Source organism: Sus scrofa, chromosome 1 (assembly GCF_000003025.6).
Source record: "Sus scrofa isolate TJ Tabasco breed Duroc chromosome 1, Sscrofa11.1, whole genome shotgun sequence".
Lineage (NCBI taxonomy): Eukaryota > Metazoa > Chordata > Mammalia > Artiodactyla > Suidae > Sus > Sus scrofa.
This window is the reverse complement of record NC_010443.5, coordinates 231,172,583-231,316,761: the sequence shown is the minus strand read 5'-3', so window position 1 is coordinate 231,316,761 and position 144,179 is coordinate 231,172,583. Positions and strand designations below refer to the sequence as shown.

The window sequence follows — 144,179 nt, the reverse complement described above, 5'->3', positions numbered from 1 at the left end:
TCACAGACACCTCTTGGATCTGGCATTGCTGTGGCTATGGCATATGCCAGCAGCTGTAGCTCTGATTAGACCCCCCAGCCTGGGAACCTCCATATGCCACAGGTGTAGCCCTAAAAAGAACAAAAAGAAAACCAAAATATAGGTTTCAAAAGGTGAAAAATACAATTGCATAGCTTCTCTGCTGAAAGCCCCACCATCATCTCCTTGTTCAAGGTGGAACCGTCTTTCCTATCCCATAATACTAAGACCGAGCTCAGTAAGCACTAAAGAAAAATAAATAACATTTATATATGTAACCTTCCCACTCAAGTGCCCACCATATAATAGAAATAGATTTTGGATAAATATTCATTCCCTTCTTTTTCCTAGGAAACAGCCCTTGGTTTCTAATATTCCAGTTTATTTAGCCTCGCCTCTCCAGCAACCAACAAGAGTGATATGTAAGAATTAATTTCTAAAAACAGTAGCCAACTCCACTCCATTTTATTTTCATTTGTTCCCAATCCTTGACCCTGAGACTCCTTCCTCTCCCTTACTATGCTTCTTTTCCTTTCTCCTCTACTGCTTTCTTCACAGAACACTCTGCAATTGTGCAAACCAGGGATTACACACTCAAATGCTTTTGCAGTTCCAATATGCAATGTAAATATATCATATCACTGAGCATAAGACAACAGTAAGACATCAGCCCTATAGCCAACTGAAGCAGACCACAGCCTTGCATTCACACTCAATTATTTATTTATACCTTTTTTTTTTCCTAGAGCCACATCTGCAGTATACAGAAATTTCCAGGCTAGGGGTCAAATCAGAGCTGCAGCTGCTGGCCTACACTACAACCACAGCAATGCAGGATCCGAGCTGCATCTGAGACGTATGCCACATCTTATGGCAACGCCAGATCCTTAAACCACTGAGCTAGGCCAGGGATTGAACCCATATCCTCATGGATACTAGCCAGGTTTGTTACTGCAGAGCCATGATGAGAACTTCCACACTCAATTTTTTTAAAAAAGAAAGAAATGTTATTCTGAGTGAACTAGTGCGCCTCTGGATTAGAACCGGCTGGCCACGAGTTTGCAAAAAGTATTTTAAACGTTTAAACATAAAATCTGGGTTCCAATTCTGAGTCTAGACAAGTTGATTTCCAAGCTCTGTGATTTGTCCATCTGGTTCAGTAAATTATATGTGCCATGAACCCAACTCGATGTTCGTGTATTCCTTTATAAATGCTGTTCTTTCATTACTGCACTAATGGGTTTTGAACATTCAAAACAAATATAAGGGAACCAAACAGCACAGACACTAAAGCATCACTCATACTTCCCTTCAGGCCTGAAAGACTTTCAGCTGTGCCCAAGGTCATGCCCCATCCCAGGGATGGCCTGCATCCAGGACTAGGCACTTAGAGGAGAAGAAAGGACAGCACCCTCTCAGCAACTCCAGATGTCTCAACATTCCTACTCAGAGGGTGAGCTGAGGTCTTTGTGGTGACTGCACAACAGCCCACCTGTGCCTATGGTCCTCCTCAACCTCCTTCCTTCCCTTCCTCCTCTGAAGTCAGCCCTGAGTCACTCCCCAACACACTCCCTGTGTGTCCAACTTTACTTCCAAGTCTAGGTCCTGGAACCAGGTAGCATAAATAGAAGTCCTGGTATTTTCTCCTCCCACCTCAATGGGGTTACTCTCATCTGTTTGGGTGAACACTGATCAAAATCAGTGCCGCCCAACAGAATGTTCTGGAATGAGGAGAATGCCCAATATGGAAGCCTCTAGACTCACCTGGCTATTAAGCCCTTAAATGTGATCAGCACAATGGAGAAAGCAAGCTTCTTAAACCATTTAATTTTAATTATGTTAAATATAAGTAGCCATGCGTGACTAAGAAGCATCCGGTGCAGGTATAAGTTACTTGTGTCCCAGGTGGGCAGATGGAGAGGGTCCAGAGTTGTTATTACTCCTCTTTCCATTTTGAGAAACTAAGTGTGCTGACATAAATAAAATATAACACAAGGAGCCATTTAACTTAATTTAATCACCATAAGCTGTTTAAAAAAAAAAAAAATGCTGATGAAATATTCAGCAGCATTGCCAGACCTCATCTTTGAGCTGCAGACATCAACTGTCACAGTGAGTTAGCCAGGGCCAGGGCTCAAGGGGCAGAGGCCAGGCTGGGCCATCTGCTTCCGTTAGATCGGTTCAGTCCTGGTGTGAGTGAACAGGCCCCAATCAAATGGTCAATTTTCTTCCCGTGAACACCAAGCCTGCATTTAAGACTTCTGACCAAGCATCAGGGGCTCCCACCTTGGAAAAATGTGGCCGCTAACCCCAAATAAAGCTGCCGGGAGTTTGCTCATCAAGCAACCATGTGATATTCTGGTGAGCTTCTGGGAGCATGTTTGGAAGAAAGGGGAGACCCCACACACACACCCCTCTGGACTCCAAATCTAATTGCTGATGAGTGTGTCAATCTTAGGATGGGCCACCCCACAATGTGCCTCAGTGGCAGATACATTATTTTCAAGTTAGTTAAGAAATGGCCAAGGCAAGAGGGACATTCTGACCCTGCTTTCTGTCTCCCTGAGAGCAGGACATCAGTCTCTCCCATGAAAGGTACACTCCCTGCATCTGGAGGGAGAAGGACACCTTTATCACAAGACAGGGAAGTCCTCAGACCCAGAAGCCCAAATAAAAAAATCCTGTTTCTGCTTTCATTGATTACCTCAAGCCCAAACTGTTTAGATTCTTCACTACTTGAGCACCCCAAACCTAAGTTTCTTTGTCCTATCAATTTCTCACAAATTTATAGTTTCTTTGCCTAAAAAGTATAAAAGCTGTCTGCTTTGGCCACTTCTTAAGTTCCATTTCTAAAAGACTTCCATGCACTTAATTGAAATTTTTTTTTTCAGCAAGCAAGCAAGCATGGTATTTATTACATTGAAATTCCTTTTTCTGGGGAGTTCCCTCATGGCTCAGAGGAAACGAATCTGACTAGTATCCATGAGGACACAGGTTCAATCCCTGGCCTCACTCAGTGGGCTAAGGATCCAGCATTAACATGAGCTGTGGTGTAGGTCTAGGTCACTTACATGGTTCGGATCTGACATTACCGTGCCTGTGGTATAGGCCAGCGGCTACAGCTCTGATTTGACCCCTAGCCTGGGAACCCCATATGCCGGGGGTTTGGCCCTAAAAAGACAAAAAAAAAAAAGAAAGAAAGAAAGAAAGAAATTTCTCTTTCTGGAGTTCCCTTTGTGGCTCAGCTGGTTGAGAATCCAACTAGGATCCATAAGAATGTGGGTTCAATCCCTGGTCTCACTCAATGGGTTCAGGATCTGGCGTTGCTACAAGCTCTGGCATAGGTTGCAGGTACAACCCAAATCTGGCGTTGCTGTGGCTGTGGCATAGGCTGGCAGCTGTAGCTCCAATTCAACCCCTAGCCTGGAAACTTCCATATGCTGCAGCTGGGGCCGTAAAAAGAAAAAAAAAAATTTCCCCAATTTATCAGTTTTATTCTTAATCCAGCCACAAAAACTCAGGAGGGGTAGCGGGGAAACTCCCCACCCTCAAGGACTGTAAGGCAAGACATCCCTAAGTAAGGTGTTCCTGGAGAACACACTTCCGTCTCTGTGAGAGATGCTTCCTCAATACTCTCTCCACAGCCCCTCCCTCCTGTTTGAAATATTTCCCAGGCAGTGATCATCAGAAGCAAGTGGAAGAAACACTCAACCCTGGGAGACAGAGCCCTCTCTGTGCCCTGGGAGCCAGGGGAGGGGTCTGAGGTGTGAATGCATCATCTTCTCCTCTGGAGAAAGGTTAAAGTTTGGGCTTGCATCACAAGTGAAAATGAGGTTGGTGGCCTGGTTGTTGCCCCTTGTGGACATTTATCCACAGTGTAGAAGCCTTACCCAGCAGGCAGCCTCAACTCATCAAAGCAGGGAGACAAGAGAAAATGAGAGGTCAGGTACCCAGATGCGTTCAAAGCCGAACACTGACTCGATTTCTCTTCAAAGGGCAATAAAGCCATGCATGCCTGTGGAAGGGGGTCCCCTTTGGGGGAAAAAACCAACCTTTCCCCAGAAGGTCTTGCCTCTGATGCATCTGTGCCTCCCCACAGGTCAGCCCTTGGTTTGTGACATTCTCCCTTCCTTTGTCCCCTGGGCTAACTTTACCTTGCTAACCACAATTCCCTTCCTCTGAAGCTATCATCTAACTAACATTTCTCAGACACAGCTGTGAAAAGAGTGACACAGTCCCTGTCCTCATGGAGAAGGTAATCTGTCACAGGAGGTAGATGCTAAACCAAAAAGCACTGTGAAGGAGGAAACAGGATGCTAGGATGCATGGGAGGAGGGAACAGGGAAGACCTGAGTCCAGGGGTCCAAGGGAGCCCATTTAGGGAAGTGGGTTTTTTGTTATTTTTCTTTTTTTGTTTTTTGTTTGTTTTGCTTTTCTAGGGCTGCACCGGCAGTATATGGAGGTTCCCAGGCTAGGAATGGAATTGGAGCTGTAGCTGCAGGCCTATGTCACAGCCACAGCAACACAGGATCCGAGCCGTGTCTGCAACCCACACTACAGCTCACAGCAACACCAGATCCTTAACCCACTGAGGAGGGCCTGGTATCAAACCTGCATCCTCATGGATGCTAGTCAGATTAAGCACTGAGCCACGATGGGAATCCCAGGGAAGAGGTTTCTAATCCCTAAGGGAGGTTCAGTCTGCCTCAGTGTAGATGAGTATCCTGTGCTGACCTCCCTCATAACACTTACTGTTGAGTCTGATCTCCTGGGGCTACAGCTGTCTAGGCCTTTCTATGCTGGAACTGTCTCCACATACAGCTGGCACATGGCTGTCCCTAAACGTTCTGTTTCTCCTTCCTTCCAGAGCACATGTTAGGACTGGATTTTCCACTGTCCCTGAGGCATAGTCTTTTGACTTGCTTCAGCCAATAAAATATGAGCAGAAATGGCCTGGATAGCCTCCAGGCAGAAGCTTTAAAAGCTGTTGTGCAATTGACCATGGTCCCTATTGCCATCCAGAGACCCTGCAGAGGTCACGTGATGAGGTAAAGCCTCCCAGGGTCTGCAAGCCTAATGGTTCACAACCTCAGGCGCTTCTCCAGGTGAAATGTGACACCAATTCCCATACACAGAGAAAGGAGAGACCCAAGACAGAGGCCCCTGCAGACGGGCAGGTGGTAGTTTTCACAAGCATGGGAACTTACGAGGCTTATCTTGGGCAGCCGCTAGACAAGCAGATCTCCACATTCACCAGCCAGATTCTTACATATTAATAGGTCTTAAGGGGGTTCAGTCACATGTTCGGTCCTGCTGATCTCAGCACTTTACACCCTTAAGACTACGTTCTTGAAATGACTGCTAGCATGGCAACAGTAGATGAAATGTACATTCCAAGGAGAGAAGAGTCTCCCCGAGCCTGGGTCCTGCTGGAGGCTCAACCAGTGGCCACATCCCAACCATGACCTCCTCCAAAAAAGCCTCCTGCTGAATTTACATGCATGTGATATAGGAGCACAAAATAAATGTCAGGGTTGTGTGAAACCACTGAGAGTTAGAGGGATGTTTGTGAACACTCCATAACCTAGCCCAGTTGAGGAATACAATATTTTAGTCCCCACTGGACTTGTGAGCACCTTAAAAACAAGAGTGGCTTACAGATCTCTATCTCCAGTGCCCATCACACCATGCAGACTCAGGAACTGTTTATTAATGTTACATGTAGGTAGTTTGTTTTTAATAATCAACCTAATGGAAGTTCAATTTAGATGTTGTTTTTTAAAAAGATGATGAAATAATCAGAAAACTGATCATTTCAGGCAACCAAGATAGAAAATTATCATTGCGGAATCAATGGAGGCAACATCACTGGATGTGACATACATCATATAGCATGTGCCATGATCTACAATAACATTTATGTAAATAGCCCAGTTATTTGCTTAAAATGCTGACTGGCACTGAATACCAATAAGAGCCAAGTGAAAAAAAGTTTAATAACATCCAGAATCACATCCATTATCCTTGTAATTGCATCTCTATCGAACTGACACTAGGGGGAAATTAGCTTCATATTCACAAAGCAAGGAGAAAGGATCAGTAATTGGTGGGGGTGAGGGTGGGGAGGGAGGACCAATTCCCCAAGGGTTTTAAATTTGGAATCTACTCAATTACTTCCCCTTGAAAAACTACATCCATTTTTGGAAAGCAGTTTTCAAGTTCCTGAGTCATCCTAGTTATGATACTTTATCTGCAATTGCTTTTCTCATTGTATCTTTCATGCAATATATTTCCAATTTCCTGCCTAATTTCCTGTCTACACCCATGGGTACCCAGGGCTACGCATTTGGGGCTGGAGCATATGTAAAGTAGTGATGCGCTACTGTATTCCTCCAAAGAAGTAAAGGACAAATATTTGTTCCTCATTACACTTTGCTTTATCCATTAATTTGGAAATAGATCCTCTGCTGAGAGGATAAAGGCAGAGTTGGCCATAAATTTAGAAAAGTGTGTCCTTTTCTAGACTATCTGTATGGAAAGAAGTCATTAATGACTTCTTTAGTACTGTTTCAATTTGCATGTCATTGAGGAATATGAATCATCAAGCATTCTAATTAAAAGGTTATTATTCAAGCCAGTGTTCAAGGTAGGCTGACTGCTGTAACAAATAGAGCTAAACATGTGATGTTCACAACAGAGGATTACTTCATGCTCACTTAACAGTCCTGGAGGGTGTTCACGCATTGTCACAATGAAGTCAGCTCTCCTCTACGTGATCACTGCACTGCGCCTCCCAGCAACTCGCTGGCCTTTTTCCTGATGATCCACATTCGGGAGCAGCATGGCTGGGTGGGGGATTTTAAATGGGACAGGCCTGGAAGTAACACACAGCTTTTCCACTAATATTGTTGGACCACAGTCCAATGGTTGAATCTACAGCAAGAAAGTTTGTGTAGGAAAAAGAGACAACGGATTTAGGGAACATCTACCACAACTCAACTTCAGGTTGATGTGCAACCCCAGTGAGATTTGAGAAAGCAAATATGAATGAACTGGGCGTGGCTGTTCACTAAATTGGTATATTCTAGCCACAGCATCAGTGCCACAGGATGGCATCGTGTCCAACCAACTCTGCTCGTTGGCCACTTCCCCTCCCACAATACACCCCTAGGAGATGAGTAACTCCACACCATACACATGGACTGTTCAGCTGTCCTGACACCCTTTCAGGGAGACTCAAGAGGGCAAAAACATTTTTATAATAATACTAAAATGTTATTTGCCTTGTTCATGATGTTGACATTTACACTGGTGGTGCAAAATCAATGGGGGTAAAAAGAGCAGACTTTTCAGCATAAATCAAGGCTCATGCTCATGGTAAAAAAAAAGAGGGCGGTAAGGTGGGCGGAGCAGAGTAGGTTCACTTAAGAATCTTTGATGAGTGATGAAAATTTTTAATAAATCTGAACTCCAGAGTACACATCTTTTTAATATTCAATGTGACAAAATAGGAAGGATACAGGAGTACTTCTGTTGCTTGCCCAAGTAGGGTGGCTATCTCAAAGAAAAGCACGCGTGGAACTGTTTGAACTGCACTAGCCACTTTTTTCATGAAAAAATATTTTGTTAAATTTTTAAAAAATCAAGGGCCAATGATAAAAAAAAAAAAAAATAGGAGTTTCAGGAAGTTGCCACCATGGCTCAGTGGTAATGAACACCACTAGTATCCATGAGGACTTGAGTTTTATCCCTGGGCTAAACGATCCAGCGTTGCCATGAGCTGTGGTGAAGGTCACAGGCGCAATTCGGATCCCAAGTTGCTGTGACTGTGGTGTCGGCTGGTGGCTACAGCTCCAATTCAACCCCTAAACCTGGGAATTGGCATATGCTGCAGGTGTGGCCCTAAAAAGACAAAAAAAAAAATTTAATAATCAAAATTAGAATTTGCAGAATGTATATACACTACTATGAGTTTATTAAGCTTCCCAGTACTTAGACTTCTGATAAAATCAGTGATATGAATTAATGTGACTTTTTTTATTTATGGATGGGTCAATAGTCTAACAATTTTCAAGCTGTGATACAGCAGCCAAAAGTAATAGCCCTAATTACCTGAAAATGCCATTAAACTATTTCCCCCTTCTCCAACTACTTGTTTGAGGGATACTTTTCTTCATATATTTCAACAAAAACAACATATAGCAACAGATTGAATGAAGAAGCAGATATGAGAATCCAGCTGTTTTCTAGTAAGCCAGACATGAAAGAGATTTTAAAAATGTAAAATTATGCTACTCTTCTCTATTTTTACTTTAAAAAATACATATATACTCCATAAAGTAAATGTTATGTATATTAAAATATGAATAATATATTATTGCTTTTTCTTAACTTCTCAGTTTTAATTTCTAATGTAGATAATATCATAAAGAAAAGTTCTTTGGGGCCCTAATCCAACTTTATTATTTTGTTAATGAAGAAATCTTGCATAAATATGTTATTAATTCAGCAAATATTGACTACATACTATGTTTTAGAACCTGTGGGGATATAAACATGAATAAAATATTTTTTTTAGCTATTACGTGACTTGCCCAAGGTTGTGTGCCAATTTTTATAGACATATATGCAATCACATAGAGATTGTATAAATGTCTGGGACTTACCACCTCAGAAATAAGAAGGCTAGATAAAGTTAGAGAAGGAACATTTAACTTGAGTCTAAAAACCTGTTTTTAAGATTGGATTCAGGAGTTCCCTTCATGGCTCAGCGGTTAACAAACCCAACTAGGATCCATGACGATGTGGGTTCGATCCCTGGCCTCACTCGGTGGGTTTAGGATGCCGTGTTGCCATGAGCTGTGGTGTAGGTCACAGATGCGGCTTGGATCCTGCATTGCTGTGGCTGTGGTGAAGGCTGGCAGCTGTAGCTCCGTTTCGACCCCTAGCCTGAGAATTTCCATATGCCATAGGCGCAGCCCTAAAAAGCAAAAAAAAAAAAAAAAAAAAGTTGGATTCGGTTTTTGCATTTCAGAGCCTTAGTTTCTCCAGTCCATAAAATGGGGCTACAGAGTTGACATGAGAACACAATGTAGCATTTTTGAAACTCTAAAGTGAGGTATAGATGTAACAGAGCTAAGTTATTACTATCATTCTTTTTAAGAAATTCAGCAAGTTGATGTGATGGAGTAAGGGGAGCAGAAATATTACACTATTTGTTGTGTTACCATTATAAAATCCCAAAACTGTAAATTCTGAAACAAAGCTGTCTCTGAGGCTTTCAGACAGAGATTGTGGACCATTTATCTTAGTTCAAATCCTAACAGGACAAAGAGCAGATCAGAACACTTTTGTCCAAAACTGGTACTGAACCATGGACCAGCATGCCCAGTCAGCCTGGATTCTACCCATCTATATGGCCTACACAAAAATCCAAAGTGACTTCTGGACAATCCCATGATTTAGAAGCTTCCTATCATCCACTAAAAGAAGTAGTCTTCCAATTAGCCTGAAACGACCAGTTCTCCGGAACCCCAAAGTGGCTCACAATAATCATCAGTTTCAAAGGAATCACAAATCATCTGTTTAAAATTTGTCTTTACCATCTGAGAATCATCTCCATAAATTCATCAGCCCATGCTTTTTATCTAATTTGAAAAGTCAACAGTATTTAATATAGTCAGTTGGTGTGTATCAATGACCTCCTCAGTGTGTGGCACTTGCCTAGGCAATGGCAATGTAAGATGAACATGGTTCTTATGCTCTGAGGTCTGATAGTCTGGCAGGAAAAATAGGCCACAGAAGGAAATATTATAAAGTGTAACAATATATACTAAGATGGGCAAGTCTGATGTTCTAGAACATTTTAAAGGTATTCAATGGGTCTTGTAGAAAGATGAGGTAAGGAGAATTCCCATGGAGACTTCTGAAAGAAGACTGTGAGCCAAAAGCTAAAGGATGAGTGGGGATCAGCAAGATGCAGAGAAAAGGAACAGTTTTTTAGGCAGAAAGAACAGCTGTTAACATCCCTCTCTCATGCTATGATATAAAGAATCTATTCCCTTCAGAGCAAAAACCCAAGAGACCTTTTTCAGTCATTACTTCTCTTGGCCACTTGTGGGTAGTTGAAAAACCCCTCCTCCATGAAACCCTGGCTTCCCTCAGCTTCTGTGACATCACAACGCATTACTTGCCCTCTTATTACTCTGACGTTCAGTGCCTTTTGTAATTCACCGTCTCCTTCTCCACTACATCTTGTCTTCCTTCAAGGGTTGGTCCTATGCTCTTACTTTCTCCTGTGTTCTCTCACAAAATCACTGCATCAGAGCCCAAGGCTTCAATTATGAATTCTGCAAGCTGTCTTACAAGCGTCTGTCTCCTGTCTCGACCTCCCCTCTGAGCTCCAAAACACAGACACTTTCTGCCTTTTGACCTCATTTGAATGCTCCATGTGCACAGCTCAGAGGCTTCCCCAGACGCTGTCTGTCCACCAAACTTGTGAATCCCAATCTGGTCCATTTTCACAGCCTCAGCCTCGTCTAAAGGGATGGTCTCCCTTGCCATCCAGTGACCCAGTCCGACACCTGGAAATTTTCTCCGACAGGCCCTTCTTTCTCATGCCTCCTGTCTAATCCGCAATGAGGCCCATCAACTTTACCTCCAGAATTTCTCTCAAAACAACCCTCTAGTCTCCACATCCTCCACAGTCACCCTAAGCCAAACCAGGGCATCGGCTGCCTCCATTACTACAACAGCCCATCAAATGCATTACCCACATCCTGTTAGCTTCCTTCTCCCAATTCACTCTGCAGACAAAATTATCCTTTCCAGGTATTTTATACTGCTGCCCCCTCTTAGCATGTGTCGGTGACTCTCCATCACCTTTTTTTTTTTTATTATTTATTTTTTGACTTTTTAGGGCCACACCTACAGCATGTGGAAGTTCCCAGGCTAGGGGTTGAATCAGAGCTGTAGCTGCCAGCCTATGCCACAAGCCACAGCCACGACAGATCCAAGCCACTTCTGGAACCCACACCACAACTCACAGCAACACCAGCTCCTTAATGTGCTGATAAGTGAGGCCATGAATTGAACCCACATCTTCATGGATGCCAGTCACGTTTGTTATCGCTGAGCCATGAGGAGAACTCTAGCATCACCTTTAATACAAAGACAACAATTCCTTTATGCAACCTGCGAAGTTGAGCATGATCTGACCCAGTCCCATGTACCAGCCCGGCCCTCCGCCTTTTCCAGCCACACCGACTTCCTTTCAGTTTATCATCACTGCAGGGTTCCCTTGCTGAACAGGGCTCTGCAAATCTTATTCCTTGCTTCTTTAGGATATGTTGAGGATACCCTCCTTCCTCTTCTTCCCCTAGTTTGTATCTGTTCCTCCTCATCACTTTACCAGAGAAGACTTTCACCTGGAGGACACCGTATTTCTCTGTATCCCAATCATTATGCTACAATTTGACTATTTAATCATTATTTGAGTAATCACCATCTTCTCTCATATAGACCGTGACTCTTTCTGTTTTTATTCTCCTTAATATCTCCCAACACCTAACATGGGGCCAGGCTCAGTGAATATGTTTATTTGAAAAAGTTAATATAACATGTGCAAAGGCTCAGAGAAAATGAGGCATACTTGAGAGGCTGGAAATTAAGGCTGGAACCCCCAGAGGAGGGAGAGAACAGTGAAGGAAGGGGATGGAGAGAGTCAAGCTTAGAGAGACTGATGAAAGTCAGGGCAAAGAGCCACAATAAATAGAGAAATTGGAAGTTCCATCAGTAGTCTGGACAAGGGAGTGACACATTGGACAAATCTGTATCACATTGGCGTCCCAGCAAAGACCACATGGGAAAAGCAACCAACTCTACAGAGAGAGAAAGGGCTTCAGCTCCTCAGTCTTATTAGGGAGGGGCGGTGAGTGACGGACTAGGAAACAGGAATTAATATTAGCAACAAGAAGACTGGAAGAAGTTGGGTTGATCTGAAAAACAGAAAACGAGGATGACTCAAGACCATGACACCCCTTGTTTTCCAAATTATTCCATGAGAGTTCTTTCATGGCACAGCAGATTAAGGATCTGGCAATGTCACTGCAGCAGCGTGGGTTCAATCCCTGGCCCAGGAACTTCCATATGCCACAGACATGGCCTAAATAAATAAAGTTTCCACAATCACAGAGTTCCCCATATGGCTCAGTGGTAATGAACCTGACTAATCCATGAGGACACAGGTTCAATCCCTGGCCCCACTCAATGGGTTAAGCATTCTGAGTTTCTGTGGCTGTGGTGTAGGCCGGCAGCTACAGCTCTGATTGGAACCCTTGCTTGGGATCTTCTATATGCCGCAGGTGTGGCCCTTAAAAAAAAAGAAAGAAAGAAAGAAAGATTCCACAATCACCGACTAACTTCAGAATCCTGGATGTTGGGTTTTGTCTACTCTGGCCCCAGAGACTTGAATTTACTAAAAACAGCCAGGCCTTCTTGTATTTGCTCTCGACTCTATGAATCTTGGGAGATCATGCTCCCTGATACAGAACACAGAAGCAGGGTTCTGGCAGTTCTGCTAGCCCCCTACCACGTGCTAACATCATGCCATTCATTCGGATCATTGTGTTAGCTGTAGTTTTTTTAAAGTCCTTCTAATTTTTAAGTTGTCTATAGCATTCTTCAAATGTCTTACCTCATTCTAATAGTATTCTTGAGAGTTCACGCCATTACATTTACCCATTTCTTTTTTTTGCAAATAATCACCCCTGATTAAATTCCACCTTTTATCTGTTCACATGACTTTCTCACACCAGAGCTCATCTGAGCATATCCTTCCTTCAGTCTCAAACCACTGATTTAGCATCTGTTTTGTGCTGGACATTTTCTAGTCACTGCAGATAAAATGACAAATACCATGTGGTTCTCAACCTCAGTGAGTCATAGCCTAGTGAAAAGACAGAAATATAAAGAGGCACATTTGAATGTGGCTCAATAATTACACTAATGATATATAAACACATGTTTTAGAAGCCCCCAAGACACTCCTATGGTGGGGGGTTACTCTTTGTCTAAGAGGGGACTTTTTATCTGAATCTTAAAGGATGATTGAAATTTGACAGAGAACATGGGAAAGGCACAGAAGAGAACAGCATGTGTAAATTCATGAGATATTACAGAAATGTGACGTGATTAGATTTCGGGAAAATAACTTGAGAAGTTATATTGGTTTCCGTAGGCACCTCTTACTTTTCTTCCTCATCAGTACCATTTAGGATTCCACTATGTATTTCTTTTAGAATAATTCTCTGAACTATCTTCCCTTTTAGAGAAAAACTGCTAGAAACAACAGGATATAATGGATCCTATGCTTCTTTTACTATACCAATCTGTAGGCTTTTGCAGAAGTCTTTGAACTGAGCTAGTCTACATTGGTGCTGGGTCGAGACCATAAATTTGGCAACAGGTCTTTAACAAGACATCTCTTCATTTCTGCAAAAAGACTGCTCTTTCCTCACTAATTCCTAAAATCACTTCAGGAGAAACTACAGCAATGCACAAGAAGCAAATGTACTAATGTGAATCACACACCCCAGGTACCATATACACCATTAGAATAAAAGTGACTTTTGTTTTTCTCTACACCTTAATTGCAAGCAAAGTCCTCCATGTTTCTCCTTACTTTCTCCCCTCTCTAAAAGCAAATGGAAAACTATGTTTATCATTAACCTCTAATCTAAGAAGTAGCTATGACTTGCTGCCTTGAGCAGGAATCTGGGCCTTCTGACTCCAGCTAATTGGGTGCCTATGCTTTGTGCCTGGGCGGCCATGAACTTGCACAGTCCTCTATCTGCACATGCATCAGCATTTCCCTTTCCCACCCCCAAACCTGTTCTCCCTCCACACACTGGGTGAACTCTTAATCCTCCCACCTCTAAGAAATATATACTCGCCCACCTCCCCAGCATCAGAAACCAAGGATTTCTTCAAGAACACAGGGACAAAGTGCTCTTTAATGAAACCAACAGCTCATCAGCGATCGTCTCCAGGGAAACCCACAAATACGCATCTACCCCATCATCATTCTCATTAGCTATGATGGAAAAAAACAAGAACTAAGACAGAAGGGTCAACAGCACTCTGCTGCCTCCGGAAAAGACAGATTTTTTAAAAGCTTAATATGGTCCCCATTGACACTGTCATTCCCAGATTACGGCTGGCAGGACCAGGAGCACCACAGAACCGACAGGAAATCAGCAAGCCTGCTCCCGTCTGGCTCCCTGGGAATAGCATGCCTCCTGTCAGCATGCATCTCTGCCCACGGAGCTGAGAAGCCGGGTGGCCACATCTCACATACCGCCTGACAGCCCCCTCTCTAGAGACTCCGTATTATTACATCCTGCCCTTCTGCTGGTGTGGAATTAACTTGTTCTGACGGTGTGACAGTTCTGACGACTACACAGTTTGAGGCGAGGAGCTGGGTCATCCGCTGCTACATGCATGGGCTGTCACTAACTGTGCCACGAAAACCAGACAAAACCTTGTCAGGGGAGATCAACTCCTCTGGAGACAGAGGTAAGTGACTCAACTCGTGGCCCGCTTGTGAGAGGTTTGTTCGGTTCAAGGACAGTATCAGCTGACAAAAGGACCTGATGTTTCTGAAAAACACCATGGACGCCAGCAAGAGAAAAGAGGCAGAGAGAGAAAAGCACAGCAGGACAAATGGAGAGCACTGGAGGAGACAGGTTGGTAGGAGGTGGCTAAAGAAGACAGGGTCCTCACATCTGAAAATCAATGATAGAAACACGCAAATCACAGCTACTTCACAGCCAAAAAGCCTCCAGCAAGAAAGGAAGGCCATCGACCTTGGTTTTATTAAGTACGGTATCACCTGCAGGCTTGACGGTGGGTGAGGTATTAGAAGTGCTACGAAAACATAACACGTGACCCTAACTTTAGCAACCTTACAATTTAGCTGTTACGATAAGATATACTTTCATAAAAATATAGAATGTATCAAACAAAACCCTTTTTCACTAGGCCTATATGTTCAGTGGGAATTTAAAGACCTAGATCTGAGCCCCAGAGAAAGATGGACTGAAAACAGGGAGGCCCATGGAGTTCCTGCTGTGGGGCAGTGGGTTAAGAATCTGAGTGCAGTGACCTGAGCAGTGACTCGGGTCACTGCAGAGGTGTGGGTTCAATCCCCAGTCCAGAGCGGTGGGTTAAAGGATTTGGTACTGCCACAGCTACAGTATAGGTTGCATCTCACACCCTCCTTGGGTGCCAAGGGTCAGGATTCTAGCTATTTTTTCTTCTCTTTGGGGCTGTACCTGAGGCAGGGCCCTCGGCTTCCAGGCTAAGGATCAGCTTACTTGCTTCTCAGACCATCAAGGCAGTGTACTACTTAACTGACCCTCCCCTGCCTGGAAGTGCTCAGGGATTCAGGATAAGACCCACGGTTATCTTTCTATCTCCTCCAGCTCCTACCCAATCCAAACCTATGCAAGTTAAGTGATAGGAATAACCTGAGTAGCTGTCCCATGGCTGCCCAAACTAAAGAGGTGGGCTTTGGAGTTGTAACTATTGATGACCTGTGTGAACTTAGTCAATTGAATGTGAGTTTCCATTTCTCTTACTTGCAAGGATTAATGTAAAAAAAGAAAAGGAAAAATTACATGGGAAGTGCCTAGTGTGGTATCTGGTATTTGGTGGATACTTGATAAAAGCTGGTTAGTTTTAATCTTCTAATAATGACACTAAATACCTAATTAAGTGTAAATTTGTCTATATAGTCTCTAAGTCCTTAAGAAAGTCAAATTCTCATTATTCATGGATTCACCTACTCACTAAAATTTATCTGTAACTTCAAAATAAATATTCCTAGCACTTGTATAGCTATTCACAGATGTACACAGAGTGAGAAAAGTTTGAGTCACCCAATGTACAGTTTCCAGCTGAGGCTGAACAAGGCAAGGCTCTGGCTTCTTTCAGCTCTCATACTTAAAACAGGTATCCTTTTCACAGTTTACTTAGTGTCACATCTTTTGCATTTTTGTGGGGTTTGGTTATTTCCCTGTTGAAAACAGCCCCAGGCACAGTGCTGAAGTGCTTTCTAGTGGTCTGAGGGTGAGAAGGCTATGACACACCTTGCAGAGGAAGACAATTTTAGAAAAGCTTCATTTAAGCTTGAGTGATGGTGCCATCTGTCATGAGTTCAATGTTAATGAGTCAATGCTATGCATTAAATAAGACGTCTTTAAACAGAAACCTACATAACACAAATAAATTGAATGGCTGACAGAACTGCTGTGAACTGGGGCCTTGTAGGAACCTAACTCTCTGTTTCCTTTAGGAGCAGGGGTTCAGGATTTGCTAATTCAATGTTTGAAGTCACTTTATAGAACATAATTTCAAAGAACGATGAGCATTAATATATAATGGTTTCCTCACTTGATTTCCACACCCATCTTTGGAGGTAAGGAGGTAATGAGAAAGGCACTGAATGCATGAAGAAAAAGGCACAATCTTAATCTGAGTATTGAAAGGTCTTAGAATGCAATGTATCTTGGCAGAGAGGAGAGGTGGGTGAGCAGTGAGAATGGACAGGATCTGTTCATTGGAAAGTGAGGAGCTTCATTTGACTGGAGCACAAGGTGAGTACTGGGACATTTATACTTCCTGGGGGGTGGGGGGAACCCTCAGTCATATTCATAAGTAATTTTGGTTGGCTGGATAGATCATATGCATTCTTCTTTCCTGCAAAGCTCTTCCAATGAGCGTAAGCACTTGGATGGCACTTGTCCATAATTAGCAAGAGAGCAGGTGATCTGCTAAATCTGGGATGAATTTCCAAAACCAGAATTTAGTGATATATCAAAAAAACATGAGTTCTTTCTGGAGCACCCATTGTGGTTCAATGGGTTAAGAACCTGACTAGCATCCATGAGGATGTGGGTTCAATCCGTGGCCTTGCTCAGCAACTTAAGGATCCAGCGTTGCCGTGAATTGTAGTTAGGTCACAGACGTGGTTTGGATGCTACATTGCTATGGCTGTGGCATAGATCAGCAGATGCAGCTCTGATTCAACCCCTAGCCTGGGAACGTCCATATGCCATTGGTGTGGCCCTAAAAAGAAAAAAAAGTTTTTTCAGTTAGTCAACCTCTCAGCTACCTCAAGCAAGAAGAATGAGAATATTCCATGTGTGTCTCTCTAAACATCACCTCTCCTCTGCTGTCGTTTCCTTCCCTGATCACTCTCTCTTGGAGAGCACAGGGATTTAATGCTAAATAAAACTCTTCTTTCAAGAAAGTTTAGAATCATTGCTTAGTGACAGGAAAGAAGCTTGATAACCACTTGTTTCAGTTCCCTCTATTTCAAATGAGAACTCTGAGGCTCTAGAGTTTATGTGACAGACTAGGAACCATAACCTCTTTTGTCCAATTCCCAGTTAAGTGGACTTTCCATATCTATGCTTATCATAGGTGCAGATTTTCCAGGAGAACTTTGATTTTGAAGATGTTTGGTCCTTCACAGATATGCTCTAAGAGTATGGTCTGGGTCTCCGGGCCCTGGATTTTGGGTCAGATAGTAGGATCACTATAATTACTATACCGCACTTTCTCTAACTCAAAACTAAACTTTTAGTTCTCATCCTCCTGTGGCTCCTCATCCAAGCCTATGGCTTCTAGAGTCACGTCTGTATGGATGATCCCTAAATCAAGTAAGAAATCCATAGTATTTTAGAACAAGAAGAAGCCTGATGGGTCATTTAGTCATTTCCTTCATTTTACTTGTTAATAGTGAAACTCATTCTCCAAGAGGCTAAATCGTGACCAAAATCACACAATGAGCAAGAGGTAAAGTCAGAATATAACACATGCCTCCAGTAAACATTTTAAAAGTATACAAAAATTGGTTAACATACTCAATATTTCAACATCATGATGGGCTTACTACATATGGGAAGAACCTTAGGGAAGTATTACAAACATATGCACAACAGCGGTAATGATGAAGACGCCCAGATAAGAGGCTATAGAGCAACACTGACTGGACTGAATCAGCATGGAAAACAACTGCCCTGAAAACCAACCTACAAATAAACCACGAAAACATTTGCTGGGATTTCATAATTTACCTTGAACAAAACACAAATACCTGGTCTACATTTTATCAGCACTCAGAAGTCAATTATCACTTCACACCAGAAGTGACAGAGGTGACATTGTCAGGCTCTTAGCAATAAATGGACACAATAAACCTAAGCTCTTAGGTCACTCAGAGAGTCTTCTCAAGCTGCTAGAGGCTGAGATAACATGGGGAGAACAGTACTTCTAAACAATTAAGAAGGCAAACAATTTGTCCTCCGTGAATCTGTGCCATTAAAGGAAAGCATTGTTTAAAAGAAACACTGGGTTATAAATGAGAGGGTACAGGGCAATGGAAGAGCATGCAAACTTTCATCATTCTGCCCTACTTCCACAAAGAATGTGCTGAAAACTGGGCTTTTTATCTGCTTGTGCAAAATAGCTCAGTCACTGCAATAATCTCTTCCTTGGGCTCCATGACTCACAATTCTTGCCCTTCTAATCCATCCTACATTTTTTTGCCAGACATTTCTGCATGAAACATCATGTTACTCATTCCAGCCCCTGCTCAAAATCCTAAGTGACTCAGAGGAAAGCCCGAGTTAAGAAGTACCATCTGGGACAGGAGCCTATTCCTTCATTGATGGTCTGGGGAGGATGGCCCATGACCTGGGGACAAAAGAAGACAAAAATCGGCTTGGAAGATATTATTATCCTAGTGCAGCTAAACAGCCACCTGGGTCATACAGAGGTTGACCTTAGGCTCCAGTTTGCCTGATATATCCCAGTTTGTGTCTGTTATCATGGAGCTAATAGCATCACTTCCAGCTCTAAAGCCAGTTTTAGATATGTTTAGAAATGTCATGATAACTCCCACTGTGAGCATTACAGTGCCATATGCCCTCCGCTAACACAACTTTTTACCAAATGTTATCGACACCACAAGAAACCCATCAGTGGAGCTGATCACAGTCCTCTGGTCATCATATGCATGAGAGCCAGGAGACACTGCATCAGGATGGGCAGAATAATCAGCAGTGCTGATGCAAACTTGCCCCTACATCTTGAGGTTGCACCCCATCATTTCCCTCTGTGCCCTTGGCATCTTGTGGTTCTCCATCCAAGGAGAAGGATTTAGGCTTTACTAGACATTGCAGCACTTGTCTGCCTCTGGCCTGTGCAGCATCACTAGGTTACCAGCTAACTACCCAGAATTACACAAGCCCTCTGTGTTAGCCAGGGGAGACATGTAAGCTTTCTACCCACAGGGAAAGAAGGTAGTTATCAGGACACCCTAGTTAATAGGTATCTTTTAAATTGTATGTCAGAAGGACTAAACTTGCTGAATCCTAGAGTACTTAAACTCCAAATCCTGATGTTTAAATAAAGGACACAGAATATTGCCCCCTGTGTTCCTTTGGAAGTTCCTCTAACAACAACAAAATAATTTTAAGTGTTGTATTCTCTCTTTGGAAAATATTTTGGAAATAAATATTCATAAGCCTATCGTCATACAGCTGTTGACATCTTGTGTAATCCCATCTACTCCTGGTCAAGCATACAACACTGTCATAGTCTGTGTTATACCATACATATAATTTTGTATTATGCTTTGATCAAAACCTCTTTTCCAAGTTGCTACAGAGAATAAACCAATTGCAATTGGAGGAACTTCACAATATTTTCTTGAATTGATAGATTAGAATTTAATAATTTCCCTGATGTTAATATTTTACCAAACCCTGGGAATAGTAATTTTTAAAAATTAAAATAAATGCTTTTGGGAGTTCCCATCATGGCTCAGAGGAAACAAGTTTGGCTAGCATCAATGAGGACACAGGTTCAATCCCCCGCCTTGCTTAGTGGGTTAAGGATATGATCCGGCGTTGCCATGAGCTGTGGTGTAGGTTGCAGATGTGGCTAGGATCTGGCATTGCTGTGGCTGTGGAGCAGGCCAGGGGCTACAGCTCTGATTCAACCCCTAGCCTGAGAACCTCCATATGCCTCCAGTGTGGCCCTAAAAAGAAAAAAAAAAGAAAATGAAAAAAAAAAAAAAGCTTTTACTCAGTAAGATATTTTGGACTCTTCTTGAAGACCACATTTGAACTCTTAAAATATATTTAAGTAGCTCTGGTACCCTTTTCAGGTATTAGTCACAAACTTGAAAATGGGAAAGGCAAGAGAAAAAAAAAAAAACAGAAAAGGAAGCAGAGAAAAGGGGGACAAAGGGAAAGGGAAAAGACAGAGCACAGAGAGAAAGGGAGGGAAGGACTTATAATTACAAGGATAAATTGAGGGTCTTACTTCTGTTCTGACATTTGCTTCATGTAAATGATGAAAATACCATGCCAATTCATTTGAATACATGTCAAGTCTCTCCATGAATTATAATAAATGTCAGCATCATTCTAATATTTAAAAACAAAAGCTATCTATAATTCAGACATGACCCTTTCCCTATTGTCTACTCCATCATGTAAAATATCCATTGCTTGGCCTTTTAAGGCCCTTATAGACTCCAGCCCACACAGCCAAACCAATTTTTCTCCACACAAAAACCTCATCTCTAGTCAGAAAGCCTTCCCAGGAAACAAACACAGAGGTTGCAGTTTCCATCATGGAGCAGCAGCCTGTATCCAAATAAATCTCCAACAACTAAGTATGTTAAAAAAATCTCTTAACATAATTATGACAAATAGAAAATTATCTGAAACTGCAGCGTAACTGGAAGTTTACATGAACTGGAAGGTAATCAACCCTTGAAAGGGGGGAACTGGACTAGGAGGGGATCATCACTTTTACAGCTTAAGTGAACTCCCCTGCCCAAGGGATGCTGATAGTTAGAATTTAAGCATGACTACAGAGTTCAGGGCCTCCAGAGTAACTGGCATTAAGAAAGGAAACGCAGGAGGAGTTCCCGCTGTGGTGCAGCCGGTTAAGAACCCGGCTAGTATCTATGAGGATGCGGATTCCATCCCTGGCCTTGCTTAGTGGGTGAAGGATCCGGCATTGCTGTGAGCTGTGGTATAGATGCAGACATGGCTTGGATCCCACATTTCTGGGGCTGTGTACAGCTCCAGTTTGACCCCTAGCCTGGGAATTCTATATGCCACAGGAAGGGCCATAAAAAGAAAAAATAAATTTCTTTTCCTCTAGTGCATCAGTTTTAATAATATTAGTCCAGCCACAAGAACTCATAGAAAGGAAATGTCCCCTCCCCTAACAAGTGGAAGGGAAGACATCCCTAAATAAGGTGCCCTCCCCCCCCCCCACAGGGAGTTCATTTACCTACAAATGACAGTGCTCTGGGCACACAGGGAATGTGGTTTAGCATATCCCTTGGGCAGAGACCCCTGCTGACTGTTCTCTGGCAAGTGAGAAATTCTCTGATGGTGAGGCACTGACTCAGCCCTGGAGGCACACACCCTCCGGTGGATGAGAAAGGCAGGAGCATAAGCCATCACAATGCAAGGAAAACTGGGACCACAAGAAACATGTCCCATGAGAACTGAAGATAGAAAATCATTTCCAATTTAGGAGATCTGGAAGTTCCTACTGAAGAAGTTTGAATCCAATTAAGGTAATTAAAGAATACATAATAATATTTCCATTTGGTACTTAGTACATGTCAGGAATGGTGCTAAGTACCTAGATACAGCATGTCATCATTTGAACCCAATAAAAATCCCATGCGGTCTGTCCTGTTGTTTTCCCATTAATGATATGGGACAGACAGGACAGACCTCATAGGATGATGAACTTGGTCTTAAAGATCATGCAGCAAGGCCACATGGCTAGTAAGTGTCCAGCAGGTAGATGCAAACCCAAAGATGCCTAACTCCAGGAGGGAGAATGAGAAAAAGACTGAAGTATTTCACACAAGCAAGCCAGTCACAGAAGAGTACATGGAGAGAGTAGCGTATGATTATTAGAAAGATGAAGATGGAGGACCTCACAGACCAGGCTCAAATTTATGGACTTTTTCCTCTATGTCACAAGTACACTCTATCTGAAAGCTCTTCTCTGGTAAGTTTTGTAAGTCATAAGTCAAGGGATCATTATCTAAGAAATACTTAATAACTATAGATAGGAAACTTAAAATCATAGTCATTCTGTAGTGAGAAAGCTCACCGTCTTTTGCATCACATTATGACTTGTTGCATCTTTACAAAAAGGACCTCATGGGAGGCCTCTGCTCCCACAAATTTATTGTCAGTTGACCCATGTCACTGAATTCGTGGTCAGAAAAGTTAGTATTCACATCATTATATACTATGAAAATAGGTTTGGGTAAATGAGATTTCCAATTCACCATTTGGAAAGCAAGAAGCTCATCCATACTTCAGTGGAGTATTGTCACGCTAATTTTCTCACATTCTCAGCCCCCTGAATTCAACTTTAACTGACCTCCACCCCACTTCGAAGAGATGAGAAAGGGTGTGCAAAAAAAGCCTCCCCATTACTCTGGAGATAATGCCAGAAGAGTAGGACATGACCAGAGTTTTATTTTCCCCTTTGAAGGTTTACCATTGAGTTCAACTAGCAAAGAGACAAGTTACTTTCAAGTCAAATGAACAAGAAAATGCTAGTTCGTTGATCAAAACTATGGTAACAGTTGACTAACTGAAGCCCAATATGAGTCATCTGTACATCATATACAACGCTCAAGTTAAAGGGTGTGCCTCATTGCATGCTTTAGACTGATCGTACCCCCCTCTCTATTTAGCCATCCATTTGCAGAAATAATTATACTTATTTTGAATTCAAAGCTCTGGGTACTATTGTTGACTGAAGCCCTTGAAATGTGCACTGATTGCAGTGCCAATGTAATGTACATTAGCAGAGAGCTTCAAGTATTATACAATACCCTTGAATCAGAGAGTTACAAGAGGCTAATAATGAAGAGGAAGTAATGCTGAAAATACTAGCCTTTTATTCTGAATTCAAGAAATGCATTAGAAAATGTCGTAAGAATAGGTCCTAGAGAACATAAATGCAAAGTAGAAAAAAGGAAAGGGATGGGGGGGACTAGGGAAGAAGACATGGAGAGAAGGAGAGGGACAGCGCCTGTACCTTAAAAGGAGAAGCATAATTAAGAGAAAAGAGAGTGAGGAGACTCCAGGGCAGAAGTACCCTCCATTTAGATAGAGCAGCAACCTTTTCCACAAGAACCAACAGGCTCCTTCCTGAGGTCTCTAAAAAGCAGCAAAGTTGAGGGAGCATTTGTATGAAAATCTTAGGCATCATTTCCCTACTATGCTCTAAGAGCCATCCTTCTGCCACTAGGCCATTGTGGACTGTTGGAAATGAAACTATCTGAAGGAAATGAACTTATGGCTGAACATTTTTAAATAGAGCAGTGTGGAAAATAAGTAATGAAATCATTTACAAGGCACGTAAGTAAAACATGAGACAAGACATGGGGTAATATTAATCGACAAACTATGTCTTGTGACCTCAGTTAAATGCCAAAGATGAACTGCAGTTTAAGTGCTGGGCTTCCTATGGATTACATGGTCAACTTACAGGATATACCTATCAATATTTATCTTATTAGCAACTGAAACAATTTTTAAAATAATTATTTATGAATACAATATAAAATAACAGTAAACCTATCAGATAGGAACAGAAGTGAAATTTATTTATGAAAAATAACTATTTTGTCCTTTAAAAAAATTTTAGAAGATTGGCATTTATGTTTTCACAAGTCTTGTCAATGTCTGGCTTAATAGAAGACAGCTGGAATGTCATATGTGCTTCTGCATTCAATCTGTTGTGATATCCTATGTGTGTAGCCCTTTAAAAACTCCGCCATACACTCAGGACAGAGTGGGAGTACGAAAGTCAAATAGCATCTTCATACTGTTAGGAACCCTAAAAGACACTGAGAACCACCAAGTTTCAGGAAACACAGGTCCTAAGGGACAAAAGCAAAGACCACTCAAGAGGTATGTGGTCTTTCGAAGAGTTCTGGGAGAAAAATGTGCTCCCTTGAATCATAAAAGGAATGACATGCAACGCAGTATACATCAGCTTAGCACCATCCCGAGAACAAACGCAGTTGTGAATGGTATATGATGAGCCATTCCACGAGGAGATATACATACACACCCCATCTCCCATGATTTAGAGCTTCTGGACAAGATGTGAGTTAATAAAATCGATACTTACTGTAATTGATGTCAAGTGCATTTTGTAATTATGTTTTGTGGTCTGTGACTTTTATGAGCTTGCTCCATAAAACAATTAACATCTCCATAAAAATAATACTTTGACATTGTTTTTTCACTTAAAGCCTTCTGCTATATCCATGTCATCAAAAAAAGATACAATACCACTAAATGTTACGATTTTCACTATCTGAATAAGAACATGCTTTCTCCTTCCTCCCAACAATTCTAACATGCTTTTTTACTTATAAATTCTTTTTTTTTTTTTTTTTTTTTTTTTGTCTTTTTGCCATTGCTTGGGCCGCTCCCGCGGCATATGGAGGTTCCCAGGCTAGGGGTCGAATCGGAGCTGTAGCCGCCAACCTATGCCAGAGCCACAGCAACGTGGGATCCAAGCCGCATCTGCAACCTACACCACAGCTCACGGCAACGCCGGATCGTTAACCCACTGAGCAAGGTCAGGGACCGAACCCGCAACCTCATGGTTCCTAGTCAGACTCGTTAACCACTGCGCCACGATGGGAACTCCTAGATTCTTTTTTTATTTTTCCTTTTTACAGCCACACCTGCAGCATGTGGATGTTCCCAGGCTAGGGGTCAAACAAGAGCTGCAGCTACCAGCCTACACCATAGCCACAGCAATGCCAGATCTGAGCTGCATCTACGACCTAAGCCACAGCTTGCAACAATACCAGGTCCTTAACCACTGAGCAAGGCTAGGGATCAAACCTGCATCTTCACAGACACTATACTGGGTTCTTAACCCACTGAGCTATAATGGGAACTCTGTTTATAAATTCTTGATAGAAAAATTGCATATCAGTTAAGAGAATAACTTTGGAGTAAGGCCTGACTGCTTTAGAATCCCCACGGCCACTCAAGCTGATGGCCCACACACAAAAATCTGGTTTGGAGGGACAGGTGTTCTTGCTGGGGTTCCCCCAAGCCTTAGAACCTGAGCTAGAATGGTGGGGGAGGAAGGACATATACTTACTGAAGAAAATAGATTACATGACAACTTTTTTTTCCAAAAGCCTCACTACCCAATTCTGAAAACAATGTTCAGCTCTCCACCTTACAACAACATAAGAGATGCATTCATTCAACCAGGAAAACTGGGAAATGCAGTTAAAATAGAACATCTTCTGTCACTGGGCAGCTCTTACCACTGGGAAAAGAAATTGGTTTTGCCACTAGGTCTGGCCTGGAGAAAGAAAGGAAAGACTCCTAAACTTCCCCTCACTTACCGTTCTCTTCTCTTGTCAGAGGATCCTAAACATTTCAGTTCCGTAATTCCATGGCCAGGGCATTCATGGTACCTGTCTCACTTATATGCTCTGATCCTGACTGTTAGTTCTGCAGCTGGAAGTAGAATGAAGACTTAGAGAAGGTAGGAAAACCCACATACCAGACGAGTAAAGGGCACTGACAGGATGAAGCACCACGACGTCACATAATCCCTCCTGTATTTAGGTGGCAATTAGGGATGGTTTCCCAAATCTGGACTTGCTCCCTTTGCAGGGAGGCCAGCGTGCCTGATGCTTTCTGTCCAGATCTTCTGAGTCTTCTGGGAACTTTTCTCTCATTAATACACACACACGCACACACACACACACACACACACGTTTTCAGTGTATCTAAGAGGGACGTAATTATCTGACTAGACCTATCTCATTTGGGGACACTACCAGCCCTGTTTGAAGGCTCTGAACCTATTTCTAAGTCATTTTTGCCTTTCAGTAAACTTGTGTTCTTGGTTAAGAATCCAGATTTCACTCATCTAGCAAACACATATGGAGCCCCTACTATGCACAAGTCACATGCTAGTTATGGATCCTTCATTGGAGCCTGCAGTTAGCTACTGCCACACCTGCACAGCTGCCCTCTCTACCCTTCCAGGGTCAAAAGCAAGTGCTTAAATAAAAAGCATTGCTGACACTCTGTCCTGGATCCTGTTATATGATCGCTGTAAGTGCTACAGAGAAAGTCAAATTGAGCTGTTAAATCACATTTTTACATCCAGTCATTCATTTCCTAGAAACTTTCTCTCCCAAAGACACAACTGACCATCAGAAGAAATGAAAACACCATCTACACCGCCAAGTCAGTCAGTTTTCTTCCTTGAACTTCAGTGACTGGAGAGCCATTTGCATCAAGAATGAGCATTTCTTTCATTCTCCCATTAATCAGGAAAGAGCTGTTCCAAAGGCTTCTTAAACCTTGGCAGATTTCCCACATAGCAGCCGCAGGGATCTTTGTAAAGTGTAAATAAGATCACATCACTCATCTCTCTTTCTTAGAGGAAACCTGGATTCATTCTTACTTGGAATGATCAGGCCTTCACCCTCTCTAAAAGCACCTCTCTTGTTTGGTCTCTTTCACGCCTCTATCACATAATTTTCTACCACTGTGACTATCTGAAATTAATTTATATAAATCACTCCCCTTAGGATGGGCAAGCTCCTTGAGGCCAAAGAGCATGTCTGTCTGTCATTTCTTCAATACCTACCAGGATTGAAGCCACTTCTGCGACCTACACCAAAGCTCATGGCAACGCCAAATCCCTGACCCACTGAGTGAGGCCAGAGATCGAACCCGCATCCTCATGGATACTAGTGGGATACTAGTTTCTGCTGCGCCACAACAGAAACTCCAAGTATTTTTTTGCGAGCTACTTCCTTAAAAAACAGATGGTTAGGAGTTCCTGTTGTGGCTCAGTGGTTAACAAATCTGACTAGGAACCATGAGGTTGCAGGTTCGATCCCTGGCCTTGCTCAGTGGGTTAAGGATCCGGCGTTGCCATGAGCTGAGGTGTAGGTTGCAGACATGGCTCAGATCCCACATTGCTGTGGCTCTGGCGTAGGCTGGCAGCTACAGCTCCGATTCGACCCCTAGCCTGGGAACCTCCATATGCCATGGAAGCGGCCCAAGAAATGGCAAAAAAAAAAAAAGGCTAGCTCTCCTTTACAATTTTGGCCACACCTATGGCATGCAAAAGTTCCCATGCCAGGAAACAAACCCATGCCATCCCAGTGACAACACTTGAATCTTAACCTGCTGAGCCACCAGGAACTCCTCTTCTTCACATTTTATATATATACACACTTGAGGGAAAGAAACAACATCCTCCATTTCAGGGTTTCCTGTTCTTTCCATTGGCATGGCCCCAGCAACCGCTTTCTTGGTCACCCTCCTGCAACTGGCCATAACTATAATTATCCCTTTATATGATTTTAGAAACCAGTGAACTCACTCAACTCAAAGAGCTTTGTGAACCACCACGAAAGTGCAGCCAGTTTCAACCCAAGCTGCGGTTGCTGTAATTTATTTGGTTTACTGCGTGGGTTTCCTTTTCCTTTCGAGACACAAGATTCTCCATGTAAATACAAGCCAAGCAGACCCCTCCATTTTCCTATTCTCCAATAACCACAAAATATAGAACTGAACTTTTAGGTATTTTTTAATGTTATCAGATCTGACGTCTTTCCCAGTTCTTACCTGCTAGTCCAATGTGTAACCAGTAACTCAGAATTGTTTAAAACACGTTTTAAATCTACGGCTTCATTAAGGATTAACCTGTAACCATGGTTAATTACCTCTAAAGACAAAAGAACTTGGAGTTCCTGCTGTGGCACAACAGGATCGGCAGCATCTTGAGAGCACTGGGACACAGGTTCGATCCCCAGCCCAACACAGTGGGTTAAGGCTTTGGCATTGCCTCAGCTGCAGCTTAGATGAAAACTGTGGCTCAGATCTGATCCCTGGCCCGGGCATGCCATATGCTGTGAGGCAGGTGAAAAAGAAAAAAGAAAGAAAGAAATGAAGTCAAAAGAACTTATTTTCTGGAGAAAGAGCAAAGTTAAATTACCCAAGTAGGCTTCCCTTAAAGATGGAATCAAAACGATGACATTAAGAATGAACTAAAGTGAGCGGTTGTGGCAGCTGTCACTGGAATCCTGGAGTTGTCCCTCTAATGGTGGGGGCAGCTCAGCACCCTGTTCTTCCAGTCAAGAGTGACCGGCAGATGAGGACATGATGACTCACAGCACCAGCAAATGTACAAGCCCTTCAACTTGAGCTTGTCCACACCTCCTCTATAAACTGGTCTGCAATGTTTTTGGCCAGAGAGGAAAGCTCCACTGGGAATGAGGAGTAACTGCAAAAAGGCAGGATTTCTCGTGCCACTGCCCTAGACACAGCCAGACCTGGCAGGCTGCTCCATCGCGTGGAATTACAGAGGACTCACAGACTCTCAAGGACATGTTTGCTTTCGTCCCTTTCACTAAAAGTCACGATGAGGTCTCAATCCAGTGGATAAACACAAGTACAAACCCCGTTTGTCACTGGGGGTTGGGGGAGCATGAGGGTGAGATAAAAACCTCTGGAATCGGTCACTGAGAAGCAGAAAAAGAAAAGCAACTGCTGCAGAAACACATGGGCCAGTCCAGATCCATGTTTTCTTCTTCCTGCTACCCCAGGATGTTCAATTCATTACCACCACGAACTAAAGGGCAAGGCAAGCTGGCTGAAAACCCCAGGACATCTTGCGCTCTGGAGAAGGCACGGGCAGTGAGATTTCAGTTCCTTTTCAGGGGCATGGTTGGAATATTTCAGAGGGCTGCATTGCCATTGTTATTAAGAAGCTGTATATCATCAAAGAGACAGGTAAAGGCCGTATTTCCCTCAGGGTCTCACCCTCCTTTCTGTGTCATGCCTAAACAGGCTCCTTTATTCCCATCTTCTTCATTTCCTGATACCAAGGCCCCCAAAACATTCAGCTCCCAAGTTAATGCACATTTATAGCCAGAGAGCATCTTCCTTGCACTGAATTGGGAATGAGGAGCAGGGAGGGAGAATAGAGGCAATTTAAGTGGCTCTACTGTTGGGAGTGAGGGGAGTAATTCTTGCTTCCATCAGCAGCTTGCTGAGTCCCACCATCACTCCTCCCCCCTTTTATTTTATTTATCTCTTTACGGCCCATCTGATGATGCTATAACCATTTCCTGTTGTATCCTGGCTGAGGAAGCTTTCTCCAGGCCTAAGAGCAAATCAATAAAAGTAAGCCATAGCGATTCATAAAAATAAAATTGTCATCATTATTGTTCAATTATTGCTGTGTCTGTGGAAAGAATCTCAAGAACTGAAGGTTTCGTGGCTAATATTTATAATCTGCGTTGAATGGTGCTAATGAATGAGTGGGTGTGCAGCAGACTGAAATGCGATGGAATGTGATTTATACCAAGTCCAGGTCTGATTGCTAATGTTAAATCCATTAAAGTGTCTCTTAGATCTGCCTTAATGTACTCCCCTGCATATAACAGAGCTTAAACATACCCGTTTACTTAGCTTTTCATTATTGGTTGAATATTTGTCTTTATTACATTATCCCCCTGATAAATTTGACTTATGATAGTTTAAAAAACAGCACTTTGGGAAAGCTAGGCTTTTAAGAAGCTACAGAAGTAACCCCAGATTCCCCAGTCTTCCCACAGATAAAAGAGCCGAACATCCCCAAATAATTATTTTTAAAAGTTCAAACTCTTAAATTCGAGCATGTCCCAGATCACAAAATCCAGACACTCAGGGGAAGAAGAAATATTTCATCCTGGAAGGAAAATAACAAACAGAGGAATGAAAGCTATCTACCTAAGCTACCACCTCTGGAGTGTCTCTGGGGTGGAAAGCTCTTTGTATTTCTTTAAAACGCTTCTCCCTGAAGGAATCCATAAAGCACAAGCGTAAAAGGAACAACAAGTTGCAAAGACTTAGGCGTCATCATCAAGAGTCTCCTCTAAGGTCAACCATTTCTCGGGGATTCTGTAAAGGACAGCAAGGATGAAATACATCCGTTGCCTACATTCCCCTGCTTTCATCTACAAGCGTTTTCCATTCACAGCCAAGGCAGTCCCAGGTGGCAGATGCCAAGTCAATTTGGGGTGTATTTCTGATGCTTCTCCCCCTCTCTGTGGTTTTCTGGCTTTACTTCAAAGCTTGGCTTCCTGCTAAGTCTATGTTTGGTGATGTGTGTCCAGATGAGGACGAGGCACAAACTTCCTGTTTGTTTCTGACGCCGCTGCTGCTCCCTCCAGTTTCAAAGCTCCAATTTACCCTTTGCCAAAGACCCAACACAAAGATGGGAGACATGGCACAGAGGACAAACCCCGAGGCTCTGGGTAAGATGAGGCAAGGTAAGAAGATCGGGAAAATAAATAAACGCCACCTATAAAGCAGCCAAACATGAACTGTCAAATAAGAGGAAAATGATTCCCTAAATACCTCCATGGCTATTTAGTTCCTACCAAGGGTGTGGACAAGACACTCCAATTGACAAGAATTGAGTCTGCCCACACTGCCCAGCATGGGAAATGCAGAGAACAGGCCATGAAGCTCCTTCCCTCAGATAGTTTACAGTTCTGTTTTGCTTCGTTGAGGAAAATGAGCAGCATATTTACAAAGCTGGCATGGGTAAGAAACAGATAAGCAATACAAAATTTCAACCACTGTAATACTTGTGCAATGGCTGGGTTGCCACAGGCTGTCCTTCCAGGGGTTATTAGACAGCCAGGTGGACTCCAGACAGACTGTGAGAAAGGGGCTTTGTGAGAGAGGTTGCGAACAAGTTACAGCAGTAGAGAGATTTGTGTTTGGAAGCAGCAAAGCAAAATTTATATAGAATTAGACAGAAACACATTTTAAAACTGAAACACAGATGCATGTACCAATAGAAATTATCAAACTCCAAGTATTTATCACACATTTTCATTGAATCCATAACTTTAGGACAACCTGACCCTAAATACTGACCTATTTTGGACTTTTTTTTCTTTTTACGGCCTCAACTGCAACATACAGAAGTTCCCAGGCTAGGGGTTGAATCTGAGCTGCAGCTGCTTGCCTACACCACAGCCATGGCAACACCAGATCTGAGAGTCATCTATAACCTACACTGCAGTTTGTGACACCACCAAATCCTTGATCCACTGAAAGAGGACTAGGTTTGAACCTGCATCCTCACAGATACTCTTAACCTGCTGAGCCACAATGGGGAACTCCTGTTTTGGATTTATATAAATAAATCTAATCCTGGCTTGGATCTACAGTGGCTTCAGATTTCCTGATGAAATTTTTATACTACTTTCTCTAAGACAAATGCTAAAATTAAGCTTTATTAAACTGCAAGGGTAGAGTTTATATAGACATAGACATAAATTAAGGTCCCCAGATTCATTTGTTTAGCTTTGTTTCATGAGGTCCTAGATAAGAATGAAAAAAGATTAACTTAAGGCTTATAATATGTGTTGCCAAGGAGTTGCCACATTATCTGGCCAGTGAAACTCAAAAAAGAAACACTTTCTTTACCATAAAAATTAACTATAGAACGTCCTTCTTAGAATGATGTATAGCAAAAAGGATTGTCTTAAAAACCATGCATCAGAGTTCCTGTTGTGGCTCAGCGGAAACAAAGCCAACTGGTGTCCATGAGGACGTGGGTTAGATCCCTAGCCTCAATCAGTGGATTAAGGATCCTGTGTTGCTGTGGCTATGGTGTAGGCTGGCAGCTACAGCTCTGATTCGATCCTTAGCCCGGGAACTTACATATACTGCAGGTGTGGCCCTTTAAAAAAGAAAAAAAAAAAGTGCATTGTCAGGAGTTCCCTGGTAGCTCAGCATGTTATGAGGATTTGGCATTGGCCCTGCTGTGGTTCAGGTTGCTGGTGTGGTGTAGGTTCAGTCCAGGGCCCAGGAATTTCCTGTCACCGCAGGAAAGACCAAAGAAAAAAAAATTTGAATTTAAAATAATAAAAAATAAAAACCATCCATTGTCACTTGAAATAATGCTACCAACCCTCTTCCCATAGGAGATAAATGTGGAGGGTACCCCACCCAGTAACAGAAATGAATTTATTTTGATCCACTATCATTCATTCCATTTTTCTTGTGTCATAATTGTCTTGTGTCTTCTGTCTGATGTCACAGATGATTTGGAAGCTGATTGACTAGATTAATACCATGAATGTGCAAACAAATACAGGACAAAGCATACACAAAACAAGTACACATTTTGAATTAGAAATGCATACAGGCAGCAAAGAAAGCCAGTGAAAACGGTTTGGATTACAGTCAAAACTTTTACCAATGAACCAATTCCTGAGCCTGAAGGACTATTGGACATAATGACCCCAGTATTCCCTCCAGTCCCCAAGGTCCTGTGATTCTCTGCTTACTGGGACAAGAAAGGACAGGGATTCTTGGCAAGGTCAGGAGAACAGAGAGAATGGTAGATGGGGGCTAATATTCATTAAGCACCTACTATTTACCAGAGCAGATGGTCAGCACTTACACACCATAGCTAACTGCATCCTTCCAATATTACACTTAAGCCCATTTTACTGATGAGTAAAATAAGACTCAGAGAGGTTACTTAGCTACTGAGTGGCCAAGCAAGGAATTTAGCCTAGGTCAGTGTAACCAAGGTTGATACCCACAGTATTTATCAGTATGTCATGGATAATGGTGAATCGGAGTAGATGCAGCAACCAGTCAGAAGATATGCCACTTGTCAATAACCAGCACTGCATGTAAAAGAATCAGCACAGATTTAACTCCCCGCTCAGGTTCTCCCCTTTAAACACCAAAGACAAACTCAGATTCAGTTCTGAAACTCGTACTTTGTCTCTAAATGAGTATTCTTGCTGACTCATTCAGGGTTGTTGTTTTTTTATGCATATAATTTAAACACTTTAGGTAGATATCCATCAATCCACTTAAGTACATCTTAAGAGAAGGTGGTTTTCCCCCTAAAATATGAAAGCAAAAAAAAAAAAAAAAAAATCCCTATAACATTTTATCTGCACTGGAGTACACAGGATATGCTTAAGTTATCACAGGCAAATCGTCAAATCACCATTTTTTTCCAATGCTAAAACAAAGTTAATCTAAAAACATTAAAATAAATGACTTGTTTAAAAATGTAGGGTATATGCATTGTGCCTTCCAAAAATGAAATCTGCCTTTATCTTTAAATTAAAAGGTAGGAGTTCCCATCATGGCTCAGCAGAAATGAATCTGACTAGGAACCATGAGGTTGCAGGTTTGATCCCAGCCCTCACTCAGTGGATTAGGGATCTAGCATTGCCATGGGTAGTGGTCACAGACATGGCTCAGATCCCATGTAGCTGTGGCTGTGGTATAGGCCTGCAGCTATAGCTCCAATTGGACCCCTAGTCTGGGAACCTCCATGTGCCATGGGTGCGGCCCTAAAAAGACAAAAAATAAAATAAAACAAAATAAATAATTAATTAAAAGGTAATATAAAATCAAGACAAATCTATTAAGTTATTTTAAACTTATCTCAGTGGAACATGATCCAGAAAAAAATTATCACCCAAAAATAAATCAACATGGAAAGAATTTATAGAGACTGGCCTTTTCAGAGTCACCATTCACCTATATTGTCAAAGATATTAATAGATACATGATAGTGAGATAGAAAAGTACTTCATTTACCATGTGAAGACATCATTGCTATCATCAGACCTTTCCAAAACTTATGCAGTGACCTTGCATTCACTGTGTAACTCAAGTTAATCCTTGACATTTAAATGTATCACCTCAGAATAGATGTTAGCATGGAATAGAGCTGCGGAAAAATAAATAAGTAAAAGTTTTCTTTTCAGAAGATGCATGCCCTAGGACATAAATTCTTTATAGGGAAGAAATGAGAAACTGGCAGGGATAAAATCTTTTTCTTTTTAATTACAAAACAATTGCAATCACCCCTGTGTTCTCCAGCAAAATTTGACACAAAGATTCTTCTTAATCAAGAGTCCTGAACTTTCTAAGTAATCAACATCATTCTCCAAAGATAAATGGATTCTTGACTGAATGGGCCTTAAACAAATTCTCTACAGAAGTGCTAAATATTTCAGAAATATCTTCAAGGGGAATTCCAACAAATGTCCTTTCCTTCATGCCAGTGGGCTTGGTGACAAGAGCAGGGGACAGAGAGGAAGGCACAGGAATCTGAGTCCCCACAACAACTCAGCCATATGAGTTTGGTCAAGATACTTTTTCTCAGTTTTCATTGAAAATGGGAATATCACCCTCTCCTACCAGTAACTAGTGATCACAGTAATGACAGAAGGAACACATATGTGTGCCTGTCTGCAGGGCTGATGCTCAAAATACTAGGCATCTAGAGTGTCCTGGGAACTGAATATCAACACTGCTTATCCTCCATCCCATATAGAAATGACTCTGGAGTTCCCGTCATGGCTCAGTCATTTATGAAGCCAACTAGGAACCATGAGGTTGCGGGTTCGATCCCTGGCCTCACTACTGGGTTAAGGATCCGGCGTTGCCATGAGCTGTGGTGTAGGTCACAGACGTGGCTCAGATCTGGCATTGCTGTGGCTCTGGCATAGGCCGACAGCTATAGCTCCGATTAGACCCTAGCCTGGGAACCTCCATATGCCGTGGGTGAAGCCCTAGAAAAAGACAAAAAAAAAAAAAAAAAAGAAAGAAAGGACTCAAGAAAATTGACAAAAGAAACCTAAAACTCCCTCCCCCCAAAAAATCATTAATTTCCAAGTTAAAGAATTTAGGGCAAAATGGAGTTCCCATTGTGGCTCAGCAGAAATGAATCCGACTAGGAACCATGATGTTGAGGGTTGGATCCCAAGCCTTGCTCAGTGGGTTAAGGATCCGGCGTTGCCATGAGTAGTGGTGTAGGTCACAGACGCAGCTCAGATTCCAAGTTGCTGTGGCTGTGGGGTAGGCTGGCAGCTACAGCTCTGATTCAACCCCTAGCCTGGGAACTTCCATATGCCATGGGAGCAACCCTGAGAAAGGAAGGAAGAAAGGGAGGGAGGAAGAAAGGATTAATTTAGGGCAAAGCAAACATAAAGGTCAACCATGAAATGAACACCAAATCTGGAGGGATATTTCTCACAAGGACCCTAGCAAGGGGGACTTTGAAAGGAACCAAGCTGACCCTCTACACAGGAGATGCTTCATTTCTCAGTTATACAATGTCAGCCCCTACTCCGTGACCTTTGGGTTTTCTCCAAGTATTATTTGAGCCTCTGTAAGAAGAAGAAAAGAAACATTTATGTCTACTCTTCCCAGTATGTCCATCAGCCCCACAAAATGCCATCTCATATAATACTTCCCCCAATGTAAATGGATCATTATCCCCATTATCACAGTAAACAGAGATTCCAAGGGCATAATTCTTACAACCCAAGTCTGAAGCCTCAAAGGTTTATTTGATTTACCGCCATAGCCATGAGTTCAGATGACTAGAATGGCAAAAAATAACCTTAAATAATGATTGAGCAAAGACTTCTAGACCCTGCCACAGAAAGACGTCAGTGTCCCAGCCGACACAGATGTGGGGGGCATCCTGATGGTGACAGTACAATAAGCCATCAATGAAAGCTGGATGTGGACACAAGATATTTCTACTATAAAAACTCTCACTGACCCTAGAGAAATACTTTCAATACTTTTCAATTAAGAAATCGTCAGGTATTTTAATTCATTTAAAATTCATGTTGTAACTTGCACCATAAATAGTTCCTTCCCACAAGTTTGTGGAATGCTGATTGAGCATTGAGCATCATGAGAAATATCCTGAAATATAAAGGCAAGCAAAATGCGTCTCCACCCGGAAGGGCTGCATTGCTTTAAAAATTAGGTCTATCAGATATGTTCATCATTATATTTTCAGTTTGCATTTGGTCATAATTTGTCATTAAAATTTGGTTTTTGATTAGTCTTTAAAGAATGCAAAACCCAGTATCTTAAAAAGATGAAAAATGGTTACTTGCTGAAAACCTATTACATGCCTAGCTCTGGGCTAGGTCTTACGGAGCTTATGAACCACTAAACAAATGCAGAGTGTGAACCTCTCAGCATCTTCCCTTATAATCAGGTTGAGTCCACTACTCGGACAGCTGCTTTAGCAAGACTAAACTCCTTGGCACCAACACTTAAATCAGAATACCATCGGTGGTTATGGGTTTTTTTGGTTTTTGCTTTTTTAGAGCCTCATCCACAGCATGTGGAAGTTTCCAGGCTAGGAGATGAATCAGCTACAGCTGCCGGCCTTCCCGATAGCAATGTGAGATCCAAGCCATGTCTGCAATCTACACCACAACTCACGGCACATTGAGTGAGGCTAGGGATCGAACCCACATCCTCATGGATACTAGTCAGATTCCTTTCAGCTGCACCACAACAGGAAATCCAAGAATACAATGGGTGGTGATGTTTTGCCATCACAGCTAACCCTCTAACAAATAAGGCCATTCCCTCACTACAGTCAAAACCTCTCAGTATCCCACAGAGCTTCCTTCATCTCTCCCTCTATCCATGCCTAAGCCTCAGCATTCTCCTGACTACCCCATTATCTCCCACTTGACCCAACAACCCCTCCTTTTTTGAAGCCCATGGCATCTATCCATTCTACTACTCCTTCCCTTTTTACAATTTAGTTGCTTCCTGGCCACCCTTCCATGATATGCCCCAATTTGACATCTGGATCAGTCTGTCTGCATCCATCTCCTGTCATCATCGTGGTCAAATTCAACATCCAAGTACAAGATATTTGGACATTCTATAGTAAACACACCTTACCCTTGATCTTCCTGTCTTTTTTCTTCTTCTCTCTGTAATTCCTTCCTAGGAACTCATTCATTTCAATTATTACATCTAAAGATACCCAAACCTCTATCTTTACCCTCAAACAGTCCCCAGAACCCTAGACACACATTTCCACCCGACATGTGTGTGTTCAGATTAATTCATCATCTTTGCTCAAAAACTGCCCATCCCCCCAGTTCTTTCCCTTTTTCTATGTCTCTCATAGCCCCAGTATTCTCTCCTTCTCGGGGGTTCACATGACTGACTTCAATCGAACTCCTTGTGTCCTGTCACATCCAATATGTTTCCAAGTCCTATAAATTTCTCCCCAAGAAATGTCTGTCTTTACTTTCTTGCTACTGTCATTGATGTCTTAACTATACTGTGACAATACTGTGTCATCTTTGTGTTTGTCACAATAAGCAGAACACTGTGAAGGATTAACACCCATCTTTTAAACTCATTTCTACACTACACTTGCTCACTTACTGTCAGGAATAAACCCAAGTTTGGGGTCCTATGCTTAGAGTAAGTACTTTTAACTGTATGGGTTCAATATTAGATACAGCAGAACCTTGGAAGGATCCCACACAAGTGAAGGGTCTTGATGGTTAAGGCCCTTCCCTGTAACACACTTTATTTCTGAAATACAGATACACTTTCTGAGGCATATGTTTATTGTAACTTTAACCCTAAATTTTCTGTTAAATTGCTATATTGTGTAATCAGTAGAATTTTAGAATAAAACTTCTGTCTCTCAGTGGGTTTTCATAATAGACTTCTAAAGCTTTAAATGTATAACTTAAATCCATACAACTATCAAGTTAATCTTCCTAATTCATAGCTTTTAGCATAATACACTCCATTGAAAAATGTCCTCTGCCATCCCAATACCTATGGATCTGACTACAAATCTCACAATCTGGTCTCTAAAACCATTATTAAAAACCTGGGAGGGGAGTTTCCTGGTGGCCTAGAAGTTAAGGACCACTGTGGCTCAGGTTACTGCTGTGGCACGGGTTCAGTCCCTGGCTGGGGAACTTCCACATGCCAGAGGCACAGCCAAAACAAAAAAATGGAAGGATGGTAGCTTTGAGAAAGAAACTAATTTCTTTCCTTCCTTTCTCCCTCCACTGAATTATATCAGTGTTTACTGCTTTAGGAGAAATGTGGCAGATACAAAGCAGAAAGAGCCTACCAATATATTCCTGTCCCTCCCTTCCAAATGCTTGAGTTCACAGGCAAATAGGAAGGATTCAGGGTCTAGTCAGAATAATGACAAGAAATGGAATTTGCAGAGAAAATTCTTTCCCCAGCTTTGAGGGGAGTACAGGAGTAGGATTTGGCTCCTAGAAAGAAATATTCTGCTTCCTGTTTTCCAAAAGGAGCGCTCACCATTTCCGAAAAGTTGGCAAGTCCCAAGAGCAGGGAGGATGTGTACCCTACCTCTCAGAAGACTAGGGAAAGGGCAAAGACCCCCAATATCCTCATAGACTGAAACAGTATCAGCTTTGCTGAGACTCCCATGCTGCAGGGATGCCAGAAGTAGCACGTGAACAACAGGCTGTAAAGCAACCACCCATGTGGATGGCTGATGGAAGACCAAGATGGGCCCTGCAATGTCTTGACCACAACCAACCCCTGGTACTTGGCCATAATTCTGGGCAAAGGTGGGGGGAGTGGCTAGGAGGACACTTGGAATTGATAGAGACAAGCTTTTGGCCATGCCAGAATAGTAACAATTAAGGGAAACTTCAGAAAAATAAAGCAAAGTATGTTTCTTGCACACTTGAGTGTACACTGAGATTCCTATCAAGTCCTGAAACAGCCCTAAGGTTAAGTAGTCTAGCTACACTGAATTTAAGGCATTAATTCTAACAAAGTCATTTCCCAACTGGCCTCCCTAGGCCCTTCCATGCTCAGTCTACATAGGCACCCAGTTGGTTTCCTTTCAAAATATCTCCATCTGAAAATAGGATCTGAGTTAGCCTCTCTTTGGCAGTAATATGAGCACCAGAGCAGTTTAGCACCTTGCCAGGAGAGCTCTTTTCAAAATTCAGAGTTGTGTGGGTCTTTTTGCCCTAAACTACAACTCTGAAGACCAGGAAAGGCTGACCAGAAAATAATTGTGCTAAGAAAACAGCAGCCTATTCTACATCAGATTTGGGCGACAGATGTGCTTACTTTCACTGGATAACCACCAATAAATAATCCTTTTCATAATGCACAGAAACAATTACCTTATATAAATGTCACCCTCCTGGATCCGTGCAGGACAAAAGGGGAGATTCATTAATAAGTGAAAATTAGACACGGAGGAGAACCCAACAGAGAGATAAATGAGAGAGGAATGCCAGCCAATCTACTGTATATGAGTTACAAAGATGAATGGGCCCTTGGTTCTGAAAATAAGATTTCCCTGCTTAGTTTTTCTCCATTTTACAAAATGCACCAAAAGACATTGCTGTGTTCCTATGTCACTAGTGGAAGAAAGAAGAGCATCACAAAGTGATAATAATACAGCCAAAATTTGCTTTTATCTTAACACCTTTCATCTGAGGATCTTTCTGCCCATAAATGAAAATTGATTAAATCTCACAACATCCCTATTGAAGGTATCTTCAGCTGGGCCTGGATAGAAGCAGAGAAGTAGCATGGATCGCATCACCCAGGTTCAGGCCACAGGGCTCTTAACAGAGCCAGAAACTGGCCAAAGAGAATCACCTCCCATCATCCACCTCTAGTCACTGGGAAATAGCCTGGCTCCTGGCGATTGTTGGCCACTCAATTCCCATTTTTGGAGTTAACTATGTTTTCCATTTAATTATCTTCGGGACATCCGCCTTTGACAGCTGTTCTTCTGAGAACGTGACTAGAGAATTGTCAAAAGGCTTGCCTGTGGCCTCCAAGGAGTGTCACCTCTCGGGATCACTGCAGAGAGCCTGCAGGTAGCACATAGCATGTACAGTTCAGTAACTGGGGGGCTGCTGCCTAAGAACTTTCATGCTGACTAATTAATCTCTACTAATTAGCACTCAGATGTAACAAGTGTAGCATTTAAGGGCCATAACGAGGGAAATAAAATCTGCTCTTCAGAAATTTGCTCAAGAGTTTGATTGCCTTTTTTCAGATAAACAATGGCACCCATCCATCCTGGCACAAAAACTACAGTGAGGAATTTACCTCGGAGACCCCTACTAAGCATGGCCCCAAAGTCTCCCAAATAATAATACTATGTCTAAATCCTTTAAAACCTTAGCCAAGTCATAGACCCCCCTCAGTATATTAGAACTGGAAAGAACTTCAGAAATCATCTAACCCAACTTTTTCTTCCTGCAGATAAGGAAACTGAAGCTCAGAGAGGTAAAGTGACCTGACCAGGACCCTGCAACCGGTGGGACAAAGCTGAGACCAGAAAGTGGGTCACTGACCCTCATGTTTCACCACATCCCATTTCCTTACACAAGCAAGTCTGAACCCTGCCGGACACTGGACATCCCCAAGAACAGCCTTTGAAGAGTATCCCATCAGCAGACTCAGGGCCAGACACCAGGAAACCAGGATGAAATCTCTCTTGGGCACCTTCCCTCATCTCCCTTACCTTGAGCCACCAACTCTGCCTTCCTGTGCTTCCACCCTCACCATCAAGCTCTTACCCACCTGGTGTCTCATTCCTGTAGCATCCTGCCCCCAGATTGAAGGGTTATGTGATCCCCACAGTTACAAGACACACCCCGCCCAGGGGTAGGTGTGCTCTGCTATAGAACCTGAGTCCAGAGGTGTTTATCTGCCAAATGGACAAAGCTATGTTACACTCAGGTGCACATGCAGAGAAAGAAAGAGAAGAGAGGGGAGAGGAGAGGAGGTAGAGGAGCAAAGGGTCTACTTCCTCTGAATATCCCTACAACTCTTCTGGGGATGGAGGGCAGTGGGAGACATCTCTCTGCAGTTAACCTCAGGGCAAATGATGGCACCCATGGTCAGTCATCACCATTTAAGCCCGCCACTCCCTCTCCCTTTGCACCTTTGCCTGTGCCTCTGCACCCTCTTCTCTGCCCCAGATCTGAGTCTCTTCCATCACTTTATCTGAGCCAAATAATAAACTGAAGGTAGGAACTAGTCTGTGGGGTTTCTCTGAAAGGGAGAATGGCGGAGCCTTGCCCCACCCAGCATTTCAGAGCAAGGAAAGGGCTGGGGGACACATAGGGTTGGGACCCCTCACAGAGTCACTTCTGAGGGATGCTGTGATAACTGTCCAACAAGTAGCAAAATTCAACTCCTGGGCACGATGACTTCCCACCAGTATATTGTCCTTTGTATTTTGTTTATCTTTAGCCATTCCTTTCTGTGAGCAGAAGGTGTGAAGGCAAATAGTAAACTCTCCCATAGCTTTCCCCTCCTGTTCTCATGTCTCACAGCCAGCTCTGCAGAAGCCAGCCACAGCCCTGGAGACAATGGGATGCATTGACTGAAGCCCTGCAGGGGTCTGAAAGGAGTACCCAATTTAAACAACTTGTCATTTTTTTATGCCTCAGGCTCCATCTACAAAATACAGGGCTTAGATTGGATGTTTTCTTTCCACTCTTGAAATTATAGTCCTGGATTCCCCCCACCCCTGGCTAGTATTACTTGAGCACCTACTTATGCAGATCACTGTCCAAAGTACTGGAGATACAGTGGCCAATGAAGCTTCAGTCTCCACACTCAAGGGTCTCATATGAAGTCGCCACATCACTTGAAAAATACTATTACAGAGCCATATCCAAGTGCTGTGGGCAATGGCAGTGGGGTTGTAGGGAAGGGTTGGGGAGAGACCTCAGAAGCCTTCCCAGAAGAGGGGGCAATTGTACTTAGTCATGAAAGATGAGTTAGAGTTTCCAGGTGAACAAGGCCTGAGGGGGGCAAGCAACAGAGGACGGTCTAGACAAAAGAACCTTCATACACAGAGGCCAAGATGAGGGAATGTCACATAGCGTCACACAGCTAGAGGAGAGGAACAGCACAGTTAAGGGCTGAGGACAAGTTTCTACATCACGCTGAGGAATTTAGACTTTGTGATATGAGTTTACAAAATTGTTAATGTGTCAGCAACATCTCTGAAACTAAATCTGATTTTCCTTCACTGCCAAAGTGCTCCAGAGAGGTGTTAGGGAAACCCTCATAAAATCTTAACATCAGACCTTACAGCAAAATGATTTTTTCTTTCTTGTGGAAAACAGGATGCTAATAGACCTCACCTACTGTTTTTAAGCAAGTTGCAATAAGACCCCCAAGATCTTTCCCCAAAAGAAAAGCTGCCTATGGAAATAATGAAGGGGAACACATAATGATTGCAGACCTTCTGGTTAAAAATTTCTGTTCATCCAAAGACCATGCTTCTCTGCTTTCTGTTCCTATGAAGACTAAAATAAGCTGCCCAGAATCCTCAAAGTGGTGAGAGATAGGTTCAAGATTCCTGCCCTAGGTACCACCTGCCCCTTTTTAACAATCTTCCTAGAAAACCCACAAAGCTTGGCTGTGGCTTGAGGGCACTCCCTTCTTTGGTCTACCTTGCTGCTCTTTAAAGCATGCCAGCTTAGGGGTTCGCGACTGCTTGAACGCAAAGAAACTTCACCTTTGGCTGAGGACTGAAAGCTATGTGGCTACCCATAGAGTTGAAATAGAAATAAAAGGACAAGAGATTCCATGATTGGGTAAAATCTTATGATGATGTCCTGGAAACTATTGCCTTATTAGAGCAGAAAGATTTACACAAGAAGTAGCCCAGAGAGACAGCATCCCTGAAAACCAAAAATGCCTATCGTATTGTCTCAAAAACCTAAAATATAAAACACTAAAAAGTACACCCTTTAACCCTCATTCTGGTCCCAGTCACCACCGAGCAGTTTTTGTAGTGTCCCCTTCAAGACTCTCTGTCTATCCACAAGGCTTCTTCCCTCCCAGGCCAAGTAGATCTTAGACTGGCTTAATGAATTAAAAATTGTAGGTCTGGTGTTTCCATCATGGTTGTGTGGTAAGGAACCCGACTAGTATCCATGAGGACTAGGTTAGATCCCTGGCCTTGCTCAGTGGGTTAAGGATTTGGTGTTGCTGTGAACTGTGGAGTAGGTGGAAGACAGGGCTCGGATCTCCAGTTGCTGTGGCATAGGCCAGCAGCTAGAGTTCTGATTTGACCCCTAGCCTGGGGGCTGGCATATGCCTTGGGTACAGCCCTAAAAAGACCAAAAAAAAAAATTGTAGGTCTGGTTCCGGGGCAGGGGCCAACACATTTTTCTGAAAGGGCCCAAGAGTAAGTATTTTTTGCTTTATGAGTCATACACTCTGTCAGAACGATTGACTCTGCTTAGTCTTTACTGGGACACAGCTGTGGTTCCAGTAAAGCTTTATTTACAACAGGCCATGGCAGAGTCTGGCCCACAGGCTCTATGCAGCTTGCTCATCCCTGATCCAGACTATGAACCCTATAGGCACTTATATTTTATTTCAAGTAGTTGAGATGTTCTCGTGCTTGTAAAGAATCCAGTGTGAGCAGAGTTCAATTATCTGAAATAGTTACAGAACAACACAAGATGACAAGTCACAGGTTCAGCACTGGGGACAAGGATTTCAACACCCACTGAAGTGTAGACTCATTGAGTTGGGGCTGACAAAGGAGACTGATGTCAGTCCTTTGGGGGGCACAATTTTCTGTCCTCTTAATATAAGGCCCCTCGCAAATGGCTTGGAAAATGTTTGGGGCATCAAGCGGTTGGGGAAACCTGTGAAACAGGGCCTCAGCTATCAGCCACCACCCCATCCCCAGTCACGCCACCCACACCACCACCACCCCCCTAAGCAAATACATTGGAAAACAGAAGCATGCAGAAGCGTACTTGCAATGATTAATCTCTCTGTTTCACTTTGAAACCTAAAAGAGGGGGAAGAAAAGGAGGCATTTCTATTTCCCATTGAAAGTAATCACAGCTCTGTATCCCTTGGTGTTTACATAAAAAGAGCTGTTTATTTAGAATCCATGCTGATAAGAACGCCACACACTCACGACTTATTATATATTCCCTTTCCATTTTGTCTTTTTTTTTTTTTGGCGGGGGGGGAGAGAATTATGTATATTTTATGATAACCCAAAATGACTTATACATAAAAAATACAGACTTTAAAGATAAAAAGGATTAGTCGCAGGTAATGCATTTTCCATGAGTGGCTATAGGGCTCTCGGTTCCAAGAGGTACCGGCTGCATACAAATGAATTGATAAAAGTCTGACGCTGTGGATGGGTAGCAAGGCTCATGCTTTGCTGGAGATGATTCTTAAAGTTACAATAAATCAGACAGACAGTGTCGGCCTTTGAGGATAAACCTGTGATGGCTTGTTGTGCCTCTCTGAATCGCCTCAGAGGCCCGGGGACTAAAAAGTGCCTAGATGTCACATTAAATCTACCGGGAGGATGGAGCACTTCAAAGACGAACGCAATCAGATCTGATGGAAAATACATTTTCTGAAAGCTACTGACAAAAAAGTAATCTTTGATGTGGATGTTGAATAACAATTGATATTGTCTTGCCTGACATTTTTCATTATTGCCGTCTTATACAGCCTACTTCATGTATTAAAGCAATATTAACTGTTTGACAGGGACAAATCCTCCAACGATCACATAAGCAATTGTTTCTGAATTGTCCTAGCCCACAGCCTGTAAAACCTGTCCCAATAACCGCTTTTAAATACGACGGTAGTCTCTCTTTCCTGACTAGCTAGACAGTGTCTGAGCTCCAGCGGAGTTCAGTGGAGTCTGGGGAATATTAAAAATGGTTAGGTGGTTATGAGGTGTCATTTGATTATAAGGAAGAAGCAGGAGTGTTTTGTGAAGGTGAGTTTTAATGAGAGAGGTCCATAAAAGTTAGTCCTTATTACTCCCCATCTTCGGTACACATTTCTATCAAGTAGACATCCACACCTCTCAGACCTGATGCAGCTCTTGTTGTTCAAAGTGGGAAATAAAGGAACATAAAGGAGATCTTTGTTATTTATGCAATGAAATAAAGCCATCTCTGGCTGTGTAAGAACCTATAAAATACCAAGGAATTAAGTCCCTCAAAATGCTTCTGGAAAGAAATCCAAGCAGATCTGGAAGGCATTACATGTCACTTTCAAAACCCAGTGTACCTCCTAAGGTTCGATGTCTTAACCTTCAACTGTAAATACATGTGGTTTCATTGCAGGTGTTTGTAAAGCTTAACATCTCTAATTTTCTGATGACCTTGAGCTTCTTGAGACATGGGGGGGAAAGTTCGACACAAGAGCTAAGTTGTTGTTTGTTTTGTTTTTTTCATGAAATAGGGTTAATTGCACCCTAGAGTAAAAGACAGAAAACTAAAACCCCACAATTCAAAATCACAAAATCATGATGACCTGTGTTGGAGATGCTCAAAAGTTATCATTTGCAGCAAAGATACCTCCAGGATGTGATCTATATTCTTCACTTACATTATTATTATTTCCTCACCTTGCCTGGAGCTTCCAGCTTTCAGGTGCCTTGACAATAATATAGCTCACCTGCTTGTGTGTGATACAGAAGTCTTTCTCAAAGTCTACTTGTTCACTGGGATGGGATACAAGGGGCTCAGTCTCCTTTCCTGTATTTGAAGTAAGGGAGATGGGGGTAGAAAAAATGAAAAAAAAACACTTCCCAAAAGTGGAGAATTAGAAGATACAGCACTGCCAACTTGGGAATTGTTTGTAACCTTAGACAAGTCATTTACCCCTCTTTGCTCCCCATCAGGGTCAGCCAGCTTTTTTTTTAAAGGGCCAGATGCTAAATAGTTGAGACTTTGTGGGCCATACTGTTTCTGTTACAAATACTCAACTCTGCTGTTACAGCACAAAAGCAGCCAATGTCAATACATACGTGAGTGGCATGGCTCTGTCCGGATAAAACTTTAATTTATAAAACAGACTGGTGAGCCAGATTTGCCCTGCAGACCACAAGTGGCCAACCCCTGCTCTGGAACCCTTTTCTATAAAATTGGTACTAAGAGAAAATCAGAATTAACGCTCTTTACTGATGAACCGATTACAACTGGTTCATAAATGAGACTGTGTTCGGCCCCTGATAGGAAAACGCAGTAGGCAAAAGTCCACAACTTGATAATTATCTTCCAAGAGTCATCTGATGAATATATTCATCTTAATGAAATACATTCATCTTAATAAAATGAAAAGGCTGTATCACTGTTTATTAACCCATCTGGTTTATGACCATGCATTATAAGATTGAGCACAGCTGTCTTCTCTTGAAGTCCTTTACAAACCCAGGAAATATACTGTACAGTTTCTCAACTGGCAGCAACAAGTGGGAGGCTGAAATTATATCAAAATTGTTTAAGAAGGGCAGCTACCAGGTAGACACAGGAAGTTGCCCTCAGCAGGACTTTTCCGAATGCTTGAATAGCCTTTTCTAACAATACGAATGTAAGATAAGTAAGCATGCCTTCTTTATTAGGGTACAGCAAGAAGTAGAAGGCTAGTTCCTCCCACATAATGACATAAGGTCCCCATCAGTTGGGACCAGCCAAGGGTATGCTGCACTAACAAGCAACTGGAATTTCTCCAGGCCTTAAAAGGCAACAAAGAGGAGCTCCTGTCATGGCACAGTGGAAACGAAACTGACTAAGAACCATAAGGTTGTGGGTTGATTCCTGGCCTCACTCAGTGGGTTAAGGTTCCAGCGTTGCCATGAGCTGTGGTGTGGGTTGCAGACGTGGCTTGGATCTGGTGGTGTTGTGGCCCTGGCGTAGGCTGGCAACAATAGCCGGTCCGATTAGACCCCTACCCTGGGAACCTCCATGTGCCATGAGTACAGCCCTAAAAAGACAGAAAACAAGGGAAAAAAGGCAAGCAAGATTATTTTTGTTATGTACTGAATGTCTATCTTGGGTCAGGAACTTTGCTGGTTGGAAGCACTCAGGAGCCCAGTCGACAGAGATGCAAGCTGATTCAGGCTTCCACCATCAAGAAGGCAAAGGAAAAATAAATGTGCAGAACTTCACCTGGGCTCTTAAAAGCGGAACATGTTCAACTTCCACTCATATTTCATTGGCCAAAGCAAGTCACCAGGCCAAGCCTGACCTCAATTTGGTAAGGAAGTGAAATCCTTCACTGGTACACAACAATGGTGTCTACCATAGGGATTGTGGGGTTTTCTTAGGGGAAAGAATGAATGAAGGCCCTGACTTGTTTGCTTCAGACATGTAACTTTCCTGGAAATACTCTACTGACCTGGGAAGGCACGGGAGGCCTCAAAAAGAGGCTCATGTGGAGAAAGGAGCAAGGCAGATCAGGCTGAGGCCCCATGCCAAGGCCAAGAGGCTCATGGGAAAGTACTGGCTCTGACACGAGGCAGGGCTAGAAGTCCCTCTAAGATCAGCACAAGGGTGCATGTAGCCACCAAGCAAGCTACAACCTGTTGCCTGAACAGGAATCTGGACTGTGCCACTATCATGGAAAACAACTGTCCAGTGGGCCCAATTTTCAAGAGTGATGATCATAGAGGGGACAGAACATCACAGACAACGATCCTGGGTCTGCTGGCAGACCCATCAGATCCTCAACCCCAGTATCTCTCAATCTGGAATGTGAAAGCACCATCCATTCAACTGGCCTAAGTCAACTCCTTGCCCTTGGGAGCAGATGAGGCAGACCTCACAAATGAGCCTGGAGCAGAGAGCATGACCTCACTAGTCAGAGGTCTTACAGTTACTTGAGGGGGAGGGTCTATCCTTGTTTTGCCTCTGTTTGCTTGTCAGTGTCACAGTGTGAGCTGGCCTGAAGAAGCTCCTCCCTTCCATGGAATGTGCGCTATCAGGTTTTCACCCACCCCTAAGTGAGAACTTAATCAACTATGTCATGCAGCTGGCTGGGAGGAGAGATGAAGTTTGCCATTTAAGCACTAAACATATAGCATGTAGGCTTTGGGAAACAATAAGCAGAGACAGACCTCAAAAGTTTCCCAACAGGGCTAAGAGGCTTGATTCCAGATGTGGCTGGAGGGGTCCTTCTCTAGCCCCTGAAAGCCCCTCGTGCCCTCGTATTCCACCTGCCAGCCACCTGGGGTTTAACCCAGCTCACTTAGCAGATTCAAATCAAAAAGCAGTAAATACTCAGCACAAAGACAAGGGGCACGCTTCCAGCAATACTGCTTTGCTTACACTCTGACATCTCATCTGCCCACCCCGGGTATCACCAGGAGCCATGGGGCAGGGTGTGCTTCCCCCAGAGCAATGAGGGTTACAGTAAGAGCCACCAAGGTCTGAACACCACTCCTATCCTACAAGCTGTGTGGCTTTGGGGAAATCACTTAACCTTTCAGTGCATTGGTATTCACATCTGTAAAAAGGAGATCATAAGGGTACTCAGGACAGTATGTACACCTAGCAACTGCTATCACTTTAGCCATTGTTATCATGTGCATCTAAACACTTCTCCATATTGGCAATTCTCACACCATGCCCCTCTCTAGAGACAATGGGAATTACTCTACCCAGCAACAATTATATATGAATAAATTAGCATATTTCATCTCACATATTTATGAATTTAATTTAATGTCCACAAGGGCCTGGACATGTTTGTGCCCATATTATAGATGAGGAAACTGAGGCTCAAATTAAGAAAACTATCCAAACCCATGACTAGAAAGGACATTTCCAAGTGACCCTGAAGGTTCTGAGTCCTTTCACTAGAGTGTGCAAGTTCTCCCCTTTTCTCCAGAGCCAGACAGAACAAGATGGGGACAGAATGGACTTCACTAACTGATGGATTCTTCTACCAAAATAAAATGGAGGGGGTGGGGCGCCTGGGAAGAGGAAGGAAGACACCACAAAACAGTCTATGGGACAGCAGCGCCATCTCAAGCCCTGGGAAAGGTGCATGTCCTCTCTCCATTCCCCAAGAATCCGCAGCAGTATTGTGTCACAGCCAGGACAGGACAAACGGATCCCCTGTGAATATGTCTCAAGTTCCTCTCTGCTCTCTCCACACTCCAGCTGCCAGCTACGCATTCCCAGAGACCCTCCAAACAAACTTCTGCCCCTTCAGACCTTCCTCCCCTCTGGAGACTCACAGCCCATCCAGATTTCACGGATGTCCCTGAGTTTCAAAATAAAGCAACCCAACCAAGTAGAACCTTTGTGAAATGTCCCCAGGGACATGTGTGCTGCCAGGCTCAGTTGAGTTTCTAGCAGCCGGAGCCTGTAAGTCTCCATGTCTGGATTCTGGACCTAACTGTCATCAGCTCACTGAGGCAAGACCCACCCCTTCAAGCTTGAGGAGTCCCCTTGCTGTGCTCAGATGCCCTGTAAGAAAAAGAGGAGATGGTCACAACGGTTCCTCCAACTCTAGAAAGCAAGTTCCAAATCTACCCCCTTCCCTGACTAAATGTCCCAAACATACCTCTTGAAGTTGTGGAAAATTCCAAGTGGAACACAGAACTGTCACTATCAAAAAGTGCTTTTGCCCTCATTGTTTCCATTTCAGTTCAAGGGACCAAATTTGACAGAGAAAAATGACCAACCTTAATGGAGGAGAGAAATGGTTTGTCAGTAAATCTCAAATATCAAAATAACTACAACTGGGTAAATGTCACTGAGACAGGGAAAGATAGCAACCCAATGCCTCACTATCTATAACTTATATCTTATTCTCAAAGAACGATAAGCAGAAAACCAACAGAGACAGAGAGGAGATTTTGCACCAAACAGGAAGTGAGAAGATGTTCATGAAAATGCTTGAAAACTGCTAAGCAAAAGACCAATGATGACCTCGTGTGTGGTGATAATGGGAACAGCTGTAGTGCTGGCAATACGTGTCCTCAGGCTGTGATGATCATTTTTCCTAAGTTATGCAAGAGAGATGTTAACTGGAATATTCTGTCAGAAGGGGAAAGAGAAGAGAGAAGACTTCTGTGGGGCACCGGGTCCACGAGGCCCTGTGACAGAAGCTGACATGCTGTCCCTCAGGGGATCCGCACCCTCACTCTCCTATAGGGAGCACACCCTGTGATAGATTGAATGTTTCCAATACTACGATGGAATCCTAACCCCCAGGGTGATGGTATCCAGAGGGGAGGCCTTTGGGAGGTGGTAAGGTCGTGAGGGTAGAGCTCTCATGTATAGGATTAGCTCCCTTGTAAGGAACTCAACAGAGCTTCCTCGATTTTTCTGCCCTGGGAGGTTACAGAGACAAGGCATCAACTAGGACCCAGGAAGAAGGCTCTCACCAGACACTGAACCTGCTGCCCCTCTAGTCTTGGACTTCCAGCCTCCAGAACTGTGAGAAATCAATTTCATTAAGCTCCCTGGTCTCTGGTAGTAGCTCAGATGGATTAAGACGAGCTTTTGTTGTAGTAGCTCAAACGGATTAAGACGACCTCTATCCTTGGTTTTCAGACCTAGACGCTCAAGTCTGCAGAGTTCAAGAGGACTCTAAAGTCATTCAACCAGGCAGAGGAGAATTTGAAATTCAAGACTGCAATTCCAAATGAAAATCTACTGGAACTGGTCTTTAGCCATGATGTCATGAAGAAGAGGTACTGCAGCAGAACAAAGGGCTTACATGCAGCAAAACAATTAGAAAACAGTCCATGAGTACCACAGACCAATTGCTTTTGCCACCCAGTATCTATTCAGCACTCTTAGCTAAACAGAAGCTATGCCCAATGGGCATGTTCAGCACTGCCATTTTCATTTCCCAGGCTGGAGGCATAGAAAATGATGATCCCACCTGGCCATCAGCACCCTGACCTCCACTACCCACAGGGCCAGCTTCAAGAACAGCTGGATCCAGCCGTTCCAATGAAACAGGTCTGATCTCCATGGCGCTATCTTCTTATTCAAGCAACTGTCCACACATGGTAGCAAAGTTGACCCCCAAGAATACAGCTGTGTATAGGTTGCAGGCGTGGCTCGGATCCTGCACTGCTATGCCTACAGTGTAGGCTGGCAGCTGCAGCTTCGATTCGACCCCTAGCCTGGGAACTTCCATATTCCGCAAGTGTGACACTAAAAAGCAAAAAAATAAGTAAAATAAAATAAAATCCTAGCCCTGAGTGTGTTAAGAAACCACTATCTTGTCCAAAAGGTGTGGGTTCAATACTTGTCCTTTCTCAGTGTGTTAAGGATCTAGCATTGCTACAAGATGCAGCTCGGATCCTGTATTGCTGTGGCATAGGCCTGCAGCTGCAGCTCTGATTCAATCCCTAGCCCAAGAAGGGGTCACAGATGCTTCTATATGCCACACATGCAGCCATAAAAAGAGAAAAAAAAAATTTCCTAGGCCAATTCTGATTGGATCTGCCTTTCTCTTTAGAACCAATAAGGCTTCCAGACATCCTACAGAATGCCTTGTTAAAGATGAACTTCAGATAAACAATTTTTTTCAGTATGTTCCATGCAAAATTCTAGACCTACTAAAAAGTCATAATTATTTATCTGAAGTTCACATTTAATTGGGCATCCCATTTGGTTTTGGTTTGCTGTTGTTGCTTGGTTAATTCTGGCAACCCTAAGAGCCAGTCACTGTGGCCAAGTGGAGTGGAACAGTGGAAGACTGTGGCCAGAGCTGGGTTGCACAGCCATCCCACAGCATGTTAAGGGGAGTGCAGTCAACTGCATGGAAGCTACAGGAATGGAGATGGGAAGAAGAAAGACAGGTGCCCCTCTCCCAGGGAAGGTAGAAATGGCTGCTGGGCAGCCAAAAACCACAGATGAGCACTAGAATGGAAGTGGCTGCCTGTAAGCAGGAGGAACATATGTTTTCACTAGGGACGAGGGGCCTACAAGTCTGCTAAGTGGAGAGACAGGGAAAGCCTGCGCCTTCTCCTCCCCAACCCTCCAAGCCTGCGTTGTTACCCACACACATTTGCCAGATTGCTCTAAAAAAGCAACAGCTGTGGAAACTGACAGTTTACAGTTGTGATAAATCGCATTAGTCAAGTATTTCAATTAAAGCCGTATCTAACTAAAAAACAAGAAGTCATCTCTGAACAAATAAATTCGTACTTCAGTTTGGGGAACCTTCAAGTGGAAGATTTCAGCACTTACCTACTCTGCTATTGTTTTGCTTTCCTTGCAGGAGAGTGCCTTGCATAGGGGTGTGGCGACAGTTCAGGGTTTCAGCTGGAGAAGAGGCTGACACTCAAGACATAGGCAAAACAAAACCCAAAAAAACCTCAAAATCTGAAATTAGGCATTTATTCCATTCCTGTGGGGGATTTCTTAATGACTTAAATCCAAACTTGGTTTCAGATCTGCCTGTAATTTCCCTTATGTGTCAGGAGAGAGGCCATTCAAGAACCTTCCTGTGGGGTCCATCTGTCCAGCTCCATCCACGGGGTGGCCAGGCCCTACAGGACTGTGCTCTCTTTCCCAAGCCAATTCATCTACATCTGTAACATTCTTAAAGAAATCCACGGATGTGCTTTCTCCAACAGATTCTTTTTTTCTTAGGTTTACAAAGTCATTCGCCTGCACATAATGAATGGCCTGAAGACATCACTGAGCCTCTTTCTCTCCAGGGTCAGGGCCAGCACAGCCCCCAGACCGCGGGGGCCCAAGGCCCCACAAAGGGCTTTGGGCTTTCACACACACCCCTTCTCTACTCATCCCCTCCGCGCCCCCCCACCTACCCCCTGCAGTCCTACAGAAATCACATCACTTTCTCCAAACTCCCCACTTCAGCTTGATTTCCAGCAGATCCTCTATCCTTCCAGTTACTAATTCAGGACTAATTAGGTGATTGCTTTCATTTATGGCAGCAGTCAGAAGGAGGGGGGATGAAATGGCATTGCCCCTATTCTTGTTGGAAAAATAAATTACACCCATTGTCACTTGAGATCTTATTTTTCCCCCCAATCAAGCAAATTAGCAGCTTGGTTCATTTTCCCAGCATTCAGTCCTGAGCAGACGGCAGCGCCCTGGAATGTGGCTTAGAGCTGTGTGGTCAGTGCAATTGTTTGGGGCTGTTTGTGCCAACAATGAGAGGAGACGGCTGTCTCCCCCAAAGAGGAGCAGCACTTGTCTAGCTTAGGCCAAGGAGTTGCTGTGCGGGCTGCCAACCTGGCTTCTGAGGAAGATGTACACCGCCATCTAGTGGAGCTAGGGGCTCACTGCAATTCCCATTCTCACTTCCCAGTTTTTCCTCCCGGCTGGAAAGGACAAGCAATAAATGCTTCCTTTTGATTCCTAAAAATAGGGAGGTCTCTTTGTATCACCAGGAGAGAAACCTTTGCCTCAATGGCTCACAAGTGCAACCCCGTGCTTAAACAAAGTCTCTCTTATGGGTAGCTCTCTTTTGTCCCAATGTTCAGGTCCAAGACAGGATTGTCACCATCTGAGCAATGGGTACCTCTGAAGCTGGGGAGTTCTCCCCTGTCCTAAGCAGTGTGAGAGACCATCAGCACCTTCAGGCAACAGGCCTCTTCATCTCCACAGCTTCTCTGTCACCCTTCATCTCACCCACAGCAAACCTGATTCTAAAGTGCATGGGGTAGAGGCATTTGAAAACCAACTTGCTCAACCCAGGGGCATTGCCACTTTCCAGTGGGAGCCAGAAACATACTTGAATCCTAAGACTTTGTCCACTCTTGATACTGAGAAGGGTTCCTCCTCTCTATCCCCGGACAACACACAGTTTAGTGTCTTTCTCCTTTCCACTCATTATACCTGTATCTTCATACTTATCTCCCCTACTGTAACACAGGAACTATGATTTTCTTGGGTTTTGTGTACAAGGGGGAGATTTGGGGGGGAGAGTAAATAAATCCCGACAAGGAAAGGTCTGAAACAGTGGTTCTCAGCCAGGGGGCTATTTTTATGAAGGATAATGTGCAAAAAAGAATGTATCTCTATGCATGACTGGGTCACTTTGCTATACAACAAAAATTGACAGAACATTGTAAATCAACTATAATAAAAAATAAATTAAAATTTTTTTTAAATGTATACCAAGGAGACTTTTCAAAGGAGATATCTTTCTTGGCATGTCTTCGATTGGCACAACTTAGCGGCTGCTAAAAATCCTTCAATGCACGGGACAGCACCCCCCTAGCAAAGAATTACCCAAGCCAAACCGTCCACAGCCCAGAGACTGAGGTAAGCCTGGTTTAGGGGAACAAGGCTTGCCCTCCAGCAATCAGGTTCTAACCCCAATTGTCCTCACATGAGCCACACTGCAGAGATGGTGGATAATTCATCCTCCCCAAGGCAGTATTTACCACCGCTTTTCCTTTTTAGCCTTTTCCATTTTAAACATAATTTAGCTGTCTCTCTCTCTCTCTTTTTTTTTTTTCTTCCTCTGAGCTGCTGGGAAGAGAAAGAATTGGAAAGGGGGAGGGGAAGGCGAGAGAAAAGGAGGATTAGAGGCATGACCTGTTTCTCCTGGAGAAGCCAGGCACATTCCTCTGTCAGATGTGCTTTGTGACCGAGCAGGGTACAATTAAAAGCACAATAATTTGCTTGTTATTCAAGTCAGGCATTAGTCCGGGTAATGGCGTGCTTGGTGGAGAGATGGATTTCCTTGTTAGGAGCTAAGCACAGGATTAGCTGAATTCTCCATGGAGAAATCTTGATTTGTTCAAGGTCTTTCATGTTTTCTACAGAGAAGGGATTATGTCTTCTTAAAGAGGGGCCTTGCTTAAAAAGCTACAAAGTATAAGAAAAGGATTTAGGGCAGAGGGGCCTGTGGTTAAGTAGCTGAGGGGTACAGGGAATTTTAGAGTAAAGGATTATTTAAAGCCATAAAGTTCAAAAAATAATTGGTTTAGCACTACTGGGTCAGTGCCGGCAAGTACGCTGTAAAGGCAATTAAGCATGAGCTAATATTCATTTTACTTTGGCTAATTATTGCATGGATCCAGGAGAAAGGGGGTGGGGAAATATGCCCCATCTTTGGCAATCAGCGAGTACCTTGTTTTTGGAGTCTTTGCCTTATAGCCCTGATTAGTTGGAGATATAGAATACAGGCATCACAATGGCCTTATTAGTTAAAACACGGGAAAATTGTTCTCTCAAGGCAGAAGAATGCATACTCTGCTGTCCCAGTGACCAAGTGGAAGCCATTATTCGTTTTAACTGCATTGATATTATTAGCCAACTAGGACACGAAATAGTCAAATCCTGACTTCATCAGTGCGCCTGCTAAGCCTGAATCAGGGACTCTTAACCCAGGGCAACCCCCCCCCTCCAGAGACAGTTGACTGTGAGGAGACATTTCTGCTTGTCATAACTGGGGAGGTTATGCCATCTACTGGGTAGAGGCCACAGATACTATAGGCATATCCTACAATGCTAGGACAGCCCCCTAAACCAGCAAAGAATTATCAGACCCACAATGTCACCAGTGGTAAGGGTAAGAAATCCTGGTCTAGGCAGAGGCAGTTTTCTCTTCTTGAGTAGACAAAGGTCTCAGGTCCTCAACTACCTGAGAGACAATTCAACAACCAAAAAAACCAACAACCCAGTCAAAAAATGGGAAGAAGACCTAAAGAGACATTTCCCCAAAAATGCCATCCAGGTGGCCAGTAGGCACATGAAAAAGACTCCTGACATCACTAATTTTTAGAGAAATGCAAATCAAAACTACAATAAGGTACCACCTCACACAGGTCAGAATAGCAATCATTAATAAGTCTACAAATAACAAATGCTGGAGAGGGTGAGGAGAAATAGGAACCCTCCTACACTGTTGATGGGAATTTAAGTTGGTACAACCACTATGGAAAATAGTCTAAGGGTTCCTCAGAAAACTAGAAATAGAATTACCGTATGAGCCAGCAACCCCACTCCTAGGAGTATATCAGGACAAAACTATAATTCAAAAAGACATATGCACTCCTATGTTCATAGCAGCGCTATTTATAACAGCCAAGACATGGAAACAACCTAAATGTCCATCAACGTTTGGATTAAGAAGATGCAGTACATATATGCACTGGAATATTACTCAGCCATTAAAAAGAACAAAATAATGCCATTTGCAGCAATATGGATACAACTAGAGATTCTCATGTTAAATGAATTAAGTCAAAAGAGAAAGACAAATACTGTATGATATCACTTTCATGTGGAATCTAAAGTTTGGCACAAATGAACCTATCTACAAAACAGAAACAGACTCATAGACTTGTGGTTGCCAAGAGGGGGAGAAGGATGGGGGAGTGGGATAGATGGGGAGTTTGGGGTTAGTAGATGCAAACTATTACATGTAGAATGGGTAAACAATACAGCACATGGAACTATATCCAGTCTCCTGGGATAAACCATGATGTAAAAGAATATAAAAAAGAATGTGTGTATGTGTGTATGAGTGAATTACTTTGCTGTACAGCAGAAATTGGCACATTGTAAATCAACTCTATTTTAATAAAAAAAATTTTAAACATAATTCCAAGGCATCAGATGACTTGCTAACTTGCTGTCGTATTTCATGCTAACATGCTTTTCTTCCCCCTCTTCTACACTGGCCATTCATTCTCACAATTCAGGAATTCAACTGGTTCCAAGAAAAACCTTCCCTGGAAGAATGGTCCGCCAGGCCATCCAAGACTCGAATATGTGCCTGCCTCCTCCTTCCAGGGTTCACACCCAAGAGAGAAGAAGCAAGCTTCTCCGCAATCCCAACTCAAAGTTATTCCCTTTTCTGAGATGACTCATTCCCCACTGCATGAGGCATGTTCTGTGAAGTCATTTGTCCTGCAGCTTTTGAGGAGTTGAGAGCCCACAGCACCAAGATATCCATTTTCTCCCTGATGAATGATGACTCATCCTGAGAGAGGTTAACCTCAGGATGGGAGGGTCCCTGCAGCTGGCTCAAGCCAAAGGGCTGTCAATCTGGACTGCTCTAAGGCAGGGCCTTCAGCTCCCTGGGGGATGCTCAAGGATGCACATAACCTCCACTACCACCCTTCCACACACACTGGCCCAACTGTTGTGGCTGTCCCAGCATCCTTCCATGCTTACTATACCTTCTGTCTGGAAGGTCCTTTCTCCCCCATCTACAGGGGCTGCTCCCTCAAGTCTATCTAAACTTCCTTCTCAAAGGAGTGGCCTTCTTCTCCTTGCATGCTTTATTTTTCCCATAAACTTCATCATCTGGTAACATGCTAAAAATTCCAAAGCTTTAATTGTTGGGGCCTTCCCTCCCACCACTTCTCACTCCCAGATTTCCAAGGATCTTTGTATAGTTTTTTCTCAGGGACTTTTGTATAGTTTTTTTCTCAGATATCTATCTCTACAGACCAAGGAGAGTGCCTGGCTCCCAGCAGATACTCAAATATCCCTTGAAGAAATGAGTCAAGGAACCAAGCTACTTAGTTTCACAAGCTCTTTCATGGTAGGTCCCACAGCACCAGCACGGGTGCTTAGTTAGTTAATTGGAGACAACTGATCTGACATGGAGTCAGCTCTAAACTCTGAATGACAAAAATGCTGTCTCTGAGAGACATTTGTGTTGAGTTGGGTTGGGTTGGTTTTTAATTGTGGAGAAATGCACGTACAATTTTATCACTTTATCATTTATGAGTGGCGAGTTTAGAAGTGTTTAGTACATTCACGTTGTTGGGCAACTAACCACAAGGACTCTCTTCTTACAAAACTGGAACCCTGTGCTCCTTCAGCAACTCCCCACTCCCCCTCCACCCAGCCCTGGCAATCACTTTCTACTAGCTGTCTCTGTGAGTTTGACTATTCTAAGTACCTCACGTAAGTGGAATTTACAGCCTTTGTCTTTTGTGACTGGTTATTTAGCATCATGTCCTCAAGGTTCAACCATGTGGCAGCCTGTGTCAGAACTCCCTTTCTAAGGCTGAATAATATCCCACTGTGTGTACTTATCACATGTTACTTATCTAGTCATCTAGTCAATGGGCAGTTGTGTTGCTTCCACATTTTAGTTACTGTGAGCAGTGCTGCTATAAACATATGTACAAGTGTCTCTCAATATCTGCTTTCAATTATTTAGGGTACATACCCAGAAGTGGAGTTGGATCACATGGTAATTCTATTTAGTGTCCATACTCAGAAGTGGCATTGGATCACATGATAATTCTATCTTTAATTTTTTAAGGAATCACCATACTATTTTGCACAGTAGCAGACTACTTTACATTCCCACCAAGAGCACACAGGGTTCCAATTTCTCTACATTCTTATCAACACTTTTTTTTTTTTTTTCTTTCTTGGGCCACACTGGCAGCCTATGTAAGTTCCCAGGGTAGGAGCTGAATTGGAGCTGCAGCTGCTGGCCTATGCCACAACCACACAGGATCCAAGCTGCGTCTGCAAACTATACCAGGGCTCACGGCAACACTGGATCCCCAACCCCTGAGAAAGGCCAGGATCTGACCTGCATCCTCATGGATCCCAGTCGAGTTTGTTACTGCTGAGCCACAACAGGAACTCCAACACTTGTTATTTTTTGTGTTGATAATAGCCGCCCTGATGTATGCAAGTGCTGAGTTTCATTTCCCTCATAATCAGTGATACTGGGCATCTCTTCATGTGCTTATTGGCCATTTGCGTATCTTTGCAGAAATAACTAATGGAGTCCTTTGCCCATTTTTTTTTTTTTTTTTTTTTTTTTTTTTTTTTTTTTTTTGCTATTTCTTGGGCCGCTCCCACAGCATATGGAGGTTCCCAGGCTAGGGGTCGAATCAGAGCTCTAGCCACCAGCCTACGCCAGAGCCACAGCAACGCAGGATCCGAGCCGAGTCTGCAACCTACACCATAGCTCACAGCAACGCTGGATCGTTAACCCACTGAGCAAGGGCAAGGACCGAACCCGCAACCTCATGGTTCCTAGTCGGATTCGTTAACCACTGCGCCACGACGGGAACTCCCTTTGCCCATTTTTTAATCAGGTTTTTTTGTGGTTGAGTTTCAGGATTCTTTGTATATGATAGATATTAACCCCTTAGCAGATATATCATTTGCAAATTATTTTCTCCCATTCTGTGGATTGCCCTTTTCCTCTGTTGATAGTGTCTTTTGATGCACAAATTTAATTTTCATGAAGTCCAGTTTCTCTATTTTCCTTTAGTTTCCTGTGCCTTCAACATCATATCCAAGAGATCACTGCCAAATCTAATGCCATTAAACTTCAGGGCACTTGTGTTTTTTAAAAGGACATTTTAACAATAAGTTCCTCAGTTTGGGGTGTTCAGAGCCCTAAAACCTAATTCTAAGTGTTCCCAATTCAGAAAATACTTAAGTATCAGAGTGTTTAAACAACATTTCTGTTGGCGGAATTCCCATGGTGGCTCAATGGTAATGAACCCAACTAGTATCCATGAGGATGATGCAGGTTCGATCCCTGGCCTTTCTCAGCGGGTTAAGAATCCAGTGTTGCTGTGAGTTGTGGTGTAGGTCGCAGATGCGGCTCAGATCTGGCCTTGCTGTGGCGTAGGCTGGCAGCTGTAGCTCAGATTCATCCCCTAGCCCAGAAACTTCCATATGCCGTTGGTGCAGCCCTGAAAGGCAAAATAACAAACTTTGTGTTGGTGAGAGGGCCCAAGGAGCGTGTGAAAGCACAGAGGAAGTGACCTGGAGGACTTTCTCGAATGCTCTCTGCCACCTTTGTTTCCTCCTTCTTTCTTCACATACCCCCTCCCATTTTTCCTTCCTTCCTTTCAAATGCCATGTTCAGGGTAGGATATGGGGAGTAAATGCTTTCACCTCACTCCCTGTCCTAAGACTGACAAATGCCTCCAGCAGCAAGAAGCTGCATGATCCTTGGAGAAATGGTTTGCCTAATTTGGAGGGGGAAAAAAAATACAAGCCCTGTTGGGATTCAAGTTCAAATCTGTGTGACCACAAAACCCACCTTCATGGATTCACTGGCCTCTGGTGCTTTTTTAAGATATAGAAATGCTGGATGAGGGATGTTGTCTATGTTGTTAATTAGTAAAACATGATCCCCCTCTAAGTGTTCATGTCATTATTCACGAGATGAAAACGGACAAGCACAGCATGTTTCCAGTGTTAGCCTTGAATTTTTCAGTGCTATCTTACATGTATAAGACATAAAGGCAGTACAGTCATGTTGGAAATGAAAAAACCCCAAACCTGCCTGGTTCCCCCTCACCTTGACTTCTTAGCCTGTAAAGTGGTTCCCCAACACCCACCTTGGACCTTCCAGGGTCCAGCCCAGCACAGAGATAGATGACCATGGGCTCCCTTCCAGCTGAGGGAGTCTTCCCACGACTTAATTTGTTTTCCTAGGTTCCCTTTTCTTAAGAGTTTTTGAGAGTAGAGCTGATGGCAGATCTCCATTTCACCCTAGGGCTAGCATTCCAGGAGGTCACTGATGTTTCTTTTATGTACTGGTAAGAGTCTCAATGGCAGCATAATTTAAGAGGAAAGCAAGGTTCCCGGAAGTCAGGAACCCCAGCATTCTGCCCTGCAACATCCGAATGACCTTGAGCAATGTAAGCTCTCCACGCCTTTCATTTCTCATCTTCAAATGAGAGGACAAATTGGACTATATCACAGTTTCCTGAGATGCAGTGTGTACACCACTGCAGAAATTAAGCAGAACAAAGCTAATTACTTTTATATGATGTAAGTATCTACCAAACATGGAAATACTTAAGAGCTGCTCATCCCTATACTCTTTTAGCTATTACTGCTATGACAAGGATAAAGCAGGTGAAACCATGATGATACACCCCACACAAAAGCAAAACCCAATTCGAGTGCACCTGTGAAGGTTGTCAAACCTTCAGGAACTGTTCCTTCCACCCAAATTGAAATGGACAGCTACTGCGGATACTCCTGTACCAAACTGCCATGTGCTTTGCTGGAAAGAACTCAGCAGCTCATCAAAGCATCCCTTTGATGAAATGTCATTAAGGCTAAAAAAAATTAATGTGATAAGTTACTGACTGCAGTTTGGGAAATCCTACCCTTGTTGGTTACTTCCACTTCTAGCCATCTTTGACATGTGCCATGATTCTATGAAAGCCAGTGTGCTTTTGGGGGGCATTAGAGCTGCACCTGCAGCATATGGCACTTCCCAGACTAGGGGCTGAATTGGAGCTGCAGCTGCTGGTCTACACCACAGCTATATAAGGCAGGATCCAAGCCGAGTCTGCGACCTAAACCACAGGTCACGGCAATACTGGATCCTTAACCCACTGAGCAAGCCCAGAGATCATATCCACACCCTCATGGATACTAATCAGGTTTGTTACTGCTGAGCCACAAGAGGAACTCCCTCAGTTTTAACCTATAACCTGTGTTATATACATGCCTCATTAAGGACAAATTTCTATAGTTTCATACATCTGGAACAGGCTCCTTTTTTTTCTAAATGAATGGGCCTTTACTTCAAAGAACACAGACTTACATATATGGGTTTAAACACATAGATACACACAAGAGCATAATTACTTTCCGTCCCTCGATTCTCAGGTTAGGCCCTGAAGGTACTGTTTATAGCCTGGCACATGGCCTGCAAGGAAGATTTTCATTCATTGAGATCCTATGCACCAGTGGCTTCAATCATCTCATCTCTTTCTGTTAAATTTCTGCAAAGGCAAGAACTACTAGAGCAATGTAGAGGTTGGCAGGAAAGTTGAAAAGAGGCCTCACAAATGATGTAAGGCTTAGGATGACCCCGAAGACCACATGGAGTTTGGACAGTCGGCATGGAAGCTGAAGAAAATTCCAACTGGGCCAAGGAAGGAGTGAACACTACATAGGGGGGACAGGGAAGAGTCTGGAACCTAGGGTTTGGATCAGGAAGCAGAGCAAGAAGTTGCTTGCAGGGTGGCTTATAGAAATCTTGATGTCCAGCTAAAGCATTTAAGCTCTACTCCATGGCACTCATACTACAAAATGATTTATTTCAGTGTAAGGTAAAGTGTAAGCACTGCTTTAAGAACTTAATTGAACCAGAATGACCTGGGGACCAGGATATGAGCATATTATCATTATTATGGATACTATCCTACTGGGAGAAAAAAACAACAACCCAGTGAAAAATGGTCTATTAGTCAGCTTGCACTACCATAAGAGAATACCACAGACTGGATGTTTAGACATAAATTTACTTTCTCACAATTCCGAAGGCTACAAGTCTCACATCAAGGTGCCAGCAGAGTTGGCTTCTTCTGAGGTTTTTCTGGCTTGCAGATGGCCACCTTCTCGTGTCCTCACACGGCCTTTCCTCTGTGCACGTAGGGACAGCAAGAGAGGCCGCCGATGCCTCGTCATCTTCCTCTAAGGACACAAGTCCTATCTGATGAGGACTCCACCCTTAGACCTTATTTAACCTTAATTACCTCTTAAAAACTCTCTTTCCTAATACAGTCACATTGGACAGAAATTCTTTAATAACATATGAATGGGGTAGGGGGCTGGGAGTGCAGATACAATGCAGTCCAGAATAAAGGGGATGAGCTTGACCAAAGCAGTCACAATAGAAATGCAGGGAAAGGAACAGCACAGAGAGACTTTGCAAGGACAGATGGAAGGTATCTGTGAAGGGTCGAGAGGAATCAAAAAGACAACACTCACGTTACCAACCCAAGAACCTGAGGTGATGGAGATCCCTCCCAGAACAGAAGAGCCCCTTGTCAAGGCTTAATGTCCCCTCACCACTCTCTCCAGCAGGGGGCCTCATGCTTCGTCCAATGCAAGAGCAGCCTGTCTTTTATCACATGAGAATTGTTAGGACCAAGTATAAAGTGTTTTTAGGATCATCCAAGAGATTGTAACTAAGGAAAATGGCATGCTACTAAATGAAGAGGATTTAGACTTTAGGAAAAAAAAAAAAAAAAAGAAAATGTAATATTGAGCTCCATTAGGCAGAATATTCAGTTCCCCAAAGGAAGCAGGAACCGACACAGTCACTCAGCCACCCAAAGCCAGTTTCAAAATTGCACTGATGTGTTCAGCAAACCACTGTCAGAAGTCTTAAGCCTTCTCCTTTTTCATCTAACCACCAAGGTGTCTGAGATCCAATATCACTGGCCAGACCATCCTAACATCCCACTTGACTAGCAGCTGTGGTAGCTCTTTATCATTTTAATTAAAAGCCTGTTCAGTCAGGAGTTCCATTGTGGTGCAGTAGTTTAAGAATCTGTCAAATCTCAGATCACTGCTGAGGCACAGGTTCGATCCTGAGCCCAGTGTAGTGTGTTAAAATATCTGGCATAGCCACAGCCGCTGTATAGGTCACAGCTGCAGCTCAGATTCAATCCCCGACCTAGGAACTTCCATATGCTATGGATGAGTCCAATTAAAAAAAAAAAAAAAAAAAAAAAGGCAAAAATGCACCATGCCCAGCAGGTCCTACAGAGGGCAGCTTCATCACGGCGGGTTACCCACTATGACAGTGAAAGCACATCAAAGCCAGGGGAAACATAAAAACTGCGGAAAGGATTCAAGGTGATCTGGGCAAGCACACACAACTCTACTAAAACATGGGCAAAGGAAAAAGCCATGGATGCACACAAAGATTGAACTTGGCACGTTTGTTGCTATGCCATTTAATATGGATGTGTCACCTACACACACACTTGAAACCTACTTGGTTCCAAAGTAACAGGAACCTCAGTTCAGACTGAGCTCAGAACTCAGGGAGTCTGCTGGTTCACAAGTAGTTTGAGTTTTCACCATGGTTCTACCTGGGTTATGCTTCATTTTTGGCCCGTTCTCCAGCTCTGTCTTCCTCCATATGCAAACTTTGTTTAGCATCACTCCAACAGAATTAGAGTTCCTTGCTCAGTCCTAAACAGATCACTATGGCAATGGAATGGGCGTGGGGCCTCCTTACTTAGTTTACACCAAGCAGGGTTTATTTGGGGCAGGGAGGGAGAAGGAAAATCCCACCCTGCCCACATAGTTGATAGACAGTGGACGAGAGGAAAGTTCTCAATAGCCACGATAGCCAGGCAAAACTGAAGATAACCTAAATATCCCTAAGTTAGGAACTCAGTTTTACAAGATTATCTATCTTCATTCAGGAAAATGCCACACATCCGTTTAAAACACGTAACAATTAGTGTTCCCCGGTGGCCTAGCAGTTAAGGACCTGGCCTTGTCACTGCTGTGGCTCAACTTTGATCCCTGGCCTGGGAACTTCCACATGCTACAGGCGCAGCTGGGGGGAGAAAAGGTAGAAAAAAAATGTAACAGTACAAAAAAAAAATGTCCAAAACGTGCTTTATGTGGAAAGAATAGATTATAAAACTTTTGGAAAGATATACACCCATTCATTAATAGCCATTATCTCTACACAATGGCATTTTGTTTGGTTATTAAGATTTTCATGTTAAATTTTTGCATATGCATAATTCGTATTTTCCCAAAGTTTTCTAATAAAATATATTTCTTTGTTAAGAGAAAAATATCCATTCCATTACCTTCATGCTTTTTAAGGGTCTGCAGATTTCTCATCTCATTTGCTTTTCCCATTACCTTTCCAAAGCAGGCAGTCTAGTTTGATGAAAGAAATAGGTCCAACAAAATTAAGTGACATGGCCAAGTTCTCACAGTATGTCACTATAGGAGATGCTAAAATTAAGGAATCTCAGTTTCTACTGCAATTCTGCTCTTACTCTCCGTGTTCAGTGGGGCCTTTCCTCAAGCTGATAGGGAATATTCACAGCATTCAAACCCTTGCTCCAAACAACATCAGCACTGACAAAGGGACTTCTCCACTTGGCACCAAAAAAACTCAACATTTCCTTGAAATGCCAGTCCCTTTCTTTTCACCCCAAAGTAGGCTATTGGCCCCACCCCTGATGAACAGGATTATGAGCAACATACAGTGAGTGAGGTTCCCCCCATCAGTGGTCCACGGCTAACTGCTGGTGCCAGTGCTACTGGAACGAGAACCCTGACTCCATTTCTGTCGGTTAGTTTCTGTCGATTAGCAGTCTTACCACTGGGCCAACACTTGGAAGGGTGTTGCAGATCCACAGCCAACAGTAAGTCAATGAAAAATAGATGTGTATGTTTTCAAGAATCTTAAGCCCTGGGCTGACTGTTACAATAACACAACTAGCCTACCTTGACTAATGCACATGCTTCCTATAGGGTCAGATATACTGCTGGACATTATCTCACTTATTCTTCAAAACAACCTACTAAGATAGAATCTATGATGATTCCACTTCACTGAGAAAGAAGCAGAAAGGTCAAATCACTCATCCAAATTACACAGCAACTAAGTGATGAATGGGATTAGATTCCAAAACCCATATTCATAATCATCGCGTTGCTACGGTGGATGGGGTTGACAGGAAAATAAAGGAGCCAAATGTGAGCTCCCAATAATGAGCTGAGTCAAAAGGAGGAGAGAAGCAGTGAACAAGAGAGCCTTAAGGGCTAGAACTAAGAAAGGCAACTGTAGATTAGAAAAGAAGGCACCTTAGAAAAAGGCCTAAAGCATCAGCTCCCAGAACAACATTTGGCCATGAACTCTACCAGAATTGTTATGGGTTAAAAATCACAAATGTATAAATAAACTAGCAGTTAACTGAATGACATTTGTGTAAATGGAGCATATCACAATCAAGATAAGTAGAGGGAAGTTTTACTTATTTTAAATGCTAAGAACAACTGCCTGTTTTCCTAGCAGATGGGAGACTGAGACATTTTTCCTCACAAAATGCCTTCCTTCTAATGACTGTTCAGATGCCAGTCCTCACAGAAATCCAATGAAAATTTTAGGAGAGGAAGTTCTATTGACCATTCATTTGTTTAGAATATAATGAGACTTGGCATTCCATTGGACAGTAAATCAAACACAAAGCAGTTAACAGTGAACCCGAGTAATTATGACATGTCTTAAGATGCAAATATACAAACTACTACTTTTAAGAAACTTTGCAAGCTGTGGTTACAGACATCTCCAGAAGTTCATCAAGAGGAGATATCTAAATCCAAAATTGCAAGCAACAAACATGAAATACGATTCTTCAGTAAATTAAAATTCACATTTCTAACTATGTTGAAAAACACCTACTTATATAAATACACATTTATCATACTTTAAGGAAACCCAACTGGTAGACTATGAATGCACCATGTCTTAGTATTTCCAAAGTTTAATTCCACCTAAATACTGACAATAAAGATACCAATTTTAGTTTGACCCAACACTATGAATTTGCTTTAGAATTTAGGGAACTGTTTTAACTTCTTGTCACAGCTTCAGAATCCACCTGCCCTTCCCTCCTGCTTTTCATTCCTACTTTCAATTTCCATTCTTTTCTGCCCTGTAGTCTTCATGTTTTTTTAATTAGACTCAGAGCTAAATATCAGTGGAACGGTTGTACCTCCTCCCACTAGAAAAGAGGAGGTGCCATTTACATTTTTTATTGAGATCTCCCCATAAACTCATTAAAAAAAATCCAAGGGAGAAATAAAAACTGAAAGTAGGTTGTCACCAATGAGACCTTCTCCCAAGGTCATGTCCACGGAGCATAAGGGCTCTAAAATGATCCCAAATTTCATATTTCATATATTGTGAAAAAAGCAACTTAACTTATAAAGCAACCAAAAGCCCCCAAAAGGTAGGTTTTAGAGTGGGAGGAAATACAGTTGGAGGAGGTCCGGGAAAGATCCACTACCCATCGCCCTGCTGTTCCACCTCCCTCCACACGATTGCCACTCCAGTGTGACTTCTCAGGGATCCCAACGCACCACGCCAACACTTATTCTCACCCTTTGGTAGATACACTTCCCCCTGATTCTTTTTCCTACCAGATCCTGCACATCCTTCAGAGCCCATGCCACCTCCACCATGAAGCAGCCACAAAAGTTCAACCCACTGGGATCTTTCTTCTTCTCAATTTCTATTGGTTCAAACTTCTCTTATCCCACACTCAGGATGGAGCTGTTTCTGTCAACTTCCGCGTGCTTAATCTTGTTCCTCCTCCTAGAGTAGCCTTCTCACAGCCTCCTCTCATACATTATTTTTATTCCCTAGAGTATCTGGCATGATATTGATCACACAGCAGAGGCTCAGTTTAAATGTGTTTAGACCACTATGTAGAATAATAAAATACTGAAAATGGGATGGCAAAAAGCCAGAAACTTAAAGATTAAAACTCAGTTTCCTCAATAGAAGCAAAACATCAGTCTTAATTGTGGCAAACCCAACCCAAATGACCTAATTCATCCTTTAAAAATCCATAAATAATTAACTTGTAAATATCCTTGGCTCCTAGGAGGGAACAAAAAGTTACAAACTTGAGTTTTGACAATAGCCCACTAACACATTCTGTAGAACAAAGTGATCTGAAAAGGGCTGCTCAAAAATCACACTCAGACCAGATATCATTATGGTGAGACTGGTATGGAAGGAAGGGCTCCAGTGTTGTACTAATATTGATTTTCTGGAAAACTTGGTTCAGTTGTACCAGCTTTTGTCCATTAAGTAGCAACCACTGCTAAGCATGTCAGACAAAAATCCTGAGAACCTAACATTAATGTGCTTTCATGCAAAATTTTGAAATTCAAGTTAGTGATGTTATAGAAGAGAAATCATTGAAAACAAGCTGACTATCCAACAACAGGGGAAGAGATGAGTTAAATGCAGTGTATACTGCTGCTGCCTCCCTTCCTTCTTGCCTTGTGTGGCAGCCAGGCTACTGGGGCAGAATTTCCCCCACCCCTAATCCAAGCCAATACAAGTCATCTCATCCTCCTACCCTTTGCTACAATGATTTTATCAGTTGAGGGCAAAAACTCAGCTCATCAGTTTGTAGCACTCCCTGGCTACAATGACTGGTTTTGGTTTTTTTTAATTACTCAATGAATTTATTACATTTATATAGTTGTAACAATGACTGGTTTTGTTTAATCCAATCAAAGTGAAGACAGAGATTTTGTTTGACAATTTGGGGAGCATACATGTCTGGGAGGTCCAGTGCTATGGAATGAACTGCATCCCCCTACCCTCAAATTCAAATGTTTTAGTCCTAACTCCCAATATGGTCCTATTTGAAGATAGGACCTTCAGGAGGTAATGAGGCTTATATGAGGTCATGAGGGTGGGGAACTCATGATGGGATTAGTGCCTTATAAGACCAGGCACCAAGACTTACTTCCTTTTTTCTCCACCCACAGGCAGCAAGAAATGGCAATGTGAGGACAGAAGTCAGGCAGCAGTCTACACCCAAGGAGAGAGCCCTTACCTGATACTGGCCATGCTTGCACCTTGATATTGGACTTCTAATCTCTAAAACGGTAAGAAATAAATTCCTATTGTTATTTTGTTCTCACAGCCCAAGCTGACCAAGACATCTGGTATATAGGCCTAAAACAGGAGGAGCTCTTATATGCCCTGAAGAGGTTTCAGCCTGAGGATGGGAGCCCTCTGGAGAAGAGCAGATCTCTTGAGAGAAAGAAATGAGAATAATGCCCTAGTGACATCACTCCTAATCACACTTGAAATCTGGGCTTCTTTCAATCGCTCATAAAAGCCTGCTAACATGAACAAATTATAGAGCCACAGGGAAAAGTTTTCAAAGAGAATAGGGAAACATGAAAACACAGTGAATTTTGAAGGTAGGAGATTGGCAGTTTCTCTTTTGTTTCAATTAAGTTCACCTTCATTAAGTGCTTACAAATAGTCAGGTATGGGAGCTCCTATTGTGGCTCAGCAGTAAAAACCTGACTAGTATCCCTGAGGACTCGGCTTCAATCCATGGCCCCAGTCAGTGGGTTAAGGATCTGGCATTGCCATCAGCTGTGGTGTAGGTCACAGACATGATTTGAATCTGACATTGCTGTGGCTGTGGTGTAGGCCAGTAGCTGCAGCTCAGATTCCACCCCTAGCCTGGCAATCTCCATATGCCACAGGTGCAGCCCTGAAAAGACCAAAAAAAAAAAAGTCAGGTATGTGCATTACGTCCTTTAATCCCCATTTTACAAGATGGTAACTGTAAGTGTAATTCTAATATTTATTTCATTAATTAAAACTTGCACATTGGTAACTGAACTATTAAAAGATCATTTTATGTGCTCCTGGAAACCATTCTCCTATAGAATGCTAACAGTACAGAGGTTGGTCATACAAAAGAATCACTCTATGTAATGCATGAAGGGAAGATGAAAAATCTCTTAGCCAAACAAGTTCACAAAGGAAAGTCAGCTCCAGTTGACCCTCACATAAATATCATTTAATCCTGCCCTCTATTTTAATGATACCAATACAATTCATAGATAACAACAATACCAAGGACATGGTAAGGATTCAATAAATATTTGTTGACTTTTATCAACAACCATGTGGTTATCTCTTCTATAATATATTTCATTCCTTTAATGGTGTTTATTCAAATGCTTCTGTTCAGAAGGTTGTAGCTTGAACAAACTACTATAGAAATGCTAAGAATTACGTTCATCTGAATCCACATCAAACTGCCATCTCATGACTATTTCAAGTCCTTGATCTTTTAAAATGTTGTGATCAACAGCTTCCAAGTGCCACTCCACACCCACTCTCCACCCTGTGACCCGTATGATCTGTACTGACTACTCCCAGGCAGATCTGTCCAATGGCGAGGACAAACAGTATAGGAGATAATGAGGCTGAACGCATATCCCTCTAGCTTTGCCTCTGCAGGGCCACCACAGGCCAATTGCCTCATTAGCCTCTTTCACACAGCCTTCCCCATCTCCAGACTCCAAGTGTTTGTATTTCCACTAGGGTAGTAGTAACAGACCCCCACAAACCACCCACTGTTTGTATCCCCAATACACTGCACAACTGCCTGAGATACTACTCTACACGTAAATAACCCCCTTATCAAGTTCGCCCCAAATTATCCAAATTCAGGGATGACATTGAATTTTTCCGATTGATACATAGTGCCCAGTCAACTCAACTCTGTAATACTACTTGAAATTGCAAAGGCTATAGATGCTTTTGTAACAAAATAAGTCCTAAAAAATCTGCAGATGTGCAAAATGTGTCTCCTATGCTGACTTGGTGGCAGAGTATCAAATCTTTCAGTACTGACATCTAAAAATTTTTAGACTGATTTCCATAGAAACCAAAGGAGGTTAAAATTTTAATTCAATACCAAGTGTAAAGGCCTCCTTGACATATTTTTCCCCTCCACCACTCCCAAGATTCTAAGTCTCACCCTTGCCTCAAAGTGAAGATAGAGGAGGAGAACAGCTGTCATTTATACTCTACTTTGTAGGTCAAAGACTGAAAAGTCTGGAGAAAGCCACATTTTGGGAGCAGAAGGGAGATAAGAACTCAGGAGAAGGAAAAACCATAAAAAGGACCGAGCCCTGCAAAGTCTCCCCAAAACAGTGCAGCTCCATTTTGATTGGTTTCAAGAAACTGTGTAGCCCCTATATACAAAAATAAAGCAAGGCTTTCAAAAACCCTTGAGAAAAATAGCAGGAAATTATGTAAGAAAATCTCTCCATGCTTGGATGAAATTACAATAGAGGTTCTATAGTCATGGTTTACAAAGAGAGCCAAATAGTCAATTACACTCTGTCATTTGTACAAATACGTTAAACAGGTTAAAAAATCAGTAGTCATATGTCTGAATTTTATAATGATTTTCTACTTGGCAAAGATACTCCTCTGGTGAAAACCTAAATAACAAAGCTGTGGTTTAAAAATAAAGATTAGGAGTTCCCATTATGACTCAGTGGTAAACGAACCCATCTAGCTATCATGAGGACTCAAATTCAATCCCTGGCCTCGCTCAGTGCATTAAGGATCTGGCATTGCCGTGAGCTGTGGTTTATGTCGCAGATGCAGCTTGGATCTGGAGTGGCTATGGCTGTGGCGTAGGCCGGCTGCTACAGCTCCGATTAGACCCCTAGCCTGGGAACCTCCATATGCTGCGGGTGTGGCCCTAAAAAGACAAAAAAATAAAATAAAAAATAAAAATAAAGATTATACTTCAAAATTGTAAAATATAATAATGTGTAAATACTGTATGGAATAAGTTTAAACAGAAGGAAAAAAAAGAGGGGAGGAGACCTAGACCTGAGGTTGGAGAGCCCAGGACATGGGAAGGAGGTGTGTGCATAATATAACACCCACCACTGGCAGAAGGAGGCTCCAGGATACACACCCATCATCGACAGCCATGTAGCTTTCCCATCATTCAACTCCAAGGAGCACCATATATTGGGTTACTCAACAGAAAGGCCAGCTAAGCAGCAGTCCTGATCTTGCTCAGATCCCAAGTTCCCACATGGGACCTAGGAATGATTAGCTAGACTAGACATCACACCCTACTTTTTAATCTCAAGCTCCATCACCATGAACATAAACAGACTGAACCCTTGGAGGTTCTGTGTGTGCTACCTCAGCTTACTCCTACTCAAAAGGCTCTCAAGTTATTTCCACATGACTAATAAACAGGGAAAGGGGGCTACAGGAGGACTGGCTGGCAAGGTACCCTCAAAAGCAGTTATATGTACATTTATAATCTGAACTGCCTGCCACCATTAAAACCTTGATCTCTGGCTGCCTTAGGAAAAATTCCTAAGTTCTGGCAACACTGGGTGTGCATTACCAAAACCCACATTCCTGGGGAGAATAACAGCTGTGCCCTTAAACCAGGCCTTCTACCATCTGCCTTATTGACTTAGGCTTAAATCCTGGCTTCTGGAACCTTCTGAGCAGGCCAAGCCTGAAAACCCAGAGGAGTTCCTGACCTTTGCTTCTTCTCCAGAGAGAAACAAGACGCTGGCTACAGTTAATACAGCACCCTTTACGGCTCGCTCTAGTGAGGAGTGGAAATACTTGGACGCTTGGGACTAAGAGACCATCTCCTTGATCACAAGTAGCATCAGCTTTACCGTTGTTGAGCAAAGAGTAACTTGCCCAGATTACAAGAGCAATTTCTACAAAAAATTGTACTTTAACCTCCATGCTCTCTTTCTCCATCTGGAGAGTTTTAAGTTCACACAGAGCCACTGATGAAAATGTCTGAAAAGTGGCACACTGCTTTAGGTTTTACCCTGCACTGGGTCAGGCTGGGTCCCTGACTCCCCCACCCACACCTCCACATCCCACACCAATCCCATCCTGGACAGATGGTGAGAACATGTGCCCTCACGCACAGTTCTGCCCCTTTGCTTGCGGGGGAGGCTTGCCCTATGTTCACCCATCTTTGGAGGTGAAAGCATCATGTTCCACAAGGCAGCTAATGACAACAGAAGAGGGAAATACAAGAGCTTTTCATGAAATAAATGTGGAGCCACTCCTTTTTTATCTCAGTCCGTCGTGCCACCATGATGAACAGAAACAAGTGCAGCCCTGATCCTCAACTAACTTCTCAGTACAGCAGCCTGTGGAAGCAGAGAGGAAGTCTTCTGCCCTGAACAATGCCTTATGCACCTTATACCACTCCCATACCTTATGCACCTGAAACAGTTGGCATTTACTCCACCACATCAGACTGCTGCAGGCAGAGCTGCATCCCCTTTAGGGTCACTTCTGTAAAGTCTAAACCGAGCACACAATTTTCAGGATGGCTGCTGCTTCTAAGGTTTTAAGGATTAAAGGAAAGTGTTAACTCTGAAATCATAGGATTCCACAGCACTGAAATGGCATAGGATGAATCAGCAAGGAAAACCATATGTAGGACCTCACAATAAAACCTTTGTCACTCAGATGAACAATAAGGCACCATATGATCTGCGCAGAAGGGTCCTGGCAGATATTCTGGTTTAGTGGGGATGCAACAGGCAGGGACTCAAAATGACCTCATTGAATTAGGTCTTCATTAATATGATGAACAGTATTTTTTTTTTCTTTTTATGGCCCCATTTGCAGCACATGGAAGTTCCTAGGCTAGGGATCGAAGCATAGCTGCAGCTGTAGGCTACAGCAGAGCCATGGCCAACACCTGATCTGAGCTGCATCTGCAACCTATGCTTCAGTTTGTGGCAACGCTGGATCCTTAACCCACTGAGCAAGGCCAGGGATCGAACCCACATCGTCATGGAGAATCTATCAGGTTCTTAACCCACTGAGCCACAATGGGAGCTCTAAGAGGGTATTATGTTTTATTCAAAAGATTATAACTGAGTATTACTTCAACAACAAGCATCCATTTTTTTGTTTGTTTCTTCCCCTAGAATCTTTGTCCACATGAGGTCTGGCATTCATCATGGGATTGTTCAGACCTACCTACTATCTCCTATGAAAAGAAAAAAAAGAAAAAAAAGTGAAGTGTAGACTATAACAAATCAGAGAGCAATACATTAGACACCACTCTCAAAGAGTTGTTCCAAAAATAAATGAATTTATGGTCACAAGGTTTTTTTGAGCACCAAAGAAAAAAAGATGTGCCAATGATCTGGCCCTATTGTTAACTTCCTTGGCTTTCATTTGTGCTCATACCTACAATAACATAAGCAGCTAGGTACCCTGCTTCATGCATTCATTTACTTTCAATTTATATAGGAAAGTAAACACTGGCCCTCTCATTTTTTCCAAGTCTACGCTGAAATAGACAGGGCAAGAAAAAAACAAAACCTCTTTTCATCCTTGCTTAAATCTAAGTCTGTAACTCCTTGTAATTGCTTTTTTTTTTCAACAAGGATCTAAGGTACAGCATGTGTGACTATAGTTAACACTGTATTATATACTTGAAATTTTAAGTATTTTTACCACCAAAAAAAGGTAATTATATGAGGTGACAGATGTTAATTAACTCGATTGTGATAATCATTTTACAATGTATACATATATCCAGTTATCGTGTTCAAACCTCAAATATATATGCAACTTTTATTTGTCATTTTTATCTCAATCAAGCTAGAAGAAAAGGGAATGCTAATCTTCAAGTGGCAAGTTTGCTGTGTCCTTGAGGTACCATCAATTCCTGGTACCTCTCTCTCAAGGCCATTGCCTACTCCAAGAACTCTATGAAGTCCGGATCCAAGTTTTTAAATTACCTAGCCCTCTCAATTCCTTAAAGAGGGGAAAGGAAAAGTGAGGGAAGGTGTGAGACGGATGGTGGTAAAAAGTGTGCTAAAGCAGAAATACAAACCAATAAATGCAAGTAAGCTCAGCGTGGAGGCCGCCACGGAGTCTTAAACCAGGCCCTTGGTGTTTCGCCCCTGCAGAAGCACATATGGCCTTCCATTAGCCGGTCTCCAAGCAGTGGGCAATGTTATCACACCATATGTGATGATCACAACAACGGGGCTGATTTATGTTAGTGAGCAAGTGCAAGGTTTTTCTTTGTATTTCCTCTCCTTGTTATTTCAAGAGAAATCTAAGGGTAGATTTATTCTGCCATTACGGAGAGGCTTCCTAGAGTTTGTTTAAAGTTGGTAGTTTCCAGCCAGGGGAAGCAGATCTGCTTCCTACAAACAGAGAAAGCCAGGGGTTCCTTCTCTCCCTCCTTCCCTAAGATGAAAGCAGGGTTGCTCACCCTCACCCCCACTCATAATAGAATCAGAGACAAAGTGAAGGTGAAGAATATTGTAGACAATTATCATTAAGTTTGATGCTTAAATGTGGCCTCTCCTGTCTTGTTTTCCTACTTCTTTCCTCACCCCGAGGAGTAATTCTAACTTCACTCATCAGGGAAATTCCAACAATGTCAAATAACCAGGGGGAAATTTGGGAGACAACAGGCCAGCTCTGCTACCTTCACCTCCCTTGAAGAAAGTGTGTAATCAAAGTGAGTCAGAAGGAAGAGGAAAGCAGGGGTTCCAACACCCACAGAGAGAGAGAGGTTATTATTACCTGTGGGAAGTGCAAGCAAGATGTAAAGAGCTATCACCATATGCCCAGTAGCATTCAGTCACCTCTAGTTCTTTGAGCTGGAAAACCATTTATCTTGGGTGTCTCTAAGCCTCTGTCCCATAGCTCCCTAGCCAGCACCGTGGAGTTACGTTACAGTCCCAACAGCCTAAAACATCACCTGCCCTCACAGTGCATGTCTCCGAAATTCACTTTCATCAGATCACCTGCTTCCTCTAATCTACAGACACCCAATAGGTAGAATGCATTCCAATGCCTAAATTATCAACCCCGAGATGTGAGAGGCTGATAGCCACTCTAGGACTAGTTTCTACTTCTACTTCACCGTGAACTGTTGCTACTAAAAATGAGTTTCTTAGAAAGGAGAAGATGAGACAAAGTGGGGAGAATCTTAGGCAGGGTGGGGAAGAGACACACTTTCAGACTGAACTCTCAATTTGACCAGACTGTCTCTACCTTCTATGTATACCCCACTCACCTCTCTTTCCTAAAGGATTAGGCTAAGATGGAGCTCTGAGTTAGCAATAAAGTCGAGAGTAAGAACCCAGTGTTTGGAGGAACCTCTACTGTTAAGTTAGCAATTCTCTCTGCCTTACAATAAGAAAGTTCTCTTTCCCTCATCCACCCCTTTCAAACTGAAAAGGTGATTTAAAGAATCAGATCTTACCTCTGTTATGTAACAAGTATCCTGAAAAGCAAAGTAAGGTATTTGAAAACACATGTTAAAGAGGTTACAAGCACAGCCTTAGACAAGCCCACTGAAGTTCAGTCTAGAGTTCTGTCAGATACTACCTGTGTGATTTAGGGTAGTTATGACCCCTCTAGATTTCAGTTCTCTCATCTGTAAAATGAAGTTATTCATAACTACATCAGGAAGTGCTAAAAGGATTAGATCAATGTCTGCAGACACTTAGCACAGTGCATATGCAAGAAACACTTGCTGCAATGAACAGAAAGCACAGTGGAGACTCATTTAAGTCATTCGACAAGCATCTGTTAGGCACTTACTGTGTTTGACAGAACACCTTAAACTCAGCAGATAAAGCTGTGAAGAAAACAGATAAATAAGCCTATCTTTGTACAGTTTACATTCTAGTGGTCAAAGGTAGATAATCAACAAGTCAACAAATAAATTGCACAATTGCAATATGAACTATGAAACAAAGAATTATGGAATGGAGAATAACTTGGGGAGAGGAGCAACACTGTATAGGCATATTCATGAAATCCTCTCTGAAGAAGCGGTGTTGAATTGGAGAAGTGGATAGCAAAGCGTTAACCATGAGAAGATCTGGACAATGGGGGTTCTGGAAAGCCAAGTATAAAAACCCAAAGTCAGGTACACACTTTTAGTATTTGAAGAATAGGACAGCAGCCTGCATGGTGAAAGCATATTCAGCATTTGAGAGTATATGATGTGGGGTGGGAGAGAGCAAGACCAAGGACAGAGGCTAGCAGAGCTAGGGCTGTTTGACTTTTATTCCAATTATGATAGAAAGGCAGACATTAAAGTTTTCAGGAGTTCCCGTCATGGCACAGCAGAAACGAATCTGACTAGGAACCATGAGGTTGCGGGTTCGATCCCTGGCCTCGCTTAGTGGGTCAAGGATCCGGTGTTGCCCTGAGCTGTGGTGTAGGTTGAAGACACGGCTCAGACCCTGCATTGCTGTGGCTGTGGTGTAGGCCGGCAGCTGTAGCTCCGATTGGACCCCTAGCCTGGGAACCTCCACATGCCAAGGGTGTGGCTCTAAAAAGAAAAAAAAATTTTTTTCAGTAGTTTCTCAGTGAAGATGCCTGCTTGGTACATTGATTATGTGAAGAAACAAATGAGGCTGTTCCGGGTCCTGAATTAATTGTCTCATGCTAATACAGCATGCAAGATTGCCAAAGCAGTTACTTCTGTGGTTGGTGTTCAGAAGTGTTGAATCCAAGGAATGTGTTTCCTCAGAAGAAAAAAAAAAAAATCAGTACATGCTTTCAACTTCAGAGAAAAGAAAATTAAATCAAACCTGTCCATTCATTCATGGAATGATAGAAGACTATCAGGATTTAAGGGTGGGTAAGAGGGGGAATCTTGCTTTTGACCACTTCTCAATCAGAAAAGGTAAAAACTCTTACCTCTGTAAAAGACCATCATTCTCTTTGCACTAGAATTCGAACACCGCATTTACTAGGATTCAGGCCCTAACCTCCAGGAAGTAAAGTTTTATAAGGATTAATCTAAACCTCAATAACTCTGAAAAATGAAAAATCCTTGGGAATGGGATTGTGCCTTATTAGTATTATATCATTCCATGTCTCATCCAGAAAATAGAAACCACGGTAGGTATTTCAAACAGAGGGAGTTTAATACAGGCAACAAAAATCTGAGAAGAGCTGATACAGAGAAAAGAGAAGAGATGAACTTATTAACCAGAGGCCAACTGCAAGAAGCTGCTCCCATCCTAGGCCTGTAGGAACAAAAGGAAAGTGTTACTCAAAGTCCACAGTCTCTACAACACTTTCACAACATTCATTGCTGGTGTTGTTGGAAAAACAGTCATGGTTTCTTTGCACAAACTCTGAACCTAAAGTTAATTCACAGCAGTCACTGTTGCTACTGATGCCAGTGCCTATAGGTGCTTTGTTGCTGGAATATTAACTGCCTGGGCAGGATGCCTAGAGTCTAGACTTGTCTACCACCATTACTGCCTCTGTGTACTCTAGAAGCAGAGAAAATATTGTTTTCTTCCTTAGGCCTTCTAATCTGCCACCAGTGTCTCCAATCTGCAGAAGATACCTAGAAGCCACTTGGCAGGGGAATTTTAGAAATGTAGTTTACAGACTTCTAGTCCCACAGGGTACACAAGAGATCATGGAAAGAGTGGTAATGGAGCCAGAAGTCAAGAGACAAAGAAATAGCCCTCCTCAATTTTCACTGTTATAGGTCCGAGTTAACCAAGGTAAAGAGAGCATTTGAGAATTCCAGAGAATGGAGGAGGATACAATTGTGAGACAAACAACTGCAGTGCTTCTCCTTGGCATCCCATCTCCTTCATGCTGATTTTCTTTACCTATCCATCTATTCAAGCAACCAATCAAGACTCATCCACTCTCAAGGGTAAATGACTTATAATCGTTTCAAGAAGAGCCAGTACAATAGTCAGGAAAAACTTAGAACTATCAAGTCATTTCAGTAATCTGTAAGATGTTCTCTACACCAGAATGTAAAATTTCATCCTTCATTTCACACAATCTAAGGCTAGAGACTCAGTTCAAATAAATAAAATGTAGAAGATATAAGAGATAAGTACAAAGCAATAGTAACACAATGAAAACTGATCTAAAACAGTTTTTCAGAGTTTCTGTTGTGGCTCAGTGGTAACAAACCCACCTAATATCCAAGAGGATGTGGGTTCCATTCCTGGCCCCACTCAGCAGGTTAAGGATACAGTGTTGCTATGAGCTGCAAGGCAGGTCTCAGATGCAGCTTGGATCTGGTGTGCCTGTGGCTGTGGCGTAGGCTTGTAGCTGCAGCTCCAATTCAACCCCTAGCCTGGGACCTTCCAAATGCCATGGATGCAGCCCTAAAAAAATTAGTTTCTCAGCAATTTTGACATTATGGGCCAGGTAATTCTTTGTTGAGGGGATCTGTCCTTTATATTTTTGAACATTTAGCAGCATCCCTGACTGCCAGTATGCCAGACTTTTGACAAATAAGAATTTCTCCAAACAATGCCAAATGTTTTCAGGGAACAAGATCTAAAATATACAAACTTGGAGTTCCCGTCATGGCACAGCGGAAACGAATCCAACTAAGAACCGTGAGGCTGTGGGTTCGATCCCTGGCCTTGCTCAGTGGGTTGAGGATCCAGCGTTGCCGTGAGCTATGGTGTAGGTCGCAGACACAGCTCAGATCTGGCGTTGCTATGGCTGTGGTGTAGGCCGGCAGCTACAGCTCAGATTTGACCCCTAGCCTCCATGTGCCACAGGTATGGCCCTAAAAAAACAAAAATAAATAAATAAAATATAGAAACTTAAGTGGAGAATTAGAGTATATGTAGGCATTGTCTAAGGAGAGAGGAAGGGAGGGATTTCAGGCATGTAAATATCAAATGCAAAGGTCAGAAAACAGAACAGCAATGAGGCTGGAGCAAAGGATGTAAGGAAGGTAATGGGGGGATGAAACTGGGAGGCAGAACTTGTTTACTATGCCAGTCTGAGCTTTAATCTCTAGATTAATTGGGAGCCATTGAAGAGTTTGGAGCAGGGTGATCATTTATTCAGATTTGTATTTGGAAGCATCTCTTTGGTGGCTGTGTGGATAACAGAGAAGGATAGAGGAGATAAAGAGAAAGAAACTCAGTTATTTGGCATCATCCCGACCAGATAATACAGGTAGATATGAAGGCAAGGTGAGTGATACCTAGAAGGAATCAATACAATTTAGTGATTCAGTGAACACAGAAAGTAAGGAAAACAAGTCCAAGAACTGTAGGTTGAAGGCTTGCAACAACAGGAAAATGGAACAGGCTGAGAAATGGGTGCGTTTAGGTTGTGCTTTTTTTTTTTTTTTTTTTTTTTTTTAAGTCAACAGATCCTACTTTGGATAAGCAATGAGTTGTCTGTGGGACATCCAGATCAAGATATCTAGTGTGGAATTCTGTGTATATAAGCCCGTTGCTCAGCAAAGGGACCTAGATCTCTTTGATCTGTTTTGAGAGTCTTCAGACTAGTTAGCAATTGACACACTCATGAGTTGCATCATGGAGGGAGAGCAGACAGAATGAGAAAAGTTCTAAGGACAGATTTCAGGGGAATATTAACATTTGGAAAAGGGAAAAGACAAGGGGAAAAGATCTAATTGAGATTCTGACAATAAGAGGGGTAGAAGAAGAGCTGATAAGAGTAACATCCAAGGCAAATTTGTGAGGAAAGGGATGGCCAACGGTGCAGAGAAACCAAGAAATTGAAAGACTGAAAATTAGTCCCACTATTGGATATCTGATCCAGGAGCTCCTGGTAACCCTTGCAAAGAAAAAAAAAGTGACACCAACTTCTATACATACAGACAACTCTTTCAAAAAAGACAGCACTATTATTTCAATGACAAGATTGAGCATGTTTATAGACTAAGAGAATGGAACAGAGAAGGAATGATTAATACTGGTCAGATCTTGAGGAAAAGCATGGAAATGCAGGGTGAAATTCGTGGTAGGACCAATGTGAAAGGAGAGAAGGACATCTGACAGACAAGGATTTGAAATAAACATGTTCAAGTGACAGACATTGTTCAGACTTCTGAAAAAGAGAAGACAAGTCCACCTGCTAAAAATTAGATCAAATGAGGTCCTTTGAGAGGAAGAGCTAGACTGGGCATTCCAGGAGGGGATAAGCATTCTTAGGACTACCACAGAAAGTGGGATAAAAATCAGAAACACAAGAGAAGGCTAACCAGGAAGCTTTGACAACCCACCTGAGATCTGAACCCACTTGCTCTCAGAGGGGTCACTTTTGGAGGGAGGCGCAATTATTTTGGGCTGTACTCAACAGCGCAAATGAAGAGACCGAGTTTGGGTGGCCCCTGACTGCACTGTCCAAAAGAACATGATGCTACCTGACTTCTAGGTCAGGCTCTTAGACGCTGGCAGCTTCTACTTCTGGTCTGTGTCATACTGACTCTTGGAGCCCGGAGCAATCATGGAAGAAGTCCAACCACCCCGTTCCAGGGACCAGGAGGCGAAGCTGAGACCACAGAGAGAGAAAAGGGGGGCAGCTAAGCCTTGCATCCAGCTAGCACCTGTCATCATAAGACCAGGCATATAAGCAAAGCTGACCAGGACCTGCCAGACCAATAGAGCACTGAATGGCCCTGAATTCTGTCCATGCAACATGCTGAGTTCTGTCCGAAATTCTAGACCCACAGAACCATGATGGGAAGCGAAGGGAAGCTGTGGTCTCTGTGGAGGGGAAGGCTTCGGAAGTGGGGCTGTCCCCACTTTGGCATGGGCTGGGGTCTCACCCAAGGAGTGGGCTGGCAAGGCCAGGTGGTGATGAGATCCTGGTGGTATTATAAATGAGAAGGAGAGAAATTTCTGTAAAGACTGGGGAAATGGGGGGAGAGGGGGGAGGCTTACCAGGTTCAAATTATTGCTAATCATTCCTGGCTGTTCATACTCTTAAAAAAAGAAAGGACTCAAGGAGGAAAATTGTTCACCAGCAGTCACCTCAGCTGCCACTGTGATGCCTGGTGACACATAATTAGAAAACAAATGACAGATTAGTTTAATAATATTCATTAGCAACTAATGAAACTGACAGTGTTTCCTATTGAAAGCAGGTTGGACTGTTAGTCGATTTTAAGCAAATTCTGCTCCTTCCCTCCACCCTCCTTCCCCCATCTGCCTTTCAGCTGGAGGCTGGGGGGTGGGGGTGGCAAGGACAGCAAAGGGGTCCTAAAACAAGGCACAAAGGGTGAGATAGTTGAGCGAACAAAAAGAACCAGAGGAGACAAAATCAGAGTGGGAGGGAGGGGGTTCCAGGGTCCTGGGAGAGAAGAGAGATGAAGGGGGGGGTGGAGTGTAAACCCACCCACCACCCTCAGCTGTCTTACAGTTAACGCTGTCAAAAACAAAAGTTCCGTTTGCTTCAGGGAGGAAATGGTTAACAGAGGGATGGAGAGGGGAAATCACTGCTTGCTTTCAGGCATTGTTGTTTTCTTTTTCCTTAAAAAAAAAAAAAAATTTATCCTAAGTAAGAATTTTAACGATATGCAGAAATCATAGCTGTCTCGCTGAATCGCTGTAGGACTGACCCCCCTTGACAGTTCTTAAATTATTCAGCTATCAAGGGCCTGCTAAACATTAAATTAAGCATCCTCTCTCCCCTGTCCTAAACCATTAAGTTATGCAAATGCACAGATAATGGGGCATATGACAGCTGGAGGCATTAATCACGCAGCTCTGTCTCTGGGCTGTTGTTATGTAGAAACTGCATCTGCCAACAGACCGAACAGCCACAATTAGATCTCACTTAATGGAATGACGAGACACTACCTGGCCCTCCACGATCGCGTTAGGTTGTAGACCCGGGTGAATAAGGCACTTGGGAGATCAGCTGGCTCCTGTCCTCCTCCCTCTCCCCCCTCTCTTTTTAATACCTGCTCCTCCAATTGAAATGAAAAATTACCTGTAATTGCTATCATTTGCAAACAAAACCTGTCAGAAGACAAACCTGCTGTTTACAATGGATGTTTGTTGTTCCCCAGTAGGGCTCTTGGGGGAATTTCCCTGATGTTTGTTGTTGATTTTTGTTTTTGTTGTTGTTGCTTTAAGAGAACTTTCGGTCTTAGAGGGGAGGCTGAAGCCAGGGCTTGGTTGTGGGATGAAGCAGACTTCCCATCACAGCCTCCAAACTGCCACATGGGAGTTTACTGGAACACTCACCAGCCTACCTGTGCTCCCCTGTGGCTGCTCTGCACCTACCAGCACCTCATCAAGAAAGGTGGGCAGAGGCTATTCATGGGCTATCCGTCTCTCTCCATAGTTAGGAGTGAATTAAATAGGCTGGCAGACACCCCAGGAACTTTCACCATGCTTCCTCATGATTTAACACTCAGTTTACATAGTTTTGAAAATCCAAGCTGTTAAGCATTTATATGGGAGTTCCCATTGTGGCTCAGTGGAAATGAACCTGACTAGTACCCATGAGAACAAGGGTTCAATCCCTGGCCTCGCTAAGTAGATTAAGGATCCAGCATTGCTGTGAGATGTGGTGCAGGTCACAGATGCATCTTGGATCCCATGTAGCTGTGGCCACCAGCTGCAGTTCTTTTTCGACCCCTAGCCTATGAACTTCCATATGCCACAGTACAGCCCTAAAAAGAAAGGAGAGGAGTTCCTATCATGGCTCAGTGGTTAGCGAATCCGACTAGGAACCATGATGTTGTGGGTTTGATCCCTGGCCTTGCTCAGTGGGTTGAGGATCCGGCGTTGCTGTGAGTTGTGGTGTAGGTCGCAGACGCAGCTCGGATCCTGCATTGCTATGGCTCTGGCATAGGCCAGCAACAAAAGCTCCAATTAGACCCCTAGCCTGGGAACCTCCATATGCCGCAGGAGCGGCCCTAGAAAAAGGCAAAAAGACAAAAAAAAAAAAAAAAATAGAAAGAAAAGGGAAAAAAGCATTTATATGGTGGTCAACTGTTTTGTCTTTTGTGTCTTTCGTATCTTCTGGTTTAGTTTTTGTTGTTGTTTTGGTTTGGTTTTTTAGTTTTATTCTTAGAGTGTGAGGGTAACAGCAACGGCTTTGAGGGAATATATAAGATTTGCTAACAGTTGGCATCTATATAGAAGTTAAGTTGGCATAACTTTTTATACCAAAATGCTGATTTCCATCTGGTATCTCAAGAACCCTGTGGCTCTACAGGCCTGGCTAAGTATGAGGTCACTGTTGGGGGGAGACATTCACCAAACCCTCCCCTCCCCAGCATACCCCAGAGCTGCAGGAGAACCACTTAACACAAGAGCTCAGGATGTGAAACAATTTTTTTTAAGTTCTTCTGTTTAAAAAAAAAAAAAAAAAAAAGTTTGAGAAACCACTGTTCTAAGGTGAAGTCATGGAGACATTTAGACTTAGTCTAAATAGACATTCGATGTCCGGTCTGTTCTCCCTGTTCTGCTCAATACAGAATCACTAAACGGCAGTTTTTTTCTCCTTCCCTCAAAAGTTCTCCAACATTTGGAGGACGTCTACATATGTTTATGAGCAAGAAACTCAAAGTGGAAGGTAGGCGTGACACTTTGCCGAAACTGAAGCCAGCCTGCCCTCCCCTTCCACCTTCCCCATTAACTCCACTAAGCCCATTATAAGGCCCACGGCTCTGAGTTGGGTCAGCGCACCCGTGACCCCCGCATGCAGAGAGCACACATCTGTGTGGAGGGGGAGCAGACCAGCTGGGGGAATCCATAGTTACTATGGAGAGGAAAATGCCCAGGTCTCCTGGTAAGGTTCAGTAAAGTCACCTTGAGCACAGAAAGGAAAAGTTGTGTGCTTCCCAAGCCTTCCAAGCCTGCCTGTTCCACACTGTCTTTTCCTAAATCTTTCAGCCATTCTTCCTCCCAAGGCCTTCCCACCCCCCAGTGAACCCATCCACAAGGCTTCAGGTCCTTCTCCCTTCATCCAGAGCACTGGTCTCCTGAGCTCTGCTTCACCATTCCTGAATCCATCTTCCCGCCAACTCTTTAGTGCCTCAAACACCCATCCATGTGGCCTTTCCCCATTCAAAAGTCCTGTAGGCACCTGATCAATTCTTCACCATCAAGGTTTTGGTGTCATTACTGCCTCAGGTGCCTTTTCTGACCTTCCTCCCCCACTGCCCCAACCCATCCATGAGCATCAGGCACAGCCTCTTCCACATTCACATCCCCTCCTTACTTGCTTATAGATTTCACATTAGACATTTAGGTATTTGTGTAACTGTCTCCAAGAGCAAACTCAACAGCTAGTTGAGGGCTGGTTCCAGTTCTGCTCCTTCCTAACTCTGTTGCCTAAGCCAATGCTTCTCGAATAGTAAGGTGCCTCCAAACCATGAGCCATTGGGATTTTCCTTAAAAAGGAGATTGATTCAGCAGGTCTGGGGTGGGGACTGAGATGCTGCATTTCAGTTTCCTAGGGATGCCAATGCTGCCTGCCCATGAACCACGCTTCTAGTAGCCAGGCCTTAAGTGACCTTCAAACCCAGCCCCACAAAGGCATGTCTGTCTCTGGCTCCATCACATCATCAGTGCAAAGCACAGAACCTCCCATTTAGACATCAGAAATGGTGCCCAAGCAACTGGTCTTCCACTAAGTCCAAGGGGCCCACCCCGCTCCTTGTATGGAGGCTTCAGAACCACTCTGGCTCCTCTTCCTGTGATAAACACTGCATGACTCAGCCAAAAAGACAGAGACCCCATGGAAAATACTTTGTTTTCACCCTAGGGCAGAGGCAGGGATTTATCTTGAGAGCACTCTGTCATTTTTTTGTTGTTTTTTGTTTTGTTTTGCTTTTTAGGGCCACACCCAAGGCATATGGAAGTTCCCCAGCTAGGGTTGAATCTGAGCTACAGCTGCCAGCCTATGCCAGAGCCACAGCAACGGGAGAACTGAGCCTCATCTGCGACCCACACCACAGCTCACGGCAATGCCAGATCCTTAACCCACAGAGCAAGGCCAGGGATCAAACCTGCATCTTTATGGATACTGGTCGGGTTCGTTACCACTGAGCCACCACGGGAACTCCCACTCTGTCATTTTTTAACTTCAGTTGGTTTTTCAAATGTTGGAATCCTCTGGAAATGTGCTATGCATTGTAAAACAAGCAAGTATCATTCTTTTGTGATGATCTTTATTTCTCAGGACCCTAGTACCTCCTGTGCTGTTAACATGGCCTCTGAGGCCAAGAAAAGCTTTCCCTCTTCCTCCCAGTGCTTCAGTCTTCCAAGGAAAACTGTTTCACAAAGACCCACCCATGAAGCTTGGCTGAGAGGGGAACAAAGCTAGAAGATGATTTCACTAAGGCAGCTTTGAAATTTAACAATACTGAGCATTGCAGCAGAGAAGATGTTGGATTTTCTGGCAGTGAGAACTAGACCTAGACAAAAACACTGAAGGTTTTACTTCTTTCCTTAAATTAAGCTGCATAAATATCAGAGACTGTTTAGCCTGAAAAAAAAAAAAAAAAACAGAGAAACAGGGTAGGAAAGGCAAATACAGGCCTATCCACCCTCCACTCTGCATTTCTAGTTTTCAATTTTGCCCAAGAGCATCTTAAGAGTAACTGACAGGAACCCAATTCATACCAGCTTAAGCAGAAATGTAGAAAGATTTGACTGACTCATGTAATTGTCAAGTTCACAGAAAGATCTCACATCAGAACTAACTGGACCCAAGGTCTCTACAAAGTTCAGGTGTTAGAAGATCCATAACTTTCAAATGCTTCAGCACAGACATATGAAATCATGTCTATATAGGTTAAGCTTCAATTCTAGGGATGATCTGAAGCCCTAAAAGAAACATTATGCCCAAAAAAGGGAACCTACAAGAGACAACTACATGCACTTCCATTATCCAAATCTCTATTGAAACCGAGGCTTTGCTGATCAATAGTGAGAGATGAAGACAGTGGCTAATTAAGATGATGAATGTTGGGAAGGAGTTCTTCATGGTGAAGTTCAGGAGAGTCAAGATATATGGATTGGCAAATATTTGACAGGCTCCTCCCCCTTCCAAGAACAATGTTAGCATACCATTTCTGTCAAGACCTATGGCTTTGACCCCCTTTCAGTGCTTCAACTCTAACCAGTCACATGTCAAGCCCTTAGTTTGGAAGATTTCTGGTGTTTTGTGCTGATCTTAACAGAGAATAATCTTGCCTCTGGAACACCTTATCTCTGCCTCAAGCAAACCATCTGTGCAAAGACCTTGAATGTAGACACTCTGCAGACACAGGACAAACTCCCACCCAAGATGGGGTTTGGAGGTCAGGACTAAAAAAGGAGACTGGCCTGGGTTTTTATTGCAATTAGGGGATGCAGCTGGGAACAGAGTTTGTACACAGGAAGGGGGTCCTGTGATTTGAATTCTACCCACCATCAGCACACCAAAACAAGGAGCACCCAGGCTTTCTGACCCACTTACCCACATGTGGGGCAGAAGGGGAAGAGGAAGGAATGAAGCTTAAAAGTTGTCGGCAAACATCACAAAAGAAAGGCACCCTTTACTGCAAATATAAAAAAATAAGGATTTAATTCGTAATGCTAATAGAATAAATTGACCTGTGTGGCTCCTGCTGGCACGTCCACATACTTATTAGCTGTCTGCATATGTGGTAGCACTTGTGAGAGACCTGCTTTCTTATCGTCAGGAAGCAGGATTGGAGGGTTGTCATCCCCACCCACCTTCAGCATTTAGATGGTTAAAATTACCACTCAAAACCCACCTAAGGGTTTTACATGATTCAACTTTTTCAGGTAGCCTTACAAGAGCCCTGCTTTCCTTTATGTTACACCCATTCACAGGCAGATTCTCTGCAAAAGGTGAGAAAATTACATTAGCCCACAGCAACCCCCAGCCAAAGGATAGGCCTCTGTCCCTTGAACTCCAGATACAGTTTAGGTCACAGTATCTGAACTGGAACCAAACCTCTGAAGGACCAGGCCTGGTCCCCCTGCACTGGCCTGAGGATCAGGTTCTACCCAGCCTCTGAGCAAGAACAGCAAGGCACAAGTAATCAGTGTCCACCTCATACCCTTCCCCAGTCACAGAGAAGACTGGGTCCTCTCTGGCTACCACTTTTCTGTCCCCAACTGCAAATGCAAGGCAGTGTTCCAACAATAGAATATTACTCAGCCAGAAAATGGAATGAAGTACTGATACACACTTTTAACATGAATAAACAGTTCAAACAGTGAAAACTTGAGACAGCTGGCTAATCAAAAGATGCCAGGAATCAGAGACCACATATCATGTGATTCCATTGATATGGTATGTCCAGAATTAGCAAATCCAGATATAGGAAGTAGATCAGTGTTGCCTGGTGCAGGGGGAGGTGGAGGAAGAATGGGAATGTCTGCTAATGGGTACAATGTTTCTTTTTGGGGTGATGAGAATATTCTGGAACTAGACAGTGTGATGGTTGCACTTGTGAATATCCTTATATTAACTTTATGAATATCCTGAAACCACTGAGTTGTATACTTTTCTCTTTTTATATTTTTAGGGCCACGCCGTTGGCATATGGATGTGCCCAGGCTAGGGGTTGAATCGAAGCACTAACTGCCAGCCTATGCCACAGCCACACCAGCATAGGATCTGAGCCACATCTGTGACCTACACCACAGCTCACAGCAACACTGGATCCTTAACCCACTGAGTGAGGCCAGGGATCAAACCCAAATCCTCATGGATACTGGTTGGGTTAGTTACCACTGAGCCACAACTCTTGAATTATATAGAACTCTTGAATTATATAGAACTCTATAATTATTTAGAACTCATATGAATTTTATGGCATATGAATTGTATCTCACACACAAAAAAATTATATATATATGTATACATACATACATACGTATACATACATACGTATACATACGTATGCATGCATACATACGCATGTATACATACATATAACACACACACACACACACACACACACACATATATATTTAAACAGGCACCAAATGTGACCTTGTTCCAGGCAGAGAAGAGTTGGGGCTGCATGGTTTGGTTCCCCTCCCCCTCAGCCTCAAATGTGACTTTAATTATCCCCAGTGACAGTTTATCCATGTTCTTGCTTTTCCCTATGGCTTCCTTCCTTCAACCCACAATATCTCAAGCTGGTGGACTGCTGATCACCATCAAGTTTTGTTTAATCCATCCAGTGTTTCCAAAGTTAAGAACCTTCCCTCTGCCATACTTCCAAGGCTCACCATGCTAATGGTCATCATGGAGCACTAAGAAGGACACAGCACTTCCCACACTGGACTACCCAACCGTTTGGTTCCCCGCCGTCACTGCTGGGAGAAGTATCTTCTGGAGCTAATTCCAAGGAAAGTGGTTTGAAAAAACACTGTTCTCCAGAATGAACTGGCTTCTCTTTTCTCTGGATGCTGTGAGATATATAATAAATAGATTTCATTACAACTGACTTTTTCTTCTTCAATTTACTCCAGGGTTTGATTCCTGGTTTTTCCATTTGTTGGCTGTGTGACCTTCAGTCTCTGAAATTCAGCTTTCCATCCACCAAATGTGGCTAGAATCTACCTCCCAAGGTCGTTAGAAGAATTCACTATAACCTAAAATGCCCAGGGCAAAACTTGGTAAATAGAAGGTGCTTAATAAATGTGCATCCTCTACCAAATGTATGACACCCTTCTCAAAGAAGCAGGCATCTCTCTCTCCAGCCGCCACAATGCTGGCACATGCTATGTCCATGAGAGACTTTTAAATTTTTGCTAAATGCATGGATGAATGACTCATCAATGCCCTGCTAGACCCTCAACCCTGAGCCACACAAATCCAGGGTAGACAACCCATGACAACATGACCATCACAAATGGGAAGAGTTCTGGTACTCACAACGCGATCCCTAGTAGGAGAATTTTTACTGAATCCCCCCCTCCACACGCACACATATATGAAAAATAAACATTTAAAGAGCAAAGCAGGGAGATGTGAGTGTTCCAAATCTTTGCTTAAGGACACGGACAACATGTTGCTTTTCTAGTGTAAACAGATGGATGATCCCAACGCAGAAAGCATTAAAGAACAGAAAACAATCAGTACACACAGAAAGCCCAGCACTTGGACCCTGGAACCAGAGCACATGGATATGAATCAGAGTCAGTCAAGCATGACCTTGAGCAAGTACCTGACCTTCTCATGTCTCAGCAACCTGTTTTCAGCACCTACTCGTAGGGCTGCAGTGAGAATCGGAGTTCATAAATGAGACGTGCTCAGAGTAATGCCTAGATCAGAGCAAGCACTCAATAAATACTGGCTTCTGCTATATTCATAGTAATTGACACTTATTAACGCCTCATCACACTCCCTTTTCAGCCCTGTTTCAAAAGCCTTCTCTCCTCGAACTGTCCTCTCATCTCTCGGGTGAAAGGGGAGAAGAGACTCAGCAATACAGAAGGAGTTACTGAAGAAACGTTACTCATAGAGCGAGTGTGAAAATTTCTTTTATTGGTATTAAAAGGGAATTTTAAGGCTGTAATACCGGCTCTTTATTCCGCAAAGGGAAGTAGTTACTGTAATGATGTACTTTGAGCCACACGGCTAGTTAGCAACTTCCCTCTTCACTGGGGAACCATGAAATCTATTATGTTCCCTGAGGAGGGCAGTTTTCAACGAGAAATTGCTACATTTGTAAAGAACATATTGACCATGCTGAAAAGATTTTATCCACATCTACACAATGATGACAAAATTGGACATGACTAAAAGGTTTGGGCAGCCCAATTCTCAGGAATAAAACCTAGAAACAAATGTCATGATACCCATAAAAAATAACTTCAAGTGTCAGAGGACACCCATCTAAGCCTTTAATTCACATTCCAGGGGAGATGGCCTCACAAGTGTTTCAGATCAGTGGTTTATTATTATTATTATTATTATTATTATTATTATTATTTTAGCAGAACAGCCCTTTTCTCAAATTCTTACAAGGAACTCAAATATGTAAACTAAAAGATATATTGCTGAATCACTCTAGATTGAAAATCCTAAGACAGCAGTTCCACCCAACAGTGGCCCCTGGGCTCTTCGAAGAATATTCCAGGCATTCTGAGGTCATATGGGGTCTCAGGAGCCCCCCTTTTAAACACTGATATTAACTTGGAGAAGATCAGAAAAAAATGAAGGAGAGGGTTACTGTAAAAGAAAAGACTGAGCAACCATCCCCCAAAGACTAATCATTCTCTAAGGAGACTTTACATTATTGGATCCTATCAAGGTCTAAACCACATTACACTAAGCAGCATTAATTTTTTTCCTCCTAACTAGGGCTCGGAAATGTAAGACCAACTCTAGGTAAACTACATTTTCTCTCTACATTTCAGTTGTATTTTCAGTACCTTTGAAACCTGTGTGCTAAGAATTTTCTCATTCTAGATCAAGATTTCTCATTCTCAGCACTATCTGCATTTGGAGCTGGATAATTTGGAATAGAGGTAGGAGCCATCCTGTGCATTTTAAGATGTGTACCTAGATGCCAGTATAACCCCGTAGCTTTAACTTAAACTACCTCCTTACATCACTAAATATCCCTTGGGGAATAATACCCCACCCCCATACCTCTGAGAACTCTGGTCCAGACTCACCCCTTCCAGACCATTTCTCCTAGTGGCATGAGAAAGCTAAAATACATCTAACCAAGGGCCTCCATGGCTCAAAATCCTTCCATCTATTCATTCAGCCGCGTGATGTAGCACTTGAGAGCGCCACTGTGTGTAGTAACTGCCATTGCTCTACATGGCCTGCAGAGGGCATCCTTTGACTCCAGGCCCCTTCTATCTGGAGATCACCTCCCCAGGCACTTGACCAGCAACCCCCCAGCACCTGGTGGTCATGTAACACCTAAAGATTTGTCTTACTCTGGGCACTTGGTACTTGCTTTCCCCTCTATCTGAAATACCATTTCTCAATACATCCACCTCTTTAGGAAGTCTTTTTTTTTTTTTTTTTTTTTTTTTTTTCCTTAAATCAGTGGACAAATCTCCACCAATGTGAGGCGCTGGGGATAAAGTTAACAACCACCCACAATCCCTGCCCCACCAAGACTTCACCCCAAGACCAAATACTTCTCTGTCTCTATCTCAATTGAGGGCTGAGTCAATGGCCTCTCACTAGAGATTGAAAATTCTTGAGGAGTTTCTATATGTTCCGCACCCACTATAACTGTTAGAAGAATAGCTTCAGCAGGATAATATTTTCCCTCACGTAATCAAAATTTTGAGGGACACAATAGAGTTAAATGCCACTAGAGAGGATAAAAAAGCAGAGAAACAATCCACAAAGGAATATTCGCTAGGAAAAGACTCTCCAACGTCTTACAATACATTACAAGGACAGCAAAACAACAATAGATATGAAATTGGAGAAATGGGTAATCAACTAATTTCAGTTCTACTGATTTCAAGATTTCTGGAGAAAAAGAACCCTGGTGGAAGCAAATTTTGAGCCTTCTCTTCAAAAACTTTGTACCAGCCAAAAACTGTGTATTAGGCTAAAACTCCACTGGCTTCTCTGAAATTTGTGTCCAGACAAATTGCAAACATCATACCATCCAGTGGTCACTGTGAGTCTGCTTTTCACAGGCTGATTGATTTTTATAATGTTCCAGGCAATTTCAAGTTGTCAGTAAGAACTAATTCTGTCTCGTTATTGCCCTCACTCTTGGCAGCTCCGTGACCACTTATTGGTTTTTTGTCTTCCTGTTCATTTTCTCCTGCTAATTCTAAAGACTTTTTCCCCCTCTCCAGCCCCATTTGGAGGTCTGAAGATTAATCATAGAGAGTCTCCCACCCCACCCCACCCCACAACTTGCACAGCTATAGGTGAAATCATCAGCCCTTCTCTTGGACTCCCAAGTTGAACCCTGAAGCCCCATACCCAACAAAACCTCCTGCCAAACTGACTATGGCCTGCAATGCTGAATTAATCAATCTAGCAACTGTGTAGTTGAAGCCCTCTCTTGAGCTGATATTAAACCAACTTGTCAACCTGTAATCATGGACTGCCACACTCTCATCTCACACTGGAAAATGGAAACTGGCTCTGCCATGGCTCTCTGTGTATTACCATACTATCTGAAACAGAAATCACTTATGAACTCCTTTCCTCAGAATCCATAAGGTGGGTAAAGGTCTCAAAGTCATGGGATTTCAACAAGCTCATTTTGCCTTAGCCGACTTATTAAATATACTCCTAGTCCTATACAGACTCAGAATCACATTCTTGCCATTAAGCAGAAATAAGCAATTACTCCCCCTATAGCACACATACTTCTTAGGCAGTGGAAACTGGTTTAAGACCCATACTCAAACACTAAAAGTTTCCTTTGTGGCTCAGTGGTTAATGAACCCGACTAGGAACATGAGGATGCAGGTTTGATCCTTGGCCTCACTCAATGGGTTAAGGATCTGGCATTGCCGTGAGTTGTGGTGTAGTTCGCAGATGCGGCTCAGATCCCATGTTGCTGTGGCTTTGGCATAGGCTGGCAGCTATAGCTCCGATTTGACCCCTAGCCTGGGAACCTCCATATGCCACAGCTGCAGCCCTAAAAAAAAAAAAAAAATTACACACTATCTGCATAGCATGCCAAGTAGTACAAACAAAATGTTCTAGGCCTTTTCCCAAGTTGACAACTATGTTTTGAGAGGAAAGAATGACAAGTCCTCTGACAATATTATATACATATCTGACCCCATGTCAATACCGAGAAGCAAACCTTTTGCAAGTGGAAACAATAAGGTGAATATTTGTGCCCCTGAGGAACTCAAAATCAACTGAGGCCCTTAAAACAGACAGCACGATAAAAGCAGTATGGACTCTAGGGACACATAGAAAAGAAAGCCATGGATTCTCCCAGGGAGTAAGTATAGGGAGTATCCCACAGGGAAGATGAGACAAGAGCTCCTGCCTATACAGGGAGGGCCCTGGGAGTTAATCAAAGAGAAGAAATGGCTACGAAGAGGTAAGGCTGCACAACATCTTCTAGAATGGTCCAGACACTTTTGGAATTGCTAGGGACATCTGCGGGCCTCAGGAAGAGGCAGGGTAGATAAAGATGAGGCTGGAACAGACTAGGAAAGAGTCTTGAGGAGTTCCCATCATGGCTCAGCGTTAGCAAACCCAAACTAGTATCCATGAGGACACAGGTTCGATCCCTGGTCTCGCTCAGTGGGTTAAGGATCTGACACTGCCATGAGCTGTGGTGTAGGTCGCAGATGTGGCTTGGATCCCACATTGCTGTGGCTGTGGTGTTGGCCAGCAGCTGTAGCTCCAATTCAACCCCTAGCCTGGGAACTCCATATGCCTTGCTACGGTGTGGCCGTAAAAAGACCAAAAAAAAAAAAAAAAAAAAAAAGAAGAAGAAGAAAGAAACAAAGAAAAGAAAAAGGAGCCTTAGGTCTTGGTTATCCTGAAGACATCAAAAATTTAACAGAAGAATGGTGTATCTGAAACTGGCCAAGATGGCCTTAATTCCCCACAACCTGACTAAACTCTAGATAAGGATTCTCCCTGACTCTAGGCCCCTGACTTCTCTTTTCTTATAGTATTTTCCTCAGGAGACTTTTAACTGTAAATGCTCTCTGCTCCCTTTAAAATGTACATAAATTTTTTAAAGCCTCTTAATTTTTCAACCTGAGACTATCTTTCTCCAAGACCTGGGAAACTTCTCTCAAGATACAATCAAAGGGGACAGCATCCCCACCCCCTAGTTTCTCTGAAAGGGTAGGAGCATAACCTCAGTGGGCACCCTGCTCCACCCTACCTCCTGTCATCAAGATATGTGAAGATACTTTTCCTCTGGGTAAAACCAGTTAGCAAACATGGATGGCCTACAGCTTCCTCTCACCACAGCCCTTAAAAACTCTACCACCCTCTGCTTCAGCTGAGCCAAGCACAGAGTTATGGCCTCTCTCCCCTATTGCAATAGCCTTCAATAAAATCTTCCTTGCCCATCTAACTTTGCCCAGTATAATTTGTGCTGTGACAAAATACTCTCTTGGACTCCACAGCTACCTCCCCATTTCTGCTCCCTTTTACAGCAGAATTCTTTCCAGGACTTTTCTAGACTCACTCTCTCTCTCCCTGCTCCACTCTGACTTTTGCCCCCACCACACCAACAAAACTGCCCTGTCAACCCCACAAAAGACCTCCCCTTGCTAAATCCCAGGTCACTTTTCAATCCTCATCCTACTTGAGGCATCAGCAGCATTGGACCCAGCTGATCACTCCGTCCTCCTGGAAATTTCTTCAGCTTCCAGCATACCTAATTCTTCCTCTTATTTCTAGCTGCTCCTTCTCAGGCTCTTACTGACCCCCAATCAGCAAACTCTGGAGCATTCCAGGACTGGGACCTTATACCTCTCCTCTTCTCCACCTACCCACCATCCCTAGGCATTCTCCTGCATTTAGTAGGATGAATTTGCTGACTACCTCCAAGTGCATGCCTTCAGCCTGTACCTTGCCCATGAACTCCAGATGTGCATTACAATGGATTAGATTTACATGATTACTAAATATTTCCACTTAAAATGTCTAACAGTCAGCTTCTGCTCTGCCCACCTCAAACCTGCTCTGCCCTTAGTCTTCTCCATCCTAATAAAAGGCAACTCCATCCTTCTAGTTTTTTTAAAGCCTACAATCACACTTGATCCTACTTTTTCACGTAACTATATCCAGTTTATCATGATTCCCTGTCCCTACTTTCAAAATACATCTGGAATCCAGTCAATTCTGACTTCTCCCAACAACCACTCTGGTCTGAGCCATCATGTCTTGCCTGGATTATTTCAGTGACCTGCTACTGGGTTTCCTCTACTTCCTTTCCAGTACCTCTTTCCACAGCAAGCAGATCCTTTTACTATAAGATTAGTTACATCACTCCCTTGCTCAAAACTTCCTTGACATGTCCCACCTCTCTTGGCACAGCCACTTTCCTGCAGGGGTCCAGGAGGTGTCACATGACTGGTCTCCACTCCCAGCTGACCACGGCCCCCACTACTTCCTCTACTCCATCCACTCTCATTACTCCTTGCTCTGGCACAAACCTTCTCCCACCTCAAAACCTATACATGCCATTCTCAGGCCTCCACCTAAATGTCACATTCTCAGAAATGTCCTCCCTGAAACTTTATTCAGTTTCTGCTCCTTTCCCTCATCAATTTTTCTCCAAAGCTTTTATTCTCTTATACTTACTGTATGGAATTTCCTGGGCTAGGGGTCTAATCGGAGCTATGGCTACCTGCCTACACCACAGCCACACAGGATCCAAGCTGCGTCTGTGACCTACACCACAGCTCATGGCAATGCTGAATCATTAACCCACTGAGTGAGGCCAAGGATCAAACTTGCATCCTCATGGATGCTAGTCAGATTTGTCTCTACTGAGCCATGACAGGAACCTGCTTTGTATTTTTTTTTTCTACTACATAGCTCCCTTGACTTGTAAGTAAGCCCCATGAGGGGAGGACATGATTGTAATTCTAGCCACTAGAACAGTGTCAGCATCTAGCAGATGCTCAGCTATGAGTAAATGGAGGTAATTTTAAGATGCATCAAAGAAGGTGGGGAATAAAGGCTGCTGCAGAGGTCCAGACAAGTGAGAAAGAAGTCCCAAACAAAGGCAGGAACTCTGGAGATCAAGGAATCTCCTAGGGATGGATGGAGTAGAGCTGTAGACACAGAACCTGTTTCTGAGTGAGAGGGGGATAGGAGGGGTTCCCAAACTTAATTGGCCATGGAACCCTTCTGGGTGGAAGTGTCTTAGAGGCCTAGAAATTCCACAGAACCTAGTGTGGGAACCCTGGGATCAAAGGTACTCTAAAGTTGTTCTCCCAACACTAAATTTCAATGATCCTAGGTCAAAAATCATAGACAGCTCAGCACATTGAGGCCATGTGCTCTCTTAGTTACTTAACAGTCACAATCATGGAAACCCAACTGTGATGTGGGTCTCTATGGGTCTCTAATGTCAAAAAAAAAAAAAAAAAAAGAGGATTACAACTGTTGCATCAGTTAGAATTCCAGATGAACAGAGGCTGATGTCATAAAGACATCCTAACATCTCATGTAACAGGAAATCTGGGAGCAGACAATCCAGTTTTGGTGACCACCTGCCACTTGGCTCCTCTGATGCATTTTTTTTAATTTAAGGTTGAAAACTGACTGCTACTGCTCCAAATATTTTATGACCACAACAGTGTTCCACACTGGAAAGAAGGTGTAAGCATAAGGCTACCTCATTAGGTTCTGCCTTTTTTTTTTTTTTTTTTTTCAAATGGCCACATAACGAAGTCTCCAGGCCAGGAGTCTAATCAGAGCTGTAGCTGCCAGCCTACACCACAGCTCATGGCCAACGCCAGATCCTTAACCCACTGAGCAAGGCCAGGGATCTAACCTGCAACCTCATGGTTCCACTGCACCATGATGAGAACTCCTCCAGGCTCTGTCTTTAAATGGGTAATTGTTTTTAATTTTCCTTAGAAACACCAGATTCATAAGCCAGTGTCACACTGCCACTTAGAGTTGAAAAGGAGTCTGGCAAAGAGAATGGGTTTATTACAATTAATCTAGATCTCCATGCTTCATCCCTTAGGGTTAGAAGAAAGCCTCCACTCCCTAAGTTCAAGGGATCTCCACTCTACCTGAACAGTATGGGAAAGAGGTGGGGATGATGGCAAGTTGCATGGGTGATGAACAAGGGGCACAGTGGCCAGTGATTAACTCTGACGGTTTTAAGGCCACTATTAGCAGTTCCTAATAGTATGTGGGTTGCATATCACCCAAGAACCTTGACTAGCAGTGGCACCCTGAAATGCTGTGTTGGAAAGTATCTACAAATGAAGGGATCCCAGAAAAGAAGTGCTGTGCTTTATATCAATAGTTGAGACAAAAATAGCACAGAGAAGTAGCAATAGCAAGCAGCATGGTATCTGTATCATAGACCTTTTCTCGTAGCTGGATAGCCCCAGCCTGTGCTGGCAATTCCTACTCTCATTTCCCTAGAAGCTTAGTCCCAACCCCACTATGCCTGCTTCTGTTTTCTCCAAGTCTGACTGTCACCTGCTTGTACTGAGGAAGAAAGGATGAAACCCAGGAGAGGCATAAGCTGGCGGAATCACACATCCCTCCTGACACCTGATTGAAGCCCAAGTAAAATGAGTCTTACACTGTCCTCACAGGGTTCTAAATTTGATGGAACTCAACTATACACACGACCCAAGAATAAGAACTGGAGATAAATCAATTTGGAAACTTTGGATCTTAAAAATCATCTCAAACCTGAAATCACAACTATTTCTATACCATTTTTTAGTCTCTATTGACAAATCATTTTTCGAAAGCACCACTAGCAGTAAGTCTAGAGCATTCGTTTCCAAAATTGAACATTTTTATGCAAACTCTCCATCTTTCTTGGTTAGGTGAGTTCAAAAAAAATACTTCATTTATTAAAAGGGCTGCATTGCAAAGGCTTGTCCCCATGAGAACACAACTGACAGGAGTAGGGATTTGGGGCTGTTTCTTCAGTGGCCCCAGCAACTATACCAATTGTCTTTACATCAAAGCATTCAATACATATGTGCTGAATTAATGCCATCAGGTGTCTGCCCTTATGCTGTATAATACGAACTGCATGACTTTCCCGTGAGGAATAAGATATTGATAGAGGATCCTTCAAGATCAATGGCATGCCCTAGATGAGATATAGAGACGTGTAGAAAGCAAACTTGTAAGTCAAAGCTATATATTCAGTCTTAAGTGGAAACTCAAAAGACATGCACCAAGGTAGCCAGCTGTAGGTCCAAAGTTACAGCTCTCCTTAAAAGGAGCAGTATCAGGCTAGGAAATCACTTAACATTAATAATAATAGCAAACATTTATATAAGTGTCAGGTCCCATTTCAAGTACTTAATTTAGATTTCCTCACTTAATCTTCACAACAAGGCCCATAAAGCAGTTTTTTGTTTTTTTGTTTTTTTGTTTTTTTGTTTTTTTTGTCTTTTTAGGGCCAAACCTGCGGCATATGTAGGTTCCCAGGCTAGGGGTCTAATCGGTGCTGTTACTGACAGCCTACGCCACAGCAACTCGGGATCTGAGCTGCCATCTGTGACCTATACCACAGCTCACAGCAACGCCAGATCTGTAACCTACTGAGGGAGGCCAGGGATCAAACCCACAACCTCACAGTTTCTAGTCGGATTTGTTTCCTCTGCACCACGATGGGAACTTCAATAAAGCAGATTCTATTACCATCATGCCCCTTTAACAGATGAGCAAACTGAGGTACTAAATTCAGTCACTTGCTGAACATCATATACACAGCCTCAGAACCAGAATTTGAAACTGACAATCTGGCTAAAGTGCCCGTGCTTATAACATCTGTACTGGGTGGCCACCCTGGCCTCCCAGGACTTCCATGATTTCGGTTTTCTCGCTTTCTGTCGGTAGGGCAGGGAGGTGGTGGGGTGGAGAACAATGAGGAATGATGGATACATCAGTAGGCTACCTCAGCTACATGATTGTCTTTTGAAAAGAAATCTTACTTAGCTAGGCCAATTCATAGACACAATGGAGAATGATGGTTACCAAGGGCTGGAGGAGGACAGGCAGAGGCAGAACTATTATTTAAAGAAAACAGAGACTACTCTTCAACATAGTTTTGGAAGTCCTAGCCATGGCAATCAGAGAAGTAAAAGAAATAAAAGGAATCCAAATTGGAAAGGAAGAAGTAAAACTATCACTATTTGCAGATGACATGATACTATACCTAGAGAACCCTAAAGACTCTACCAGAAAATTGTTAGAGCTCATCCATGAATTTGACAAAGTCGCAGGATACAAAATTAATACACAGAAATCGACAGCATTTCTATACACTAACAATGAAAGATCAGAAAAAGAAATTAGAGAAGCAATCCCATTTACCATCTCATCCAAAAGAATAAAATACTAGGAGGAAACCTACCTAAAGAGACAAAAGACCTGTACTCTGAAAACTATAAGCCACTGATGAAAGAAATCAAAGATGACACAAATAGATGGAAAGATATACCATGCTCATGGATTGGAAGAGTTCATATTATCAAAATGACTATACTACCCAAGGCAATCTACAGATTCAATGCAATCCCTATCAAATTACCAAGGACATTTTTCACAGAACTTGAACAAAACGTTTTAAAAATTTGTTTGGAAGCACAAAAGATCCAGAATAGCCAAAGACATCCTGAAAAAGAAAAATGGAGCTGGAAGAATCAGGCTCCAGGACTTCAGACTATACTACAAAGCAACAATCACCAAACCATATGGTACTGGCACAAAGACAGAAATATAGATCAGTGGAACAGGAGAGAAAGCCCAGAACTAAACCCATGCACCTACAGCCAACTCATCTATGACAAAGGAGGCAAGACTATACAATGGAGAAAGGACAGCTTGGTCAATAAGTGGTGCTGGGAAAACTCGACAGCCGCATGGAAAAGAATGAAACTAGAACATTCCCTAACACCATACACAAAAATAAACTCAAAATGGATTAAAGACCTAGATATAAGACCAGACACTATCAAACTCTTAGAGGAAAGCACAGGCCAAACACTCTCTGACATAAACGACAGCAACATCTCCTCAGATCCACCTCTTAGAGTACTGACGATAAAAACAAACAAATGGGACCTAATCAAACCTAAAAGTTTCTGCACAGCAAAGGAAACCCTAAACAACACAAAAAGACAACCCACAGAATGGGAGAAAATCTTTGCAAGTGAATCCACTGACTAGGGATTCATCTCCAAAATTTATAAACACCTTCTGCAGTGCCATACCAAAAAAACAAACAACCCCAGCCAAAAATGGGCAGAAGATCTAAACAGACAATTCTCCAAAGAAGACATACCGATGGCCAAAAAACACATGAAAAGATGTTCAACATCACTCATGATTAGAGAAATGCAAATCAAAACCACGATGAGGTACCACCTTACCCCAGCCAGAATGGCCATCATCAAAAAGGCTACAAACAGTAAGTGCTACAGAGGGTGTGGAGAAAAAGGAACCCTAGTACACTGCTGGTGGGATTGTAAATTGGTGCAACCACAGTGGAAAGCAGTATGGAGATTCCTCAGAAAACTAAACATAGAACTACCATTTGATCCAGCATTCCCACTCCTGGGCATCTATCCAGAGAAAACCATGACTCAAAAAGACACATGTACTCCAATGTTCATTGAAGCACTCTTTGGCAATAGCCAAGACACGGAAACAACCTAAATGTCCATTGACAAGAGGGGTGGATCAAGAAGAAGTGGTACATATACACAATGGAATATTACTCAGCCATTAAAAGGAATGAAATAGCAGCATTTTCAGCAACATGGATGAACCTAGAAACTATCATGCTAAGTGAAGTCAGCCATACAATGAGACACCAACATCAAATGCTTCCACTGACATATGGAATCTGAAAAAAGGACAGACGGAACTTCTTTGCAGAACAGATGCTGATGCACAGACATTTAAAAACTTATGGTCTCTGGAGGAGACAGTTTGGGGGTGGGGGCATGTGCTTGGGTTGTGGGATGGAAATCCTGTGAAATTGGACTGTAATGATGTGATAAATTCATTTGAGTAATAAAAAAATAATTAAAAAATTAAAAAATAGAGTTCACATAATAAGGAAGTGAGAATTGCTAAAATAATAATATTGTAATAATGTTGTTATTTTTTAAAAAGTAACTTGTAAAATAAAAATAAAAGAGAACAGAGATAATTCCCCTTGTGGCTCAGATGTATCAAACCCAACTAGTATGTATGAGGATGCAGATTCAATCCCCAATCCCGTTCAGTGGGCTAAGGATCCAATGTTGATGTGAGCTGCAGTGTAGGTCGAAGACGTGGCTTGGATCCTGCATTGCTATGGCGTGGGACAGCAGCTACAGCTCTGATTCAACCCCTAGCCTGGGAACTTCCATATGCCACATATGTGGCCCTAAAAAAATTAATAATAATAATAAAGAGAAGAGAGTTGCATTTTGCACAAGGAAAAAGTCTGGAGATGTATTTAATGCTGAGTATATTTAACACTACTAAGCAATACACCTAAAAACGGTTAAGATGGAAATTTTTGTCATGTGTTTACCTAGGAAAGGAAGAAAGAATGGAGGAAAGGACTCTTACCTGGCAGCTCAAGTAAAACAGAGGTGCAGCAGCTAATTCAGTGGGAACAGGAGCCTAAGACCCTAGCTTCTTGGCTTCTTTCCCCAGACCCTCACACCAGAGCAGCCCCTCAGGGGGATCATCAAGCAAATCTTTAAAACCACTGTGTGGGACAACTCCTAAATTCTCTTTAAGACAATTTCCAAAGCCTCAGGTCAAATCTTACTCTCTACAGTGTCCATCTCAAAAACCCCCATGGGCCCTCAAATGCAGAATCAGTTCATGCTCACCACCAGTCCTCGAGATCATCCACAATGTGGACCCAGGTCAAGTGTCCACGCTTACAGAGCACCACTGTGTCCCCCACACTCAGAATTATTCATCACAACAGTCCCTTCAGCCTCTATGTATTGCCTGTTTCATCCTTGTTTGTGAAGCAAGAGCTGTGTGCTCAACCACTACTCCGCTAGAAGGCTCTTCTACTCCCACCTTACTTATGGGCGAGGTGCTGTGCCTGTTCCACTGTCACCCACACGAGGGGTCCAGTTCCCCCCACACTATCTGTTCTGGTGGCTTAACAAGTATCCTTGACTCTCAGATGGAACGGTTGATGGGGAGTAATTCCCAAGAGACCTGGGCAATACCTCATCCTGCTCTACCCCCACCATGGTTCTGAGTCCTAGGATCAGGGAAAGCAAACTGCTTCTAACACTCAGGGCCAGAGAACTCAAAAGAGAACAAAGTATGTGGGGGCGTTGGCACATATTTTTCAGTTTAAAAAAAAAATCCTAACTGAAAGATTGAACGATTATTATCTTTGACTGTAAAGCTCTCTTTGCATCTTCCTTGGGCCCTGTTTCCATCCCCTGTACATGCCAGCAGCACCTATGGTGCATTTTGACCCAATTTACATGGAGCTGACTGAAAGGCACAGAATAGGAAAACAAGGCATTTGAAAGGGAAATCCATGCTTCCTAGTTCACATCTGCACCACATCCTCTGCCCACCACAGGTAGGGACGTGGCTACTCAGAGTGTGGAACCCATTTCTCTTTGTTCAGGAACATAGCAGTTACACTCAGAGGGAGTCAGTAAGATAAAGGACACACACATGCTAGATTTTTCATTTGGCAAGCAGAATCAAAATCATCTGAACATATCCCTGTGGAAAAATCATCAATTTTTCATAGACTTGTTATAGGTTTCACAAAACATATTGCACATATTTTAAAAAGAAAATGGCTTTTTAATGATACTTAAAATATATGGCATGGCAAGAATTATTTAAAGTGTGTTGCCAAGGCCTGAAGTTTGGTACTGCCCGCTAAAATATAGATGATTTGGACAGGCTGTCCTCTTGGGATAAATACGAGACCCCAGCTCATCTTATTATAAAGGAAGTATGAAGGATCTTGGTATTCAGGCAGCTAAGTAATTGGCACAAATCCTCCCAAGGTACAACATCCCCTGAACCCACACCAGTTAGCAGCTGTCCACTGCCCTGTGTGCATTAACTAACAACTCTTAACCCAGAGGCCAGCAACACATTGTTCACGTGGGAAAAGTCTACATAGAGCAAAGCAAGAGGAAGCAGAGCTGCAAAGAGCAGAAGCCTACCACTACTCACCCAAAAAAAGTATTTCCTGAGCAGCCCATCAGGCCCAGGAAAGTGGGACATGTAACCCGCGTGGTGGACATGTGATCCACATGGTCTGGATTCTCAGTCCCTAATCCAAGCAGACAGGCTCCGTTTTTGCAAGCAAATGACTTGATCTTCCACACTGGTGGGTGTGCTTTCTGCAGGACACATCTCTATTTTAGGTGGAAGGCTAAGAACCTACCTGGCCCTGTATATGCCTGCATAGGTGCCTACAGTCCTGCAGGCATGAGGGAGCATGCATTTGTGTGACTAAACAAATCAATAAGTGAATGAATCAAAGATGATTTTTTATGTCTACTTAAAGCAGAGCCAATATATGAAGATCTACACTTACAAAAATGTCACTTGGCTTTCATTTTTTCATTGTCCAGCAAGTTACTGAAATACTACATTGTTTTATGTTTAGCATCTCCCTTCAAGGAGCTATGAAGACTTTACGTGTCACTGATGTCAGAATTCAGAGGCTAGTCAGACCATCAAGCAACAGACCTGAAACAGAGGCCACATCAAATGACTGACACCCAGTGTCAAAGCTTCAGGAGTTTACAAAATCTAAAGTCACTTCAGGCCCAAGTTGGCAGAGAAGGCCAGGAAAGGCTTTGGATTGCTACAGGGGCAGAAGTTGCATTTCAGGGAGATACAAAAATAAAAGCAGAGATTTAGAAGCAAAAGTAAGCCTTCTGTTTGATCAGAACCTGCCCTGATCAGAGTGCAGGTAACGAGGCTCTTTATAGGGCGGGAGTTCCTTATGAAGGGTAACAAGTTGCCTGGAGAAGTTGATTTGTTACATTAGGGGGTCATTTTAAGATCTTGAAGAGGAGTAACAGGGCGTTCCTTCTGTGTGGTGAGAACCTACCCCAGGATTCCTTTAAAAAGAGGATGTTCCCCTTGACATTGAGTTAGCGATTTCGTTTACACTCAGCTTTTCAATATCCCATCTCAGTAGTTCCCAACTTATGGACCACAGAGTTATGGCAGAGGTCCCTGAAGTCAGATATGCACTGCCTAGAAACATTTGCTCCTGGAATATTGCCACTGGTTTGTTCTAATGTATGTAGATAGCCCGTGAGACCTAAAATGCAAATTCACTCAAAAGCAACAGTAACCTGAGTTGCCCCAGGCACCAGCCTTCGGCTAAACGCGGAGTCACTTTAACAATACCCCAAATGTCACTGGCTCCAATCTCCCTGCTGTTCATGCAGGACTTCAGCCTCCAGTAAAATGCTTCTTAAGCATTTCTAGTTCCCAAGGATTTTGTGCCTGCACTTGTAAACAAGCGCGTCCTCTCCAACTGGCCACTGTGTGGCGCTGCGTCCGCATAGCTCCTGCCTTGGAGCACCGCCCCCAAGGCCTGGGACTCCAGCCAGGCCAAAACTGCAGCGTGGTTTATATGGAGTCAGAGGGAAATGCCTCATTTCTCTTTCCAGCTGCCATTCCCAAAGAAGTCATATTGGTGCCACACACAATATTTTACCAAGAATTTTTTTTTTTTAGAAAAACAGCTCTTCCCGTTTTTACCTACAGCCCTTAAGCTATAAATGAGAACTGTATGTGAATGTGTATCCAGTGGAGATTGGTCAGCAAGAAAAACACCAGGGACAGAGCCCACGCTGTGCTCACAATCATCCTTCCCATCTTCTGCTGTCAAAATGCAAATTCTGTTTGGCCCAGCAAATTAAACCTAAGTGTACAAGGAAGGGAAAAGCGTAGGAGGATTTATACTGCAGATTATTTGCAAGAGTGAAAAAGGAAGAACAAACATCTCCTAGTACAGAAAGAGTTCAATTTTGACACACTGACATGGTAACATATAGGCAGCTGTTAAAAACAATGACATGGGCTTATAGGTCCTACTGAAAATCTCCACAGCTATTGTTAAGAGAAACAAGCCCATCAGAAGACATGAGGGACAGTGTGATGGCATTTCAAAGATGCCAGGGAAGGGCAGGGGAGATGTGCCTATGGATATAATATTATCAGGAACAAAACCTATTGAAATATTAACAACTTTTCTTCCCCGTCCCCATTCCTGAAAGTAGTCCTTTCTTAGCACTCAGGTCCTTTAAGACAGTAGGAGAAAGATACAAGTGTTAAGAATCTTCTAATGGGAGTTCCTGTTGTGGCTGAGTGGGTTAAGAATCCGACATTGTGTTCATGAGGATGTGGGTTCAATACCTAGCCTCACTCGGTGGGTTAAGGATCGGATCTGGTGTGGCTGTGGCATAGGCCAGCAGCTACAGCCCCAATTCAGCCCCCAACCCGGGAAATTCCATATGCCACAGGTGCAGCCCTAAAAATAAAAGAGGAAAAAAAAATCTTCAAATGGCCAAATGTGTCTTCTTGAGATGAAAGAGGAAATCGTAAATGAAGAAAGGCAGGCAGCCAACTAGGAGAAGCAAGACAAGAACCCCGAGTTTTAGATGGACCTCCTGGAGCAATTCTTTAAGGTGTGGCTTATGGAGAGAAAACTGGGTGAAGCAGAGTCCAAGTGCATTTTGCTGTGTCACGTGTGCTGTGTGACCCCCTCCACAGAGTCTGCAAACACACCCACCTCAAAGATCTTTAACACCAATGAGGTTTGGGGTATTTGTTTCTTTTTAGCCATGCCTTTAGCTTATGGAAGTTCCCAGGCCAGGGATCAAACCTGTTCCACAGCAGTAACACTGCAGAATCCTTAACCAGCTGAGCCACTAGGGAACTTCAAGAACACCAAGAAGGTTTTGATACCAGATTTGGATTTCTTTCACCTGTTTCTGTGCTACCCCTGAGGTCAGAACAAAAAGCCTAGTTTAAGGTAGTGCGTGTATGGAAAACACAAGGACAGACACTCCAGAAATTATCTTGGCGGTAACCTCACCAAGTTAGATTAAGCAGTGGTAGGCTTTGTTACAGTCAAAGCATATCACACTTATAATTTTAATAAGTATATATATATTTTACTTTCACTCAAGACAAAGGTGAGGCGAGCAGGGTGAGTAGCATGCAAAATTTAAGGAGGCACCAACTCTCAGGGCTTTGCACATTCAGAGCCCACATATAAACACCCTGGGAGGCAGTGCCTCCTTAACTTGAGCACCTAACCATCCTGCTTCCCTCGTTCCATCCTGGCCCTCTTCTGACCCGCTTATCTTGTTAAGCATAGTTCTGAATCTCATTTAAATCCAAACTGGCATGCTGTCTGCCACACACCTATATACACCATTACAAAAGCACTTTCGTAAACACATTTCACCAGCTCTTCATAACAATCTCAGAGGAAAATGAGACTGGCGTTACAATTTCCATTCTGCAGATGGAGACCAGATAGAAACCTGTCCAAGGTCTCACTGCAGGGTGAGAGCAATCTCAACTCAGTTCAGCTGACTCCAATGATTACCATGCCCTAGTATTCCCACGACACCACCCACACACAAAGCAAAACAACCCCCAAAAAAGTAAGACCCATATCTATCAAGGAAAATGAATCTCTGAAGTGAACCTGGCCCAAATATCCCTATCTCCCAGCAAATAAGGCCCTGCATCTCCCCTGTGCTCCTTTGGAAACTGTGGGAGGCAGAGCCTTTAACCAAGATGGCCACCCCACAAGGAGCTCCTTCGAATTCTCTATTAGCAGCACACTTTCACAAGGGCTTGCTGGCTGGCACCAGGTGTGAGCCATAGGAACTCTATGGGAGTTTTCAAGGAAAGGTGTCTGCACAAGAGACATTAGCCTGAGAGAGTCTCTAAGCATTGGAGATCCCGGCTGGGATACATGCCGTTATTGGTGGTCAGCCTTCCGGCTTTTCCCCTTGACAAGAGGGGAAAGGAATAATCCAGCATCACTAGCCACTAGCCTGGAGCTCAGCCAGGTGGTCTGCGACCTCAACGTTTGCTTAGGGAGTTAATTCAGGCAGATCCTGAACAACCTTGTTCACACCAGCTGTGTTTTAGGGCACTGCAAGATTCCAATACTGCATTTAATTAAAATGAATATCCCTCCCCCTGCTCTCTTAGATTTGTTTTCTGGGGTTCTCACTGGTACTTTCTTTAAAAAAAAAAAAAAGAAGAAGAAGAAGAAGAAGAAAGTTTAAAAATACATCAGCAAACACACTCATTTGCCAATTGTGCTTTTTTTCTTCTTTCATGAAACCTAATCATACCTGGCAGAATTCATCCTGTTCTTGTTTACCTGTTCTAAGAATATGGATCCATTTCTCTCTAGCCTGGGTCTTTGGAACACTGTTTAGCCAAGCCTTTGCCTCCCTCTTCTGTTAAGAAGAGGAAAAACATACAGTCATCTCAAGTTCCATATTTAAAAAAAGCAGTAAAACTCTACCCTAGAATGTTTACACAAGCTGTGTAAAGTGGCTTTAAAGATGGTCTCGTATTACAGTATTTTCCACCTTGCATTCGAATTAATACTTCCCAGAAAAAGTAAACTTGAATAAGACCAAATCAAGATAAATTGCACACCCACCTGAGTAGCTGAACAAAATCAATGGAGTGATTCTTTAGTCATTGGACTAAAAAGATTCAGGATTGATTTTTCCCCCTTTTAATAAAATATGAAACTCCCTGGTAACCTGAAGTATTATTGGAGTCCTGTGTCTTGCAAGAATTTATGGGTCATGTATCTAAAAACTGTCTTTCAACAGCTACACAGATGGCTGAATTTGCATGATCTCGTCAAGCAAAGACTTTTTTAAAAAAATTAACCTCAGAAATGTGAAAAAAAATATATATATATGGCTCCTGTTAAGTACACGCATTTTCAGTTATAAAATTAAACATTCCTTTGCAAATGTAGCTATACCCTTAAATAATGATTACATCTTATAATACTCAGTGATGTGCAGGGAATAGAGTTTCTAAGGGGCCTTAATTCTGTCTTGAACATAGGGGAGATTCCTTTAAAGGAGTTTTCCTTTCTGAGGAAGACAACTATACACCAAGGACTACTGAAAAGCCCTGCTGGGCCTGACATTTATGACCCATTTCCACAGTGGGGTCTTCTGTGTTTGCACAGTGTTGCTCCTCTCAGTGAGAGTGACCATACCGATCACTGTACTAGGCTCTCAACCTGTCTCAACACACTGCCACCCAGACACGTGACCCTCATTTCTCAGCAGAGAACACAAAGCAAAAATAACTTACCTGAGGTGGTGAAATTTGGTAAGAGGCAGAGCTGGGCCGCAGGTCAAGACGGTGGAATCTCCAGGTCTGTGCTCTTGAAAGCAACCCCCTCCCCTCCCACTGTCTCTTTTAAAGCCTCGTCCCTCACCTCGTGGGGCAGCCACACCTGAGCACAGGCATTCCCTGGTGATAAGCATCACCTGGGAAGCTCATTCACTCTTACCTTCCCAAAGCCCCTCCTCTGGAGATTCTGGCTGAGTGCTTCCAAGCCAGGCCCTGAAACTGATTTTTTTTTTTTTTTGTCTTTTGTCTTTTTGTTGTTGTTGTTGTTGTTGTTGTTATTGTTGCTATTTCTTGGGCCGCTCCCGCGGCATATGGAGGTTCCCAGGCTAGGGGTCCAATCGGAGCTGTAGCCACCGGCCTACGCCAGAGCCACAGCAACGCGGGATCCGAGCCGCGTCTGCAACCGACACCGCAGCTCACGGCAACGCCGGATCGTTAACCCACTGAGCAAGGGCAGGGACCGAACCCGCAACCTCATGGTTCCTAGTCAGATTCGTTAACCACTGCGCCACGACGGGAACTCCTGAAACTGAATTTTTAACAAATGTTGCAAGTGATTCTTATCAGAGAACTACAGGAATGGTCTTAGACCGGAGGTCACCTGGGGCTTTCTGGCTTTGCGGATTACAATGTCTCTATCACAGCCACTCCACACAAAAGCACCCAGAGAGAATTTGTAAATGAATAAGGCTGGTGGTTGTCCGCTAATTTATTTATAAGAACAGGGAGCTGGCTATAGTTTGCTGACCCTGCTCTTAGACCTTCATCATACCATGAAAAAGAGGCAGTAATTCTTGGCTATTTGTCACCTCACTAAGGCTGTGCCTCAGTCAGACAACTGACCCAATGAAAATCTTCCCAACACCATGAAACATCACTTTTATCAAGGGATAAAGCCAAGGTTGTGTTTTCCCTCCTTCTTCAGATTGCAGCACTTGTCATGTCCAGTACAGGTTTATGCTTCTTTTGTCTGCATGACTCATCGAAGGGATGACATCAGTAAGTCTGACACAGGCAGATAAGCAAAGCTTTCATTTGAGCATCATGGCTCATGAAGGAGGCAGAATTCTAAGAAGGCCTCCAAGATGACCATCCCCTGCTGAACATATACCCTTCTCCAATGATCCAATCACACTAATTTAAGTTCTACTTGGCAGGGATTTTCATCAATGTAATTAAGGTCTCAAATCAGCTGACATTCAGATAGGATCATCACCCTAAACGTCCTGGTCAAACCAAGTGAGCCCTTTAAACTTGAGTCTGGAAGTCACAGAGACACCAAGTGTAAAGAGGACTCAACATGGAGGAAGCGTTTCCATTGCCAGCATTAGAGATGGCAGCGGCCATGTGGCAAGGAAAGCAGGTGACCTTTAGGACCTGAGAGCACCCCCCACCCCGCATGGCAGCCAGCAAGGAAAGGGGTCCTTAGCCCTACAATCATAAGGAAATGAGTTCTTCCAACAACTGCGAGCTTGGAAGCAGACATCAAGCCCAAGACTAGAACCAGCACTCTGGCCAAGGCCTTGACATCAGCCAGTAAGACCCCCAGCTGAGCAGGGAATTCATCCATGACATGCCTGGACTTCTGACCTATAGAAACAGAGCAAAAATAAAGTTATGTACAGCAAACTGTCCAGTTTGTATTAATTTGTTACATAGCAATAGAAATATATTACACAAAGGCAAAGGACATTGATGTTGGAATTACTGCTGGGGGATTTTTAAGTCCAGTAGCTTCTGAGTTTAAGTATAGAGGATGTCTCCCCTTAGATCCATATTCATTCGTTCTGAATTCTCACCTGACTTGGTCCAGTGAATACAGGCCCCCTTTCAGGAATGTGGTGATCAAGATAAACAAAACCAACATCCAGGCTTATTTCAACATGCCTGTCATATGTGGAGATCAGACCAGATACTGGGAGTGGATGGGTAATAGGGGGTTAAAAAAACAGAAAAGGAGTTCCCTTCATGTCTCAGCAGAAACGAACACTAGTATCCATGAGGATGTGGGTTCAATCTCTGGCCTCACGCAGTGGGTTAAGGATCCAGCACTGCCATGAGCTATGGTGTAAGTCACAGATGCAGCTCAGATCTGGTGTTGCCATGGCTGTGGTATAGGCCAGCAGCTGTAGCTCCGATTCGGCCCCCAGCCTGGGAACTTCCATATGTCGCAGGTTCGGCCCTAAAAAGACAAAGAAAGAAAGAAAGAAAGGAAGGAAGGAAGGAGGGAGGGAGGGAGGGAGGGAAGGAAGGAAGGAAGAAAGGAAGGAAGGAAAGCAAGCAAGCAAGCAAAAGAAAGTTTACATCTTAGATGAGGGACAGATGTTTGGAAAATTAACTGTCAGGCAGGTATTATAATTGAAGGGTAAGAAAACCATACGGGAGCTCAGAAAGCAAGAAAAGATGGAATTGACATGAGAGGCCACAGTCTAAGCCAGGGACTAGAAGCACATTATATTTTAAAGGAAGGGGATGAGATGATACGTGTAAGATATTACAGGGGATGGTAGAGGGTTTCCTTAATGCAGTGGACACTCCAGGGCCCCCCAGATCCTTCCTACTTCCTGGGAATTAGTAGTTCGAACCCCCTGATCTTTCATAGTACCTATTGTTATATTCTTTTTTTTTTTTTTTTTTGTCTTTTTGCCTTTTCTAGGGCCACTCCCATGGCATATGGAGGTTCCCAGGTTAGGGGTCGAATCAGAGCTGTAGCTGCCAGCCTACGCCAGAGCCACAGCAGCGTGGGATCCGAGCTGCGTCTGCGACCTACACCACAGCCCACGGTAATACCGGGTCCTTAACCCACTAAGCAAGGGCAGGGATCGAACCTGCAACCTCATGGTTCCTAGTCGGATTCGTTAACCGCTGCGCCACGACGGGAACTCCTATATTCTTTTTTAAAAATCCCTCATGAGGATGACTGATGCTCAGCTGAATCCAGGGGAGCATTTGATTTGCCTGCCATCCTCTGAGGATACCCTTGCTAAATGCATGAAAGTCACTCAACATCAAAGCTCATTCAGCCATGGATATGAGAGTTTCTTTCACCTGATAGAGCTTACCAGAACCAGTGTCCTCTTAAAATTTTCCCCAGTGCAAGCTACAGAGGTGGGGAGGGCTGTAAGGAGCATGGGTTAAGACAGTGGAATTTCTATTGGCACCAGCTCCAAGAAGTCTTTTAACAGAGATGTCTAATTGATCTTTATTGAGCAGAACCTTCCCTTCTGCTTACAAAAGAAATGATCACTCTTCCCTCTGGTTCTATCTGAAGAAGTTAATAGCCCAGTTTTCTCTCACAGCAGAGATACTTAATGACCAGGAGACGACCATAAATAGGGTTTATTATCCAAAATACAAGCCCCGTTCTAATAACCTTCACACCGATATCGCCTTGCTTGTATCTGGTGGTATTTGGAGGAGGTTTTCCCAGCTGACAAGCACATTGTTCTTTCCACTCAGGGTCTGCTGTCCAATTAGCAGATGCCTTCAGCAAAGTAATCTGTAGGCCTTTGCCAAAGACGCTCCAGGATTCCCTAATGTGTATCCACTTGATCCTCTCCTGCAATAGCTCCTAGATGAGGCCCAGGAGCTGAGCTATAATCATTTGCACACGTGAGGCAGGAATATTTTGCAGGTGTGAAGATGATCCCTGCAGCACATCCAGGATAAAGAGATACTTGGAGGATTTAGTACAAATAGAGCCATGACTGCCTGGGGGCTATGAAGAGACTGGAAAAAAAATAAGACTTGACAAGTTCCTTTAGTTCATTTATAAAGGGTTTTATTGATATTAGCATTACTTTGGGGAATAACATTCAAACACAACAAGCAGGTATTAATATTTCCATTGTGTAGTTAGGAAATTTGGTATTAAATGCTCCTACTACTATGCTACTTGAGGAACAGATTTAGCAGTAAACTAGAAGCTGAGACTTGGTGCTACAGTAAACTATCATTCTTTGAGAATGTGTTCAAGAGTTATGGATTTTCTGGTTCTTTTTTTTCTCTTTCCTCCTCCTGGCTGCTGGCTTCGCCCACCTGTCACCAGCCCCTCCTTCCCTCCCACCCCTCCAGGTCGCCCCCTTGGCCAGGTATGCTCCATGACTATGACTTCTAAACCAAATTTTGGAACCCATTGTATGAAAAGCACAAGTGTTCTTAGGTGGACTAGAAGACAGAATTTTTGAAACCATGATTGTCCAGAAAAACCTGAGATAAGTGGTCATTCTTACAGTGTAGCTCTAACACATCCCCATACGGCTGGCAAAGGTCAGTGTGGAAGAGAAGCAGCTACCATCTATTGACACAGTTAATAGGAATTTAATGAAAGCAGGTATAAGACCTGGGCCTGAGGTCTTCCCTGGAATGCAACAGGGGAGAAGGAAGACTTTATATTTAAGATGCCAGGTTTGCTCCCCTCCCCTGCATTTTACTGAGATATAGTCATCATATAATATCACATTAGTTTGGGGGGTACAGCATAATAATTTGATATGTGTATATATTGCCAAACAATTACCACAAAAAGTTGAGTTCACATTTATCATCTCACATGCTTATACTGAGAACTATTAAGATCTATTCTCTAAGCAGCTTTCAAATTAAAAACAGTATTGTCGGAGTTCCTGCCCTGGTACAGCGGAAATGAATCCAATTTGGAACCATGAGTTTTTGGGTTTGATCCCTGATCTTGCTCAGTGGGTTAAGGATCTGGCATTGCCATGAGCTGTGGTGTAGGTCTCAGACACGGGTCAGATCCTGCGTTGCTATGGCTGTGGCGTAGGCCCGCAGGTGTAGCTCTGATTGGACCACTAGCCTGGGAACCTGCATATGCCACGGGTGCAGCCCTAAAAAGCAAAGATAATAATAGCAATAATAACAGTATTGTTAGCTATAGCCATCATGCTCTATATCACATTCCCAGGACTTCATCATCTTATAACAGCAAGTTTGGGCTTTTGACCAACTTCACCCATTCTTCCCCACCCCACCTCTGGCAACCTCTAGTCTAGTCTCTGTTTCTATGGACTCAGTTTTCTTTAATTCTACAAATACAGGGGATCATACAGTATTTGTCTTTCTCTAACTAATTTCACTTAGTGGGATGGCCTCAAGGTCCATCCTGGCTTTCTTTGCACTTGGTACCATAGTTAAACATTCGGGACTAGGTTGATGTTGTTACCAGGTCCTTATCATGTGTTTGGGGCTGAGGTGTAGCTCCCCAAAATTCATAGGATGAAACCCTAACCCCAGCATCTCAGAATGGGACTGTGTTGGGAGATAGAGCCTTTAAAGAGGCCATTAGGGTGAGTCCCAATCCAATCTGACTGGTGTCCTTGTGAGAAATGGAGATAAGCACACCAGAGAGACAGCAGACATGCCCACAAAGGAGATGTAGGGAGAAAGCAGCCATCTGTAAGCCAAGGGGAGGGGTCTGGAAGGGAGTCTTCCCATCCAGGCCTCAGAGGATACCAACTCTGCTGTCACCTTGATTGCACACTTCCAGTATCCAGAACTGTGAGACAATAAATTGCTGTTGTGTAAGTCAACCAGACTAGTATTTTGTTATAGCAGCCCTCACAAACTAATACAGACACCAAAAAATGAATACGGAAGGAGGCCTGGAACACCTACCACTTAGAGTTTCCTACCTACCAACTAACTCGATCCTCACCATGGTCCTATGAAGTGGGCACTATTATTCTTATCCCCATTTTACAGAAAAGAAAACTGGGGACAGGAGTTCCCACTGGGGCACAGAAGGTTATGGACCCGGCATTATCACTGCGACCCACTCAGGTTGCTGCTGGGGTATGGATTTGATCCCTGGCCCAGGAACTTACACATGCCTCAGGCATGGCCAGAAAAAAAAAAAGAAGAAGATGATGAAAACCGACACACAGAGAGTTTTAGTGAATTGCCTAAGGCCATTTCTGGCATGTAGAAAAGCTGGAATTTGAACCCAGTCACGAGGCTGAGAGTTTTGTCTCAATTTTCTGCCAATATCCCCTAATTGATCATCCACAAAACTGGTCTAGGAGGCAGTGTGGAAGGCAAATCTAAGGATACTGTGCCCCATTCTTAGGAGGCAAGGACTTACAATTTGGGAAGCTTTGGGAGTTCCCGTTGTGGCACAGCAGAAACAAACCAGACTAGTATCGGTGAGGATGCAGTTTCAATCCCTGGTCTTGTTCAGCAGGTCAGGGATCCAGCGTTGCTGTGAGCTCTGGTGTAGGTTGCAGATACGGCTGGGATCCCCTGTTGCTGTGGCATAGGCCAGCAAATGCAGCTCCATTTTCACCCCTAGCCTAGGAACTTCCATATGCCACAAGTGCAGCCCTAAAAAGCAAAAAACAAACAAACAAACAAAAAAACAATTTGGGAAGGTTTGGAGAGACAAGGAAAGCTAGTTCATCTTGGAGGCCCCTGGGCCTCTGGAACAAAAGCCTGGATGCACAAAGGCTTTTCCATGATGGCTGTTGCCCTGATCCACAGCTCTGCAGAGACATAGCCCTGCCATCAGGAAGCCTTGGGTTTCCCCAGGGCCCTTGGCCTGTGGGTATTTGATGGACTGCAGGCTGCTGGAGCATATTGGAGAGAGAGTCAGAAATGGTTCGCTCCCTCTCCATCAGTCATTTCTCCAGAATAAGCAGGGAAAACATATCTGAGTCAAGGAGGTTCACCTTCATCCTCTAGACCAGGGTTTCTCAGCTCCAGCTCTCGTGACATTTTGAGCTAGGTAATTCTTTGTTGTGTAGGGCTGTGACATGCACTGTAGGATATTTTAGCAGCATCCTTGTCCTCTACCCATTAGATACCAGTAGCACTCAGCCACTTGTGATGACCAAAAATGTCCCCAGACATTGCCACATATCCCCTAGGGGACAAAATCACCCTCATTGAGAAGTACTTCTCTATCCTCTAAGAGAAACAGAAAAATATACTTCCTCAAAACATCTATTTCCATCTGTCATAAAGCTGTCATAATAATATATGTAAACATTCCATGTCTATGGTATTGTATAGTGCACAACCTGCCCAACTGCCTGTGGTCATTCTTCTTTTCCATCCCTCTCCTCAAGCTTCACAGGAAAATGAGGTTTATCTGCCCCCCACATTATCATTCTACCTCCCATATTTCTGAGATACTATAAGGAACCCAAGGGCTTCCTGACCTAATCTTGAAGTTGGGTTTGGGATTGACCTTTCTCCACCCTGAGGTGAGGATTAAGAAAATAAAACCGGTGCTGATCTCTCTGATTTTCTAGTTCAGCTGTAACTGTGACAAGCATGAGATGCTAATAACATTTTTTTCTCCTTCATTGCTGAAGCAATAGATGAAACAGTTTCATTGCTGTGCTCCCCTATCCTTAAAGCAGGCAGTATTAATTAGGAAATAAAGCATTGACAGGGTGTGCATTAATGGGCTATTAGTGCCTGCCATGGGTGCCCGGCAGGGTCTGAAGCCAAAGGCCAAGTGATTTCCACTGCCAGTAGGCACACTAATAGCCAATTAAAGTCCATCCTGAATCGGCTCCTTCCTCTCAGTCAGGAGTTTTTTTAATTTAAAAAGTAGTCAAGTTTCCAGGTACACATCAATTTGTTTTAATGCACATTCCCCTCTCTCTTCTTGCAGAAAGAGGTGAGTTCACCCACAGAAGATAAGGGGGAGAAATCAAAGAAAGGACTGGGGCGACAAGGACTGACATACCGGCCCGCAAAGCTGTCCCTTGGACCCTCTTGGTGGAGGCAAGATGCCCCTTGTATAAGGTTTTTTAACCGCACCTGCTTCTTTCCTGTGTGTTTAAGATGCAGAAGGCAAGGAGACTGACATTTTTGCAGGAGCTTTTGTTTTAAAACACATTCAGTCCTATTGAAACCTTGTCTTCTAGTAATGCCTGCCTCCTAATAAAAATGAGAGCTAAGGTAACATACATTGGGTTCTTACCACGTGCCTCTACATGTGTCTATATCTCATTGAATTGAAAACCCCCCAAACAGCCCCCAATACAGGGACTCTGAGAATCCCCATCCTGCTGATGGTCAAACAGGCACAGAGAGGTTCAGTAATCTACCTAAGATCACACAGAGGGTGGGAGAACCAATTTTTAAACCCAGACCATCTGCCTACACTTCCAGATGCCAAGAACCAGACTCGGCCAATAGGGCTCTTCTACTTGCCTTGAACTGGTGGTGAAACTATGGGTATTGATTGGTCAAATCCTGTCTTCACTAACCAAGGTAGTTTTAAGACTTTTCAGGTCCTCTGAGTGGCACATAGCATAAACACTAAGTTGTTTTCCCAGTTATTTTCCAGGAATTTGGAATCAGCTGAGTCTCGATAAGCCAAGTCATGTAAGACAGATAGGACCACCAATACTGCAACTGGGCAAGTGCATTTTGACCCTCTGCCATCAGAGGGCAGAAAACTCCACCCTCCAAACACACAGAGACCTGTAGTCTAGTAATGCCTGCACAGACCGTCCCACTTCTTCATTCTTTACCCCTTGGTGCCCAGAGCCTCTTGCCTTCTGGGAGGCAGATTTGAGACTTATTCTCTCATCTCCTCCTCACTTGGCTGCCTTACGAATCAACCTTCTCTTTGCCACAAACTTCAGCATCTTGGTGTTTTGTCTTGCTGCACCTCTGGCAAAATGAACCCGGTTCTGTAACAGTGGTACAGGCCCCTTGTCTGTGAGGAAGGGAGGTTAAAGCAGTCACATTGCAGATGTTTTCTCCTCCCCAGGGTAGACACCCTGCTCTGCCAGGAAGGGAGAACCTTGCTAATCCAAGTGTGGCCCACCATCCAGCAGCGTCACCATTCCCTGGGAGCTTGTAAATCCAGAATCCAGGCTCCACCCCAGAACTACTGAATAAAAGCCTGCAATTAGTAGTTCCTGTTGTGGCTCAGCAGGTTAAGAACATGACATAGTGTCCAGGAGGATGCTGGTGTGATCCCTGGCCTTGCTCAGTGGGTTAAATCCAGCGATGCCATGAGCTGTGGTATAGGTTGCAGACATGGCTCGGATCCTGCATTGCTGTGGCATGGTGTAAACTGGCGGCTGCAGCCCCGATTCAGCCCCTAGCCCAGGAATTTCCCTATGCTGCTGGTGCAGCTGAAAAAATATTAAAAAAAAAAAAAGAACCCACATTTAACAAGATCCACAGGAGAGGCATACCCACATTCAAGTTTGAGGGGTACCAAGCTGGAGTCCAAGTAGTTCATTCCTAGGGCCATCTTCTTCTCTGCAACTAATTAAAAAGAAGCAAAGATTGATCCCCACCTACTCTACCTCTGTCACTTGAATACCTATCACATGAGCTCATTTCATCTTCTGCAGATCCTGCCAATGAGACCGAGGGTCAGAGGAGTCAAGCACCGAAGTTTCCATAAAAGAACACAGCCAAAGCTCTCAGGAGCCCAGAGCCCCAAAGAGGAAGGCCCCTCAGCACAGCGTCCCTCCACAGCTTCCCAGACCATGAGTCAGGAGAGCGGCCAGGGTCCCCAAACAGAGTTCGCATCATTCCAAAGATGTCCATAGCAGACCACAAGGCAAATGTGAGGGGTAGGTTCAAATCATGGGATCTCTGAATTTTGAGATTTAAAGGAAAAAATGCTGTTTTTCTGGGCTGGTTAAAACAGTTCTACCAAGGAGTAAAGAGAGGGCATCTCCAGGCCCCTTCTGGACATAGAATTTAATGCCTATTTATTGAGGATCTCTCCGTGCATTTGCTCAGTCCTACATCAAGATGGAGTTGTTCTCTGGGTCCTAAAACTTGGGTTCTAAAAAGGTCACAGAAATGGGTGAGGTATAAAAAAAATGCCAGAACAATGCAATAGCCTTAATCAGACTGTCTTTGCTTTTCTTTGCTTATAAGTCACTGGCTTTAAATTTAATATAGTGTCATGTCTTTATTTTTCTTGAAGTATTTTTTTTAAAAAAAAGAAAAAAAGATCACATAAAGATTTTCTTCCATGGTAAGACTTTTATATTGTATTTTTCTTAAAATGGAGTATGGTACATTTACCCTCCATCAGATGATTGCTTATAACTCACCTTGCTTTATTAAGAACACCGCTAGAGGCTTCTACGCCCCTAGTAATAAAAATGTATTTTCAGGCCCATTCAAACCAATGAAAATCCAAGTTCTCAGAGCACAAGATAATGAAAATTCTCTAGATCGGTGTCTTTTACTACTTTTAATCTGTTAACAGACCCTAAGTGTCTCAGATGAAAGGTACTCTAGTGTGAATTGCCATCGTTAACAGACTTTCCATACAGGTAACTCCTGATTATTCCAATTTCTCACAAATTTGGACACTTTTACTGCCTCTCTAGCATTTCTGGGGGGGTGTGAAAGAAAAAAGAGGTTGGTACAATTTATTTCTCAAAATATACACAGGAATATGTTGCACATACACACAAGGAAACCTTGTAAATAATGTATGAGGAGCAATGTAATTTTGATAACGGAACTACTCATTTTAGAAAGACAACACTTGTCACAAAATATCCCCTCACCAAAACTGATTGGGAATTTTTAGAGACTACCAAACCAGAGATGGAGATTTATAGCAACTTAAGATGTTTGAAAAATGAAGGTTTTTTGTGACTTCCTTGAGGAAGACGGCAACAATTATCCAAAATTGCAAAACTGGCTCCAGATTGGCTCCTTGTACCTTTTTCTCTTGGCAATATGACTTTAAAGTTTCTTCCAACAAGAGGTAGTCGGTTTCCCCATCCTTGAACCTGGGTTCACATTGTGAGTTGCCATGGCCAATAGAACATAGAAGAAACGAGGTTGTGCAGGTTTAGAGCTAGGTCCCAAGATGCCTGCAGCTTCTATTCCCCTGTTGGAGCCCTGCCACCACCACGAGTACAAGCCCCAGTGACCGGCTGGGACTTAAGAAATATCAGTCAGTCCCCCAGCCTAGCTGACAACCAGCCCGCAGCTGACACCACAGGTATAGGAGCAATTTCAGTCGCAATAAGCTGGAATGTGAGGAAGAATTATGAGCATAAGCATATGCTGTATTAAACCACTCTGCAAACATGACATTATTTTTCAAAAGTACTTTTGCTATTTTGAATCCCTGAGTGGATATATTGAAAATAGCCCTCCAATTATTGTTGGAGAGCAAAGGATAAAAACTGAAGTTGAGAGTAAAATATATTAGTATATCCAAATTCACGTTTTGATAAATTAGTAGACAATCATCTGAAGAAAAACAGACATAACTGGGGGAAAAAAAAAAAAGTCCAAAGAGCAAGAAGTGTGAAGAAACATGTCTGTTTCACCAAGTAGTACAACAATGGAAATTATATGTTGGGTTCTTTGTCTAATGTTGATCACAAAGGCACTATTTGATTTGTATAGACTTGGAGGATAAACAAGGCATTAAGCTTATGTGTTGGTTTGAAAACTGGCCACTATACACAGAGGGCAAGGAGAGACCCAAGAGAGACAGACCACTCCAGTGGACAAGTTTTCTCCTCCTTCTTGCCACCATGAGGCATATGGAGTTCCTGGGATTTTTTTTTTTTTTTTTGAGTGATCTACACAGCCAGATAACTAACCTACTGTGCTAGACATCAAACCTGGACTGGGATCATAACCTCGTCCCAGGGCTCCAGAGATACCCCCAATCCTGTTGTGCTGCAGGGGAACTCCAGTAGGTGGCAGTTTTAACAAGCAAGGGAACCTACTTACAAGGTTTATCTTGGTTGGTGAAAAAACAATAGATCTGGGCACCCACCTGCCAGAACCTCAAGCTCATACGGAGATTTTAACAGGGTTCAGTCTCGTGTACTGTCCAGATGCCCTTAATGACACATTACTCTCTCAAGGCTGCATCCTTGAAAATGGTACCCACCGTGGGAGTAGTGGGCAGAAGTACATTCCAGGGACAAGGGAGGGGTCGAGGAGCCTCCGATTGCCCAGGTCCAGCTCTTGGGTCACCTGGAGATCATGTCCCCTCAATGACCTCCTCCAACATTGCAACAAGGATGGAAGCCAGGAAAGATAGACTAGGGCAGAAACCACTCAGTTTGTTATAATGAATGCCAGGGCAACTCAAGCAAATCGACTGAGAAGCCTACATAGGGCTTGGAAGTAGGAAGCATTTGGGGACTACCCTGAGGCTGATAATGACCTTTCTCCCCAAAGGGACAAAGACAGCAGAAAGCTGAGTGGGATCAAGGCAGAGAACAAAGATAGGCAAGCCTGGCTATGTAGTAACATGTGGATCCAAGAATGTGTCTCAGAATGGCTGGGGCTCAGCAGACCAGCTACTTCCTCATTCTCCTGGACCCCCATGGGTATACTTAACTCAGGGCAGGCTCATTCACACTGCTGAGTCACTTCCACCTGTTCATGGAGTTGACAGTTACTTGCTCAGAGTGAACCAACGTCCCTGGACCTAAAATCTACTGCAAGAGGGGGATGGTGGCAAGCAAGTTGCCAACAACGACCAGATGAGAAGGAGGAAGAAAGGCTCAGTAAACCACCTGGGTAGATCAATGGGGTGGGGTTATGTTCTGAAGAGCTAAAGAGGGCAGACGTAAAAAAGCAAAAGGGAGGCACGAGCATGCAGTCAAGCCCCACTGAATGGATGTTCCATCTATGCGTTTTATACAAATTCCATTAAATTTGTTCGGAATGAAAAAAGGGAGAACAAAATTATCATGTAAATCATGTCAGGGATTTGATGCACCTTCTCATTCACAGCTCACAGACCAGGGTCAGAGGGAAATAGGAGCGGTGAATCTGGCAGCTCTTAGGAAATCGAGGGCCTCAGAGGCCTCTCAAAGTCAAAGTATCTCACCTTTTGCACTTTTCAAGCAACGTTTTTCCTAAGTGCGAGTCACCCCTGTCATCAAGTTCTCCAAGAAACACAACTCTCCACATGCTAGAGGAAAAATGGGCTACTTTGGCTTTTTGAGACCCAATGTGCAGGTCTCCAAAATGGTACATGTCTAGGGGATCGTTCAAGAAAATTAACCACCATTAGTGGGTTTTTTGTTTGTTTGTTTGTTTCGGTTTCTTGTCTTCACATAGCATATGACCCAGATGTGCTGAGAAGTAAGAAAAGGATGGCAATTGAATCTAGGGCCGCTGGTTCAAGGAGTCAAGGGGCAACCTTCACAGCCTACGCGGGAAAGTAGAGAAAAGGAACATCCAGCTGAAGACAGGAGCCACCCTGTCTGGGCTCACGATGCCAACATCTCTTCCCACATTTTCAGATTCTCCTCCACTGCGGGCCCCTCCCAGTCAGAGTTCAAGAGCCATAAGGCTCTCTCCCGGAAATGCCCTGCTCCATCCCCCTCTCATGTCCTTCCACCCACCCCTCTCTTCTATCCCTTGGCCATCGGATTTGTTGGCTTGCCTCATTGTTCTCCTCCCATCCACACTTCTGCCCACTGAGATCTGGTCTCTGCCTCTCCACCACCACTCTCAGCAAAGTGATCTCCTTAAAGCCCCTGATAATTACTTTGCTGACAAGTCCAAGGAACGACTTCTCGATCCTTATGTCTTTGACCACCAAGCCAAGTTATGTCTTCAAACAATATCTGTTTTGAAGATCTCTTTCCTTGGCTTCTGCTCCACCCAACCCTCCTAATAGTTTTCTCTCTCTGGCCGTGCCCTCTCAGTCTCTTTCTGAGCTGATCTTTCTTCAGGTATTTCTCAGGATTCTGTATAAGGCTCTATGCTCATTATCCTCTATGCCATCTCTCTGGAGGATCTTACCCTTTCCCTTTGTTTTGATTACCAGTTAAATCTTTCCAAGACCACTCTCTGCAGCTTTCAGTCTGTATACATCTTCCTATTAAACATCTCCATTTAAGTGTCTCATAAGGCACCTCAAATTCGACATGTCCACATTACTCAATATTCACTCAGAAAAACAGTTTGATATGGCAAATTTCATATGGTGATGGGAAAGCTAAAAAGCCAAATGGGATGGTGAGACAGCCCAGAGAGTCACCACAGAGGAAGCCATGGCCGCCCCACTGCTGGGCTGGGGATGGTGGGTGAAAGAAGGAAGTGGTGTTGCTGCAGTCGCTAGGCAGGAGCTGGAAACACAGCGGGAGTGGCTGCCTCATGGGGCAGGGACTCACAAAGCAAAGCAGGCCATCAGCCCTGCTGCAGGGGCCTGAGGAGAGAGTGGAAGAGGAGGGAGAAATACATCAGCTTCTCCCTGCCTCCTGTCCTCTAACCTCCAGCCAATGCTTCCCACTGCTTGTGATTTCACAGAGACAGTCCTGAGTGGTGGCTTGAAGCAAGATCTTAATTCCCCACTCAGGAATGGAACCTGGACAGCCTGGGTGAAAACAAGCAACCCTAGCTGCTAGACCACTTGGGGCTAGAGGCTAAAACAGAGTTGCCCTGAATCTTGCCCAGGTTGAAAGTAAGACTGTTTCAACAACGTAAAAACTAAAAAGAGGCACAAAGTTTATTATTATAAGCACAGCACATGTGGGAAAGCACACAATGAAGCAGTTTAGAAGTAAAACAGCACACTCAGGAGCGTAGACAAACTTGCTAGCATGAAGCATGCCAAAGGGGTGAATTAAATCACATATGGGGCAATTCTTCTGGATCTTTGTTTACCTCTGGCCAACTATCTTGCTTTATTTCTCACAGCAGATTGAACCTAGGGCCCTCCCCAATATGTGTGCATCTTTTAGGCAAGATGGATTCCAGCACAAGGGCTTATTGCAAGATAAACACCAGAGGAGTTCCTCTCATGGCTCAGCGGAAACAAATCCAACTAGGGACCATGAGGTTGTGAGTTCAGTCCCTGACCTCGCTCAGTGGGTTAAGGATCTGGCGTTGCCGTGAGCTGCGGTGTAGGTTGCAGATGTGGCTCGGATCTGGCGGTGCTGTGGCTCTGGCATAGGCCAGCAGCTGTAGCTCAGATTAGACCCCTAGCATGGCAACCTCCATATGCTGCGGGTGCAGCCCTAAAAAGACAAAAAGACCAAGAAAAAGGTAGACACGACACAGGGGGAGGCACCCCCTCCCTTTCTGACCCTGAGGAGTCTTTCTCTGCATGTGTGGTCAAGGTCTTCCTGACCCCAAAGATGGGAAATACATGACATCTTGCTCTTTTGTGCACACAGGGCTTAGCCCCTCTCTGCTCCTGTCATTACCATTGTTGAAAAGTGTTCACAGGAGACAAAGTCCAATTATTTACCTGCTCTGGTTATTGTTTCTATCTCAGAGTATAAACAGGAGGCTGGTTATAAATCCCTAGCCTGGAACCCACCTATCTCCTGCCTCCAGAAGTATAAACAAGAGGCTAATTGTAAAGCTCTAGCGTGAAGCCCATCTCCTACCTCAGTTGACACCACCTGGAAAAGAGTTGGCGAGGAAATCTGGGAGATGGGGTTTGCAGGGTCAGTCCTCTGACACCAAGGAGAGCACTCGAGAGGGAGGGAGTAGGTCTGAGGCAAATGGGCAATGGCAGTGCAATTCCCACTTCTCCCCACCTCTCCTGTCCCACTGAGGGGAACCATCCTCTACTCAAAAGTCACCTCTCACATCTAACCATCCATCCTCTATGTAGCCCATCTATCCCTCTCTCCTCACAGCCACCACCATCTTTCATTATCATTACTCAAAAGGTACCACTCTCCTTTCTCCAGCCCCACACTCCCTCTTCTAATCCATCTACTACACTCCAGCCAGAAACAACCCAAATGTCCATCAACAGATGATTGGATTCGGAAGATGTGGTATATATACACAATGGAATACTACTCAGCCATAAAAAAGGATGACATAATGCCATTTGCAGCAACATGGATGGAACTAGAGAATCTCATCCTGAGTGAAATGAGCCAGAAAGACAAAGACAAATACCATATGATATCACTTATAACTGGAATCTAATATCCAGCACAAATGAACATCTCCTCAGAAAAGAAAATCATGGACTTGGAGGAGAGACTTGTGGTTGCCTGATGGGAGGGGGAGGGAGTGGGAGGGATCGGGAACTTGGGCTTATCAGACACAACCTAGAATAGATTTACAAGGAGATCCTGCTGAATAGCATTGAGAACTATGTCTAGATACTCATGTTGCAACAGAAGAAAGGGTGGGGGAAAAACTGTAATTGTAATGTATACATGTAAGGATAACCTGACCCCCTTGCTGTACAGTGGGAAAATTAAAAAAAAAAAAAAAAGAATGGGGTCTCCATTTCCCCCAGTCCCATGGAGCTCTTGCGCACAAGCCCCACTGGCCTTCAATGCCAGATGCTCGGGGGCTCTTTCTCCCTGTGCCAGATCCACACAAGTGAGAGTTTGATGTGGGGCTCAGAACTCTCACTTCTGTAGGTGAGTCTCTGAGAACCAGTTAGTTTCCAGTCTGTGGAGTTGCTGCTTCAAGTCCTACAATGGCTGGCCCGTTGTGCTTAGGATCCAGTCCTGTTTCCATGGCAGGACTTTGTTGCCTCTGCAGGCTTCCCTCCCCTGACTGACTCCCCTATCCTCCAAGCTCCCACATCCTGAACCTCAAGCCACTGGATTTCCTGGGGCAGCTCTCAAGTCCAGGCCTTCACATGTGCTATTTTCTTTCTTCACAAAACACTCCTCTATCCTTCGCTTCTTCTGACTTAACCCCTCTCATGCTGGCCTAGATGGCAGGTCTTCTAGAAAGAGTTCCCTGATCCTCCTCATGTGTGTTCCCCTGCACCCAACACTTTCCCCAGTGGTAGTACTATCAGATCTAACAAATGAGTCATGTAATTTCAACTGGGCATCATGTATTTTATCTGGCAACCCTGACAAGCACATGTCCCAGAGTTTCTACATTTTAATTTCTGCATGTTCACATTTTAATTTCTCTACTAGGCTCAAAATTGCTTGAGAATAATGATCTTGCCAATATGATTCCCCATTTTGCTAAATAAATAAGTAAACTTGGATGAATGGATGTGTGACTATGGATGGGAGTTTTTGCTTGAAATCACATAGGACTGGAATTCAGCCCTAAACAGGAGGGATGCTTAAGAAACTATAAGGAGGTAATGACAATAATGACTTACCCAAGTGGAGGCTCCAAGGTTAGATCTGGGCCAGTTTTTCAGGGTATAAGAGAGGAACCTGGACAAGGAAACTAGAGACAAATGGGCAATGGCGAGAGGGTGTAACTGGAAATGATTATTTAATGCTTTCAGTCTGCACAGACCTAACAGACTAACTTCAGCTGATTTGGGGATTGCTCTGATTCAGTTCTGAGTCCTTTGCATAGCAGTAAAGTTTGTGCTCCTCCTGCTGAGGTTAAAATGGAAAAGGCCAGAAGGGCAATACCAGGAATAACCTTATTATTTTTACCTTGGGATAGTTTTCTAATAGATTAAATCTAGCTATTTTCAGACCCAGTACCCAAAGACCAGTATGTAAAATATGAAAGCAGGAAAGATGAAAGAAAGGCAAATTAATAGACAGGATTAAGACGGCGGAATAGAAGGACTGGAGCTCAACTTCTCTCCTAAAAACAACAAAATTCACAACTAAAGACTGAGCACACTTCACCAAAATGGACCGGAAACCTTAAAAAAGATACCCTACTCCAGAAGAAAAAGAGGAGGCCACATCAGAGGTAGGAGGGGTGATTTTGCGATATAAACAACCCCATACCTCTGGGGTGTGAAGCTCCACAGACTGGAAACTAACTGGTTCTCAGAGACTCACCTACAGAAGTGAGAGTTCTGAGCCCCACATCAAACTCTCACTTGTGTGGATCTGGCACAGGGAGAAAGAGCCCCCGAGCATCTGGCATTGAAGGCCAGTGGGGCTTGTGCGCAAGAGCTCCATGGGACTGGGGGAAATGGAGACCCCATTCTTTTTTTTTTTTTTTAATTTTCCCACTGTACAGCAAGGGGGTCAGGTTATCCTTACATGTATACATTACAATTACAGTTTTTCCCCCACCCTTTCTTCTGTTGCAACATGAGTATCTAGACATAGTTCTCAATGCTATTCAGCAGGATCTCCTTGTAAATCTATTCTAGGTTGTGTCTGATAAGCCCAAGTTCCCGATCCCTCCCACTCCCTCCCCCTCCCATCAGGCAACCACAAGTCTCTCCTCCAAGTCCATGATTTTCTTTTCTGAGGAGATGTTCATTTGTGCTGGATATTAGATTCCAGTTATAAGTGATATCATATGGTATTTGTCTTTGTCTTTCTGGCTCATTTCACTCAGGATGAGATTCTCTAGTTCCATCCATGTTGCTGCAAATGGCATTTTGTCATCCTTTTTTATGGCTGAGTAGTATTCCATTGTGTATATATACCACCTCTTCCGAATCCAATCATCTGTTGATGGACATTTGGGTTGTTTCCATGTCCTGGCTATTGTGAATAGTGCTGCAATGAACATGCGGGTGCACGTGTCTCTTTTAAGTAGAGTTTTGTCCGGAGAGATGCCCAAGACTGGTATAGCGGGGTCATATATGGAAGTTCTATGTATAGATTTCTAAGGTATCTCCAAACTGTTCTCCATAGTGGCTGTACCAGTTTACATTCCCACCAATAGTGCAGGAGGGTTCCCTTTTCTCCACACCCCCTCCAGCACTTGTTATTTGTGGATTTATTAATGATGGCCATTCTGACTGGTGTGAGGTGGTATCTCATGGTCGTTTTGATTTGCATTTCTCTTATAATCAGCGATGTTGAGCATTTTTTCATGTGTTTGTTGGCCATCTGTATATCTTCTTTGGAGAAATGTCTCTTCAGGTCTTTTGCCCATTTTTCCATTGATTGATTGGTTTTTTTGCTGTTGAGTTGTATAAGTTGCTTGTATATTCTAGAGATTAAGCCCTTGTCAGTTGCATCATTTGAAACTATTTTCTCCCATTCTGTAAGTTGTCTTTTTGTTTTCTTTTGGGTTTCCTTTGCTGTGCAAAAGATTTTCAGTTTGATGAGGTCCCATGGGTTTATTTTTGCTCTTATTTCTATTGCTTTGGGAGACTGACCTGAGAAACTATTCATGATGTTGATGTCAGAGAGTGTTTTGCCTCTGTTTTCTTCTAGGAGTTTGATGGTGTCCTGTTGTATATTTAAGTCTTTCGGCCATTTGGAGTTTATTTTTGTGCATGGTGTGAGGGTGTGTTCTAGTTTCATTGCTTTGCATGCTGCTGTCCAGGTTTCCCAGCAATGCTTGCTAAATAGACTTTCTTTTTCCCATTTGATGTTCTTGCCTCCCTTGTCAAAGATTACTTGACCATAAGTGTCAGGGTTTATTTCCGGATTCTCTCTTCTGTTCCATTGGTCTGTCTGTCTGTTTTGGTACCAATACCACACTGTTTTGATGACTGTGGCTTTGTAGTATTTCTTGAAGTCTGGGAGAGTTATGCCTCCTGCTTGGTTTTTGTTTCTCAGGATTGCTTTGGCGATTCTGGGTGTTTTGTTGTTCCATATAAATTTTTGGATTGTTTGTTCTAGTTCTGTGAAAAATGTCATGGGTAATTTGATAGGGATTGCATTGAATCTGTAGATTGCTTTGGGTAGTATGGCCATTTTCACAATATTGATTTTCCCAATCCAGGAACATGGAATATCTTTCCATTTCTTTACATCTACTTTGATTTCTTTGATTAAAGTTTTATAGTTCTCAGCATATAGGTCCTTTACCTCCTTGGTCAGGTGTATTCCCAGGTATTTGATTTTTGGGGGTGCAATTTTAAAAGGTATCGTATTTTTGTATTCCTTTTCTAATGTTTCATTGCTGGTATACAGAAATGCAACTGACTTCTGAATGTTAATCTTATATCCTGCCACTTTGCTGAATTTATTAATCAGTTCAAGGAGTTTTGGGGTTGAGTCCTTAGGGTTTTCTATGTATAGTATCATGTCATCTGCATACAGTGACAGTTTGATCTCTTCTCTTCCTATATGGATGCCTTTTATTTCTTTTGTTTGTCTAATTGCTGTGGCTAGGACTTCCAAAACTATGTTGAAGAGCAGTGGTGAGAGTGGGCATCCCTGTCTTGTTCCAGATTTGAGTGAGAAGGCTTTCAGTTTTTCCCCATTGAGGATTATATTTGCTGTGGGTTTATCATAAATGGCTTTGATGATATTCAGGAATGTTCCCTTTATACCCACTTTGGCGAGGGTCTTGATCGTGAATGGATGTTGGCCTTTGTCAAATGCTTTTTCTGCGTCTATTGAGATGATCATATGACTTTTGACTTTTTTTTTGTTAATGTGGTGTATGATGCTGATTGGTTTGCGTATGTTGAACCATCCTTGTGAACCTGGGATGAACCCAACCTGGTCATGGTGTATAATTTTTTTGGTATGTTGTTGGATTCGGTTGGCTAAGATTTTGTTGAGAATTTTTGCATCTATATTCATCAATGATATTGGGCGATAGTTTTCTTTTTTGGTGGTATCTCTGTCTGGTTTTGGAATGAGGGTGATGGTGGCATCATAGAATGTCTTTGGGAGTATTCCTTCTTCTTCAGCCTTTTGAAAGAGTTTAAGGAGGATGGGCACCAATTCCTCTTTATATGTTTGATAGAATTCACCTGTGAAGCCATCTGGTCCTGGACTTTTATTTGTAGGGAGTGATTTTATGACCTCTTCAATTTCATTTCTAGTGATGGGTCTGTTCAGTTGGTCTGTTTCTACTTAATTCAGTTTTGGCAGGCTGTAAGATTCTAGAAAATTGTCCATTTCTTCCAGATTGTCAAACTTGTTGCCGTATAGTTGTTCATAGTATTCTCTTATGGTTTTTTGTATTTTGCTGTATCTGTTGTGATTTCTCCTTTTTCATTTATAATTTTGGTTATTTGGGTTCTTTCTCTCCTCTTTTTAGTGAGTCTGGCCAGGGGGTTGTCAATTTTGTTCACCTTTTCAAAGAACCAGCTCTTAGTTTTATTAATTGTCTCTATTGTTTTTTGAGTCTCTATTTTATTGATTTCTTCTTTGATCTTTATAATTTCCTTCCTTCTGCTGACTTTAGGACTTTTTTGTTCTTCTTTTTCTAATTCATTTAGGTAGAGGGTTAAGTTGTCAATTTGGGATCTTTCTTCTTTTTTGAGAAAGGCCTGGATTGCTATAAATTTCCCTCTGAGCACTGCTTTCGCAGCATCCCATAGATTTTGAGAGGTTGTGTCTTCATCATCATTTGTTTCAAGGTAGTTTTTAATTTCCTTTTTGATTTCCTCATTGACCCATTGGTTTTTTAGTAGCATGTTGTTTAGTCTCCATGGAGTAGGTTTTTTCTCTTTGCCTTTCCCATGGTTGATTTCTAATTTCATGGCATTGTGGTCAGAGAAGATACTTGAGATAATTTCTATGCTCCTAAATTTATTGAGATTCGCTTTGTGTCCCAATATGTGGTCGATTCTTGAGAATGTTCCATGAGCATTTGAGAAGAATGTGTATTCTGCTTTTTTTGGATGTAGTGTCCTGAAGATATCAATTAAGTCTAAATTTTCTATTGTTTCCTTTAGGATCTCTGTTGCTTTATTGGTTTTCTGTCTAGAGGATCTGTCCATTGATGTGAGGGGGGTATTTATGTCTCCTACTATGATTGTATTCTCATCCATATCTCCCTTTATGTCTGTTAATATTTGTTGTATGTATCTGGGTGCTCCTATATTTGGGGCATATATGTTGATGATAGTAACATCCTCTCCTTGGATGGATCCCTTAATCATTAAATAGTGTCCTTCTTTGTCTTTCTTTATGTCTTTTGTTTTAAAGTCTATTTTGTCTGATATGAGTGTTGCGACTCCTGCTTTTCTGTCATGTCTATTGGCGTGAAATATTTTTCCCCACCCTTTCACTTTCAATCTATATGTATCTTTTGTCCTAAGGTGAGTTTCTTGTAGGCAGCATATTGAAGGTTTTTGCCTTTTTATCCACTCAGCCACTCTGTGTCTTTTGATTGGGGCATTCAGTCCATTGACATTTAAGGTGATAATTGATAGATGATTATTTATTGCCATTTGATCCTCGTGTTCCAGTTGATTCTATGGTTCTCCATTCTTCCTTTCTTTTTTTTTTTTTTTTTTTTTTTTTGGTCGGATGGTCTCCTGTTATTATCTGCTTGAGTATATTTTTTTTTTCATTTTTTGCAAATGCAGTATTTGGTTTTGGCTTGTGGTTGCCCTGTTTTTTAAGTATGCTAACCCCTTCCCATAATTGTGTGTTTTAGCCTGATGGTCCTGTAAGTTCAAATACTTCATTACTATATTAAAATTAAGAAGAGAAACATACAAACAAACAAAAAGGGTTATTTACTTCCTAACATCCCTTGACCACATTTTATGGTTTTGATGACTCTTTTTTATTTTTTTCTTTTTAATTTTATTTTGTTTGAAGCATGTTCATGATTAAATCTGTATGCTGGCTTATTTGAGTGACTGCTCTCTGATTGCGGTTTCCTCAGTCCTAGTTCTTCCTCTTCTTCTTTTTTTTTTCTTTTCTTTTTTCTTCCCTTTCCTTCCTTTTTTTTTTTTTTTTTTTTGGTTTAGAGAAGCCCTTTCAATATTTCCTTTAACCTGGGTTTTGTGTTGCTGTATTCTTTAAGTTTTTGTTTGTTGGGAAAAATTTTTATTTCCCCTTCTATTTTAAATGATATTCTTGCTGGATAGAGTATTCTAGGTTGAATATTTTTTCCTTTGAGCACTTTAAATATCTCTTGCCATTCCCTCCTGGCCTGTAGTGTTTCTGTAGAGAAATCAGCTGATATTCTTATGGGGGTTCCCTTGTAAGTAACATTCTGTTTTTCTCTTGCTGCCTTTAGGATCCTCTCTTTATCACTAACTTTTGCCATTTTTATTATGATGTGTCTTGGTGTGGGTCTGTTTGGGTTCAGTTTGTTTGGGGCCCTCTGTGCTTCTTGTATCTTGAATCCAGTATCCTTAAGATTTGGGAAGTTTCCATCGATAATTTCTTCAAATATATTTTCCATTCCCTTATCTTTTTCTACTCCTTCTGGAATTCCTATTATGCGTAGATTGGCCTGCTTTATATTATCCCATAGGTCTCATATTGCTTTCCAGTTTTTTGATTTGGTTTTCTGTCTGTTGACCGGATTGAGTGATTTCCATTATTCTATCTTCCATATCACTGATTCGTTCTTCTGCATTATTCATTCTGGTTTTTACTGCCCCTAGTTCAGTTTGCATCTCTGCAAATGAATGTTCTAGTTTTTCTTGGCTCCTCCTTATATTTTCTAGTTCCTTTCTGAGGGTATCTGCATTACTGTTCATATCTTCTCTTAATTCCTTCAGTATTTTCACTATTTCTCTTTTGAACTCCAGGTCTCTCTGACTGCAGAGATCTGTTTCATTGTTGACTGTTTTAGGTGAGTTCTCCTGTTGGTTTGACTGGAGGTGGTTTCTCAGCTTCTTCATCTTGCTTGTTGTTTTCTTTCTCCTGAGGGAGTTGTACTCTCCGTTATCAGGCAGTGTTTGCCTTGTCACTGCCGTGGAATATTTCCTGAGGGCTGGCATTGTTGGTCAATCTTTTTTGAGGCAGTGTGGCTTTTCTGGAGTGTTGATGGGGCTAACAGTGTTTCTTTGAAGCAAAGGAGGACTTCTTGAGGGCAGACAGGACTGGGAGGTCCACACCACGATGGTAGCAGATTTCACTTGGTCATGCAGAGCTTGCTCTGGTGTTTTTAGGCTGTGGGGTTCTTGCAGGGTGTTGGCGGTGTTGGGCAGCTGCTCCTCAGGAGTGCAGCACCCCCTGGGGGCTGGAACAGCTATCTGGGTCACTGAGAACCTAAGAGGCTCTTCCCTAGGGCAGCCCAACTCAGAAGGACAGCCTGAGAATGTAGGCGGATCTTTTCACAGTCTGGCCGAGCTTGTTGCAGCTTTTCTGGGCTGCAGCGGCTCTTCCAGGGGGCTGGTGGTGCTAAGCAGCTATTTCTCAGGAGTGGGGCACCCTCTGGGGGCTTGGGCGGGTAGCAGGGCCATTGGAAACCCAGGAGGCTCCTCCCCAGGGCAGCCCAACTCAGAAAAACCGTCTGAGATCTTTGCCTGACTCGGCCAGGCTTGTTGCAGCTTTTCTGGGCTGCAGGGGGTCCTGCCTGGAGCTGGCAGTCCTATGCAGCTGGTCCACTAGGTCTCTGGCACCCCCTGGGAGACCCCATTCTTAAAAGGCACACACAGACTTTCAGGAGCACTTAGTCCCAGGGCAAAGCAAAGTCTCCAAGGGAATCTGGGTCAAACCCCATCACAGTTCTTGGAGGACATCCTGGGAAATCAGGGGTAATGTGGCTTGTTGTGAGGGAAGGACATTGAAAGCAAAGCTCTCAGGAATATTCAGCAACAGTGCCTTTCTCTGGAGGTGACCATTTTGGGAAAATCTGGCCCCACCCATCAGCCAGCTGCTGAGAAACCCCAGGGGAAACAACAACCCAGGTGGGATCACAACCCCACCCCTCAATAAATAGGCTACCTAAAGACCCCTCAGGCACACAGCTGCCTCTAATCCCATCCAGAGACTAAGCTCCACCCACCAGAGGGATTAGAATCGGCTCCTCCTACCAGGGGGCAGGCATCAGCCCCTCCCATCAGGAAGCCTACACCAAGCCTCCATACTGACTTCAGCCACAAGGGGGAAGGAAAAAACCTCCAACCAAGACATCAGAAGTAAGAGAGGCTACAACTCTATTATCTGTAAGAAGGTCACCACACCAAAAACCTATAAAAATGAAAAGACAGAGAACTATAACTCAGATGAGGGAGAAAGAAAAAACCCCAGAAAAACAGCTATGCCATGAGGAGATTCTCAGCCTCCAGGAAAAAGATTTTAGACTGTTGATGCTGAAGAAGATGCAAGACATTGGAAATAAACTGGAGACAAAGATGGATAACTTTCAGGAAACACTGACCAAAGAGATACAAGATATAAAACTTAAACAAGATGAAATGCAAAATACAATAACTTAAATAAAAAATGCACTAGAAGCAGCTAACAGCAGAATACAGGAGGCAGAAGAATGAATAAGCAAGGTGGAGGACAGATTAGTGGAAATCACGGATGCAGAACAGAAAAGAGAAAAAAGATTGAAAACAAATGAAGAGAGTCTCAGAGAACCCTGGGACAATGTTAAATGCTCCAACATCCATATTATAGGGGTGCCAGAGGAGAAGAGAAAGAAGGAGACAGAAAAAATGTTCCAAGAGATAATAGCTGAAAACTTCCTTAACATGGGGAAGGAATCACTCACTCAAATCCAGGAAGCACAACGAGTACCATACAAAATAAACCCAAGGAGGAACACCCTGAGACACATACTAATCAAACTGACCAAAATTAAAGACAAAGAGAAAATCTTGAAAGCAGCTAGGGTAAAGAAACAAATAACATACAAGCAAACCCTGATAAGGCTATTGGCAGATTTTTCAACAGAAACTCTGCAGGCCAGAGGGAGTGGCATGATATACTCAACGTGATGAAAGGAAAAAACCTCCAACCAAGATTACTCTACCCAGCAAGGCTCTCATTCAGATTTGAAGGAGAAATCAAAACCTTCACAGATAAGCAAAAGCTGAGAGAATTCAGCAACACTAAACCAGCCTCACAAGAAATACTAAAGGAACTTCTATAGGCAGAAAAGAACAAGAGAAGAAGGAAAGGAAAAAGAGCAGCAAAAACAAATCCAAAGTAATTAATAAAATGGCAATAAGAACATAGATATCAATAATTACCTTAAATGTGAATGCACTAAAAGCCCCAACCAAAAGACATAGACTGGCTGAATGGATACAAAAACAAGACCCATATATATGCTGTCTTCAAGAGACCCACCTCACTTCTAGGAACACATACAAATTGAAAGTGAAAGGATGGAAGAAAATATTTCATGCAAACGGGAATCAAAAGAAAGCTGGAGTAGCAATACTCATATCAGACAAAATAGACTTTAAAATGAAGAATATTTTCAGGGACAAAGAAGGACATTACATAATGATCAAAGGATCAAACCAAGAAGATGATATAACAATTTTAAATATCTACGCACCCAACGCAGGTTCACCACAATATACAAGGCTACTGCTAACAACCTTAAAAGGACAAATTGACAATAACACAATCATAGTGGGACTTTAACACCCCACTTACAGCAATGGACAGATCAACCAGACAGAAAATCAATAAGGAAACACAGACCCTGAATGAAGCATTAAACCAGATGGATTTAGTAGATATTTATAGGACATTTCATCCAAAAGCAACAGAATACACATTCTTCTCAAGTGCACATGGAACATTCTCTAAGATGGATCATATCCTGGGCTACAAATCCAACCTCAGTAACTTTAAGAAAATTGAAACCATATCAAGCATCTTTTCCGACCACAATGCTATATGACTGGAAATCAACAAAAAGAAAAAAACTGCAAAAAACACAAACACGTGGAGACTCAACAACATGCTACTGAACAACCAATGGATCACTGAAGAAATCAAAGAGGAAATTAAAAAATACCTAGGAGCAAATGACAATGAAGATACGACACTCCAAAACCTATGGGATGCAGCAAAAGCCGTTCTAAGAGGAAAGTTTATAGCAATTCAAGCCCACCTCAGGAAACAAGAAAAAGCCCAAATAAACAAGCTAACTTTACATCTAAAGCAGTTTGAGTGAGAAGAACAGACAAGACCTAAAGGTAGTAGAAGGAAAGAAATCATAAAGATCAGAGCAGAAATCAATGAAATAGAAACAAAGAAAACCATAAAAAACATCAATGAAACGAAAAGCTGGTTCTTTGAAAAGATCAACAAAATTGATAAACCCCTAGCCAGACTTATCAAGCAAAAAAGAAAGAGGACTCAAATCAATAAAATTAGAAATGAAAAAGGAGAGGCAACAACAGACACCACAGAAATACAAAGGATCATAAGAGACTACTATATGCAACTATATGCCAATAAAATGGAAAACCCAGAAGAAATGGACAAATTCTTAGAAAAGTACAATCTTCCAAGACTAAACCAAGATGAAATAGAAAAGATGAATGGACCAATCACAAGAACTGAAATTGAAACTGTGATTAAAAAACTTCCAACACACAAAAGTCCAGGACCAGATGGCTTCACAGGCAAATTCTATCAAACATTTAGAGAAGAGCTAACACCTCTCCTTCTGAAACTATTTCAAAAACTTGCAGAGGAAGGGATACTCCCAAACTCATTCTATGAGGCCACCGTCACCCTGGTACCAAAACCAGACAAAGACTTCACAAAAAAAGAAAACTACAGGTCAATATCACTGATGACATTGATGCAAAAATCCTCAACAAAATACTAGCTAACCGCATCCAACAATACATTAAAGGGATTGTTCATCATGATCAAGTGGGATTTATCCCAGGGATGCAAGGGTTCTTCAATATCCGCGAATCCATCAGTGTGATACACCACATTAACAAACTGAAGAATAAAAACCATACGATCCTCTCAATAGACGCGGAAAAAGCCTTTGACAAAATCTAACACCCATTTCTGATAAAAACCCTTCACAAAGTGGGCATAACGGGAACCTAACTCAACATGATAAAGGCCATATATGACAAACCCACAGGGAACATCATTCTCAATGGTGAAAAGCTGAAAGAATTCCTGCTGAGATCAGGAACAAGACAAGGATGTCCGCTCTCACCACTACTCTTCAACATAGTTCTGGAAGTCCTAGCCATGGCAATCAGAGAAGTAAAAGAAATAAAAGGAATCCAAACTAGAAAGGAAGAACTAAAACTATCACTATTTGCAGATGACATGATACTATACCTAGAGAATCCTAAAGACTCTACCAGAAAGCTGTTAGAGCTTATCCACGAATTTGGGAAAGTTGCAGGATACAAAATCAATACACAAAAATCGATAGCGTTTCTATACACTAACAATGAAAAAGCAGAAAAGGAAATTAGAGAAGCAATCTTGTTTACCATCACATCCAAAAGAAAAAATACTAGGAGGAAACCTACCTAAAGAGACAAAAGACCTGTACTCTGAAAACTATAAAATGCTGGTGAAAGAAATCAAAGATGACACAAATAGATGGAAAGATATACCATGCTCATGGATTGGAAGAGTTCATATTATCAACTTGACTATACTACCCAAGGCAATCTACAGATTCAATGCAATCCCTATCAAATTACCAAAGACATTTTTCACAGAACTTGAACAAAATATGTTAAAAATTTGTTTGGAAGCACAAAAGATCCAGAATAGCCAAAGACATCCTGAAAAAGAAAAATGGAGCTGGAAGAATCAGGCTCCAGGACTTCAGACTATACTACAAAGCAACAATCACCAAACCATATGGTACTGGCACAAAGACAGAAATATAGATCAGTGGAACAGGAGAGAAAGCCCAGAACTAAACCCATGCACCTACAGCCAACTCATCTATGACAAAAGAGGCAAGACTATACAATGGAGAAAGGACAGCTTGGTCAATAAGTGGTGCTGGGAAAACTGGACAGCCGCATGGAAAAGAATGAAACTAGAACATTCCCTAACACCATACACGAAAATAAACTCAAAATGGATTAAAGACCTAGATATAAGACCAGACACTATCAAACTCTTAGAGGAAAGCACAGGCCAAACACTCTCTGACATAAACGACAGCAACATCTCCTCAGATCCACCTCTTAGAGTACTGACGATAAAAACAAACAAATGGGACCTAATCAAACCTAAAAGTTTCTGCACAGCAAAGGAAACCCTAAACAACACAAAAAGACAACCCACAGAATGGGAGAAAATCTTTGCAAGTGAATCCACTGACAAGGGATTCATCTCCAAAATTTATAAACACCTTCTGCAGCTCCATACCAAAAAAACAAACAATCCCAGCCAAAAATGGGCAGAAGATCTAAACAGACAATTCTCCAAAGAAGACATACCGATGGCCAAAAAACACATGAAAAGATGTTCAACATCACTCATGATTAGAGAAATGCAAATCAAAACCACGATGAGGTACCACCTTACCCCAGCCAGCATGGCCATCATCAAAAGGCTACAAACAGTAAGTGCTACAGAGGGTGTGGAGAAAAAGGAACCCTAGTACACTGCTGGTGGGATTGCAAATTGGTGCAACCACAGTGGAAAGCAGTATGGAGATGCCTCAGAAAACTAAACATAGAACTACCATTTGATCCAGCAATCCCACTCCTGGGCATCTATCCAGAGAAAACCATGACTCGAAAAGACACATGTACTCCAATGTTCATTGAAGCACTCTTTGCAATAGCCAAGACACGGAAACAACCTAAATGTCCATTGACAAGAGGGGTGGATCAAGAAGAAGTGGTACATATACACAATGGAATATTACTTAGCCATTAAAAGGAATGAAATAGCAGCATTTTCAGCAACATGGATGGACCTAGAAACTATCATGCTAAGTGAAGTCAGCCATACAATGAGACACCAACATCAATGTTTCCACTGACATATGGAATCTGAAAAAAGGACAGACGGAACTTCTTTGCAGAACAGATGCTGACTCACAGACATTGAAAAACCTATGGTCCCTGGAGGAGACAGATTGGGGGGTGGGGGCATGTGCTTGGGTTGTGGGATGGAAATCCTGTGAAATTAGATTGTTATGATCATTATACAACTATAGATGTGATAAATTCATTTGAGTAATAAAAAAATAAAAGAAAAGAAAATAATAAAAGAAAATTAAAAAAAGAAAGAAAGGCAAATTAGAGCACCCATCTAAAGAGGTAGCCTCTACTGACTCCAGATGAACATCCACAGCGAAATGCAGGTCCAAGTTTTCTACCCCTTCAAGAGAAGACAGGAATCAAGATGTGAATGTTTCCTCTCATGAGTTTTTTAATGTGGCCATTAAGTTAGTAAGTATTAAACTGTTTGAAAAAAGCACAACTCTGAGTTTGTTACTCCGTGTGGGCATCCAATACTCTACAGAGGAATCAACATATATCTTCAGGCTGAGATCCCCTCAACTTGCAAACCACAGGTAGATGTTGATTCAACTTCCAGAAGCCTCTAGTTGTGAATCAATGCCTAAGATGCTCTGTGCAATCTGGGGGAAAATTTGCTAACTTGTTCTAGGGCAAAATCTTGCATCAGTAGCAATCAGGCATGAACGTAGCAATATTCCCATCCTATCAAGATAGTCATCTATGGGAGTTCCCATTGTGGTGCAGTGGAAACAAACTCAACTAGTATCCATGAGGGTGTAGTTTCGCCCTGGCCTTGCTCAGTGGGTCAGGGATCCGGCATTGCCCTGAGCTGTGGCTCGGATCCTGTGTTGCTGTGACTGTGGCATAGGCCAGCAGCTGCAGCTCTGATTTAACCCCTAGCCTGGGAACTTCCGTATGCAGTAGGTGTAGCCCTAACAAGCAAAAAAAAACCCACTCATCTACATGTTTAGTCAATATTTATTGACTACCACATAAGGAAGATCTGAGCGTCAGTAAATAGTGGAAAGAAGCTCAAAAGAACAGGGTATATTCAGGGCTGAAATCCAGCAGGTACATACCTCTGCTGCCATACCAGTTATTATATATTTATCTACTATTTCCATCCTAGTTGGTTAATAGTTACTGCTCCATTCCCAGCCCCGTGGGCCTCAGACACTAGCAGCAGGCCAGTGGCGTGACCCATTTGTGGGCACCCACAGCCAGCTGGTCCTTTCCTGCACTCATCCTCCTTTGGCCACTTCTAACTTCAGCCTCTATAGGGTACCATATTAGTTGTTCAATATTTTGAGCATCACACACCAACTCTCCTAAGAGAAAGTAAAATGTTAAATGTCCCCCCAAATGCCCACCTTGCTCTTGTCTTTCTCTAATCCTCTTTTCTTGATTAATTCCTGGTCTATCATTAAGATCTCAACTCAGATCTCAGTCTGGACCCCCCCGTCCCCCCCCCATCATTCAGTCTCACAGCTCTGTTATTTTATTTCATATCATATATCCATTTGTTTGTTTGTCTGCCTCCCTGATTAGGCTGTAAGCTCCATGAAGGCAACAGAAAGAGGAACTTATTTGGCAAACTGCACAGGCTTCCATATGGTTTAGGTGGGAATGGCCACCATCCAGCTCCAAGGGTGCACCCAGTTGTATTCCAGTCATTTAGCATATCCCTTCTTCCAAGTCCCAGTAGTTGGTACAGGAATAAGAACTTAACCTAAGGCAGCCTGAGCACAATAAGCCTGTATGCTCTGATGCTCTGGCAGGGAAGGCAGAGATACACACCTCTTTGGAAGAGGCAATGTCACCAAGGTGGTTATCACAAAACATGACACAAAGGAGGACAAAGGCGCACAGTTCTAGAAATACGGTTCCAAAGGCTATCATGGGCCTCTGAAGCAAACCAGACCTTTGGACTTTTCAGTTCTATCAAACAATAAATTTCTTTTTTTCCTTTTTTTTTTCTTTTTAGTCAGTTTGGTCCAAGTTTTCTATCTATTGTGACCAACAAAGCTTTAACTGATATACCTTATTGTTTTGCTTGCCCCTTTATCCACAAGAACCTTGCTCATGGAAGACCCTGTATCTGGAACAATCGGCCACTGGGAAAACTGGAGATGCTTACTGGGGGAGGTGACTGGGTAACTTCAGCTGGAGCCTTAATTTGAACATAATTTTTTAGAAAATATGTTAGATTGCCTTAGATTGAAATGCACCAGAAATTCAGAAGTATTTGCCAAAGCGTTTATGTTTGTTTGTTTGTTTGTTTGTTTTTTGGCCATGCCCATGGCATGTGGAAGTTCCTGATTCATGGATCGAACCCATACCATAGCAATGACTTCAGCCACAGAAGTGACAACACCAGATCCTTAACTGCTAGGCTACCAGGAAACTCCAAAAAGAGTATTCTATAGCAGAATATTTGCTACCTAAGGTTATTAACATGCTTGGCTGTCATTTCCCAAGAAGTCCTGGAAATTTCTTCTTCAACCCCTGGACTTTCAACCTAAAGAAACTATGGTTTCAAAGTGGGGGAAGGGAACAGAAAGGAATGATTCAGCCTCTAGCTGCCTTTCACTCTGCTAGATAAGAGCATTATTTTTTCCCCCAGAATGACCTATAACTTCCTACTTTTCTTTGGTTTCAACTTCAAGTTTCATTCCTCAGGTATTTAAGATGCCTATGGCTTTTCCTCCAACTAAATGGAAGCCGAGATTTTATTTTTCTCTAGGGGGCTATTCTGCTAGGCTAGAGTCATCAGAAGAAACTTTAACTTTAGGTTGTTATATATATATGACATCTTTCAAAGCATAATCAGGCTCTTAGTTCACGATTCAGTTATTAGATTAAAGGTCTGTGTGGCCAAAGGGCTGTACTTCTAAAAAATATTGAGAAATAAATAAACTTGACTGTACAGGGAAGGAAAATTCTACAAGTTGGTCCCTATATCCTGATCAGGGGATTCTTTTCCTCCTTCCCTAGCTCTCCAAGAAACACATTTGCCCAAACTATTCATATTCTCAAAATATGTTTCTCTCAGGGCTTCTGGAATATATATCTTCCAATAGTTCCCTTTTGACTTCCCAATGAACTCTTCTGCACATCTTTGCTTACATTTCAGGGTCTTTTTTTTTTTCCTTTGAGAGAGAAGAGAGTGGGTTGTAAAAATACTAGTAGGGAAAAAACATTAAGAATCACTTCATCTTTGAAGTTCCCTTTGCGGCTCATGGGCATCACTTTAACCAAGATGCTAACAAGAGAGATGACCATCAGATGCATCCTGTTAGGGTGTACCCAGAAACACCATTACTTCTGGGTAACCCCTACCAAAAGCTCTAATCTGAGACAATCATAAGGAAACAGAGGGTGAACCCGAGCTGGGGATCATTCTACACAACAACCAGCCTCTACTCTTCACAAACAGTCCATAACATGAAGAACAAAGAGGATGAAAAGCTATTTCATAGTTAGACCAAAGTGACATGAGAACCAAGTGCAACATGATCGTGGGCTGTTTCCTGGGCTGGAAAAATTAGCCATTAAGAATGTTACTGGAAAATTTGAATGCAGACAGTAGATTAGTCAACTGTATCAATGAGAAATTTCAGACTATGGTTCTGAGAGAAAATTTTGTTGCTCTTGGAAAAAAAATCACTAATGTTTTTATAACTATTGTATTTTTTTTTTTTTGCCACACCCACAGCATGTGGAAGTTTCCAGGCCAGGGATCAAATCCGCACCACAGCAGTGATCCAAGACACTGAAGTGACAATACTGGATCCCTAGCCTGCTGAGCCACACAGGAACTGCAATAATCACTATTTAGCAGTAAAGGGATACAATGTCTCCTTACCCTTAAATGGTTCAGGAAAAAAAAAGCATTTATACATGGAAGAAAAGTAAATACAAAAACAAATAAAGCTGAATATTAATAATAGTGAATCAAGGTAAAACATATTCAAGAGTTCTTTGTACTAATCTTGCAGCTTTTATTTAAACTTGAAATTATTATCTATAACTAAATACCTACAGCTATTTAGAATAAACAGACACAATCCAAAATAAATGCATCAACCTAATATCCAGCCTATTCTTCAGGTATCCTTAGATAATCTGAAGAGAAAGAAAGTCTAGGGTACCAGCAGGGACTGGGTCAGTAGATTCATTAATTGGGACTGTGTCTACATTTCTACTAACTTAGATTATGCTTTCATTTGAGTAAAATGTTTTGGACTTCCTTAAACTTAGTACCAATTACTTAGATGTCTAAACACTCAAAGTATGAATTCCATACTTTTCCCCAAGTGAGGCCCAAGGTTGTCAGTATTCTCACATGCTAACAAGTAAACAAGGCCAATTTCTACAACCAAATTATAGAACTTTTGTGTATGTTAACTTTTTCCAATATGCCCAGTTCCCTATATCCTTAGACAATCCAATTTACATCTCTGGGATTTCAAATACCACAAGTTCTTGTTTTTTGTCACATCAAATGAACTGTTATTGTTTAGCTTCTTAAAAAGAAATTCAATAAATCTTTGTTCACTGCTAGTTTTTCTATCTCTCTCCCAATAACTCTTTGATCAAGCTTTTCCATCCACTTAGGAGTAATCCAAGGGTAATTAGAACTTCTTACCTTCTTTAGCCCAAAAGGAGACAATTTATCACAAACTGTCATGGATTCCGATGCTAAATTACCAAGGGCCCAATTACTAACAGAGGCAAGGAATCTTCTTTCCAATTAAAGTGATTGATTTCTCTGCAGACGTAGTAGCATTTCACTTTTTAATTATGTTCATTCTGATCAAATGTGAGAAAATTCTTCCTCATTTTAACTTTCCTTCCAAAGAACATGATACAACAAACATTAATCATGGAGTGATGAGAGGCCAGACCTGCTAGCACCTTCAGCAGAACTGGACATCTCTCAATGGGTCTTGTCCATTTTGCAGGTCTTGGTGGCTTCTTAGGGTGTGAAGGAGGAAGAAGGGAATAATTATTTGTCACATCACATTAGTCACCTAAGGGCTTGCCAAACCTTCCAGTGTCTGCCAAGTTTGTGATGAGACAGCACTGGATACTTAGATAAACACAGACTAGTGCGGAACAGAATACAATTTTGTTTCTTGTGCCAACAGAGAACAGAACCTCTGTGCTGGGTGTGGAGGCAAACATTAGCAACAGGAGAACAAATCTGTTTTCCCTCACTTGGGTGACATTAACCTGATTATGTGCTGTAAAATAGTGAAAGGGAAAAATAAAACTTCAAAATCAGTTTGAGGGAAGAAATACAATTTGGAGGATCTGAAGGAACATGAGGTTACCATGCCTCGCACAGACTTCTCAAGGCCTGAAAGACACCTGTCTGTCCACTTTGCTTTTAAAGACAGACCATTTGTGGCTCCCGCAGCCTGCTGACCTAGAGCTGCGTCCTTATCTCCCCTTCTACCTCTCTTCCCGTGGTCAGCAGACTGGCATCAGTTCATCCACTCGAGACATACAAAGGTCAAGGTTTTCCCTCAATGACTATCTTCCAGAAATTTGTGCTGCAGAACATGAACCTCCCTGTGTCCAGGCACAGTGACTGCCCTTTGTGCTTGTATAGACGCGGTTGCTGACCCTTTTCCAGAAGCTTTCAGATATAGAAAGCATCTGGGAGCCCTCCAAGATTTTAAATTTTAGTAAAAAAAAATCTAATTGTATACTAAATTTTTGAAAAATTTAAAAAAAATCCATGTATGTAAGACTGTACTTCTGCCTTTACTGCAGGCTGCTTGCAAAATTCAGGAAGACCTTCCTTTCCATTCCTTAAACAGACAATTGTTGAGCACCTCCTAAGGGCAAGGCAGGATGCCAGGTGATGGAGGTGGGGAAATAAGGTTTGTTCCACAGTCCTCTAGGCGGATATGCAAACACCCTCATGACAGTAAGGAACAGAATGGAGGTACTGTGATGGGATAAAATGGTCACCCCAGCAAGATCAGAGGAAAAGAGCATCATTGTAATGGAGACGACACAAACAAGGTCAGGAGGTTGGCAGGTGTCTTGAAGGAAGGTCAGTTTTGCAGAATGGGGACTGGAACACTTGGCTTACCTGGGGCATGGGCATGTGTATGCCACATTCCAAGAACCAGAAACACAAGAAAAAAGAGGCCAGACCAGATGCTACGAAGCTGTGACTGCTGGGCTAAGAAGCCTGGGCTTTTTTATGTACCAAGGAGGAGCATGAGGGAAGTGATCATCAAACTGGCTGTGCTGGGGTTGGTGGTGGGGTATAGACAGGGCAGGTAAGGTGCTGGAATGGTCCCCTTATGGCTGACAGAGCGGGCTGTGGCAATGGGAATGGAAATAAGTGACATCTGGGGTTGGCACAAACCACAGGGACTAGCAACCATCATATGAATGGATGACAAAGGAGGCAAAACAGACTCTGAGCACTATTACATGTGAACATTTGGCTGGATTCCATGGACTGTCCGGCTTTTGCTATTTAAACATTTATTGTGGTTATTATTCACATCCTGCATGGAGCCTTTGTTTTAAGCTCTTCAAACATCCCTGAGATAAGCAGGGAGTTATCTCAAACCTCTTTGTTACAGGTGAGAGAACCAAGACTAAGGAGGCTTATCCCCAAACAGGATTCCAACCAAAACAACTAACTGGTGCAGAGATGGAATGAAGATCAGTAAGGCCCTCATTACACAATCCAACAAAACACAAAGATAACTCAAAACTCTCCTACTGGCATGTTTCTGGCCTAATGGGACAAAGTTCATAGAACTTTATACTGTGAGCTGTGTTGT

General features: G+C 42.9%; 1 protein-coding gene across 1 annotated transcript; it reads right to left on the bottom strand.

Annotated features, from left to right (window-relative positions):
• On the bottom strand, positions 45,309-120,911 carry LOC106509192. Its single transcript, XM_021085100.1, has 7 exons — positions 120,763-120,911; positions 120,446-120,483; positions 109,736-109,851; positions 107,895-107,993; positions 106,930-107,008; positions 52,022-52,114; positions 45,309-45,559 (listed from the first exon to the last, which is right to left on the bottom strand). The coding sequence occupies exons 1-7, from the start codon at positions 120,909-120,911 to the stop codon at positions 45,426-45,428; spliced, it is 708 nt and encodes a 235-aa protein (XP_020940759.1). The 3' UTR covers positions 45,309-45,425.

Excerpts from the sequence above, each read along its gene's own strand:
- LOC106509192 (XM_021085100.1), bottom strand. The coding sequence starts at position 120,911 with ATGTACCATTTTGGAGACCTGCACATTGGGTCTCAAAAAGCCAAAGTA. Across the intron at positions 52,115-106,929 it reads GATCCATATTCTTAGAACAG|TGTCAGCCTCTTCTCCAGCT; the intron begins GTAAACAAGAAC and ends CTATGTCTTGAG. Across the intron at positions 45,560-52,021 it reads GCAAAACAATAGCAGAGTAG|GAAAGGAGACTGAGCCCCTT; the intron begins GTAAGTGCTGAA and ends CTTCAAATACAG.